This window comes from Nycticebus coucang, chromosome 11, assembly GCF_027406575.1.
Source record: "Nycticebus coucang isolate mNycCou1 chromosome 11, mNycCou1.pri, whole genome shotgun sequence".
NCBI lineage: Eukaryota > Metazoa > Chordata > Mammalia > Primates > Lorisidae > Nycticebus > Nycticebus coucang.
Genome location: NC_069790.1, coordinates 79,585,223 through 79,717,973, shown reverse-complemented (window position 1 = coordinate 79,717,973; position 132,751 = coordinate 79,585,223). Strand labels below are relative to the sequence as shown.

The 132,751-nt window shown below is 41.3% G+C and overlaps 2 protein-coding genes, 1 non-coding gene and 1 pseudogene across 3 annotated transcripts; 1 reads left to right on the top strand and 3 right to left on the bottom strand.

Annotated features, from left to right (window-relative positions):
- The first annotated feature begins 19,163 nt into the window (after positions 1-19,163).
- LAMB1 (laminin subunit beta 1) lies at positions 19,164-93,062 on the top strand. The gene is made up of 34 exons (XM_053554031.1): positions 19,164-19,311; positions 19,444-19,567; positions 20,551-20,726; positions 23,431-23,566; positions 28,105-28,178; positions 34,261-34,449; positions 34,535-34,598; positions 37,953-38,155; positions 41,576-41,696; positions 43,247-43,435; positions 43,715-43,894; positions 44,026-44,138; positions 46,357-46,436; positions 54,751-54,886; positions 56,121-56,279; positions 57,117-57,244; positions 57,445-57,568; positions 57,977-58,181; positions 58,816-58,959; positions 59,161-59,392; positions 62,054-62,217; positions 63,116-63,340; positions 64,316-64,530; positions 65,205-65,301; positions 75,507-75,876; positions 79,038-79,222; positions 80,457-80,698; positions 83,260-83,463; positions 84,188-84,332; positions 86,364-86,571; positions 86,719-86,860; positions 90,441-90,617; positions 92,417-92,576; positions 92,780-93,062. The coding sequence occupies exons 2-34, from the start codon at positions 19,531-19,533 to the stop codon at positions 92,914-92,916; spliced, it is 5,361 nt and encodes a 1,786-aa protein (XP_053410006.1). The 5' UTR covers positions 19,164-19,311; positions 19,444-19,530; the 3' UTR covers positions 92,917-93,062.
- Positions 93,063-95,839: 2,777 nt separating this feature from the next.
- On the bottom strand, positions 95,840-95,946 carry LOC128560494 (U6 spliceosomal RNA). Its single transcript, XR_008372992.1, has one exon. It is a non-coding gene; the product is annotated as a U6 spliceosomal RNA (small nuclear RNA).
- Positions 95,947-97,012: 1,066 nt separating this feature from the next.
- DLD (dihydrolipoamide dehydrogenase) lies at positions 97,013-131,557 on the bottom strand. The gene is made up of 14 exons (XM_053554030.1): positions 131,390-131,557; positions 129,471-129,549; positions 118,100-118,179; positions 117,583-117,651; positions 116,329-116,398; positions 114,877-114,977; positions 114,431-114,574; positions 113,233-113,334; positions 101,914-102,104; positions 100,269-100,439; positions 99,639-99,828; positions 98,886-99,023; positions 97,653-97,742; positions 97,013-97,558 (listed from the first exon to the last, which is right to left on the bottom strand). Exons 1-14 carry the CDS (start codon positions 131,426-131,428, stop codon positions 97,493-97,495), a joined length of 1,530 nt encoding a protein of 509 aa, XP_053410005.1. The 5' UTR covers positions 131,429-131,557; the 3' UTR covers positions 97,013-97,492.
- LOC128560436 (iron-sulfur cluster assembly 1 homolog, mitochondrial-like) lies at positions 106,497-107,703 on the bottom strand (annotated as a pseudogene).
- Positions 131,558-132,751: the final 1,194 nt, after the last annotated feature.

The window sequence follows — 132,751 nt, the reverse complement described above, 5'->3', positions numbered from 1 at the left end:
GCATACCTCTACCAATGAATGGTACAAAAAATGACCCACAGAGCCAAAAAATACAGCTGTGGCAAAGTCTAAGTTCTTTACTCCAACAATGACAGTGGAACATACTCCAGCTTCCCCATCAGGTACAAATGATAGACAATTTTACAGGTATAGGTTTTTTTGTTTGCTTCAGAAGTAATTCAATTGTTCTTCTTTATCATCTTCTTCTTTTTTTTTTCAATAGTCACAGACCATGCAAGTGGTAGGCCAGAGGATGTGGAAATGGTTAAAAAGAGAAAAGTGTTTTTCTGCCAATGGAAGAACTAACTGGCTGTTGGGCTCTGGAGAGGCGGAAAAATCCCAGCAGTTAGAAAAGCACACTTTTCTGAGAAATCAAGGGAAAAGGCAAGATAAACTCATCTCAGGAGATCCCTAGGCATTGTACTTTGATGCGCTCAGGGAGTATGTCATGTACTTTAGAAAGATTTCAAGTATATATGGTTGTGCTTTCTATACTCAATAAGCTTTTGTTATCTAAAAAAAAAAAAGCACATATGTGAAAAATCTCATTCCTGACTAACGTCAGATAAATCATTCTAAATTCTATTACTTGCTATATTGCTTGTCCAAGGGAAGAGTCAGTGAAATAGCATCTTATCCATCACCAACTAATTTGACAAGGTGTATCAAGATCTATCCTAAGAACCAGTAATCCCACCATTGAACCTATATGCTAAGGAAATTATCTTGAAGATAAGGGGGAAAAACCTTTGTGGTTAATTCATTGCAGTGCTCCTTACATTAAAAATGCAAAGAAAATAACAAAAAAGCCAATTGAATATTATGATTTCACCAGTCTGAGTTCTTGGGTGTACACACTGGAAGCCACCAATAGCTTATTAAGCAGGAAAGGAATTTATTAGGAAAGAATGTCTGATCCCACACAAAACTGAAGAAATGACTGGAGAAATTACAAGTAAGGACAACTATGCATCTGGGAATATTCCCAAGACCACAGCTCAGCACACTCACTCGGGTTAGGATGCCAGCGCTGGCCTCACGGGACACTCTCCCCATCTCAGGGACTTCCAGCTGTCTCTGCATCTGTGTCTCCCTTTTGTGGCTCTATATCCCTTTGAAGAGGGTCCAGTTGCCTAAGCCTCTTCCCCTGCCCTGGCTGCCATCAAGAAAGTAGAGAGAATGCCTGCCCCTTTGGGCTTTGGTATTATGAGGGGACTCGTGCCTCCACCTATCCTTGGAATCTTGGAGGCAAGATAGGAAAGATTTTTGATGCCAGGCATCAAAACACTACAAATTTCTATTAAAGTCCATCTCTGTGACTTCCAAATATCCTAAGACAGTCTTCATGCCATTTTCCCTTCTAAAACAAAAATAAATGCTTCAACCAAACAAAAAGTAGCACCCAGCAAAATGAAAGCACATCCAGCCTGTCTCCCAGGGAAACCAACCCAAAGTCTCCTCATTCACTGAACACAGCAAGCTCTGGGGCTGTGGCTTCCAGCGAGCTTCATTCCTTATAATCAAACTTCACTGCCAACAGACCCCATCCATAGAATAGTGGGGGAAGGAAGGGAGATAAAAAGGAAATTAAATATATTTGATAATTCAGAATATAAATACAGACAAAACAAGGCATATCGAGAAATAGACTGAAACTGCAGGCTTCATTTCTGTGACTGCTCAGGAGGCTGCCGCTGAGATTCATAATCTCCCTTTACTTGCTCATTCCACATTCCCTCTGGTTCAGTGAGCATCCCATTACCAGGTAGGGTGACCCAAACCCTGTCTCCCGAAGATTCTGAGCCTTTTCAGGTCTTGCAGACACTGGTGTAGGCCATGCTTACGTTTTTCTCCTGGATGTGGCAGTGCAAAGACTGTCCAAGTTCCAGGCACACCTCCCTGCTGCCACCAAGCACCAGCAGCTCCATTTCCCTTTAAGAGGCAAGATCAATCACCCCAGCCAAAATTATAAAACACCCTCCTTCTTCTTTTTGCCTTTTTTTTTTTTTTTTTTTTGAGACAGTCTCACTTTATCATCCTCAGTAGACTGCTATGTGCCACAGCTCACGGCAACCTCAAACTCTTGGGCTCAAGGGATCCTCGTGCCTCAGCCTCCCAGAGTGCTAGGATTAAAGGCATGAGCCACTGAGCCAGGCCTTTGCCTGTTTTTTTCCTTTAGCTTGAGGATCCTGAAATAACTGGGTAGTGGTGTGTATTCCAATACAGTGGAACAATCCTTGGATCATCTAGTAAAAACAAACTTCCTTAGAGACCATAGCCCAAAGTCATAGGTACAGAAAGTAAAGTTTTTGCCTGTGAATCCCTCGGCTATCATTGTGAGCAGAGTCACATGTATTTCCACTCTTAGTTTCAGATCCATGCATTCTGCCTACAGGGAGTTTCATCAGCTGTCATTGTAGAAGCCATGGCTCTGCCTCCTACCTAAGAGGGGTAAATGTGAGCAGCCAAAAAAACAAACAAAAAAGGAATTAAAATATGTAAAGCACCTGCACACACATAGGCAGTTGAAAATACGATTAGATGATACATTTTAGTTATTTATATAAATTGTTTACCTATATCAATCTACATACATTTCCTTCTATTATATTGCCCTAATAGTTATGTAATTTGAGTTGACTAGAAATCACCCACTACACTGGGAAATCTGATAAGGTGTGTGAGGGACCGACCTGGTGAAGCTGGGATGGGAGGTGAGCATCTCAGAGGAGGGCAGGAGTTAGACAGCCAAGCTTTGAACTCCAAAGGCCAGGTAAAAGCCTTTGGAACCTAGCTAGTCACCTCAGAACGTCAATGTAAGTAAAGAGCAGGACCCAAGTCACTAAGAGGTAGCTGGTGGAGTCCATTTATTGACAATTCTCTCTTTTGTTCCAGATTAGAAGCTAATTGCATCAGGGCAGCTCAGAGCCAATAGGTGAAAACAGTTAGGAAAAGTACCAAGGTGGCACATGGCATGAAGGAAATCCAAAGGCAGGTCCTGGCAAAAACGCAGGAGCTTTTGTGGGGACAGGCTGGAAACTGCTGTCCAATATCCACTTACCACTTCTTCCTTTGGGGAACAGAACTCCAAGTGGTAGATGTGCTGCCAAAGGGAGCACAGCCTCCACGTTTCGAGCAGGCACATGGCCGCCCACCTGGGAAGACTGCAGTCAGCCTCCCTTGCAGTTCTGTGTAACTACCTTCTGACCAACAAGATGTGAGTGTGAGTATTTGTGTGCAAGTTTCAGGGCACGATGTAAACAGGGTGTGTGTGTCCTCTGTGGTTGGCAGAATAATGCCCCCAAAAGACATCCACGTCCTGATCTACAGGACCTATGACTATGTCATGTTACACGGCAAAGGGAAATTAAGTGTACAGATGGAATTAAGGTAGTAATCAGCTGACCTTGAGATGGGGTGATTAAACTGGTTTGTCCAGGAGGACCCAGTATAATCATAAGACTCCTTAAAAATGGAAAGGGGCAGAGGCAGGAGAGTCAGAGAGACAGCGGGCTCAGAGGACCTGGCTTGATGTTGTTGGCTTTGAGGAGAAAGAAGAGGGCGGTGGGGCGGCACCTGTGGCTCAAAGGAGTAGGGCGCCAGCCCCATATGCTGGAGGTGGCGGGTTCAAGCCCAGCCCCAGCCAAAAAACTGCAAAAAAAAAAAGAAAGAAAGAAAAAGAAGAGGGCTGTGAGCTGAGGAAGGTAAGTGGCTCCTAGAAGCTGGAAAAAAGCGAAGAAAGGGATCCTCCCATAGGGCCTCCGGAAAGGGGCATAACAAGGCAACACTCTGATTTTACCCCAGTAAGATTGCATCAGACCCTTGACCTACAGAGTGGTGAGAAAACTTGTGTTATTTTAAGCTGCTAAGTTTGCAGTAATTTGTTATAGCAGCAATAGGAAACTAATATACTCTCTATTTTTGGCTGGGGTTTCCCCTTCATTTGGGCTAGAATAAGATGAGGCTGCTATAACCATGTAGATGAAGATAACACTGGTGAAATGAGGTAGAGGAAACTTAGGTCCCTGGCTGACTGGACCAGTCAGGGTCCCAACAGGAAATGGGACACAGCTGGGGCACTTTAGTGAGGTCGCTATTTACAAAGATATCAGCAGAGTGGAGGGAAGCCATGGGGGCAGTGTGGATCCCACAGGGTTGCTATGTTACGGTACACGGCAAAGGGCAATTAAGGGTACAGATGGAATTAAGGTAGTAATCAGTAATCACTGAAAAGTGAACAGAGACTGGCAGAGGCTCCACTCTGCAGGAGCTGCAATCTTTGGGCAAGGGAAGCAGCCAGCTGTGCCAGCCCTGGAGCAGATGTTGGGGCACAGATGCCCTGACATCACTCTCCTCCCCGCACAGTCTCTTACTTGCGCCTCCTGTTGGCTAAACAGCCAGACTGGGTTGATGCCCCCAGGTAGCTCAGCCTCCTGAGGCATAGAGGAGGGGGCAGGTAGATACGGAGAGCCCCATGCCTTTTGGAGTTGGCGCTGTGTGTACCTGACTCCCTTGGATACCTGCCAGCTTAAACTTGGATAGGAAAGAAAAATGTATCTCTCACTTTTGTCCCTGTGACTTTGTTCTCTCTTAAAGCAGCTGAACCAACACCCTCAAATCTTTAGGGTACTAGAGGACTCCAAACTCTTCAAACTGCTGCAAGTCTCCTAAGCTCTGCAGCACAGGGACAGTGGACCAAGAGTCAAGTGATAAACGCAAAGCCTGGCTTGTCCCCTGCATGACCTCAGGCAAGTCACAACCTGCCTAAACCTCACATCCTTATTTCCTTCAGCTGGAAAATGCTAATAAATATACCTGGTTCACCTCCCAGGGCTGCGAGCTAATTCCCATGGAAGGGCTTTGAGAAGAGTGAAGTATTACAGAAATCCTCCAAGCCACTATTGCCTTGTGAAAGTTATACCCGCATCCCCCTGAGCCATCCTTCCTGTGGTCCCACCTGCCTAAAACCCACTGCTTGCTCTCTCCACAAACCTAACCTTCCCCCCACTGCCCTGAAGGCTTCTCTCTCTAGCCTAACTTAAAGCCCTTTCACTGAAGTTCTCCCTTTTATCATCAGCAGCTGATGAACTTTCGCAACTTACCTAACCAGATAGTAAGTCCCATGAGGAAGCAAAGCATGCACTGGGGCGCTTTTAGGTGCTTTATAGCACTTGGCGCAATGTGGAGCACACCAAATACTTGTTCACTTACATATTAGTTCCATAAATTGACTCAAAATTGAGGCAAACCAGGCAGTCCCCAGACCATCACCACTAAGTTAAAACTTTTCAAGTGTAATACGAAACCAGTTTGCCACATGGTTCAACCCCTTTAAAAATGTAGTTGAGAACAATTCAAATTTTCATCTCAATGTTTAGACAGAAAATGTCCAATGGCGATGGGAAAAATAATCTCTCTTCCCATCTCTCCCACTCTCGACTAAACACTCTATTAAATATCCTCTCCTAGGCCAAGCAGGGGGGCCCACGCCTGTTACCCTAGCACTCTGGGAGGCTGAGATGATAGGATCACTTGAGGTCGGTTTTGAGACCAGCCTAAGCAACAGCAAATCCCCCTTCTTTACAAAAAATAAACACACGAGCAGCAAAATGAGCTGGGATAGTGGTGGATACCTTCTGTCTCAGTCGAGGCAAGAGGATCGCTTGAGCCCAAGAGTTTGAGGTTGTACTGAGCTATGATCATACCACTGAACGCTAGCCTGGACAACTGAACAAGACTTTCAGGGAAAGAAAAAAAAATTCTCCTCGTTCTTGAAACTCCTCTCCCTAAAAGAACTTCTCCAAACCAACCGCAGACATTTCATTCTCTGGCCTCTTCTCTTTCCTCTCAGCTCTTGTCTCCTTCCTTTGCACTTTGTAGCTCTTGCTTTCCCCTGCTATGTGTGTTTGAGTTGACAAGATTGTTGCTATTTTCCACATCACCTGACTATAAATTAGGGTGAGTCACTCCCTGATGAAAGGCAGGGCCTCAGACAGATGTTTCCCAAGCAGAGCTCACTGAGCCTGAAGAGAAGGTATCTTTTCCACTCAATTGACTTCATCCAGAAAAATTGACTCCATTAAGTAGCTAAGCCAAAACAATGAAAGGACATTTGAAAACATTTATAGGTAAATATAAAAGAAGGTGCCAAAAAAGAAGAAAGGAAAAAAACTGTATTCAAATTATATTTATAACCTGGATGGAGTTGAAACACATTCTTCTTAGTAAAGTATCATAAGAATGGAGAAGCAAGAATCCAATGTACTCATTGATACTAATATGAAGGCAGTAGATGACCTAATACACGCCCACATAAGGCGCGGCACCTGTAGCTCAAACAGCTGGGGCGCCAGCCACATACACCAGAGCTGGTGGGTTCAAGTCCAGCCCGGGCCTGCCAAACAACAATGACAACTACAACCAAAAAATAGCCGGGCACTGCGGCTGGCACCTGTAGTCCCAGCTACTTGGGAGGCTGAGGCAAGAGAATTGTTTAAGCCCAGGAGTTGGAGGTTGCTGTGAGCTCTGATGCCACAGTACTCTACCCAGGGCAACAGCTTGAGGGCCTGTCTCAAAAAAAAAGAGAAAAACTCAATTAATTCAAGTTGCGATGGGTGGAGGAACAAGTGAACAGGAAGAGGGAAGGTGGGAAGGGGATGTTGTCCACCCACTTAATGGGCACAATGTTAGGATATATGGCACTCGTCTTGGGGGTGGGATGCAATTATAAGAGGGACTCTACCTAACAAACTTAGTGACCTAATTCTTTGTACCCTCAAATTAACCTGAAACAATAAAAATTTCTTTAAAAAGTGTATTTATACCCCTGTATTTATACTTGTAGGATTTAACACAAAATTTATACAAGTGCAAATATGTGTAAGATTGTCAATAGTCTTTAACCATTAAACAAATTGTTTAATCAAACCCTCCTGTACACACCCCACCCAGACACACCTGCCCCTCTTTGTCCCTTGCCCTTCCCCCAAAACAATCTTATACAGAACACTTGTGCTTCTAACTAAAATTCTTTCCCAGCCCTGATTCTGGTGCTTTAGTGCAGTGAAGAATTTTAGAACTTTGATGACCAAAGGCCTCACGGGCTTTTTTCCATTGTAAGCTATAAGACTTCCGGGCGCTGAGCCACCATCTCACAATATACCAAAAGAAGGCCGGTCCCCTGTTCTGCTCATTCATGTTTCCCACCCTCAACCGTCTGGTTCTTCTCTCTCCTTAGAAGACAGCAATGGGTTTTCTTCCACCTGCAAAATAAAGCAGCCCATGCAGGAATTCTCTTAATGCCTGCTCACCCATCAGCACTGAGCTTTTCTTCCTGGGCAATAACTCAACCTACATAAAATCTTCAGCTATGTTCATTAATGCTAAGAGCGGCCACTCTAGAAGGCTTCTGCCTCCCCAACAACCCGCCTCTGATTGGGCCTGCCGACTGCACAAGCTGTCACGGACATGGAGCAAGCTTGTCACAATATATTAAACATATTTCATTAGAACGTGCACAGCCTTTGAGCAAGGATAGAAAGTCTTTTCACAACCTCATGAATTCTGTGACTTTATCAGTCACGTGTCCAGGATTCATAATAGTATCTGACAGGGTCCCCCACACATAGTTTCCCTTTGATGATGAACGCCAAATGCCTGGCAGGTAGCAAGTTCGCTGCATTTTATCTCACATTCACTAGGTGGCAACACATTAACTGGGCTATATCTCAAGGCTCTCTCCAACCTTCCCAACATGGCACCGAGAATGAAAATCTAATCTTCAATTCTGTTACTTGCTTAGAGTGAAGACTTTGCAATATTTAGCCTACAAAATGTTCATTTATAAAAAACTTAAAATATACCAGCTGGAATATATTATCTGTAATAGATAACCTGATGGGAAAAGATAAAATAACCATCAGGAAACTGTGTACTAGACACAGCTGGACAACTGTCAGCTCTCACATGATTTTCTCCTAGCTGTTACCTCTCATTCAGGAAAGAGATTTAAGAAACTGTCAACAGATCTGAGATATTCTCTAACTTCATGTCTTTATTTTCTGAAGACTACTAAGGTTAACATAGCCAGGGCCATACAGCTAGTTCACAGAAATGCCCAGGCAAGTGTGGTAAGAAATACAGAGGGTTCTAAAAAACATATACACATTTTAAGAAAGAAAAAAACTACATTATAATTGTAATACTCAAGTCATGTTTGACTTCTGCAATTATAAGAGATACAAGATAACAAATGTAAAGGATATATGCTGAGTATTATAATTAAGACAATTTTTCCTTTCTTAAAATGTGTATACATTTTTTTGGCACCATCTGTATACCCTGGGAAAATACTCCCTACTACATTCTTTCAAGACAACCTTTTAAACCAGTATTAGGCTCTATAAAGTAATCTGCCAAATACAGCAAGCCATTCTTTAAAAAATTCTTTACATAAAATTGTTTTAAATTTCTTTACATAAATGGCCTATGCTAAATGCTAAATATTTTGGACATGTGAAACATTTCACAGAAATTAATTCTGCTTGAAAGAAAACAAAGGGCAAAGTAGCTAACCAAATAGAAATACTTTCTATGAAATGTTATTGAACAAAAATGTATAATCTTTTGGGACTAGTATGCTTTTGAGAGTAGCCAACTAAGCAAAGATACAGTTGTGGCTATATACACATTCAATAAAATAAGAGTCATCAAAACTTTCCCTCCTGTTTTAAAAATAGGGCTACACATTACAAATAACAAAGTAAGTTCTATGTTACAAAGGCATTTATTCAACAAAATTCATTTTCCATGGATGAAAACAAAAAATAAACCTAACTAGTAAAAGAACTGCTTGGTTGGGAAGTACAGGTTAGGTGATATACAACTAATTCCTAGGACTTTGTAATAACCCAAATGGAAATCCCTATGATTACCTGTCTTAATGTGAATATCTAATTTAACTCAAAACTTTCTCTTGATTCTCAGTTTCTTGGCCCAATTAAAAAGATAACTTATAGTTAACTTTCTAGGAAGGGTTAGAAATGAAAGATAAATTAAGACTACAAATCTAACAGCAAAACTCGTGTTTGAGAATTCCCAAGATTCATACCATGGGAAGAAGCTCAAAGTTTGAAAAGCTGTATAAACATTCCCATATCTAAAGATTAACGCTTGGATCTCCGTGACATTCAGGTTTCATTTTGTGTGGGACATACTGCATGAAGACTTATCTAGGGAAGGCAAAATGTGAATGAAAAAGATCAAATATTCAGAATTAAGAGAAGGATTGCTTTTACTTGGAAACAGGATGTTTAATTTTTTTTGCCAATCACTGTAAAAAAAAAAAAGCCAATCTATTTGATATGATTTTAAATGATAATTTTTCCTTTTTAAAATCTCAGTTCTGAGGGCGGCACTTGTGGCTCAACAGAGTAGGGTGCTGGCCCCATACGTCAGAGGTGACGGGTTCAAACCCAGCCCCAGCCAAAAACTGCAAAAAATAAAAAATCTCAGTTCTATTTTTTAATTCTTCAGACTGCCATCATAGTCTACATAGCAAGTACATAAAAATGTGAATTATTTTGTCAACAAACTCAATTATCTTTCAACCCACTTGAGGAGGGGCAATTCTAATACACAATTTGAAAGATTTAAACATTTACATAAGCACAGTTCTCTGTAAGAAACAACATCTCCACTCTGAACACAGCTTGCCATATTTTGGTTGGAACATTAGCAGCAAAGAAAGTGGTTAACCAAAATTATCAAGGCCTACTATAACATTGCACTCAAACCCAGACAGACCACAATGCCTCCTACTCTGCTCAAACTCCACTTTCTATAAAGTGCCTGCATGTTTTACAGAATATCAGCAAGCTTCATTTATGTTTCTCAGTTTTAGTTGGTCAGAAGACACATTCATGGGAATGTGAACGTTGTCCAATATCTCTTTCAGAGTCTATTAAAGTAAACTTCACTTCTAAATATAAAAGGTCACTCTTGAAAATACATACACAGGAAACTCTTAATTTTGAAATGTTTTATTAGAACAAAGGCTATACATGTTCATTATAGAAAAAAGTCACGAAACGGTTTCATTCAATATTTTGGGTTATATAGATAATTCCTAGGTGGACTGATTAAACCCTTCTATCCCTCAAGAATTATATGCCCACAATGTATATACATTTTTATAATTGGAAAAATTTTAGAAATAGGCTCTACCTTTTTAGGCAACTATTTGGTATTGCATTACATGGGTCCAGCATAGATATTTTAACTGATCTATTGATGGTTGTTTAGATTATTTTCAGTTTTTCTATGATAAATATTATAAACATATTTATATGCATATTTGGTATGTTTTCCCAATGGAAGTCAAAGTTAAATATTTTTTAATACGTATTTCAGATTTCCCTCCAGAAAGGTACAATTTAACCTTACCAATAATCACTTACACTAGTGTCTTCATGAGCACCATTATAGACAAGGTGACCATGACGTGGGAACTTTCACTTAACATCATTTTATCCCCACCTTGATAATCTAGCATGCCTGTGATCATGTTGTCACTTCTTAGTTTTCCTGGTAGATAACACTCTCATTGTTAAAGTACAGGGTGGTCACTGAACAAGTTATATATTAATACTTCATGTATCTAAATCATATTAAACTGCTCACTGTTCTGTGATTCGCACTGAATAAAATGAAACATACTTTGTGCTTTTTAAAGTGTGAATGTGTACTGGCCATGACTCATTCTGGCTAGAGAATTGTCTAAGAATGGCTCATACCCAGAAAGCACAATGGGCCTGGTCCCAGGCATTTATTCCTTTGTTCCCAAATGCTGTCAGCAAGTAAGTATCTGCCAGGTGCCAGCTCTGTGCTCAGTCCTGGGGAAACTACGATGCTATCAAGGCACTTGAATGTAGCACATAACTCTATTCATACACTCACCATGGACTTGAGGAGCACTCCCCACACACACCTACAACATGCCGTGCACTGTGCTAGTGCTGGGGACACAGTGGTGCAAAGGGTGGAGGGGCCTGAGCTCATGGCACATCTAGCATATCTAGACCTCCAGTAGGCATAAGTCCAAGCATTGTGCCAGTGGGTTCAGAGCTGGGCTTTGAACATAAGTAAAAGCTGGCTCACAGAGAAGAAGAAGGCATTCCAGATAGAAGGCCATGTGGGAGCCAAAAGAATTGGCTTTGGGTTCTGCCATTGTGTGTCTGTTGAGGATGGGAGGGGAGGCTGATAGGCTGAGATTACAGAGACAAAGGAGAACCTCGGGAGGCCAGATTTCAAAGGACTTGAACCCTGGCTAAGGCATCTGAACTTTGTACTTGTTTCACAGATAAGGAAACTGAGGCGCACAAAGGCCATATGATTGACCATGGTTCCACTTTAACAGCTTGTCATGTCGTTTAGTAAATCCATTAGTGACTGTGAATAGTGAATTTTAATTCCATAGACCTTAGAATCTGTATTTCAAAGAAAGAACCTGGACTTAACCAATATTTACAGCCTACTTTCTTCAAAGTATGACAAATATTTATATTTCAAAATAAAATTTGGTTAGAATTTCTGTTTTTTAATTATACCAGTTTAATTGCAGAAAAATGCATTGTACTTGGATAAAAAAAAAAAAAAAAAAAAAAACCCAAAAACAGGTTGTCAAGATTCTCCTTTAACCCTTATCTCATAGAGTCCTCACCTCCCCCCCAAAGTACCTACTATTCCCACTTGCTATGCTTCTTTCTAGAACTTTATCATTTACATGTGTTTATGTGAATGTGTTTATAGAAATAGAAAATTATGTTCTTCCATCAAGTTTAACCCTTCTGTATGTTACAAATAGCATATACACTTAAGATAACACTGGTCTGCTTCTAAATGTAGACTGTCCACCATTAGTACATTGAAGTGCTTGGCACATAATAGGTACTCAAGAATTACTTGCTAAAGAATGAGAGCTATGTTGTTGATAAGGCTTAAGATGCTAATGAGATAGAAAGGTGGAGCTGCCAAAGTCAAAGGTCAACTAAATAAGGGTGACTTTTACCACCTGGATTAAAAAGTCCTTTGGATAGATGACTGGATAGTCAGCCCCTTACTTCATGATTTCCAAATAGGATCACTGAGAAATCAGTTAGTCCCAGAGTCTCACTAGTCTAATATCAGCATTTCATTAGCCATTCTGCACAGAACAGACACATCCTACAACATCGTTGCCTGGCAAACAGCCCAACATTTGAAACAGCACTAATCCTGGAGTGAGCCCTAGTGCTGACTTGTTTCTGATGTGATAAAAACGCAGCACTCAGCTCTGGGTGGGCTGGCCTTCATAAATCTGATTAGCAGCCTCGGTAGCAGCAAGAGCAGCAGCTATGATGAAATAAATGCTCTCTTTCCAGAAGAGCAGGCTTTTTCTTTTAAGGAAACTGCAGTTGTAGAGTTAATTCATCTAGAAGGCTAAGGTCAGTATGGTTGGGAGAGAGGAAGTAAGCAAGCCACTGCTACTTGAGAGAGGAGATGGGTTCTCCTAGAATTTCCATCACTTCCAAAACAGCCTCATGGCAAAGATCCATGTCTTCCCAGGGTAAGATGCTGGACTGGGAATTAGGACCCAGTCTTAGCTCAAGTCATGAATAACAGCGGTGGGGTGTTTAATTTGCTAATTAAATCCAGTTTCCTGGATCACTCTAGGTAATAATTAACAACCAGGAACTATGAAATAGTGCAATCTACTCTCTTGCTGCAAACCCATCATTTTGAGCCTCTGGCACAAAGATATTGCCTGAACCTTGTAAGTTTCAAAACACAGGTTAACAAGAAGCACTTCTTCATTCAATAAGCACTTCCTGAGCACCAGCTATGTGCCAGGATTATAACTCATTGGGAGGTATGGTGAGGATTTCGGGGGGGGTCGCCAGGAGCTGAACTTGACCTTTCAAATAAAGAATCTGGATTTTTTAAAATCAGAGTTAAAGAAGATCCTTTTTTACTCCTCCCACTTTTACAGTTTCAGCATCCTTACAAAGCTGGGTCAACTACACACCATCGCTAAATTAAAAACTTCAAAATAACCTTTAAAATACGATTTTAGGTGGATTGCTGTAAGACGAACTGGGTTTTAACTAAGAAAAATTTGTCTCAGATTTAATAGGTATCAACCACTGAGTGTCAGCTGCCTATTCAAGTTGACATCAGCATTTTTCAATAAACAAGGTGATTCACTCATGAATGAAGGTAAAAATGTAATATGCCAGAAAAATGAAGCTTATGTTTGTGACTAGTATTCAAGTCTTAAAGTGTTTAATTGACTATATTTAAGTTAATCCCTTTATGAATCTGATAAAAGAGCTTTCCTCAGCTCTCTAGCCCTTCTGCAGACATTAATCTCTCTCTAGCTCATTTTTAAAGAGCCAGGTTAGTAACCAGGTGCTAAAATCCATAAACAAAGAATAAATAGTGAACTGAAAAAACTTGCCCTAGTTAGGCCTTCCTGTTAAATATAGATTAGCATTTTTTAAAAAAGCTTTGGAATTTATAGGCATAGATGGGTAAAAACAATGTCACCCTATATCTCCCAATGAGTCTTGAAGCCACCTTCATGGGAGGTGAAATGGGATGCATATGCAGTCTTGCAGAAGTCCTGTAAAAGCTTGAATTAGGCTTTCTTGTGCCTATTTTCATGGTTATCTTAAAACATTCAAATATAGATTTGGATGCTATAATTTGTAACATTTTAAAAGACATTCATGAATAGGCCAATGACTATTTTTAAAAGTGTTTATAAAGACCTGACTGCTTTGGTCAATAGGAACTAGCTTATGTTGCAGTTTAAAGCCTCCCAAATATCAGGCTACAGACAACAAAGGTTTGTATCTCTCTCATTCTACATGTGGCTAAGGTAATGTGTGCTGACTTCAGGCACAGCCGATTAAGGTACTCCAGGGCAGTCTGCAAGGACCTACCATTCTTTTTCCCTTGGCTTTGCTTTTCTTGTGTGTTGGCTCCAGTCTCAAGCAGCTTCTACCAGCTCTAGGATGACATCACATAATTCCAAGTCCAGCGGGGAAAGAGTTTTTTCCCAGGTTAATTCCAATAGAAATCCCAAAGTCACCCTAACTGGAAAATTTGATTTGCACACCCATCTCCGAACCTGTCATTGGAGAGAGGGAAATGGAAATACAGAGAATAGCCTAGAGCTCATGGAGGGATTAACCTCAACCAAATTACATGGCTGAAATATGAGAAGACCAGTCCCTCTAAGTAAGACAATCCAAGCGATGTTACCAGATGAGGGGAGAACGGATGTTAAGTCGAGACCAAATAACAGTTTGTATTATATGGTCCGAGACTAGAAGTGCCTGCACTACCTGCCAGATTCAGGATCTGATGGTTTCCATACTATAGAAGGTAGCAATAATGACCTCTAAGAGTTCCCTTAACAGTTATAAAGAAAGGTTATTCAATTTCATTTGTTCATCCAAGTAGATATTGAGTATCTATAACAGAAACTCTGCTACCTGATGGAAACAGAAAGTCTAATTAAATACAGTCTCTGCCCTCAAATAGCTCCTGGGGGCAAGGACATTAATACAGAACTACAGTTTACTCTCCTACATATTAAAAAAGAGATACGTACAGAGCACTGTATGGCATTTATCCTGAATGTTACCGGTCATTGAATTTACCTTATCAATCTTGAATCTCACAGAATACACTTGAATCTAAAATCTAGCGAAAATCTAGCATTTTTCATAAGAATAATGTTATGTAAATGGTTTCAGGACCTAACGGTCAAAGTCTAGAATGTAATAACCTGTTGTTTCACTGTCAATCAGGATTTAAAATGAGTCACATATGTGGCGCTCTAAGACTGTGTGAAAGTGAAGGTGACCTTGACAACGGTTCTTTTTTTTTTCTTCAAACAAAAATAATAAATGCCTTAGGGAGATAAACTGTCACACATTCTTTGAGATGGAACAGCCAACAATTTGCAATCCCATTTGTCACTCAAAACCTTGTAGAACTCTCCAGGAAAGACCGCCCTATGCTGAAATAGGCAGTGCCAGGTAAGGACAAGAGAGGGCTGTGTCATCAGCCAGAGTGAGGCCATGGACAGGCTTACTAACAAAAGAGATTCATTCCTCCTAAACATATAACATTTTCAGAAATCAACGAAAATTGTATGAAATATAATAGACAAGAAGAATTCGTTCCTGAGTGCAATTTGGAAGTATTCCTAAAATAAACTCAAGTTAGTGGTGGTATTTCTTTTTCACCTTAACTTGAAAGAAATTCATCTTAAGGTAGAAAGTGGGCAATTAAGATTTAAGGAAGTTTTTAAAACATGGTGACTAGGTCTTTTACTCAAGGAACATTTACTGAGCACCTGTAATGTGCCCCATTTGTGCTAGACAATGTTAATGTGAAAATGAACGTTACACAATACTTCCCACACAGTCTGTTGGGAGATAAGGACATAAACAAATAGTTGTGGCATTATGTCATATACGCTGTAACAGGCTTTACAGCGTGCTGCAGGAAAGGCCCACAAAGAAAATCAAATGTTTAAGTGGCGTCTTCAAAGATGCATAGTTCACTAGATTGACAAGGTCAAGGAGGGCTCACATAGCAGAGAGAAAGTCATGAAGGTATAAAGTGTGTCATGTTTGGGGAAAGAGCAGAGGGAAGCCATTGAAGGTTTTTGAACAAAGGAATGACATGATCAAGGTTGCGCCTCTAAAAAAAAAAAAATTCCGGGCGGCGCCTATGGCTCAGTGAGTAGGGCGCCGGCCCCATATGCAGAGGGTGGCGGGTTCAAACCCAGCCCCGGCCAAACTGCAACAAAGAAATAGCTGGGCGTTGTGGTGGGCGCCTGTAGTCCCAGCTGCTCGGGAGGCTGAGGCAAGAGAATCGCGTAAGCCCAAGAGTTAGAGGTTGCTGTGAGCCGTGTGACACCACGGCTCTCTACCCGAGGGCAGTACAGTGAGACTCTGTCTCTACAAAAAAAAAAAAAAAATTCCTCCAGGAGGATTAGACTGAAGAGGAGAGAATCCAAGTAGGAACACCAGCCCAGGAGCTGTTGCAAGCATTCAGCCAGACATGAGGAGAGGCTAAATGCCAAGGCAAGGCAAGGAGGTTGGAGTAAGGAGACACGACAGCTAGTTGCTAGGAAAGTACAAATAGCAGGACCTGGTTGTAGGGAAGGTAAGGAGGTGAATGTCCATGATTCCCAGGCCGGGATGGCTTCATGGGTGTGTGACCGGTGCAGTTGCACAGCCACCCCACCCCCACCCAGGGAGCCCCAAGCTAGATTTGGGGCACACCGTGTCATTGTCTTTACATTAACAGAAGGGCTCTACATTTGTGTCCTGCTAATTATGTAGCCAGTCTTATTCCCAGGTTTCTGTCCAGCTAAGGGTTAGACCACTGTGCCAATAAATGATATGAGAAACAAAAAGATATTTTGTGTACTGCGGGGGTGGGTGGAAAGATGAGTTTCATTTTGCAACACATGAATTTCATAGGTCATTAAGGTAGGCTATTCAATGGCCTGTTAGAAAGCGACATAAATTCTGAGCAAAGTACAAGCCAGAGATATAGAGTGGTGTGGGGACACCAAGATCAAGTCATGGAGCTCCTGAACGTGGATGAGTGTGCAGAGGGGAAAGAAGACAATCTTTTAGCGCACTGATGTTTAAGGCATCGGAGAAGGGCAGGGGAAATAAATGGAAGAGGGGTAAAGTCCTGTAGGAAAATTTTGGCGTTGTGTCCTGGAAGCCAAGGAGAAAGGAGTGTCAAGCAGGGTGAGATCATCTGAAGCTTATGCTACAGAGATTCAAATAAGATTGTAGGAGGAAAATGTCTTTTGCATTTAGCCATTAGAAAGTCAATGGTGATTATCAAGAACTGGGAAGTTGGAAAACACAGTGCAAAGAGGTGAAGGAGAAAGCAGAGAATGTGAGTGCAAACTGTGCTTCCAGAACCTGAACTAGGAACTCAGGAGAGGAAAGGAAAGGAATAAAGTAGAGGGTGTGTAGCAGAAAGGCAAGACCTGTTTTTATTTAAGACAGGAGGAAATCAAGCAGGTTTGTATGTGAGGGCATTGATTGCAGTGGATGAGAGAAGTAAATACTTCTAGAAGAAAATACAAAAGATGAATGTGGGAGTGGAAGGAGACGGGCTCATAGATGGTGGGAGTGAGGGATGTACTGCCCCCCCCACACATGCACAGGCAAAAATTCTAAAACCTCTAATTCTCTCAGTAGTGTTGAATTTGCTACTAAGAGAGGCGAGCAGGAGAGCAGGCAGGCTTCTGAAGGTGAAGGACCCCTTGCAAGGGGAGAGGATGGGGACCAGACCGACAGGTAGCTAGGAGGGCTCAGCCGCTGTGAGCGCAGAAGCCAGTCTTGAGTCAGAGCAGACAGATGCTTGCCATGTATATGGATGAAAACTTGTAATATGAAACTTTGGCCCAGGGTATTAAAAGCTCAGTAAGGTGAAAAGAGATTGGGCTTTTACTATTTTTCTTTAATTAAGCTCTGAAAACTCTCCATTTCTTTCTTTTTTTGATACAGAACCTCAACCTGTCGCCCTGGGTAGAGTACTGTGACATCACAGCTCACAGCAACCTCCAACTCCTGGGCTCAAGTGATTCTTCTGCCTCCACCTCCCAAGTAGCTGGGACCACAGGTGCCCACCACAACGCCCGGCTATTTTTTGGTTGTAGTTGTCATTGTTTGGCAGGCCTGGGCTGGATTCGAACCCACCGGCTCAGGTGTACGTGGTTGGCACCTTAGCCGCTTGAGCCACAGGCGCTGAGCCTGAAAACTCTCCATTTCAATACTAGATCCTCAAAACAGCACAGGCTTTCCCAGCCCAGACAGCACGGAGGACCCTAAATATCAGGAGAGAAAAACTCTCCCCTGCGGCAGGGCCAGTGCTGATTTGGTGAATAATTAATACCTCAGCAAGACCGGAGGCTCCCACCTCCCTCAGTCTAGGGGACGTGTATAAACTGGTAAAGCAGCTTACTCTGTGGTCTAATGATTAAACTTCCCTGGGCCTTATTTCATTGCAGCTAAGTTAAAAACTGAACAGTTAGATTGGAAAACAAGACAGGTCTCCTGACGGAACTATGTTCTCTTTAGTCCCAGCACATTTGCCCAGAGCACGACGAAAGAAACCTCAGGCTGTGCCTCCATCCATTGCTAAGAGCAGCAGAACTGGGCTAATTCAGAGAGGCTGGTGGGATCTGGTCACCAACCTCTTTTCCCTTTCCAACCCCCAGATGGCGAGCTGCTATTTAACCGGCCAGGTCACAGACATGCTGTTAGAGACCCTTCATTAGAGGCCTTCTCCCCACCTCATTTGCATACCGGGAGAATTGCAGAGATTGAGCTTTGTGGAGAACTGCGCCTCCCGAGCGATCTCCAGCTTGGTGGCTGTGTCAGCGCTTCCACGGTGAGGTGGAAATGGGAATCACTAACAATGATGTCATTCGAGAAATTACCGAAATAAAGCTATCTTCTAGATTCAGGTAGGAAGTAGATTAAAAAAGAAGAAGAAGAAAGAAAAGAACAGAATTATGTGGGTAGTTCAATGCCATGACCACCCGGGTAGCAAGGGCCATAGGTAGGTCCTGAATAAAAGTGAGCAAAGAATGCGCACGAACGGCGGCTTCCCTCCTTGGTAGGAAGACTCTGCACACTTCGCGCCCACCCCAAGCTCCCTGATACTGGGGGCGCGGTTCACTTTCCGAAGAACCAACGCCACAGGTGGACCCTCTTTCTAAAGGGTTAATCCTCCTTCCCCAGCGCTCGATGCCGGAGTGTGTAGCCTTGAGCACCGTTCGGTGACTCACGTCTTACGAATGTAAATGCACGAGTCCGCGGTAGGTCCCGGCCAGCCCTCCACCCCCGCCCCCGCTCGGCGACCCGACTCCTACCGAGACCAGCCCCAGCGCATCCCGCCCCCCGCGCCGACGGCCCCTCGGCGCGCGGCTCTCGGGACGCGCAGCCAGTGGCGGACACGCGGCCCATGAGGGCACCTGCAAGAGCCACGACCCAGGTGACCGCAGACGCGGCCTTAAAACCAAAGAGGCGCCGGGGGCGGTGGGTCTGGCCCTCGCCCCCTTGCCTCCGAGCCGCAGCCGCCCGCCCCCTCGGCCCTGCGCTCCGTGTGCGCATGAGCAGAGGCGCCTCCCTCGGTTCCTCCCAAGGCTAAACTTTCTAATTCCCTTCTTTGGGCTCCGCGGCTGCCAGGAGCGCAGAGAGCGCTCGCTCGCCTCGCCGGGTGAGGGAACAAAGTGGCTGCTCGATTTTCCCCCCTTTCCAGCCCATCCCCCGCTTCCGTGGGAGCGGCAGGAAATGAAAGGGCCCCTCTCCTCTCTCTGAATATTTGCCTTTTTTCTTTCTACCTCTCCAGAAAGGAAGACGGGAAGAAAAGGCAGGCGGTTCGCCGGGCGTCTTTTCCCCTTCCTCTGCTGTGTCCCCTTGGCTGCGGGGACCAGCCATGGGGCTGCTCCAGGTGTTCGCTTTCAGTTTCTTAGGTAATTCCGGGGAAACGGCGCGGGGAGGGGGTCAGGCTGGAGCATGGGCGAAGAAAACCCCAAAGCCGCTGGGAGCTCCACCTTCCAGGGAACCTGGGGGATCCGGAGAGGGACTGGTTGCAAAGGACGCCCCTGGGATTAAACGCCACCACCCTTGCCTCGGCGGTGGCTGGAGACCGCGCACGCGGAGCGCCGCGGACCCGCATCCCCCGGGCTCTGCGCCCAGAGCTCTGGCTCCCGCGGCCGCCACTCGGGGCTTTGCGCCTCGGCTGGTTCACGCTGGGTTTCCCCACTGCGGAGGGCAGGCTGCCTGGGATGGAGGGCGCCCTAAGAACACATTTCTCCCGAAAGTGCCCGAGCCCGAGCGCAGGCTTCGTCCTGGCAACAGATTGGGAACATGTGGCTTTAATTAACCATCCCCATTTGTCTCCGGATGGCACCAGAAACAGCTGGAGCTGGCGCTTGCCTGGAATGGGGAAGCCACTCCGGAGCCGCAGGGACTGTCCCCTGGTCCCTTACTCGGCGAAGCGTGTTCTACAGTGAAGCGCCGGCGACCCTGGCGCGTACACGCACACGCTTTCCTCCCTGCGCACAGATTTCCACGCGCACGCTCGCACTCTGACACCGAGGCTGCGCGGGCTGCCGCGTGCACGCGGGTTCCCACGCACGTGAGTGTGCAGCGTTTGTGGGGCCAGCCTCCCTGCGCCTGGCCCCAAGCGTGTGGAAGGGGCCGGTCTGCACATCCACCTTTTGTGGATGCAACCCCGGGCAGATGACGGTGGCGCGAGCGATGGTGGGTTTCCGGGAGGGATGCTCTCAGCTGCTGTATGAACCTGACGACGAGTCTGAGACTCTCCGCGTCGTTCTGGTCCCTGTTCTCTCCATTGTGTCTTTTCTGTGTATTCTACTTTCTTCCGTCCCTGCCTCCGCTGTTTCTTTTGCTTGGGCCCCACCCCCACCCTGTCGCCTGCCCCTTCCCGCAGCCCTGTGCGGAGCCAGAGTGCGCGCTCAAGAACCGGAGTTCAGCTATGGCTGCGCTGAAGGCAGTTGCTACCCGGCCACCGGCGACCTTCTCATAGGCAGAGCACAGAGACTTTCGGTGACCTCGACGTGTGGGCTGCACAAACCCGAGCCCTATTGTATCGTCAGCCACCTACAGGTGAGATTGGAGGGCTGAGTTCAGGCTCTGCTAGCGCCGCCTCCAGTCCAGACTGAAAGGGAGGCCCGGGGGACTCTGCATCCTGCCTGCTGTCCCGATAGGAAGCGCAGCAGCCGGGGAGTCCCGGATTAGGTCGGTAGCTTGCCGCATGTCAGTTTGCACAGTTGCATCCGCCAAACATTTCCTGCCGTCACCTCTGCCCGCATGGCCAGTGTGGAAAGGCAGGGCTGCTGACAGACCTGGTCCCTGCCTTGACCTGGGGTCTCTAAAAGTCCTGATGTATAAAATTCCTTCCTCTTTGGAAATGTGTATTCAAGGTGGTTTAGGTGGTTTATCCTCTTCTCTGCACACTGAGCAGTGGTCTTGGGTTTTCCACATCTTTCCTTGGGTAAAGGATATTCTAGCATTGACAGACTCCCCACAAGGAAGGTGATTCCAGTGTCACAGAATGAACCCTTTTTCCTCTCCTCACTTGGTGCTGTTCCCAAATATCTCCATTAGGTAACATCAGGATCAGATGTTTTGTTTTCACAATGCCCTGGTTGCCATGGGTGCCCTGGTTGCCATGGGTGCCCTGATAGAGGAAGACTAAAATGAAATTTCAGGATATTACATGTTTCTAAAAGTGGACCCAGATTTTAGGTTTCAGAGGTCATATTTATACACAGCCGAAACTAATTATAAAAGAAGCTACAAAGCGTAAACTATCCAGAATCAAGATCCTCTTCCTTGATTTTTAAACAGCAGGCTGCTGTCTCTGGTCTTCAGTCTCACGTGCAGTGCAAGTTCCAAGCTAGTCGCCAGACATGAGGTCAGTCCCCCACCTGTGTAACTGCCCTTCCGAAGTACACTGTGTAGTGTGGTTTGCACAGCAGATGTCTCAGGATGAAGTCCCTTTTACAAAGCAGAAAGTCAGTTCTGGAGACCTAATAAATTAACCTGAAGGAATGTGGTAAAGTGGATTCCACTCATGTGCTTCCAGGTTTATACAGATGTCTAGACTGCTTCCTCCTGATTAGAGGGGAGACTATAATTAAACTTTTTTTTTTAAGTTCTGGCGATTGTTCTCCAATACTAGTTTCCTTGACTACAAGTTAATGAAAGCAGTTGATATTATCTTTTACAATATTAGCACTTAAATTTTGCCTAAAATATTGTGCTAACATTTACTTGAGAGGCCAGGACATCCTGTAAATGAATCACCAGATTCTGGAAATCAGCTTTGACCAAAATGAGAACAGGATTACTTGTCTTAAAAGCAACTGGAGCCAGAACCTCTGGTTGATATGATTAGGCATGAAATCGTGGAGTGCCTTTCACAGGTAACGGCCTAAACAAAGGGACTGGACATGCTCTTTTCTCACATTCAGTGGGTATAAAAATTGAGGCAGGAATCTTATTCTCTCCAGGTTCCAGCGCATCCTTAACTTTTGATCTCAGTATTTAGTTAGTGCACCTTGCTAGTCTCCAAATCATTTGGTAAAGAAGGTCGTAACTAACTGTATACAAATGTAAAAGGATAGTCAGTTGATTTTGTCCTTAGTAGCAGCCCTGATCAAATGCTATTTGTAAGATAGATACAGGGTGGCTGTTGCACACGAACTTTATGGCCACCCTCTATATGGGTTTCTATATATTTAAGTCTTAGCATCATTTTCAGACTTAAGAAAACTGTACTTTTCAAAAAATTTTGGTACAGAGCAGAGCTCCGTGTGGAAAAGGGAAGTGTTAAAGTGTGTGGTTTATGATTTGACATGATGGAGTGCACAGAATGTAGAGACCTCTCCAAACTGCCTGGCGGCTGTGGCTCCCATTTTAGAAGAAAGAAAATGTAAGAAATTAAAAGCTACTCTAAAACCTACCGGGGGTAGTAATCATGTGCCCATCTAGGTCTTTACATGCCGCATTTTGACTGAATCCAAATATTGCAGAACAAATTCTTTCATTAAAAGAGGAGCAGCAGAGAAGGGTGAAGCTTTTCTTGCCTCCTTTGGTGCTTAACAAAGAACAATCTAGAAATCAGAAGACTGCAGGTTCCCCACCCCAACTCTGTCTTCATTCTTGTTCATGTGCATACTGGGGTTCTTTGAATTGGCCGCAGGTTATAGTGGTCCCAACATGGCAGGACAGCCTGGTAACCCATTCCCCAGAAATACCCGTGAGCCTACATGCCACCACCGATTCACTGCTTGGGCAGAGTAGAAACCAAGAAATCTTGTTCTGTAGTTCCCAAAGCTTCTCTAAATGCTGCTGCCTAATACTTGGTTTCTGCCTTATTTAGGTTTTAGAAACACAAGCCAAAAGAATTGTATTTTTTTCCTTTCATTTTCAGTTTGCTTGATGTCAGCAAAAATTCTCTAATTCCTTGTCTGCATTTTAAACTTTAGAGTAAGCGTCTCTAGTTATTTATTGAGATGAAGGTTTAAGCCTAGAAGTTCGATTTGATTACATCAATAGGTTGCAGAAGCAATGCCTTCTTTTACTTTTGACCTTGCATTTGTAAGAAAGGAGGAAATTATTTTCAGGCGTATTTTACACTCAATAAATTAAAAGTGAAAGGTAAGTCAAAAGTAATTTTCACACATTCATTTTTCCTGAAGCTAGTAAGTTTGATTTTTATATTGTGGGCTTGATGGGTTTTAAATTTAAACAAAAATTTTTGTGAAATTGCTTTCTAGACTCATGAAACTAACTTTGTTTTCAGGAGGACAAAAAATGCTTCAGATGTAATTCCCAAGATCCTTATCATGAGACCCTCAATCCTGACAGCCATCTCATTGAAAATGTGGTTACTACATTTGCTCCAAACCGCCTTAAGATTTGGTGGCAATCTGAAAATGGTATGTGGTTGGTATGGGAATCAGTTCCAGGAGTGTGATTGGGGACCTGGGTAGGGTTTACAGGCCCCTGGGTGTTTGTAATTACCATCGACTTCTCTGTTCTGTAATTATGGCCTCTGACAGATTTACTGCCTGGAGCACTAACTTCTCCTAGTAAAATTTGATCCTGAAGCATGCACTTCCTATAAGAAAGCAGCCTTTCATGCTATAGACTAAAGGAGCATTTCATCGTCCTCATCCAGAGGGGGTGTTTGGGGAGAATATGTGTGCTGGGGACAGTCTGGGAAGACCCAATACTAGCTTAGGCCCTTATTCTTCCACAAAGCATAACATCTTTCATTTCAATCAACCCTAAAGGAAAGGGCAGAATCCTAGCCCCTACCACCTTCTATCTACAGAAATCTCATAATAGCAATAATAGTACTGAATAAGCACCATGATGTAATTTTTCTTTTTTTTTTTTTTTTTGTAAAGACCGAGTTTCACTTTATGGCCCTCGGTAGAGTGCCGTGGCCTCACACAGCTCACAGCAACCTCCAACTCCTGGGCTTAAGTGATTCTCTTGCTTCAGCCTCCCGAGTAGCTGGGACTACAGGCACCCGCCACAACGCCCGGCTATTTTTTGGTTGCAGTTTGGCCGGGGCCGGGTTTGAACCCGCCACCCTCGGTATATGGGGCCGGTGCCCTACCGACTGAGCCACAGGCGCCACCCCATGATGTAATTTTTCAAAGACTCTGTCAACGTGGATATGACCCCAAGTTAGTTCCCCTAATGATTGTGTGAATCCATCTTCTTTTTTTCCTGTGCCATTGGGTTTTGATGTAATATATTCATCAAATATAATATTACTGTTATCGTGAAAACTAAGCCAGATGAATTTCATATTTGTTTCAAACCTGAATCCTGAAATTTTGGGGAATAAAGGTAGTTAAAACTACCTTTGGGGTTTTTTTTTTTTTTTTAATTTTTATTTATTTCTTTATTTTTTTGTAGAGACAGAGTCTCACTTTATGGCCCTCAGTAGAGTGCCATGGCCTCACACAGCTCACAGCAACCTCCAACTCCTGGGCTTAGGCAATTCTTTTGCCCCAGCCTCCGGAGTAGCTGGGACTACAGGCGCCCGCCACAACGCCCGGCTAAAAACTACCTTTGTTTTTTTTTTTTTTTGGCCGGGGCTGGGTTTGAACCCGCCACCTCAGGCATATGGGACCGGCGCCCTACCCCTTGAGCCACAGGTGCTGCCCCAAAACTATCTTTGTTTTTAAAACAAGTATATGAGAAAGAGCCCTCAAAGAAATGAATCTCAGTCTGGCCATAAAGAGCGTGAACATTACTTGGTCTTTTTTTTTTTCTGTGCTCTACACCTTGGGAGCCTCTGGATGTTTGCAGTCATTTATCATTTTGTAAAGAGAAACTCCTTTAATAGACTTCCTTGTCAGGTGGGCCTAGTGGCTCATGCCTGTAATCCTAGCACCCTGGAAGGCTAAGGCAGGTGGATAGCTTGAGCTCAAGAGTTTGAGACCAGCCTGGGTAAGAGTGAGACTGGTCGCTACTAAAAATAGAAAAACTAGCTGGCCATCAAGTCAGGTGCCTATAGTCCCAACCACCCAGTATTCTGAGGCAAGAAGATTGCTTGAGCCCAAGAGACTGAAGTTGCTGTGAGCTATGAAGACACAGTGGCACCCTACCCAGGTTGACAGAATGAGATTCTGTCAAAAAAAAAAAAAACAAAAAACCGTGAATAGACTTCCTTGTCATTGATGCTTAAATTGCAAATGTTTTCTAGAAGACCCTTGGTTTCTAGAGAGCATTGGTTTGTTCATTGGTTGGCCTTGGGAATCCATTAGTTATAAACTTGATTGAGATAGGTCTTGAGAAAGCGTGTATCACTTAACAGCCATATTCATCCTTGTAGGGGAATATATTGGTTTATAGTTCAGAGCAGTCTCTGTAAATCTGTACTGCATCTGAGAAGGCTTCTGAAACAGCATAGAGTTTATTATAAGCAGGGACTTGGAGCATTTCCTGATTACCCATGTTCTTCCAGTGAGACGGAGCGACAGAAGGATGCCTCAGCGTTAGGATCAAGACTTGTCCTGTTTTGGTTGACAGAGAGTGAAACAGTTTTCCATGTGCCATAGTTTTTTTTTTTTTTTTTTTTTGAGACATTGAGACTGAGTCTTACTCTGTTATCCCAGGCTAGAGTGCCTGCTTGCTGTAGAGTCAGCCTAGCATACAGCAACCCCAAACTCCTGGGTTCAAGCATTCTGCCTCAGCCTCCCAAGTAACTGGGTCTACAAGTGCCTGCCACAGTGCCCAGCTAATTTTTTCTACTTCTAGTAGAGATAGGATCTTACTCTTGCTCAGGCTAGTCTCAAACTCCTGAGCTCAGGCAATCCTCAAACTTTGGCCTCTCAAAGCACTAGGATTACAAGCATGAGCCACCATGCCTGGCCTATGTGCGATAGTTCTAAAGGAAGGTTGTTCTTAGTTAAGTCAAGAGTTAATCAGTTTCTACAGCTTTGAATCTGTGGAACAAAAAGAGTCCAGAAAGAGATTTTTCACATAGAGGGGCTTGAGTTCTCTGTCACAAGGGATTAGATAAGATTAGACTGATGGAACTTAGTCTTTAGAAAGTCAGACAGATTGTTACTATAACCCTATCATCTCTGTCTAATAGTTCATAATTAAAGACTTTCCTTATGAATGTGATTTTATCTATTTTCTGTGTGTTTTGCACGAGTTGTGTTTATATGTGGTGGTGCTAAATGATGAGCGTTCAGGCAGAGGAACAGGCTTGGAATGTGCAGCTGCTTTTAACTTCCCCTTCAGGATAATCTATTCCTGCGTCTGACAGAAATCAAATATACTATACAAGAATGACCTTGTTCCTTTTCTCCATGATTTTTCTTCCTATATTAAAAAAAAAAAACAACAACAACAAAGCGGTAGTGCTTTATCAGGGTATAAATCTAAACGGAACGTGCCTTTGGTGTGTACATTGCTGCATATTCTGTTGCAGGAATGACACGAGTCTCGCTTTGTGCTTCACTTTATTTCATTATCTCTTAAATTTGAACAAATACTATAGATTTTTAAAAGCCTGGAAGAGGAGAGATGTATAGTTGCTTAGCTAACATTTCAACTCAAAAATAAATGTCCACAGTCATTTTGTACTATGGTTCTTTTTCATAAGTTAGATAAGGTTTGGTTAGTATGATTATAATGTTTTTCTTTAACATTCCAACCAACTCATATCCGTTCCAGTGACCACTTTCCCTCCCACCCCCCCAATTGACTGGGCAGTTTTCCAGCAGGAGAGTTTATTTCAAAAGGTCCTCCTGATTTCCTGAAAATACACCCGTCTGTGACATGATTCATTCTGACACATTCCTGTCTTTCTGCATTTAAGACTTCTTTTGCTGTAGAAGATGGACCCCAGAAGCTCTCTCAAACACGGGGAATGTGGAAAAGTGTTCTTTACCAAACAGGCAGGCTGGAGCACTCTAGGGATTGGGAAGGAGGTGCTTTCCATCTCTGGAATTCCAGTGGCCTTTTTAGTGTGTAAAGTGGGACCCACTGACCCACAGGGCATGGTGCAAAGGCTCATTTGTTTGTTCAGGCTTTCCCCTGAAAGGGAAGATGTTAGTATTTGTTCTGGGCCAGTTTGTTTATTTGACTGATTCTTTGTCTCTTTGGCATTATTTTTCAATTGTGGAAATGCATCCAGAAGTTTCCCCATCAGGGATAGGATTTTCTAAGTTGGGGTATAACTAACATGTGGTAGGCTCTTATTTATTTTCTTTGCTGCTGCATAGAGAAAAAGGAAGATTTGTGTTTCTACTGGAGGAGGGTTGTGTCCCTGAGTATCAGACTGCAAGCTGACCCCCTCCTGTGCACAGGAAGTGCCTCTCCCCCTTCCCCTTGGGGAGTTGCTGGGCTTAGAGAGTTGGAAAGATGTTTCACTTCTTCCTTAGGCAAAAGATGTCTTTCTTGACAGCACTTGAGGCATTCTGCCAGATGTCTTGTTCCAATGAGCAGATGCAGCATGTTGAACTTCAGAATGGTTTGTGGAGAACTGAGGACTCATTCTGATTTGTGGTTTGCCACCTAAATAAGTACAAAGGATTATTGTTTTACCCTCAGCGTAAGGCAGAATGCAAAGATGATTTCTGAGGAACAGAAAGATAGTCTTTTTTTAAAAGACGGAGTCTCACTTTGTCACCCTCGGTAGAGTGCTGTGGCATCACAGCTCACAGCAACCTCCAGCTCTTGGGCTTAGGCTATTCTCTTGCCTCAGCCTCCCGAGTAGCTGGGACTACAGGCACACGCCACAACGCCCGGCTATTTTTTGGTTGCAGTTTGGCCGGGGCTAGGTTCAAACCCGCTACCCTTGGTATATGGGGCTGGCACCCTACTCACTGAGCCACAAGTGCCTCCCCGTAATGATAATTTTTTTAAAAAATGGTCTTAACTATTCACAGATGTTCCTGTTTGTCTTACTGTTTACTTTTTTATTTCTAAAAAAAATCTATAGGTGTGGAAAATGTTACTATCCAACTGGATTTGGAAGCGGAATTCCACTTTACTCATCTCATAATGACTTTCAAGGTAAGAAATCCCTAATTTTCTCACGAATGACGTGGGAGAGCACGGGGGGTTTGGCCATTTCTAAGCACATGTCTGTTGTGAGTTGGCCTAAATGGGAACTTAAATATCGTTGCCATAAATTGGGATAATTTAAACATGGGCATGAATTACTACATTTAACAAATAATCTTCACAGCAATAGGTAGAGAAGAGCCTCTGTTCTAAGGTAATTCAACTGTAAACTTTTAATTGGGTATCTTTTTATTTCCCAAAGAGTGAGACAGTGTTGACTCTCTCCCAAACCACAATAAAACATCTGGCAAGTAAATCCCTGATCCCTTGGGTTTATGTTTTAATGCTGAGTTGGTAACTGAAAAGGAAGCGTATTATCTTTGGTTTTCAGAGTTCTGCAGTATTTGTGGGAATAGTTTCACAGTTTCTTGAGTAATGTGTATGCCTTCTGAAATGTGGGTTTTCTCCTTTTTTTCTTTTAGAGATGTAAAATGACTCCAGGGCTAGGGAATGTCTCTGTACAAAGTCCCTTTGTTTCTTCTTAAGCAGCTGCCGGGAAATAACAGACTTCCCATGGCTTAAAGTACATGTTGGCGCACATAAAACCCATAATTTACTTATTTTCTCAGATTAAAATCACTTTTGAATAGTTTTCAGTGGGGTTGGGGGCCTTATCTGTACCCTCTCAGTTTAGGAAAAGGTGCCGGGGATAGATTTACCATGTGGACAGGCAGCCATCAAAGTCTCACTTGTGTCGGCCACCAAAGCCTGGGAGGCCATGGGGCAAGGGTGGGTGTGGGGTCAGGATGTGACCAGGAGGGACACTGGGCCATGTGGTTCCCAGGCCTGAGCTATTTGTCCTAGGCCCATGGGCAGGGAAGTGTACAATGGGACTGCAACACCTGATATTGAGCGGGCTGGGAGGGCTTTCTCTATGTAGTAACTTGGCAGTCATTCTTTGTCACCAGCCCTGTCCCTCCACTGGGTACGTGTTGAACCTGGTGGTTTAATTTGATACTCATCCACACATGAGAATGTTTCCTTTATGTCATGTGACACCTAAAAATATGCAAAATCATCTGATTAATGTTCATGGTCCTATATTTTGCTTTGGAGAGGGCATCTGATCACATACATGCATAGTTAGAAGCTTGTTTATATCTAGAATTCTTTGGAGCACATAGTCTGTGGTTGAACACTCGTTCACGTGAATGCAGTGGGCAAAGATCAGCTTCCTCATGGGAGTAAGAGCAGAAGGTCAAACAGAAGAGGCGGTGACTGTGCTGAGACCTAAAGAATGGTGCAAGTTATCAGACTAGTTTCTGGAGGAAACTCGTCCTTTAGGTTCTGGCTCCTATGAGCAAAGCAACATCTCTGGGCTTGGGTAGACTTGGATGTGAATCCTTGTAGCCCTTTTTTGGGAGTCATGGCCAGAGCTTTGGCTTTCCCATGTAAAAGGAAGTCAAACAGGAGGAGGAATAATCCTGCATCAAAGGACTGTGTGATGTGCCCCTCAGTTCTGGGCATAGGAATGATCTGCCCTGGTGTATAGTGGGAACTAATTTTACAGATGTCGATTCTTGGTGTGTAGTACTTGCTCTACAGATATTTACTGAATAAATGAGCAAGTGGACAATAGAATTCAACCATCTTCTGTTTTCAAGAAACTGCCCTACACCCTATGAGATATTTTAAAGATAGCATAGTGACTGCTTTCTGGGAGCTTCCAGTCTTCTCGGGGAGAAAGATATCCTGGTAAATACCCTTGTACTACATGACAGAAGGTGCTAACTGCCACAGGAGAAGTTCAGGCTCTATGTGCCAGCATGAAGGAGGGAGAGATTAAGTTCAGCTGAGGACAAAGGAGAAGGCTTCACAAGGAAAGGACTGGAACTGTGTCCAGGAAAAGGTGCCAGGGATAGAAAACCTGTCCTTTGACCTAGGCCAGGAAGGTTGAGCAGTATGTCAGATGTCAGTGGGAGGAGAGGGAAGAAAAGTCATCTGGGGTGGAGCAAACTGAGACAAGCTCTGGTGGCGAACAGACTTGGTTCAACAAGTAGTATGTGGATGTGCCTCCAGTTGGGAGTAGTGAGGAGAGGGAAGGGAAGTAAAAGCAGATTAGACTCAAAGAACCTGATTCCTTGCTGAGAAGTGGGAACTCTATAAGAGATTGGGAGCTATTGACATGAATATGAGCCCTGTCTTTCAGGAATTAGCCCAGGAGGAAAGGCAAAGGAAGGGATGGGGAGGCAAGAGGAGAGGGCAGATTGGGAGGCTCTCACTGAGGTCAGCACCCCTGGGGGGTGATGTCAGTGAGAACACTGGCTGTGAGTCCTGTAAGTCCTTTCCTTACTTGGAAAGCTTTTTCAAGTTGCATGTATCCCTTTGCTCCATGCTCTCTCTCATACCCTCTGCTGCTCCTGCCTTTGAGAATCATTGCCAAGGGCAGTCACTTGCATCCTTTAGAATCAAAGGTTGAACATGAAGTGGTGGAAAGGCTAGAAGTGGAACAATAGAAGGAAAAGGCTGAATCAAAAATTACTTACAGTTCAAATTAAGTAACTGGGAAGATGGTGAGACCACAAACAGTAGTGAAGTCAGGGGAGGACTGAGGTTGGAGACGATGACGAGCCCTTGTTTCTTCCTTGCTGGGTTGGCCAGGAGATGGCCAGGTGAGTGGAGGTAGACTACCAAAAACTCACCTCACGTACACACAGGTTATTTTATTATATAGCCAGATGATCTCCTAGCTCTTCTGTTCAGTAGACATCCAGAGGCAACTCTGCGGCAATGTGGAGAACATTGATGATTAAGCAAAGAACATGGAAAAGCTTCCGTTCTTTAGGTAAAATGTACTGTTCTGGTTTCCAGCAGCTTCATAACTCTACAGGAAATTGGATGACTTGTTAGGGCCTTTTGGGACTTAGAAGATTCCAGAGGGGTGGGAGAAAGAAACACAGCCAGGACTGGCTTTCACGCTTTTTCTCTCTGTTCTGTTCTGATGTGGACATGGGCTAGACTTGATCCTCTCAGCCCTTCCGCCGGCCAGGACTGGTCTCATGGGGAGCTTGCCCTGCTTCTTGGCACACATGGTTCAGTTCGTCACTGAATTTTTTTCTCTATTAATTTACAATTCTCAGTCTAATGTTCTCTTGAGTTTAATAAAGTATAATTTTCATGTATTCCAGGATAGGTGAAAAATAAGGAACTGAGCAGCTAGTGATGAGTAAGTCAGAGAATCTGTCAAAGTATAACCTTCTATTTTCTTACCCTTGACTTTTTTTTATCAGAAGAAAAAAGCCAGCAGGATTATTCGGGGAAGACAAAATGGAGGTCTTGGCATGTTTCTAGTTTTCACCATTAGCTCTCACCCAAGTTTCTGTCAAGCATTGGTTTTAATTCAGAAGTGAGTGCCTCTATTTAGATTCTGTTTTCTAGGTCAGCTTAACTTTCCTTTCATCTTCCTCCATTGTTATCTTACCTCCACTTCCCAAAATGCTCTCACTGTGCTTGCCAGTGTGGAAACCTTCGCCTGCCTGCCTGTTTGCAGTGCTCATTTGGCAGCAGCTCTCCTTTCCACTTGACCCTGTTCCCCACACCCTCCTAAATCCCCATCCTCCCTTGGCTTGGGCGTTCTTTTCTCTGACACCCATTTTTCAGTCTTCTGCTATGCTGTTAGCCAGTGAGGGAGGAAGATAGGTTTGGTCTTATTCAGCATGGATTTCAATCTAAGTTCTGCCTAGGACTAGCATGTCAATTATATCTGAGCCTTATTTTCCTCATCTAGAAGACAAATGTGTTGCAAGGGTGTATTAGTTTCCTAGGGCTATGATAGCAAAGTGTCACAGACTGGGTGGCTTAAACTGTGAGCACCATTTTCTCACAGTTCCAGAGCCTGAGATCCAGGTGCTGGTGGGATTGGTTCTGTTGAAGCCTCTCTCCTTGGCTGGTGGACAGCTGTCTCCTCTCTGTGTCTTCCCAGGCTCTTCCTTCTACACGGATGTATGTCCTGATCTCTTATTCTAATAAGGACTGTAGTCATGTTGAATTAAAGCCCACTCTCAAGGCCTTGTTTTTCCAGAATTACCTCTTTAAGACCCAGTCTCCACATACAGTCACATTCTAAAGTATGGAGTTAGGTCTTTAACATGTGAATTTTGAGTATTAATGGCTCCACTCTGTTTTCCTTCTGTGTCTAAATACATCTTCCTGAAGAACAGAGTTTGGTTTTCTTCATCTGGCCCTTTTTTTTTTTCTTTTGAGACATCACAAACCTGGAGATTTCAGATACTGTGTTTCTGCGTTGCCTCCCACGTTCATGTTTCAAGCTTCATTCTTGCAGCGAGGCTGGACCTCTATTCCTGATTATCATCGGTGTCTCCATGTGGACACCACACATGTGACTAGCTCACAACTAAATGCCTTCACTCCTCCATGTCTTTGTCCTGGGCCACACCCACCCAGCTGCCCAACTGCAGGCATCTGTGTTTCTTTCTTGTACCTCACTTTCCACTGGATCTGATCACCAAGAGGAATTCAGTGTATTCTACCATCACTAAATTTTCAGAAGGGTCAATTCCATCCATTTCTCTCCATCCATGTTGTAATTGTTTGAGTTAAAATCTTCATTTTTTTTCTTTTCTTTCACTTGGTTTCCCTGTATCTTGTATTGTATATGTGCAGTAACTCTGCTCCAGAGTTATTTCTCTAACCTGCAATCTGATCACTTCATTCTGACCACTTAAATTTTCTGAAGTTCCTTTTTCATTGCAAAAAGGTAAACACCTTCCTACTGTGTGCCAATTAACCCCTTCTGCCATGGGCAGACACCTGAAACCCCTCTGCCTGGAAAACACCTTGTTAGACATCGAAGATCCAACTTGAAGTCATCTCTGTGAAATACCTCCTACCTCGTTTTTTCTTGGTTGTAAGATATTGTAAGATAACATAAAATCTACCATTTTAACCATTTTTAAGCATACAATTCAGTGGTGTTAGGTGTATTCACAATGTTGGACAACCATTATCACTATTTCTAGAACTTTTCACCACCCCAAACAAATTCTATAGCCCTTAAGCAGTAACTCCCCATTTCTCCCGGTCACCTCTACTGTACTTTCTGTCTCTAACTACTTAGCTATTTTAGACAGTTCATATAAGTGGAATCATACAATGCCTATCTTTTGGTGGGGGGAGCTGTGGCAGAAGGATCACTTGAGCCCTCGAGTTTAAGGCTGTAGTGAGCTGTGATCATTCCATTGCACTCCAGGCTGGGCAACAGAGAAGACCCCATCTCTAAAAATAAAACAATTTGTCCTTTTGTGTGACTTATTTCACTGAGCATAATCAGGCTTCATCCATGTTGTAGCATGTATCCGTGTTTCTTCCTTTTTACCGTTGAGTAATATTGTACAATCACAGTTTGTTTATCTATTCATAGTTAATGGACACTGGGGTTGTTTCCTTCTTTTGGCTATTGCAAGCAGGGCTTCTGTGCATATTCATGTACAAGGGTCTGTTCGAGGTCCCATATTAAGTTATTTTGGGTATAACCTAGCCGTGGAGTTGCTGGATTCTCATTTCCTTCGTAATTAATTCCTTCCTCTTGTTTTCCCAAAGTACACTGCTGCACTTCACTGGCCTGTACTTCACTTATATGTCTATACAGATGGCTTATAGGCTGCAGGCTGGTACTGACTAGGTTGTCATTATACAGAGTACATCAATTGAATACTAAATGGACAAATGAAAGAACAAGCACTCAGGCTCGTCAGTCCTTTGTGGGCTGGAGACCGAATACAACCAAGTGTGTTTGCTATTAAGGCCTGTTTGTAATCAGCTTCTAAAGAGAAACAGTTTACTAATCTGGTAGGGTGGGGAAAAGTGAAAAATGTAGAGACTAGATACTTCCCTTGCAAGAAGAGGCTCCATGGAATAGTCCGACATACTTGAAATAGCACCATTCTGAAATTCCAACCACGTGCAGTCAGGGTTTGTGGCCCACAGTTGAGTGACATTTTCACCTGAGGTTTTAAAAAATGCAGATTGCCAATTAGAAACATCAAATGAGACCTTTGTCGTCTGCCTTTAGACATTCCGTCCAGCTGCGATGCTGATAGAACGCTCGTCCGACTTTGGGAAGACCTGGGGCGTGTACAGATACTTTGCCTATGACTGTGAGAGCTCGTTTCCCGGCGTTTCAACTGGCCCCATGAAAAAAGTTGATGATATAATTTGTGATTCTCGATATTCTGACATTGAACCCTCAACTGAAGGAGAGGTTTGTTCACTGTTTCATTTTCTGCTTGCAGATCTGCTTTTTAATTATTGCAAAAATACCAATTACTTTTATATCCATTTTTTAGGTGATATTTCGTGCTTTAGATCCTGCTTTCAAAATAGAAGATCCTTATAGCCCGAGGATACAGAGTAAGTTTATTTTCAAGTAAAAGCTTTGATGGGAAACAGCAGTCACAGGGTAAGTTTTACCCAGAGTGGTTTAGCACTCCTACTCAAGTTTAAACATTCAAGGCTAAAGTCAGCATTGTCATTTTCCTCTTCTCTCTGTGGTATCTTACCAGAGGGTACACATTTTGATAAGAGTAAAAGATTTATGTAGTAAGTACTCAAATAATTATGTTAATCATAGTGTCTTATTTATTTTCTTGCTGAGTATGTTAGGGTATAGATTAAGCTATTGGAACAAAGTGTTCCAAAAAATACAGTTGCTTGACTGAGATACACATTTTCCATTATGAAATCAACAAGAGGGATTTTCAGAGAAAAAAATGTAGCTCAGTTGCCACAACTAGGCTTACCAAGTAAAATACAGGGTGATACCCAGTTAAATTTGAATTTTAGGTAAATAATGAATTCCCATACAATTTGGGACATACTTATACTGAAAAATAGTTGCCTGCAGATCACATTTAACTGAATGCCCTTTATATGTATGTGCTAAATCTGGCAACCTTGGGGTTAAGGCCACTCATATTCCTACATTCATCCACATTAGCCCACCACCACCATATTCTCATCCCCACCTGTGGGGGAGGAGGAAGTAGTGGGCACTAGAATTCCATCTAAAGATGAGATGTGGAAGCTGTACTCTTCACTTCCACTCACTCCATTGGCCAAAATTAGTCACACGGCTATACTGCAAAAGACACTGGGAAACATTCTCTAGCTGGTAGCCACGTGCTCTGTAGAACTCTGGGCTAAGGCTCTCACTGTCCAAAGAAGAAAGAGAATACTGAAGGAAATCAGAAGTCTTGCTTGGTAAGTATACTCAAGAAGGTGAGGGTTGTATGTCCTTCAATAGATGAGTGAAGTGAGGCCCAGAGTCACTACATAAAGTGATATGTAGCTGTTAAGTCAGATCTGGAATCCATATGTTATGATGTTCAGCTCAGAGCTCTTTACCATGGTCAACAACTATTCTCATCATTAGACAATTACATATTGCTCTTCCTGGGAGGTAGAATGTACAGTAATTTAAAAAATGGGCTCTAGAGTCAGATCAAGCTTACTTAAAACTTTTTTTAGCCTCTATTTTCATTTGTAAACACAGATAGTAATATTGACCTTAGAGTTGTTATGGAGGTTGTTGTGGATGTATGTAAACGACTGACCAAAATGCCTGACACAGAGAAAGTGTTCAGTAAACTGAAGATGTTGCTGCTGCTGTTGCCACGGGCCATGGTTTGGGTCCTGGTATAGAACTGGTCCCGAGTGTCGGAGTGAGACTAACTCCTCTGCTACTAAGGTGCAGTCGGTGGAGTAGAAGCAGGCCTGATTTTCAGTGATCTTCCCCAGCTGCGTAGGGCCCTATTTTTAACCAAGGCCCGTCGGAACTTCCAAGCGTGAAGCAGGGAAGAACAGAATGGAAGAAGTCCAGGGAAGATGGCCAGAAAAGTGCTGCTTCCCCACTTAAATTAATTTTACATGTCGCCCAGGCTGTCTCTGCTCCATAACTTACTCATTCTGTTGTAAAACAAATATTTAATGGCATGTCCAGCTCTGTGTCAATTTCTGAGTGAGCTATGAGGCCTTCCCTCCGTGTCTCAAAATCCAGTTGTGAAAATTGTGTGCCTGGGCTCCAAGACAAACACCTGCTGAGTCCCTAAATGGACTCACCATCTGCTCCCCTGTTAGTGAAATTTGTGGGACTTGGGGAATGTGTTGCCCTTCTAATTTTAATTCTCTTTTGTTGTTATGTGGCTTCTGTGTTATAGAAGCACCCCATGTTAGCTGATCATGCTTTTGATTTGCTTTGTAATCAAAGAAGCACTATATCTTTATTTGTCCTTATGTTGAAACTCTGAGACTCACTTCAAAAGTGATTTGCCTCTTAGGACAAGGCAAAGATGAAGCTCAGCTGCTGTTAAATACGGCAAGAGAGAGTGGGCACAGCCTATTTGCTCTACTTAGGGCTTCTACAAAGATCAGTTCAAGGGTTTCTAAATACTCCAGCTGCTCTTCAGGTTTGTTGTTTGGCCTCTCGTCAATAGGCGCTTGTGCTCATTCTGTGCGGGAGGATTTGTGCAGGAGGTGATGTTGGCATGCGTGACTGCCATTTAGCTAAGTAGTACCACAGTTCCTCTGTTGAGTTTTTGATTTTACAAAGAACCTAAATTTAACGCACGGACTTTCCCTTTCCACCCACAGCCATTTCTGTTGCTTCATTGTAAGCTCTGCATATATCATGAATATTTCAAATTGTATTTGGGCTTTGAAAGTATCAGATGGCACTGGGCCACTGTGCTGTTGTCTTGTGCTGTAAATTATGAGGATGCATCAGCATAAATGAAAATAAAGCATAAAGAACAGTTTTAGGCTACCGAGCTTGACAGCCCAGATGGATTAGTCAATCTCTTGGGATCCAGTTCAGCAGAACAACTTAATAACTAATGAAAACACTGGTGGAGAAGGTTGAATTGCTCTTGGTTTATCCAGTTACTGAAGAATGTCATTGATAGCCCAGCTTCTAGAATAAGTGTCAAGTCCACAGACCAAAGAAGAAGAAGGAAAGAAAGTGATTTATAAGTAACTTGTATTTAGGAAAAAATAATTTGCCCCAGAACCCTAGTACTAAGGCCCTTTAGCCTCATGTCACTGTGTCCTATTGATAAGTGTGGAAATGTTTGATAAAACAAGGACAAAAATGTAGGTAGACCAAAATATTGCTTAAAAACTTGAGATAGTCTTTCCTTGGGTTCTAGGTATTCTATAGTGTTAAATCTATTTTGGTCACGTGGGAGGCATTAAGTGGTGGGAAATTTCAGATAGTATTTTCCCTTCCAGAAATAGACACAAATATGTTCCTATCTTAACAATGAGAATTTAAGTGCCTTAGTAAATCTTTTCCCACCTGAATGGAATTGTCTGATTTTGAGACCAACACTAAGTGCTGTGGAAACCAGATGGTATTACAGTACATTATATTACTGTGTGCCAGTGGGTTCTGGCAATCAAGCAACCGCATTCTCACAATTTCTTCATTTTTACAGTGCTTTCTGAAATGCTGGACTGTGAACAGATCCATCACAGAATAAGACGTTTGTATTAAACTGAGGAGAATGTAGTAACCCTTCTTCCAGGCACTGTCGTATTATGTTAGGCTTTCCTAGTAGAGTCATCTAGATCATACAGCGTGGGGGAGGGACTTTACTTAGCTATTTTTATTTGTCATGCCTTTCTTTAAAGAGAAATGATGTAAAAAGAGAAAAATAAATTCTTGCTTGTGTTTGATCAGACTTTTCAACTTTTTGGTGACCTTCCTAGATCTATTAAAAATCACCAACTTGAGGATCAAGTTTGTAAAACTGCATACTTTGGGAGACAACCTTTTGGATTCCAGAATGGAAATCAGAGAAAAGTACTATTATGCAGTTTACGATATGGTGGTTCGAGGAAACTGTTTCTGCTATGGCCATGCCAGCGAATGTGCCCCCGTGGGTGGAGTCAATGAAGAAGTGGAAGGAATGGTAAGCCAGCCCTTGATGTGGCTTTCGCCTTTTATACGGTTGATTCTACTTAAAGCTGGTCTTCCTTTAAGCCCTTCCCGTTTTCTGGGAGGTAGTAGTTTTCCAGATTGAACATTCGTCCTTTGCACTGTGTTGGTGGTTGATTGCTGATTTTTTCTTTGAAGAGTTTGTTGGACTATGAGAATGTACAGATTGCTCATTCCACAGACAGTGGATTAAATTTTGGAATTTGTGACTGTGGCCTATTGCTAAAGTAGATATTTTAGTCAGCAAGGATTGAAAAGTTGTCTAGGTAACAATTCAGTCTGCCTTTACATTAGGGAAGATTAAAAACCATAAACATTTCCTTTTTATGCTAATGGTCAAAATTATCTCAGCCCAGAGAAATTGAAAAAAACCCAGACCCATGGGATGCTTTGTTTTTTGTTTTTTTTTTTTTAATTTAATTTTATTTTTTTTTTATTGTTGGGGATTCATTGAGGGTACAATAAGCCAGGTTACACTGATTGCAATTGTTAGGTAAAGTCCCTCTTGCAATCATGTCTTGCCCCCATAAAGTGTGACACACACCAAGGACCCACCCCCCTCCCTCCGTCCCTCTTTCTGCTCCCCCCCCATAACCTTAATTGTCATTAATTGTCCTCATATCAAAATTGAGTACATAGGATTCATGCTTCTCCATTCTTGTGACACTTTACTAAGAATAATGCCTTCCACTTCCATCCAGGTTAATACAAAGGATGTAAAGTCTCCATTTTTTTTAATGGCTGAATAGTATTCCATGGTATACATATACCACAGCTTGTTAATCCATTCCTGGGTTGGTGGGCATTTAGGCTGTTTCCACATTTTGGCGATTGTAAATTGAGCTGCAATAAACAGTCTAGTACAAGTGTCCTTCTGATAAAAGGATTTTTTTCCTTCTGGGTAGATGCCCAGTAATGGGATTGCAGGATCAAATGGGAGGTCTAGCTTGAGTGCTTTGAGGTTTATCCATACTTCCCCCATAGGATGTTTTTAGGGCTCAAAATGGAGTTTGTTTCTATCTTTTCCTTCTAATTTCATTCTTTTTCCACTTTTATGCCATGTTTACAGATTATATATGTTTTGAAATCTGGGATTTGGGTGATTTGCCAGATAGGAAAGGTTAGAATAGTCTACCAATTTCTAGCAGACCTCTTATAGACCCAGAGGCTTTTAAAGCCACATAGGACTTGCAGAGATCTCCTAAAACAACTATTATCGATAGAGGAAACTGAGGATTAAGTAATTTGCTAATAAGCCCTAAGTGATTGATCAGCTGGTGGGAATTCAAATCTCTGGGTTCCTTCCCCTAAGCCTTGGGCCTTCCTTCTTGATGAAGGGTGCACACCTCACTTACTTTCTGTTGCCTTTCCAAGGATTGTTAGTCCTTGTCAAAGAAAGTATAGGTCTGAGTGTCTTCAGCTTTTCTAAAACTTCAGCCTTCCCTTCACTCCAGTTAAAACTTACACTGCATAATAGACAAAGTTGAATTTTTAGCAGAGCCCGTAGAGAGGTGAGTGTCTCTTTAATCTTACTGGTAAATCTTTCAGGGAATGCTAGGTAGATTGTATTTTGTTCAGCGTGTTACATATCTGCTATGTAGCTAAAGTCTTATCATTGTCATGGGTCTCACAGTACGTACAGTTTGTTCCCATACGAGCTTGTGGTGGTGTGTGTTTGGAACCGGGTATCAGTTTATTTAAAATCACCTGGTTCTGAGAGGATGTCAGTCTTTGCTGACCGTACTTCTGTGACGATGCGTCCAGGATGGACCTGTCTGTCCCGTTCCTGGAATTCCATTCTGTAGAAACTAGTGATAAGCCCATGTACATACATGTTTGGACTGAAAAACTATAATTATTCAGCACTTATATGCCCAGAGGTCTTTTGTGTGCCTAAGAGTGACAAGGCAAAATAGTGCAGTCATGGGCCCTTCATCAAAGAAATTAATTTGTATCTTTTTCTGAGATTTCTTTTAATTTCCTTGCTTAATAGGAAAAAAATGTGGTAAATGGTTACCTTTTAAAATTTTATTTTCATTGAAAAAATGTATAAGTGCTATGCCTGAAGTAAAAAACAAAATAAGATAAACAAACAAAAATCTTTTTTTTTTTTTTTTTTCATAGAGACAGAGTCTCACTTTATGGCCCTCGGTAGAGTGCTGTGGCCTCACACAGCTCACAGCAACCTCCAACTCCTGGGCTTAAGCGATTCTCTTGCCTCAGCCTCCTGAGTAGCTGGGACTACAGGCGCCCGCCACAATGCCTGGCTATTTTTTGGTTGCAGTTTGGCCGGGGCCGGGTTTGAACCCACCACCCTCGGTATATGGGGCCGGCGCCTTACCAACTGAGCCATAGGCACCGCCCCAAACAAAAATCTTTTAAAAGAAATGGTTTTCTGGGCTAGTGGTAAAGTTAAAGTACATGCATCTATGTAGTGTTTCTGCATTATAACTTCTGTACTTTTCTATTACAGTAGACTTTTTTTTAAAACTCTTAAGTAACTTTTTTTTTTTATCTTAAGTAACTAATTTTGTTCTCCCGGGTTCTTTTCTTTTGAGACAGAGTCTCTGTTGCCCAAGCTAGAGTGCGTTGGTGCCCCTGTAGCTCACTGCATCCTACAACTTCTGGGCTCAAACAGTCACTTCTACCACCTCAGCCCTCAGCCTCCCAAGTAGTTAGGACTACAGATGTGGGCCACCACACCCAGCTGTGTTTTTTTTTGTTTGTTTGTTTGTTTTTTGAGACACAGTCACTCTTGGTAGAGTGCCATGGCATCATAGCTCATAGCAACCTCCAACTCTTGGGCTCACGTGAATCTCTTGCCTCAGCTTCCCAAGCAGCTGAGACTACAGGTACCCACCACAATACCCAGCTATTTGTACAGATGGGCTTTTGCTCAGGCTGGTCTCAAACTCCTGAGTTCAAATGATCCACCTGCCTTGGCCTCCCAGAGTATTAGAATTATAGGTGTGAGCCACTGTTCCCAGCCTACACACCCAGCTAATTAAAAAAAAAAATTTTTTTTTTTTAATCTTGCTATGTGGTCTTGAACTCCTGGTTTGAAGTTATCCTCTCTCCTTGGTCTCTCAAAGTGCTGGGATTACAGACGTGAGCCACCATGCCCAGCTCTGGGTTCTTCTCATAGCCACTCAATGAAATATTTATTGCACATCCATTATATAATAGAAAGTATTCTAGAGGTGGGATGTACAGCAGTCAACAGGATAGAATGCCCTGGAGGGAAAGAGAGGATAACAGCAAACAAAGAACTCCTCTCTGTAGTGAGTTAGAAATTAGTATGAAAAAGGGTTTTATATTTTCAATTGGCTGTGGAGAGAAACTGGCCGTGAGTGTGTCTCTTACTTTGCTCTTTCCTGCTTTTCTGACTTTCAAGGTACATGGGCATTGCATGTGCAGGCATAATACCAAGGGCTTAAACTGTGAACTGTGCATGGATTTCTACCATGATTTACCTTGGAGACCTGCTGAAGGTCGAAATAGCAACGCCTGTAAAAGTAAGTCTCTTTCAAAGGGATGTCTGGAATCACTTAGGACTCCAGTATCCATTTTCTGATTAGAGGTACTGTAATAATATATTATTTTCCAGAGGAAAGAAAAGTTATTAATATTACCTCTTGCCCAACTTCACCCTGGTCTCATAGGAGACCAATGTTATCCATTCAATTAAATGAATAAATTAATATCTCCTGAGCAGCACCTGTGTGTCTGGCACTGACCTGTGTAGTTTGGCAGTGATAGGAGAAGCCTAAGATGTTGTCCCTGACCTTGTACTTGTTTTTAAGACATGTGGTGTAGTAGTTCCTTAAGGTCTGAGATATAGGAGGAGAGTTTTCGGCCTTGTTTCTATGCCAGCTCAGCTGCAAGCTCTGGCATACCTCCATCCATCTGTCCCGGGGGTGATCTTCGGGCAGAGATGTGGTATAAAACACCACCGCCTCTCCCTGTCCACACACTGGCTGCATGCTCATCCTCCCCTTCACAAATGTGCCTGCTTCTGCCCCCACTGAGAAGGATTGTTAGAGGGTCAGAAACCAGTGAGAGCTGGAGAGGGTTAGGCTTTGTTAGTAAGTAGAACACTTACTTGTTAAGTAAGTAAATACTTAACAGTTGCTTAGTCGCTTAGGTGGAAAAAAGAGGGAGGGAGAGAATTCAGATAAAGAGAAGAACGGGAAGTGCAAGGCTACAAGGACGTTCCTGAGCCCACCACAGTCTCTGGCAGGGGAGTCTTTCTGAGGTTTAATTCAGCCAGTGTGTTGAGAGCAGTGTCCCCTGGGCGCAGAGGACCTGTCAGTTCAGTCTCTCTCTGCAGGGTGCTCTGTTGCCATGGAGAGACAGACAAGGTGGGAAGGCTAGAGTGTGGAGCCTGGAGGGCCAGGCTGAGTCAGCTGCGTGGTGAGAAGACAAGAGCAGCTGGTGTGGATTGCCAAGCCTGAGAGTGAGATGAGCAAAGCTGGGTTGCACCAAGATGGCTCTGCAGAATGGGCAGGTGGAGGGAAGTTCTGCCCCCAAGGAGCCCAGCTAGATAGCTACAAAACAGACCTGAATTCTTACTGCAGACCTGTCCTGGTGTGGTGTTGGGAATGGAGAGGAGGGGTCAGTCCATCATGCCATGTTCCTCGGAGCCCAAATAGGCTTTCCTAGGAACTTATCTCCCAGAGGTCCTTCAGCTCAGTGTCCTTCCATCCGTCCCACGACTGGGACCTGAAAGCATCCTTGATGGAACAGCAGTCTTCCCTCCATGTTAAAACTTCCAAGACAACTTCCCCCTGGGGTTTTCCATTTTTGATAGCCCATTCTCTTTCAAAGAGGGCAGATAACTGTATCCATTTCATAAAGATCACATCCTTGTTTCCAGCCTGCTTTGGGGCTTCAGTCGGTATCCTCCGTGGATGTGTACTTTTTCAGCAGGAATGCCTTCTTGTTGACTGCCATTTTGCCTGAACTTAGTCCCTGATTTCCTAAATGAGCTTCCTTCCTACCACTCCCATCCTCCGTTGGTCCGTAGATTTACAAGGCTTTTCTTGACACTGGTCTTGTCTTGCAGAGTGTAACTGCAATGAACACTCCAGCTCATGCCACTTCGACATGGCCGTCTACCTGGCCACTGGGAACGTCAGCGGAGGCGTGTGTGATGACTGTCAGCACAACACCATGGGGCGCAGCTGTGAGCTGTGCAAACCGTTTTACTACCAGCACCCGGAGAGGGACATCCGAGATCCTAATGTCTGTGAACGTATGTTGGGAAATGTCACCCTGTGGGACCTGCTCGAAGTTGCCTTTCATGTTGAGTAGTTTGTAGCTCTCCCTGAGAGCTCAGAGTATGAGGAGCAGACCCAGCACTGGGGTTTTAATTGCCGCCTGAGTCTCTGCTTGGAGAGGAATCTGCTTGGTCGTCAAACCTTCTTTAGTCTATGTTTGTGAGATTCAGAGGGATGAAGGGAACGTAAGTTTTTATGCAGAGATACATTGGTTTTCCTGCTGCTTTTAACCCGCTACTTTTCTTTTTTCTTAGAATGCACATGTGACCCAGCTGGTTCTCAGAATGAAGGAATTTGTGACAGTTACACTGATTTTTCTGCTGGTCTCATTGCTGGGCAGTGTCGGTGTAAGTTATACGTGGAAGGAGAACATTGTGACGTGTGCAAAGAAGGCTTCTATGGCTTAAGTGCTGAAGACCCATTTGGTTGTAAATGTAAGTCTGTTGGCTAAAAAGCTTGGGAGTTCTGCTGTGTGCATAACTCTTATCTTCCTTTGTGATTCTAAAGCCGCACCACTGCTTTGGACTTACTTGGTTTTTGTTTCTTTATTTTGTCTTTAATAAAGCCTGTGCTTGCAATCCTCTGGGAACAATTCCTGGTGGAAATCCTTGTGATTCTGAGACAGGACATTGCTACTGCAAGCGCCTGGTGATGGGACAGCATTGTGACCAGTGTCTGGTAGGTAAATCTTTATTACGTGGATGGATAGTTTGAGTGTGACCTTTTATTTTTTTTTTTTCTTTTTTAGAGGTCTTGCTCTGTCACCCAGGTTGGAGTACAGAGGAGTGATCACAGCTCACTGTAGTCGAGAACACCTGGGCTCAAATGATCCTCCTGCCTGAACCTCCCATGTAGCTGGAACTAGAAGGATGTGCCCCCACACCTGGCTAATTTTAAAATTTTTGTAGAGATGGGGTCTTGATAAGTTGTCCAGGCTGGCCTCAAAACACTCTCCTTAGGTGGCTCCCTCCCAAACTGCTGGGATTACGGCCAGCGTGAGCCACAGCACCTAGCCTGAGGGTGACGTTTTCTAATAGAGAAATTTTTTTACTTTTGTAGATTCTGGCATCACCTTTACGTATAAGTGATAAAAGACCCAAGTAGACAATTCACAAAATAGCAATTACTAATGAATAATTCCACAAAATGTTAACCATCATTGTTAAAACTGTATAGTAAGAGACCAGCCTGAGCAAGAGTGAGACCCCGTCTTTATTAAAAATGGAAAAACTGAAGCAAGAGGATCTCTTGAGCCCAAGAGCATGAGGTTGCTGTGAGCTATGATGCCACAGCAGTCTACTCAGGGCGCCAGATTGAGACTACCCCTCCCCCCCAAAAGGCCAAACCCAAAAAACTATAAAATGAAACCACATCGAAGTACACTTTTATAGACAAAATTAACAAAAACTTTAAAAAATGGGAATGCTTACTATTAGGATATGATGAGGTGCTGGTGGAAATGCAGATTGGTTTATACTTTGTGAAAAGCACCTTGGAGATATGTATCAGTAGCCTGTAGGAATAGGCGTGCCCTTTGACCTAGTAATCCCACTTCTGGGAATCTATCCTAATGAAGTAATCAGATAACTAGACAAAGATGCGTTCACCACAAGACTCATTGCATCTGTTATAATCATAGCAAAAGACTTGGAAGCGACAGTGGGAAAACACTTCAGTAAATTTGGGGCTTCCAGACCATGTGCCATTTAGTTGCTGTTGAAAATGACAATAACATGAGGAAATGCTCATGCTATTATTTGAAGAAAATAGGATATGAATAGCATCTTGATTACATAGGAAAAAAAGTCACCGAGAAAAACAACACGTAGAGGGAAATACACCAAACACTTCACTATAATGATGTTGAGTAGAATAATTATGGAAGTAGTTAAAAAAAAATTCTGTATCTTTTATAGCATTCCTGTGTTGCTTTTATATTAATCATTTAGAGGGCTTTGCTGGCCCCAAATCATGTTTATAGCCATTACATCTATATGTTTGTATATACAGGGTAGACCTAAAGTTTGTGTGCAATTTTAAATAGTAAACTAATTTAAATAGTAAACTAATTTAAATCGCACACGAACTTTATGTCTACCCTGTATAATCCTGATTCAGGGGTCCTCAAACTGCGGCCCGTGGGCCACATGAGGGGTGTGATTGTATTTGTTCCTGTTTTGTTTTTTACTTCAAAATAAGATATGTGCAGTGTGCATAGGAATTTGCTCATAGTTTTTTTTTTAAACTATAGTCCAGCCCTCCAACGGTCTGAGGGACAGTGAACTGGCCCCCTGTTTGAAAAGTTTGAGAACCCCTGTTTGACTTCTGGAAGCCTGATTTAAGTTGGAGACCCTGTTTTTATCTATTCACTTATAAAGTGCAAAGAGCTCTTTTTCCCTATGTAGATACTGCCTCATCTCTGTCACACCCAAGACTGGGTGTTGTCCTTTCCTTTCTGTGGTGAGAATAGTCCTCACTGAAAGCCGTGTCTCCAAAATCCACGCTGGGACTTATGACAGACTGAGCTGAAGGAAAACGCGAAGACCTGCCAAATATTTGCCACAACTCTTCTGCTGTCACAGTAATGCTAATGAAGAAATTGTGTATTTTTACTGCTCACTCGTATTAATTGTTTGATGAAGGTTATTGGTCGGGCAGAGACGTCAGTCTGTGGTCTGGTGTTATCAGGAGCCCAAGTGTAAGCCTCTGACTCCATTGAGCGACGGCTTAGCTTTCTTTATTTCAGGAATTCTCCGGCCTTTTGTCAGCTTTCTGCTTTCACAGTGAAAGTGAGCGTTTGGTGGAACAACCAAAACGTGCCTTAACTTGTTCCTTGCTGCGTCTATTGTGTAATTACAGGAACCCTCCTTGAGGTGTTTAATCTTTTGTTCTGCAGCCAGAGTACTGGGGCTTAAGCAACGATTTGGATGGATGTCGACCTTGTGACTGTGACCTTGGGGGAGCACTAAACAATAGGTGAGTGGAGCTTCACTTAGATTCTTGGACTAAGTCACCAAGGAAAGTCATGACTTCTGAGAAAAGGATGACATTCATTTGTCTCTTACGATATGTAATATGCAAACACTGAAAGTTTGTAGATAACCTCTGTAGGTACCTCCAACCTCTGTAGATACCTCACTAGGTTCCTAGTGATGGACCTGCCAACTCAAAGTACATGAATAATTTTAAGTTTAATAGAGAATGTCAGAATGTTCCAGACAGATTGAGCCAGTTTATTTTCCTACCAGTTACCTGAGTACCTTTCCCGCCACAGCACTGATTTTTCACCAGTCAAAAAAGATGCAAAAGGGACTCACGTTTTGATTTGTGTAGAAAATCTTTCTTCTTTTTTATTTATTTGTTTTTTTGCAACTTTCAAGTCCGTTAATGAAAATGACAGATTCATTTAGTTACTTAAATGTGCTTACATAGAAGAAATATGAAGCTCTACCAGAAATGATCATACACATTTGTGGGAGTTCAATTAACTGTCTTTGCGTCAAAGGAAATTTTGGTCTGTTCCTGGATCAGACTCAGAACATCTGGTAAGGATAGTGTAAGTGACTGCTGAGAGAACAGACAGATGTTTCCCTGTGGGCCCAAATCTTCCCAGAGAGAACACGCTGAATTCATCGAGCAAGCTTCATGTACTCAAAAATTGACTCTTACGAGATTATTTCCCAACACCGTAATAGTCTGCTGGGAAGGAACCAGAGTTTCAGCAGCAAGAGCAGGCTCTGTCCTCTTTTGTTTGGGTTTGTTCTGTTCCAGTTCGTGCAATGGATTCATTCCAGCACGCAGCCTCTGAAACTCCAACGTGAGTTTCTGTTCTTAGAAAACCTCCAGAGAGAGGGAAGCTAGGACGGTTCCATAAAGGCAGGGAAAAACACGAACCGTAGTCTGCTTAAGTCACTTTTCTGATTTTCCTTTGTGACTCCCAGCACACATGTTGAATCCTTTAGTAATTGATTCCTCAGTTCAAAACTGTCATCACTCCTAAGGTCCTTGATGAGATGAAAGTTGGCATGCGTAATTCTCCGAATTATGTCCTAAACTCAGGAATGTCCTATGTGGTTTCTGCTCTACTCTCCCTTCCTCTTTTCCACACACTTCCTGCCTGTCTCCACCCTCACACAGCCCCTGGCCTGTGCTCAAATCTCTTCTCCAAAAATTTGTAACAACCAGAGCATGTTCAATGGAAGAGGGTGTGAAGCCAAATTTTCTAGTAAAGATTTTAAAGTAGGTAATCATCTGATCTTTCTAGCATGATTGATGAGATGCCCTGTCTTTGGGAATCATTGGAGGGGTGAAAAAGAAACTGCAAAGATGCCTTCTGGTCCTGTGACGCTACAATGTTTCCTGGTGATCCCCCTGCCCCCTTTTTTTCGAGACAAAGTCTTACTCTGTCACCCTGGGTAGAATGCCCTGGCATCAAACTCTTGGGCTCAAGCAATTCTCTTGCATCAGCCTCCTGAGTAGCTGGGACAACAGGTGCCCACCACTACACCCAGCTATTGTATTTTATTTTTGGTAGAGATGGGGGTCTCGCTCTTGTTCAAGCTGTTCTCAAACTACTGAGCTGAGGCAATCCACCTGCCTTGGCCTCCCAGAATGCTAGGATTACAGATGCAAGTCAACCATGCCAGGCCAAAAACCAAGGATTAGATGTTAAAAACTAAATATGCACTCCTTGGGAGAAGAAATGTCTAAATGTGGTCCCAGACTCTTATGGCCAGGGACAGAACTGAGTATAAAAATCACTGGAAGTGGAAAAAGCATTAAGATGTTTTATATGATGAGCTGAAAGGATTTTTGGTAGTACAACAAAAGTTTAGTAGTGTCTACTATGTTGATGGCTAATCTGAACTTTCGAATATTTAAGGAAGTGAGACCTAATTAATTTAAATAATGTAACTCAAGCCAGGTTAATAAAATTTTGCCCACTTTAATGTACATTCCCTACTTTAATGAGTAAGATTTAGTAGCAGTAAGAATCAGTGGCAGCTGTTGCAAGGTAAATGCTACTTGTGTATGTTTAAAAACATTGAAAAATATAATTATCTTTATGGCATCCTTCAAAATTAATTCAACAGTTAAATTGAGGGCTTTCCTACCTGGTATGAAGCCCATTGCTTTTTTGAACTTAACATACCGAAACCCCCAGCCCTCCCATGGCGTTTTAATAACATATTACCTCTGCATCTTTTTTAGCCTTATTTTATTCTGCCTTGTATCACACTTATTATATTTACAAAGGTCTCTTTGGACAGGGATTATGTCTTATGTGAGTTTGCAACTCCCTTGCTACCCTACGCAGTAGTGGACCTTATAGGTGCCTAGTAAATGAGGGACTGAAATTTATTGTACTTTAAGACCAGAGCAGAGGTTCATAGACATTTTGTTCAGTGTTTTGAATGATTATGATGTATCTAACCCTTCATTAATTATAATCATGCTGTAGAACAACATTCTGGTCAGCAATGGACTACATAAGGTGCTAGTCCCGTCAGATGACAACACTATATGTGTATATATGTGTGTGTGTGTGTGTGTGTATATATATTTTTTTTTTCCCAGTTTTTTTTTGAGGGGGGGCCATGGCTGGGTTTGAACCCGCCACCTCCAGCATATGGGGCCGGCGCCCTACTCCTTTGAGCCACAGGCACCGTCCCAGACAACACTATATTTTTATTGCACCTTTTCTACATTGGATATTGCTAAGTACACAAATACCATTGTTACCGTTGCCCACATATAACATGCTGTACGGGCTGTAGTCTAAGAGGAACAGGTAGACCATCTAGGTTTATATCTGTTCACTCTAGGATGTTCACGGGGGACAAAATCACCTAGTGACACCTTTCTCAGAACGTATCCCTTGTTAAGTGACACATGACTGTACTATGATAAAGGACATCATGGGATTATAGAACATAGTTCCCACCTGTTAGAAAGTATCCTAGTTGGAGATACTGAGGAGCTACCCTAGAAAAATGAATGGTGCTGACTAAACACAGAAAGAAGTCGGTTTTTATGAATGAGCCCTTTTATCCTTCAACGTATCTCTGCCTAATTCCTTGGTAATAAAGTTTAAACTCTAAAGTATTTTCCTTGCTCATCACTATTTTTAGTTTTTAACTTTTTTTTTTTTTTGGTTATTGGCCAGGGCTGGGTTTGAACCCACCACCTCTGGCATATGGGACCGGCGCCCTACTCCTTGAGCCACAGGCACCACCTTAATCCCATGACAAACAATGCTCATCACTGTCTACATGACATAGAACTTTTCTTCCAACAGAATTTTTAAATGTTAGTTTCTATATTTATGATAAATACATCAATATATTTAAAGAATAATCCATCATATTATTTAAAGAAATAGTCTTGGCCTTCACCCACTAAGAAAATGTAGGATCTATATTAGTTTTCTATTGCTGCCATAATAAAGTACAATTCAGTGGCTTAAAACAAGATACATTTATTATGTTACAGTTCTGTGTGGCAGACATATCCTCTCTGGACTAAAATCAAGACATTGGAGGGGCTATATTGCTTTCTGAAGGCTCCAGGGGAGAACCTGCATCAGGCTCATTTGGGTGCAGGCAGAATTCAGGTCCTGTGGTTGTAGGCTGAGGTTCCTGTTTTCTGGCTGGCTGTCAGCCGAGGGCCGTTCACAGCCCCTGGATGGTGCCTACATCTTGTTTTGGGGCTCCCTCCTTCTCTCTTCAAAGCCAGAGGATCAGTAAGTGAGAGCCTACTCACATCTCAGCTCTTTGACCTACTTTAAGAACTCATGATTAGACTGGGGGCCCCCAGATAATCTAGGATAAGCTCTCTTTCTTTAGGTCCTTACTCTAATCACATCTGCAAAGTCCCTTTTGCCTTGTGAGGTAACAGACCCTCAGATTGCATGGCTGAGGACGTCAACATCTTAGGGGGCTGTGATTCTACCTACCACAGAGTCTTATTTATTTTATGTCATTATTCTACCTTACTGGTTCAGTGAATTGAGTCTCCTATATAGTTTATGGGGAAATCTGTAAACTTGGGAACATATAAATTTGTAAAGCATGTACTATTTCTTTTTTTTTTGGTTTGTTTTTTTTGAGACAGTGTCTCACTATGTCGCCCTGGTAGAGTGTTGTGATATCACAGCAACCTCAAAGTCTTGGGCTTAAGCAATTCTCTTGCCTCAGCCTTCCCAGTAGCTGGGACTACAGGTGCCCACCACAATGCCCATCTATTTTTAGAGACGAGGTCTTACTCTGTCTCAGGGTGGTCTCGAACCCATGAGATCAGGCAATCCACTCACTTCAGCCTCCCAGAGTGCTAGGATTACAGGCATCAGCTACCACGCCTGGGCCTGAGCATGTACTATTTCTGTCAGATGTGATTTTTACTAGAACACAGGAAAGAATAATGATGTGTAATAAATCTTGGGTCTCACTCTGGAGAAGATAGAATCTGAGCTTGAGTTCTGAAAGCTGAGTGATCGTTTGAAAGGTGTAATTGGTGGGCAGGGGAGGCCCTTCTAGCTGGGAGGAAAAGGTCGGTCATGGCACAAAGACAGGGATGGCTGTGGCATGGTCAAGATCTGGTCTGACCTTGGCCACCTCTGCTCACATTTCTCCATTGTCCTCTTTGTTCCCACCATTCCTGTCCTCTCCAAGCCTCACGGCTGCCTCTATCAGCAACCCTCCCTCCAGCTCCTCCGGCAGATGAGTCGTGTCCTCCTCTGCCCAGAGTTCCAGTGGTTCTTGCTGCATTTTGATTTGTTGTCTTTGTTAATTGCCTTATTGTTTATGTCCCCAATTAGATTGTTTTTTAGGACAAAGACTATTTTTTTCCCATTTCTCTTTCTCTCTATCCTTTAGCCAGAAATAATACCAAGGAAGTAAGAATTTATTAAAAAGAAAGTTGGCAATGGATGAAAACGTGGGGGTACCTGACAGGAAGCATGCTGCCAGGGCCAATATTTGCTCCGTAAATATTTGTTGAAGAGGACGAGGAGTGTGGCTCCTAGGAAAGCAATAGCAGGCACCAGAAAGAGAAGCAATTGTTTTCAGAGGATGAGACATAAAGGCTGCAGACAGCCAGGCAGAGGCACGACGACTTGTTAGTTGTGGGTTTTTGTGAAAGGACAGAAGCTGTGCTGTAGGAGGTCGGTTGGGCACTGGTCTACAGGATGGATTGGGCTGGGAAGGGAGGAGAGTTGGAGGGGTCTGTTTGGGAGGTTGCTAGGGTAAGCTTGATGACTTCCTGGGCTGAGGTGATGGCAGTGACAATAAGAGAAAGCCACTAAGTTGAGAAACATTTTGAAATAAGACTTGAATGTTGGACTGTAGGAAAGAGAAGGTCATATCTCACCTAAACCATGAGAAGAATTTTATATCTGCTGACAGAGTTGGGGATAAGAAGTCAGTGTGAGAGGTGATGAGTAGTTTGGGACAAAGTGGATTGGAGGCCACTGCTGGACATCCGCATGGCCATGTCCTGTTGGTAGCCAGGAATATGAACGAGGGCACAGCTGAAGAGGGGGCTGTGGGCCATCTGTACAGCAGGGCCACAAGAATGGGCTCCCTGAAGGAGTCAGGGTTGAACAGGGGCTGTGCCTGTCAGGTCTGGGGACACACAGACTTGTGATCGGCAGGGCAGGTGTTGGGGAATGTGCACGTGACCAGGCTCTCGGGGAGTTCTTTGTTGAGAATCGTGCTGCAGGTCGAAGGCAAGTTGGGAGTCTGCCCTCATCTGCACCCTCCTCACCTTCATCTGCTTGTTCTCTCCTGGTCGCACCTGGGGGATCCAGTTGTTTTCTTCTTCCATGGTTCATGTTTCGGACATTTGTTTCCTCAGTAAACATCTGGGGGATGAAGGATTTTCTTTTGTCCATATGATGTAATGTCTCATGCCTGAATTTCTGAAAATGGCTTTTGTTGGTGAACTGTGCCAAAAGAGGGCTAGGTCCTAATTGGAACAAGCCTTACTCTCCTGGGAATTGGCTACAGGATGTTAGGAATTCCTATTCCTGTAGGGTAACGACATGATGTACAGGAAGAGGACTCAGCTGGACCGTGACGGGGCTGTTTGGGACACCGTCCGTACACCTCTGAGTGTTAAGTCTTCCTGTGGCCTGTAACTTGTTTTAGGCACTTGGTTTAAAAGAAACTTTAGGATGACGGGGAAAAAACACTCTGGGAATGAGTTTAAAGTAGCAATTCTAAACCTCAGCTTGTCTTTTAATGAAGCAAGATAGATGCATGTAATTCTGGTTTTACTTGATATTCAAAGTCATGATACTAAAGAAAAAGAGAGACATAGGCTGAGAACAAAAGGAAGACATTGCAGTTTATCCAGAGGCCTTTTTTACCTCATAGAGTGATGATTGATTTTTAAAAATAGTTTATTTCCACATTAAAGCTTTTCTTTTCCTTCTGGTTTTTATTCAAAACACATACCCTGCATGCATTCATCTGTTGAGCCAGTGTTCACAGAATGTGCCCGGTGTGCAGAGCAGCAGTCTCAGCGAGGGGCCACGGAGGTGCCCCAGGCACGGTCCCGGCCCTTAGGGAGTGTGTAGTCTAGTGGGGTTTTGCTGTGTCAGCAATTGTACTACGAGGGAGAAGGACTGACTATCTTAAGAACAATACAAATAAGGTACAACCAAGGCCTCAGGAAGCGCCACGTGAGAACCATAGAGGAAAGGATGTGACTTCACGAGAGGAAGGGACATTGAGCTGGGCTTTGAAAACTCAGTAGACTGTGAAGACCCAGAGTCTGCACTTTAACAAGCATCTTCTCCATGACAAGCTTTGTTGTGGATGCTGGGAATACAGGAGACATCCTTTCTTCCTCAGGGAGGTGGTGGCATGAAGGGAGAGGGAGCTTATTTTATGCACTTGGGGTCGTGGCCAGGAAATGCCACAGCAGGGGTCATTTGTGAGCTGAATAGTGGAAGAAGAAGCAGTGCATGTCCAGGGCAGGTAAGGGAGAAGGGCGCCGCAGGCTGCAGGAACGGCACGTGCAAAGGGACGGCATGAAGCAGGCCTGCGTGGGGAACCTGCAGCCTTCTGATATCAAGATTCTTTTTTACACACCAAAGGAGGCAGGAAAAGCTCCATCTCTCTCTCTCTCTGCTGCACTCCTTTTAGTAAAAGGATTTGTTATGCAAAATTTTGATTCCGTCAAAAGGTTGCACTTATGGACCTAGAAAGCCACATTTTGCTCCATGCCTGATGGAGAGAAAAGGCTGCAAAGGTGGAGAAGGGGTAGGTGCACCTCCTGAGCCCATTGTGCCAGGAAGTGAAATGGTCATTGTATTTTAGAAAGGTCACCTGGGCAACTTGGGGCGGGGAGGGTCACAGTTTGGATTGGGAATTTGCAAGACCAACAACAAGGATACCATTGGGAAGAGACTGCTGCTGCTTTTACTGTGAGAAGTAAGGAGTAGCGTAGCCAATGGAAAAGGAGAAGAAATACAGAGAACCGTAGAGGTGAAATCACACAGTTTGGTTCCTGATGGAGTGTGAAGGAAGAATCTAGACAATAACTTCTGTGTTTCTGACTTGGTTGACCCAGTGCGGGGCGGCGCCTCCACCCCATTAGAGAACACAGGAGAGATGGAGGGGTTCCATTTGGGGTCCTTTGGTTCAGGATGCCTCTGGGACAGCCAAGTTGGAGATGTCCTTCAGGGAATTGGATATTTGGGCCTCTGGCCTAGGAAAGAGTTGCAGTTGGAAATACAACAAAGATACAAGATGCAAAGCTAGAAAGTTTGGGATGTCTGCAGAAATCCTCAACATGGTATGGTGGGGTATAAGCGAGGAGAGGACAGGGAAGGTAAAACTGGAAAGGTCAGGTCCCAGAAAGGTCAGGTCCCTTGTTATACTTTGGAGTTTGGGGTTAAAGTTGACCCTTGGACAACATAGCCTTGAACTACGTGGGCCCAAAAAATATATGCAGATTTTTTTCAACCAAACATAGATCGAAAACATAGCCTTTATAGGATTTGAAACCTGGTTGTATGGAGAGTCGACCTTTCCATATGTGGGTTCTATAGGGCCAACTGCAGGACTTGGGTATGCTTGGGTTTGGCTCTACCTAGGGGTCCTGTCACCAGTCCCCCTGATATACCAAGGGGCGACTGTAATTCATAGGCACTAATGTTTCCCTGTTTATTTTCTGAAAGGAATAAGAAAATGCTCTGTGGACATTTTCCCCCCTCTACTGTTAATGGTAGATGTCACGCTGGTGTGTAGGGGACTGCCACTCACCTGACTCCTCTTCTTTGCAGCTGCTCGGCTGAGTCAGGCCAGTGCTGGTGTCGGCCGCACATGATCGGACGCCAGTGCAATGAAGTGGAGTCCGGTTACTACTTTACCACCTTGGATCACTACCTCTATGAAGCAGAAGAAGCGAATTTGGGGCCTGTAAGTAGGGGGCAGTGCTTGGCAGGTTGGTAGAGCAGCATTTTGGGGGGGGAGGGCTATGATGGCATATGCATGCGCATGCTTTACAAAGAGGCCATTTAAGAAGCATTCTGGGGCGGCGCCTGTGGCTCAGTGAGCAGGGCACCGGCCCCATATACCGAGGGTGGCGGGTTCAAACCCAGCCCCGGCCAAACTGCAACAACAACAACAAAAAATAGCCGGGTGTTGTGGCGGGCGCCTGTGGTCCCAGCTACTCGGGGGGCTGAGGCAGGAGAATCGCCTAAGCCCAGAAGTTGGAGGTTGCTGTGAGCTGTGTGATGCCACGGCACTCTACCGAGGGCCATAAAGTGAGACTCTGTCTCTACAAAAAAAAAAAAAAGAAGAAGCATTCTGATGGCTTTTGTCAGTGAGCACTAACTAAGAATCAGGATCACAAATTCTTGAGAATAGTCATATTTAAAGCAAGGTACCTATAATTCATGAATAGACTTTGGAGCATTCACTAATAAAGCTTTCAGTTGATTTAAGAAATCTGTCTTTGTTTCTTTGGTTGTCAAGTTGTTAGAAAAAAAAGAAAAGAAATTCCTCTATTTGTGCTCCAAAGTTTGTCGATGTAACGTGACAAGGATATTGTTTCACTTATCATCCCACAGTTTGGTGACCCAAAATGTATGTCCAGCACATCAGATGGGGTGGCTGAAACAGCTGGAGGCTGGTGAGGGAGGCACTCCTCGCCACGCGGCCTCTCCAGGCGGTTCTCTTGAGCTTCCACACAGCATGGTGGGGTCAGGATAGTGAGGCTTTCATGGCTTCTGGCTTCCATGAAGGAGGAAATGAAGCTGCCAGGTCTCTTAAAGCCTGGGCGTAGAAGTCCCAGAATGTCATTTCCTCACATTTTTTTGGTCACAGGGCCAGCCCACATTCACAGAGAGGATAACATAGGTTGCCCTTCTTAATGGGTAAAGCTGCACACAGATAAATACAGGGAATAGAGGAATTGATGGCTGCTCTTTAGAGATGACAACCACAGATATGTTATCGTAATTTAGAATGAAACTTAGAATGACACTAATTTCCTATTTATCAAAAACTTTTCATAATCTTTTGGGGAAAAATGTGACTGAAAAATAGATATCATGCAGCCACAGTTTTGAATCTCTGGGTGACTTTGAACTGACTCTGAAGTGTAATTGAATTCCTTTAAACCGAGTGTGACTGCTGCCCTTTCCCCCAGGGGGTCAGCGTAGTGGAGCGGCAGTATATCCAGGACCGGATTCCCTCCTGGACCGGAGCCGGCTTCGTCCGCGTGCCCGAAGGGTCCTATCTGGAGTTTTTCATTGACAACATACCATATTCCATGGAGTATGATATCCTGATTCGCTACGAGCCACAGGTAAAAAACAAACAAAAAGGAGGGACGGGAGGGGAGTACCTCACACGGGTCCTGGGTATTTTGGGGTTTTGTGAAATTCGAAGGTTGCATCAGAACCGACCAGCCTCTGACTTTCTCAGGTCCTCTATGGAAATGAAAATGTAACTTCTTCTTCTTGAATCCAGTTTCTCAAATATTTAGTGACCTCTTGTTAGACACTTGGCCTTGCTGGGGACTGCATGGTTATGAGAATGTGTCAGGTCTCCCCCTCACACACAGTCTGGCTGCCCAGTGACACACACAAGGCCCTCACTGTAAGGAAAGGCCAAAGGGGACGGCGTCACAGCAGAGAGCGCAGGGGTGCCCACAGGTGGACATGCTCACACCGGCTGGGCTGAGCCAGCGGCTACCGGTGTTGCATAGGGAGTCAGATCTGGGCCTTAAAGCATGGATGGAATTGTGCTAGACTGATGCAAAAGGAAGTAAGGACTAGTGCGAGCCGTGGAGAGGAGAGAGCTTTTCTGAAAATCGTTTCCACGGAGCTGGATAAGATACATGGTGGGAGGTGCTGTTAGCAGGAATTCTAGCAGCAGTAACTGAATTTGGACAGGAAGGGATTGGGGGATTTTGAGCAGAGGATTGTTATTTTCTGAGCTGCTTTAGAGTGGACTGAGAGGGACATTGGGAAGAGGCAGAGAGAACAGTTGGGAGTTGTTTCTTGTCTAGGGGACCAGAGGGAAGGGAAAAGCAGCCATGTGTTTGCTATTTCAACGTGGCAGAGGACTGATTCAGAGAAATCTTTATAAACAAGCCGTGGTGGGCTAATGCAGATGGAGCTTTGATTGCTTCTTACTGTAGCTACCTGACCACTGGGAAAAAGCTGTCATCACAGTGAAGCGACCTGGAAAGATTCCAACCAGCAGCCGATGTGGCAACACTGTTCCCGATGATGACAACCAGGTGGTGTCATTATCACCAGGCTCGAGGTCAGTTTGCCAGTGGCAGCTTCACAGAACTGATGCATGCTAATATTTTACTGTGTCTTGTGAGTTGTGGAGTTACCATTTCAGGCATTGACTATTGGTTTTTCTCCTTTGGCATTATCAGTGTAGAACTTTGTTTTTAATTTTAATTCTTTGGGTGCTGAAAGGTTACTTTTATTGTCATCTTTCTTATCTCGGGTCAGATACGTCGTCCTTCCCCGCCCGGTGTGCTTTGAGAAGGGCGTGAACTACACGGTGAGGCTGGAGCTGCCCCAGTACACCTCCTCCGACAACGCCGTGGAGAGCCCCTACACGCTGATCGATTCCGTAAGTGAGAGGTCACTTCCGGCGCGGGCATAGAACCCTGGACAGACCGTGTCCAAACACTCAGGGCATTTTATAGCCGGGTAACACTGAACGGTTCGACAGAATCATTCTGTCTTGCATCCAAGGTTACTTTGCTTATCCTGTGTGCAAAGGATGTATTCGGACTGCTTCCTTCTGAAAATATAAAGTGCCTTAAAAATTAGCACTTCAAACACCATCAAGCTAAGGTAAACTATATCTAAGGTGTTCTTGGCCGGAGTATTTAAGAATGGGAAGGTTTTTCACTTTCTTTAATGAATCTAACTCTTTCTAAAAGTCAAAGAAGCATCTTGGGCTTCTGTGTGTTTACCCACTGGACCTGGCAGCTCAGGGTACCACCCTAAGGCCGTCCGGCTGGTTTCTTCACAGCTGGTCCTCATGCCCTACTGCAAATCACTGGACATCTTCACCGTGGGAGGCTCAGGAGATGGGGTGGTCACCAACAGTGCCTGGGAAACCTTTCAGAGGTACCGATGTTTGGAGAACAGCAGAAGCGTTGTGAAAACACCGATGACAGATGTTTGCAGAAACATCATCTTCAGCATTTCTGCCCTGTTACACCAGACGGGCCTGGGTAGGTATTGCCTAGCAGCCGCTGCTCCTGGCTCTCAGCGCACCCAACAGCTGTCCATGAGGTGCGTCAGAATGCATGCCTCACAGTTCTGTGTTAGGCAGCACAAAGAAAATAGCGAAAATAGCATCTTAACTACGGTGTGTCTTTATTTTTTTTAAGTCATATTTTAGAGATAAAGCACCATTGAAGCTGAAACCTATAATCAAGAAATATACAAGTAACAGGTGACGAGGGAAAATATCTGTGAGGATGTAGTGTTTCCACAGGCAGGGGTGGGGTGTGGGGATGGAAGCAGAAGGAAGCATCAAGTAACTTAAATGTATGTGTTTCTCTTTGAAAGGTCAGACCAGCCCCCGAAGGTCACTGGGCTTTGGTCTAATGTCCCATAATATCTGAGCTTTGAACGCAAGGGTATAAACCCTTAATGACCTCCTGCCTGGAAAACCTTCTTTGATCTGCTGGCTCTGCCTCCTCTCTCTTCCCTTCCACGCATCATAGGAATGACGCTGTTTGAAAGCAGAATTAGGGATGAGCCAACGTAGTAAAGGACGCAAAGGATGGCGACAGGCCAGTTCAGAGATGGGTGTGAGGTGCTGCTCTGTGTCATAGCTTCTGGTCTCTCTTTCTCCTGCAGCTTGCGAATGTGACCCTCAGGGTTCATTAAGTTCCGTGTGTGACCCTAACGGAGGCCAGTGTCAGTGCCGGCCAAATGTGGTTGGAAGGACCTGCAACAGATGTGCACCTGGAACCTTCGGCTTCGGCCCCAGTGGGTGCAAAGGTAAGTCCTCAGAAGCAATGTCATGCGTTCCTTCAGTTTAACTGAGCCATCTGGGCAGGGGTCCATCCTTGCAAAGATGATGCTTCGTGGCCAGGAGTGGATCTCATGAGCCAATGAGCATTCTGAGGTGGGGACAGGGTGCATTTAAAAGGGCATGTTTGCACCAGAGGAATTTCTCAATGCAGTTCTTGGTTCCTTTAGCTTGTGAGTGCCATCTGCAAGGATCTCTCAATGCCTTCTGCGATCCTGTCACTGGCCAGTGCCACTGTTTCCAGGGAGTGTATGCTCGGCAGTGTGACCAGTGCTTACCCGGGCACTGGGGCTTCCCGAGTTGCCAGCCCTGCCAGTGCAATGGCCATGCTGATGACTGCGACTCAGTGACAGGGGAGTGCTTGAGCTGCCAGGACTACACCACAGGTCATAACTGTGAAAGGTATGTGGACGCTGCCCCGTGAGAGTAAGGAGAACAAGGTGGCCTTGGGCTGAGACAAACCACGAGAATTCATTTCTACCAGGCTCCATGGGGCTCATTCATTTCTGGTGACCTCAGTATTTTCTAGAACTCATTTATTTATCTAGTACGTATTTAGTTCACAGCTGCTATGTGCCAGGCACTGTTCTGGTGCTGAGGATACTGCAGAGAATAAAACTGATGTGAATCCGCCCTCTTAAAGAAGGATCCTAGTTCCTAGAATTTATCATAGATTACGCTTATAGAAGTTATGCTTCTGTCTCAGCATCTTCTGGCGTAGGGCGAGAGTTGTGTAATGCTAATGCTGAATTTGGGTTGAAATAGAAACCAAATCCAAGTGGGATCATTTTAAATAGCTTTTAACAGCTTTGTTTTGAAAGCTACATTTTATACAACTACAATTCCCAGGAGACTATATAAAATGTACATAAGGAAATCTGTTCTCTAGCTAGCAAGTGTCCATTGAATAATTATGTATGCAAAGCACTCCATTTGATACACAGTAATAGGACATAGAACGTGCCTCCCGGAACATTAATAGTCCAGCTCAGCAGATTAAAAAATAGTCCATATGAGAAAAATCACATGCTGACTTATACTGTTCATTGCTAATTAAGAAATGCAGACATACTGTTATAATCTACTTTTAGAGTGTACAGGGGTAGGGGTAAGAGTCTCCACCTTTCCATGTCAGTAGATTTTCTCCATCTTAATATCCATTCACCCTCTGTAGGATTTTTGTTTTAGAAAGCCTTTCGTGGAACGTTTCAGCAAGTGCTTCCAGTCTGTGCTTAAGTCAATGTCAGATAAAAGAGAAATCGTTACTGAAAATGGAGTACGTGATTACCTTATGGCGTGAAGCAAGCAAATGACACATGGCTCTTTATTGGATGCTAAAGTGGCATTCAAAAATTTGAAGATCCCAGTGATTACTCCTTTGTATAAAAGTTGTTCCAACCATAAAGCTGTGTTGTAAAAAGACAACAAGGAAAGAGTTATACAAAGCAAGAGGAGGAAATTAATATATTGGTGTCATCTTTTGTTTTCTGCCGTGTTTTCCATTATTGTTCTTTCAAAGGGAGATGGAGGGTCGGTAAGAGAAGGACAGATGAGAAAATGAGGTTGGGGAGAGGAATGGGTCGACAACAAATGCGGTTACCCACAGTGCTGATTTGAAATCAGACGTGCTGCTCAGAGAATTTGAAAGAACACCCTGTGAGAATGGCTCAATTCATATTAGCCACTGGCTTTGGGTCTTATTTGTAAAGGGTTTTGAGGGAGAATGAGAATGGGTGTGGGAAAAGGAAAGATTTTTAACCCCAGGCTTGGATGGCAACACTTTCTTAAAGTATTAAAATTCTGCTATCCAGTTTGAGCCAATTTCTCATCATTGTTTTCTTCCAAGATGATCAGAGTTTCAGTCCCATGAATTTAAAAAGAAACTCTATGTTCAGACTATTCCTGAGGGAAGGCGAGAAATGAACACTCAAATTTCTATCAGGACATATTTACATTTGTTTCATCTGGAAAAGTCTCGTAGAAACTTTCTCAGAAACCGTTGTACAAAATTGTTTCATTGGTGTAGGCTTCCTCACACATCAGGGAAAATGTTCTTGCTGAGTCTAATTTAATAGTTAATTTCCTATGAAACTTTCCTCCTATACTTCTTCATCCTTCTACCATTTAATAAAAAGATTACCTCTGCCTCCAAAAGACAGGAAAAACTGAATTGGAAGTCTTTAGACCTGAGTTCTTGGCCCAATTTGGCTTCTAACTTACTTTATAATCTTACTTTATAAGTTAGAGCATCCAGCTGCAGGTGGAATAACGTGGTTGGATGAGGTTGGATTAGATCATCTCCAAAGTCCTTCAAGATCTTATGTTGTAAGGAATAAAAAAGTACCCTGGTAATTACCACTCATGTTGAGAAGCAGCATGATATAGTAAAAGAATTTATTGTGCAAAGTCAGGCTTTTTACTTAACAAGTTATGGGAGTTTTACAAATCCTCTAACCTACACAGATTTGTTATCTTTAAAGGGGAGGGACTGACAGGTTGGATTTGGGAGTTAATAAGCAACATCCCTCATCCCTGTCCAAGTGTGGAGCCACCTGAGAGACTGACATAATGGTCCCACAGCTGGAGAGCAGCCCTGTCAGCTTCATGCTGGTAACCCGGAATCACAGGGCACGCTTGAGACCTGTGGCCACCATGGGCTTGCGCACATGCCACCCTTCCCCGGCAGGAGGGAGGAGCCAGGCAGCTGACAGAATAATGGAGTTCACCTGGGGAGCTGTGGCTCTTCTGGGTAGCACCAAGTAAGGGGCCAGGCAAGGCCATGGATATCACCCTAATGCAGTGGTCCTGTGAGTATGATCCCCAGGTCAGCAGGGGACCTCACAAATCAGAAATGCAGGAAGAGGAGCCCAGCAATCTGTTTGCACAAGCCCTCTAGGTGATTCTGATTGGAACTAACATTTGAGAACCATTTTTTCAGTGGAATGTCCTCCACATGGAATCAGGAGGAACAGGGAAGAACGTTCCCAGACAGAACGTAGTTTCTAAGACTTTTCTTCGAACAGGTTTCTGATAACTGCCCCTTCTTTCCTGCCAATGATGCAGGTGCTTGGCTGGTTACTATGGCGACCCCATCATCGGGTCGGGAGATCACTGCCGCCCTTGCCCTTGCCCAGATGGTCCTGATAGCGGACGCCAGTTTGCCAGGAGCTGTTATCAAGATCCTGTTACTTCACAGCTTGCGTGCGTGTGTGATTCTGGATACATTGGTGAGTCACATGCAGAGTCTGGGAGGCAAAGAAGGAAAAGATGTGTCTCTGTTGTTAATGAGAAAAAAAGATGAAGGGGAAGCCAGTTAAATTCACATTTACAGTGCTTAATTCAAAGTTAAATGAATATGAAATAGAAAAGATGCTCTTTTCCTGTTTGGCTTGTGGGGTAGTCAATTTTGGGATGTCTGATAATAAATTAGAAGGCAAAGCAGGATATGAATGAAGCTCATTTAAATCCGTAAACAAAACCTTATAAAATACTTTCCTGTTACTAAAGAGAAAAAGATTTAATTTATATTTTACTTCCTCTAACTCTTAGCAGAAGTGTCTCAAAGTAGTGAAATGGCCCAATGGTAGGCAGAAGAAAGAAGGGTATTACCCGAGGAGCTATCAGATAGCAGAATATATTCTTCCCTGTGTGTGATACTCAGATTATCTGTCAAGGCCCAGTGAAATTAGCTAGTTGTGAAAATGAACTCCATTTCATCCTTGAAGCCACTGTTACAAGCACTAGTCGTGCGAATGCACTGTTCACTACCTGACTTTTGCGTGTAATTTCAGGATGTCTTAGGGAGATCAGTCAGCACTAAGGATGCATTTTTCAAGTTGCTCGCAAAGGAGCGATAATGTTTCAGTGTATGTGCTCCTTGGGTTAATGTTGTAACGTTGAGCCGCACTTTACCCTGTTTGCTTGTGGCTCCGAGGTGGCGTGGCCATGTTAGACCCACAGAGTGCTTCTTCCCTCACCGCTCAGAGCCGTTCTTTCCCCTTCAGAGGCTTCGTCCCAGGCTCTGTGAAGCACGGGGGAGACCTCCAGGTGGGAATGTGGGCGGGCTGGGGAGCTTGCCAGTCGCTGAGCTAAGCATCTTGTGTTGGGTTTTGTCTCAAACAATAGGCTCCAGATGTGACGACTGTGCATCAGGGTTCTTTGGCAATCCCTCAGTTGTGGGGGGCTCGTGTCAGCCTTGCCAGTGCCACCACAACATTGACACGACAGACCCAGAAGCCTGTGACAAGGACACTGGGAGGTGCCTCAAGTGCCTGTACCACACGGAAGGGGAGCATTGCCAGCTCTGCCGATTCGGGTACTACGGCGACGCCCTCCAGCAGGACTGCCGAAGTAAGATGGGCCTTCACCCCGCCCCCCTTCCCATGTGACCGTGATTTCCACCCTTGCTGAAGAGCTTAGTCTTCACGTATTACACTTGTTCAGAGAGGTAAAATTGCACTTGCAACAAAAGAAATATGAGACTAAATTTTTTTCTCCCTTTACATCCTCATTTTCTGGCAGAACTAAAGTCTCAAGATGTGGCTCAGTGCCCGAGAGAAATAACCGAAAGGAAAGGCTATGTAGTTGTCACCATGACAAATGCCATCCCGTGGAGTATACCGATAACATGTTCTGCCCGTGAGCTTGCTGGTCGGATAGGGTCTAGATATCCCAAATACCTCCTCGGGTCTACATGCTTCCTGATGGCATTGCTGGAGTAGAGCCTTCCAGATTAAGGAAAAGGAAGAAGGAACATCTCTAAGATCTCTATTTTAGCCCTCTTTACTTCTCTCTTATCAGCAGATCAGCCAGCATTTTCTCCTTCTGCTGGAAGCCCCCAGGCCTCTGGCTCTGATTATACAAACATGTGAGGAATGTGGGAACCAGGGGACTGGATTGCTGAAAGCCTTCTGAGCTTAAAGGGCTCCTACCTGTGATCCCCGACATGTTCATTACTGAGTTTGAAATTGTTAGAGATCTCAATTCCCACTGGCATATTTTTTATCAGTTTCAGTGAAATCTTGAATTTGAAATGATTCACCAGCATCTTGTTAAATCTGTATATTCTGAAGATACTTTTCAGCAAAATGTGTCACGAGGCATATCTCCCTGGGAAATGTCAGAACTGTGTAGGACGTCCTAAGAGGTTCTAAATAACAGTCATTTAGATTTGTGTTTTAATCGCCTCCATTTCTTTACCTTTTTGCACTACAATGTCAAGGTTTGGAGAGGGAAAACCTTGGCCATTTTGGACATAGCTAACTTCTGTGTGGCTGTACATTTGTGAATGTGACGGCAAGTAAATGCAATCGTGTTCTTTTTCAGAGTGTGTCTGCAATTACCTGGGCACTGTGCAGGAGCACTGCAACGGCTCTGACTGCCAGTGTGACAAAGCCACGGGCCAATGCTTGTGTCTTCCTAACGTGATCGGGCAGAACTGTGACCGCTGTGCACCCAATACCTGGCAGCTGGCCAGTGGCACTGGATGTGACCCATGCAGCTGCAACACTGATCATTCCTTTGGGCCTTCTTGTAATGAGGTGAGAGGCTATTGCCCAGGTGATGTCTTTATGAGCCCAGGTGACAGCTAGCTTATTTGGCAGCCCTGCCCCAATTAAAGCAAGGCACCAAGACACACAGCTTGGCAGACAGCATGGGCTGGAAATCAGCCCTCACTTGTCACCCTTGGCTGGGACTCCTTAGCGGTGAAGTCTCCCTCTGACACAGCCACAGCATTGGGTGCAGGACCCCAGCTGTGGAGGCAGACTCGTGAGAGTGGACAAGGTTGAGCCCTTTCTCTTCAGTACGTGGCTGCTGAATCAGACGGTTTTCTTAGTGACTCAGCTTGAAAGGAACCAAAAGCCATACCCAGCATTGTAGAAAGTGCCATTGGTTCCTGGCACATACTAAGAATGACACACTCCCTAAGTCAAATGTGATCTGGGCTTGTAACTGATCTGTGAGCATAGAAGTGAGGAAATGTGAATAAAGTATAATGTGCTGTCCAGACCCTGCTGCAGGAGAATAAGTAGGAGATGCTGATGTGGCGCTCTCAGTGCCTGAGAGCAAAGTGGGAGGCCCTTTTCCCAGTCAGTAAGTGAATGCTTCTTAACCAGACAGTTCAGTCCCTCCTCTAACTGGCAGCTGGAGAGAAAAATGACAACTGGCTTCTGCCCTGAAGCCCGCTTGACTGGGGTCTGTGTTCTGGCCGCAGTTCACAGGGCAGTGCCAGTGCATGCCTGGGTTTGGAGGCCGCACCTGCAGCGAGTGCCAGGAGCTCTTCTGGGGAGACCCCGACGTGGAGTGCCGAGGTGAGGCTTGGGCGTTATTGTGTTGGCATTTGGTCAGTGGAGGGGACAGGGGTCTGCAGGGCCGTTCTGGAAACTCTAACCACAGTACAAGTTAATTTGTCTATTAAAAACAACTCTACGTTTAACTACAAAAGAAATTAATGCTGATTGTTAGAAAAAAAAAAACATAACAAATCTAGCTCTGCACACAAGTGTGAGCAGTAAGTGTACGTGTGCTCACTCTTGCAGGCCGGTAGCAGCTGTTTATTTCTGCACGCGTGAGCACACACACCACAGATACATGGAGGGCTGCTTTATTTTTTATTTCTGCACGCCTGAGCATACACACCACAGATACATACAGAGCTGCTTTATGTTTTAATGCTTCTGACCAGAAGGGGACTGTGTGAACTGTGTATTTGTGCAAAGTGACTTTTTGTTCCGTCTGAACAGTATTTTGCAGCCAGCTTCCTGATAGCACGTGCACAGCAGAGGTAAATGATTATTCTAGACAGATTGTTTGATTCAGTGCATCAACCACACTCTGCTGACACTTAAACCCTTGGCTATGTGCAGTAAGCCAGTGTCCTCACCATGAGAATCGGAGGGTGACGTGGTGCATGTTGTGTTGTGAGCCTTCACACGCAACGAAAGGTATATGTGGGCAAAACCCAGCTTCTTACTTAGGCTTATGATAATTTTTTTTAAAAAAAGGACTGTGAGGGAAATGACATTTTCTTAAGAACAGCAATTTGTTAAAATCCTGTTAATCATACAGAGTGCTTTACTTCTGTGCTCTTACATTTTATTTTTTTTTGAACTGGCAGATTTTTTCAGATCTTAAAGTAAAAGCATTTACAGAAAAGATTTACAAGGCTGTCTTGTCTGTTTTCCTATTCTTTTTTCCCACTTGATTTTTCTACCCTGTGTTTTTAATTTGTAACTATGGATAGATATTTTCTGTAATATCTTATAAGCTTTCTTGTATATTTTCTTGTTACACATTAGAAATGTTAGGTCCTTCTTGGACTATAAATTTTAAAAATGACCTTTTCCTCTTTTGGATTCAACTATAGCAAGAAGTAATGCAGATATTAAAGTTAGCACCTCATTCAGCATCTCCTGAAAAGGTTAGAAACCTGAAACTGTATTTTCCTTCAGGATGCAAACTCAGCTGTTCCTTAATAGCAGAAAAACTTCAATGGACAAAACCAGAACAAATTGCATATGATTTGTTATTTTAAATTGAAGCTTAGCCCGACAGTCTATAGGGACATCTTAGATGAAGGTCTGCTAGTGGGAGGATGATGTTTGCTAGAAACAGGAGCCTTTTCATTCATCATTCTGTCGTCCGGATCTTGGTTCTTCATGAGATCTGACATTCTCACTCACGTTAGAAGGTACTGACATCCAGTGGGCCAGTTTCTCCTAAGATGCCCCCTGAAAGGAAAGCCCTGCTTTAAATCCAGCCTTTCCAGGACTCTAAGCACTGTTGGGTTAAATTCCTCAATCTCATAATGCCCTTAGGGCTTGATCTTTCTCCAGATAAAGGCTCTATCATTGCTGTCCTCCTCTGATTCTATCAGCATGTGTCATTGGCAGAATAGCTGTGTCTGCCAAAGCCTTCTGACCTTTTGCTCCTTCTTAGCTTTGTTAGCAGGAAAAGCCTACTACCCAGAGTCAGAGTCAGTCAGAGAACTGTTCATGGAGTGCCCAGAACTTTACCCCTCGCCCTTTTATCTTTTCTTTAAACTTTCACCTCTAAATCTGCCAGAGGAATTGTGGCCATGCCAACTCGTTTAGGTCAAAAGTTAGATCCTGTTTTGGAAATGTTGCAAAGAGTGCTAGAGGCATAGTATTGGTGTTCGCCAACATTTTTGTTCATTTTATCCAGAAGAAAGGTCAGCTCATTCCGTAAGAAACAGATACTCAGGAAAAACAAACAAGTGATACAAAGTAAAAGCAAAGGATTCTGCAAAGAGACGTGCTTTTCCTGAGGGGACACAAAACCCGCCATGTATGCTCCTTTCACTCTTCCCTTTGGTACGACCTTTTTCTCTTTAAGAGAATCACAGGATTTCAGTTAATGGAGGAGCTACAGAGACCATCTGGCTTTATAATTTACCATCATGCTGGCAATCCCAGTGGCTCCAGGGAAGCAGGGCAAATAAGGAGAGCCTGTAGCCAAGAGCTGCCTGGGCGCACTTCAGGCCTTTGTCCTCTGCCCGCCCCCACCCAGCGTGTCTCGCTTCACCTTGGTGTGGTTCTTCCCGTGCTCTTTCTGTGCATTTACGGGTGTTCATGATCCATACCAATCCCTTTCTGTATTTTTAAACACACACATACAGAATTTGCTTTTTTGAACTTAATCTATGTCAGATCTTTCCATATTTGTGACCCTAATATTATAACCTGAATCTTCAAATCCATTCAGCCCACCCTCCAGAAAAAGTTGGTTTTAAGCCTTTTGGAGATATCGTGAGCTTTTCCAAGGATGTAGACTCAAGGGAAAATACCCTCAGAGTTGTTAGGGAAATTCCCTCTTATAATTGTGTCCCGCCCCAAAGAGGTGTGTCACATACCCCGATACCCCGTTCCTTCTCCACCCCCAGTCCCCCCATGTACTAGGTCATCAGTGTCCTCATATCAGAATTGAGTACATTGGATTCTTGCTTCTCCATTCTGGTGATACTTTACTAAGAAGAATGCATTCCACCTCCATTCTAGGTTTTTTTTTTTTTTTTTAATGGGAATAAAATGTCCCTTTCCCAAAGTTAAGATCTAAAGCAAAGGTATCTGACCTTGTTGCTAACTTTGGCAACTCTAAGTTATAAAATATTGGCTCATCTTTTAGGGTGTGAAGTTCAGCACTATCTCTCCTTTGTGCTTGTAATAGCTGATTGGGGTAGAGACATTTGGAAATTTTAGGGGAGGAAAGCATTTGGAAGTGGTGGGGCAGTTGCTGTAGGCACTTGGTGTGCAAGAGCCCAGGATGACAAACGCCCCCTCTGAAAGCAGGCTCTCAGAGAATGTGCTGGGCTTCTTGCACCCCGTAGGGGAAACTGGTTACCACAAAGCACCTGGAGGGAATGAGAATGATTGTGGTCCCTCAGAATGTGGGATTGCCATCACCAGCCACGGGCCACAGGGTGGCAACAGGAGATGAGAATATGAAGGGGAAAGAGGAGATGTCATCCAAAATTAGATGCAACTATGGGAAAAGAACATAAATTCTCTTCTCTGGTTATGTGATTAATTGCCAAATACGTTTTCAGTGGAAATAGCTTGTGAGAAGGGCTCAAGTCTTATGCCATCTAGCTAACAATATGCTTACAGAAATACTTAGGTCATAGCTAAGTATGCTCCTTATGGAAAAAAAATGTAGTTATGTGAAAGACAAATGATTTGAGCCTCCAACTTACAGATTGTTGAATGTTCCTATTGTCCAGGCGGGTTGGGGCTGTTGGCCCATCATGCCAAGTCTGAACAAGCCCCTCACTGTGCTGGGATGGAGAGAGAGTCTCATCCACCCACCACCGACCCTGCTGGAGAAAACAGCCTGGAGCGCTGCATTGTGCCCTCAGGAGTCAAAAGGTCACACGAGGAATCTTTCTGTTGATTCATAGATAGCAAAAGGAGGGCAAATTTCCATTTGGGGCCTCTGGCTCTTAGAAAAGGCTAGTGTCTGTAAACCCAGGCAAACTGGAAATGTGGGGCACAGGTGCGAAGCTGTGGGTAGTGGCCATTTCCCCGTCACGTTTGTACAGTGCTGTGGCATCACAGCTCACAGCAACCTCAAACTCTTGGGCTTAAGCGATTCTCTTGCTTCAGCCTCCCAAGTAGCTGGGACTACAGGCGCCCGCCACCACGCCCGGCTGTTTTTCTGTTGCAGTTGTCATTGTTGTTTTAGCTGGTCCAGGCCAGGTTTCTACCCACTGAGGTGCTGCCCTCATGTGCCTTTAATAGAAAAACCCAGTACATTCCTTTGCCCCCACACTAATCTTTAGAATACCTGTGTTCTTTTCTCAGGATGGCATTTCCACAATCACCCACCTTCCTCTTTATTTCCTTTATGACTCAGGAAATTAGACTGATTCTTTGGAGAACCATAAACACTGTTGTTAGTAGAGAGACGTCTTGTTTTGCATAATCCCAGTAACAACGTCTGTGTCCCCAGAAGTGATAGGTTAGACCGGATGTGGACAAACCACAGACAGGGGCCCAAGTCCAGCCCATGTTGGTAAATAAAGTTTTCCATCCACTTGTTCATGGATTATCCATGGCTGCTTTCATGCTACAAAGCCAGAGTCAAGTACCATGACACAGACAGATGGCCTGCAAAGCCTAAAGATTTACTACTTGAACGTTTACATAAAAAGCTTGTGAACCCCAGGCTGGACAGGCAGCTCATTTCTGCAGGTGAAATTGTATCCTAACTCCAACTTTCATTCCACAACTGAAGTTCTGTTATTGAAGCCAGGAAAGGAAATGGTTAGGAGAGAATGTCAGAAAAAAGGAAATCACACGTAAGAGAGAAAAATGACTTAAATTTTCCTTGCTTTTGGTAAAATAGGAATGCCTAGGTAAAGTATCAGTCAACCTTTTGGCACCGTGGCAAGTCCTGTAGTCCTGTGTTTAAGGCAAGGTCTGTGGCCACAGAGGACCCTGTTACCTGATGATACTTAGGATGCACCACTTTCTGTGTCTCAAGGCAAAGTGAAGTTTCCAAGGGAGAGGTGGAAGTCAACCCAACAGTGAGTGCACAGTGGAGATGAATGTGGCAAAGAATGGCTGCTGCCTGGGAAACAGGGTACTTGAAGTGACAAGACAACAGAAAAAGGGAAACAATCCATGCAGACCTTCTCAGTTATCAGGAGGAGGGGCGAGATGAGCAGGATCTGCCGGGAAGCTTTCGTGGAAAGGGCTCACTCTAGTGGCTGATCACAAAGACGCTACTGGGTGCTGCACACTGCCCGGCATGTCCTGTACATATTCTTAATTTCATCCTTGGAGCAAACAGCCTGTGGGGGTAAATGTCTCCGTTTCACACTTGACAAATGTCAGACTCAGAGAGGCTAAGTGACTTGTCCAACGATAAACCTTGAGTGAGGAAGTTGGGTTCTCAATCCAGGCCTGTGATGCCCAGGCTCCCTGCCCTTCCACAGGGTCTGGGTCCTCATTGACAGCCTCCCTTTAGCGAAGACATTACTGTCTGTTTTAAAGGACAGTAAGGACAGCAAGGCTGTGGGAGGTACCCTCGAGAAAGAGTGTGAGCTGGAGAGTCAGGGCGGAGGCTTGGCTTCACCGGATTGTGAAAAGCCTCACCTGGCAGGCCCCTGCGGTGGACTGTGCTCCCAGGCAGAGGGCTAGAGGAGGAGACGGCAGGAGGCAGAGCAAGCAGGAAAACTGGCCTGTCGGTCAGTAGGCACACAGACTGATCCCCATCGCGGCATTGACCTCTGTAGCTTTACAATTGGTGCAGTATCCTTATTTATCTACCTCTTAGGAATCATGTTTTAAATGATAAGAAAACTTAGCAAAAAATAGAGGAAACTTAACTGGCCATAAAACAGAGAATACATTTTTAAAGATGAAAAGAGAATTCTTATGGCTCATTAAAATGATCATATCATTTTTAAAATGCTGTTCTTCCTCTCCATGACTGGAGTTCATCACAAAGATCTGGCAAGAACTTTTGCTATTTATACACTCTCCTTTCTCTGCCATATAATCTCATTTCTTAAAGCAACGCTGTGTTCCAGGTCGCTTAGACTCTGATCCCTTTCTCATTAAGAGAGAGGATAAGCCTCCCTGGACCCGGTCAGCTGCAGCCTGCAGAGTGGGTTTGTAGTTGTTGTTTTTTTGTTTGTTTGTTTGTTTTCCTGCAGTTTTGGCCGGGGCTGGGTTTGAACCCACCACCTCCGGCATATGGGGCCAGCGCCCTACTCCATTGAGCCACAGGCACTGCCTGGTTTGTAGATTTTTAGGTGCTGGTGTGTGGAGGGAATCCCCTGCATGCTGTTCATGTCCAGGGAGTTTCAAATTGTTGAGTATAAACTGACCTTTCTGCTTCAGCTGAAGCCGAAGCCACACGAGTGTTGAAGTTTCCCTGAAAATGTCTTTGGGGATCTCTTGATAAGTCATAAAGGTGGGCCTTCTAGTGCTTGCCTCCCAGGTGACCCTCAGGGAAGCAATTCTGGAAACTTGATAGACAGGGAAAGAAGAACAGGTCCACAGGAACTTTAGCAGTTCCCAGTTTCAATTTGAAATCAAAACCTGACACATTTTTAGAGTCATTTGGTGCCTTTCCAGAGAGAACTCAGGACTGGCTATTTCAGTGATAAAACTGCAATCCAGCCATCTGTGAAATTTGAGATTTACTTTTTAGTTGGGGGAAAGGAATGTTGGTCAGTCCAGCTGAACTGGCTGTGGTCCTCTGGAGAGAGCCGAGGTTCTGCCAGCCCTCTGGAATACTTGTCCAGACTCACCTCCCTGGGCCCGCTAAGGAGGGAAGCCTTAGCTGCCTTCGAAGTGCTACAGTGTGGGCTGGTGTTTTCTCCTCAAAGATGCCAGGACAGAATGTGGGCAAGACATGCCTTAAGAATGAAATAAAAATTATCAGAGAAATGAAAACTTTGATGAATGCAAGTCTTGCCCCACACGTGAATCCAGTAAAAACCTATTATTTCGGACTGAAGTGTACCTTTATGTCATCAAGGGGAAAGAAACAATTTTCTAAGCAAACTAAAAGCACGTGCAGCATCTGCCTCAGTTGTGTCCAGCCTAAGGGAGACACAGGGCAGGTAGGCCCCGAAAGGTGGTTTATTGTGCTACCTTCCAAGAGCCGAGAGCCTGCAGGGCAGGAGCAGGCAAAATAGTTTTATTACAAATGGCATCATTTCTTCTTCTGTTACGTAGGTCCTTAGGTTTGTGCATCTGCCTATGCTGGTGAACTTCCAAAGTCATGATTCTGCTCTGAAATTTGACAGGCAGGCGCCACCCTTTGAAGGCGCGCGCTCTCTCTCTCTCTCTCTCCCCTCTCGTTCTCTCATTTTCTCTAGTTCTCTCTCTTTCTCTCTCTCTCAAGGAAGACAGAAATAGCTGGGAAGATAACACAGTCAATATGCTTCAGGATGGGGTCTGGGGACCCTCAATGTCAGCATCTCCCAGGAACTTGTTAGAAATGCACATCCTCGGGCCCCACTCAGACCTACCGAGTCAGAACCTGTGGGTGGGAGCCTGGGGCCCCAGCAATCTGAGTTTCGCGAGCCCTTCAGGCGACTGTGGGGCACACCCAAGTTTGAGAGTGTAGGGCCCAGGGAAGTTTCGGCTTCCTGGAAGATGACTGAATTTTACCAAGTGATACAGAAATCTAGTCCTGAAGTCTGGACTTAAATTTTTCAGGTACAGTATTATCGAAGTTCTTCCTGTTCTCTTGAGCTCAGAAATTGATGAAAGTAGGTTTTCCCAAGCCTTTCTCACCATTTCCCAGGGGTGTTACCAGGTACTCCACTAAGAAAAGATCCTCTGGGGAAATGAGTTTGGGATACAAGTGGAAAAAACAATGTGAAACCAGGTTTTTCTTGCAGAACTCCTGAGTCTTTAGTTTACTAATATTTGTTTGTTTGGTTTTTTTGTTTGTTTCTTTTTTTTATTTTATCTAATATTTGTTTTTAATCTTCATGAGGGGGTTATAGAATTTCTCAAATTAACCTTAATCATGGGTCCCATGTTTTGAAAAACAAGTCCAGGGATCATAATTACAGTTACCCACAGTTTGCCTAAGCTGCTTCCTGATTCAGTATGAGAACATTCAAAAAGCAAGAAAAATGAAATATACCTAAAATGCCTAGGAAGAAATAATGTTTTAGAAAATAAAACACCTGGCCAGGTGCAGTGGCTCACAGCTGTAATCCTAGCACTCTGTGAGGTTGAGACAGGTGGATTACTAAAAATACAAAAAATAGAAAAATTAGCCAGGCATGGTGGCCCAGCCACTAGGGAAGCTGAGGAAAGAGGATGCTTGAGTCCAAGCATTTGAGGTTGCTGTGAACTGTGACACCATGGCACTCTGGCCTTAGGCCACAGAGCAAGACTCTGTCTCAAAAAATAAACCAAAAAACACCCAATTTTAGTTTTGAAATCCTAAAGTTTAGTTTTAAAAACCCAGATACCAAGAAAGTACTGTTTTAAAATCCTAAAGATTGAGGAATGAAATAAAATAAACTTCAGATTTTTCAATCATCATGACATTTTGACAAAAACATAGAAATGAACATAAGATGCCTTTATTTTTCCTTTTATCCAATGGAGCTGTGATCAACACTCCAGGCAGGAGAGCACCAGACACCTGTAGGGGCAATAGAAGCTGTTTATGAAATGTTTACTATAGACCAGATATTCTTCTAAGCAATTTGTAATTATTATTTTATCCTGAAAGCAATCTTATAAGGTAGGTATAGTCATCACCACTTTTTTTTTTGGTTTTTGGCCGGGGCTGGGTTTGAACCCGCCACCTCCGGCATATGGGACCAGCGCCCTACTCCTTGAGCCACAGGCGCCACCCGTCATCACCACTTTTTACAGAGGTTCAAGCCTTGTCTTGGCTTCCTAATTGCCCGGGATTACGTAGCTGGCATGTGGAGAAGGCAGGACTTACAACCACAGTCCGCAGCGTGTGCTCTTAACTAACCACGGTGCTGTCCTCAGACCTCACTGGGGAACGTGGAATGTAGTTTGCCAACAAAGACAATCAGAAGATAAACTGGCAATTCAAGATGTCCTGCTGGAAAGTTTCAGAGGCAAATCACAGCTGTTATCCCAAGAAGATTTTACAAAGTTATCTGAGAGGTTATGAATCTGTTGTGCTTTGCCACAGTTGACATTGCATTTCAGGAGGATTATTTTCTTTTATAAAGGTGTGTGAATGTCCCTCACATGCTATGCACTGAAATGAGGTGAGGGCCTCATTTGGCACACTAGAGAACTCCAATTACAAGTTAACCCTGTGCCCCATGCTGGCACAAGAAAAATGATTCAAGACATACCCCTGCCCAGAGTACACAGTCTAGTTAGGGAAGTAAGCTAGTGTATATTTGTTCTCTTTTAATTTATTTATTCCCACCTTTTCCCAGAATACATGTAAGGCCAGGGATAAGATGTGTGTACAGGCCTTTTGTTACTCAAACACTGTACAAATACTGTGAATGTCAGATGTTGTTATAAAGGTAATTTGGTCACCTGAGATTTGGGGCTCTAAGCCAGTGTCAACAGCACAGGCACTGTGATAAGTTATCTCAGCCACTGCTGTTAGCCGTTACCCCGTACCATGTGTGACTTTACCCTGTGCCATTTGGCTCTGGATTAAGATGTCAACCCTGTGGGGCCCGTGAGAGGCTGAGACTGAGTGGCTCCCAAGATGCCTTCCGACATGTTATGAGCCTATGATCGTAGTGCTAGGAGTGGTTACCACAATGGCAGATACTCACAGATTAGGTTATACTTGGTTGAAAGCCTTTCAACCAGATACTTAGAATTCCTGTGACCTCTTTGGGATTTAGTTTTCTTTTGATCAAGTTTATTATCTCACTAAGTAGTCACCGTTCTGTTTTGTGATGAGATGGGGTCAGTTATGTTAGGAGCTGCTCGTTTGTGGGGTATCTTACACCGGATGGCTTATGTCATCAGGATGTAACCTGAATTGCCTGTGCTGACATGGTCTGTAGGGAAGTCAGAGTAAGGGGGAGGCAGAGGCAGGATCAAGGTTAAGAGCACAGATTATGGGGGTGCAAAGTGCTGAGTCAGCATCCTGGCTCAGCCTTTCCTTGCTATGAGACTCAGGACACATTATACAATCTCTTTATGCCTCAGTTCCCACATCTGTGAAATAGTGAGTGTTATAGCACCTGTCCCATAGGGTTATCGTAAGGACTAAATGAGGTGATGCGTGTAAAAAACATGTCTACAATGCTTGGCACAGTAAATATTCAGTGAGTATTGACTGAGAAATTTTAAGTTATTATGTTATTACTAAGAAGGGGTCAGCAAGAGCTGAAGTCGTCCATATGCTGGAAGAGGCGGCTGCAGTCTCTACGGAGCCACTGCTACTCTGTCATGGATGGTTGACACCTTCCAGGTTTAACAGCATATGAGGATGCTAAATGCCAAAGCTTGTCCCTGAGGTTCATGATCAAGCAGATCAGCCAGCATTTCTGTTTCCCTCCTAGCCTGTGACTGTGACCCCAGGGGCATCGAGACACCACAGTGTGACCAGTCCACGGGCCAGTGTGTCTGCGTGGAGGGTGTTGAGGGTCCCCGCTGTGACAAGTGTACTCGAGGGTACTCCGGGGTCTTCCCCAACTGCACACCCTGCCACCAGTGTTTTGCTCTCTGGGACGTGATCATTGCTGAGTTGACCAACAGGACCCACAGATTCCTGGAGAAAGCCAAAGCCTTAAAGATCAGTGGTGTGATCGGGCCTTACCGGGAGACTATGGACTCAGTGGAGAAGAAGGTCACAGAGATAAAAGACATCCTGGCACAGAGCCCGGCAGCAGAGCCACTGAAAAACATTGGGAATCTCTTTGAGGAAGCAGAGTAAGTAGTTAATGAGGCGGAGTAACAACTCAATAATATCTTTTTCAACTTTGTGAATAAATAGGAAAGATTTCTTGGCATGGTGCTAACCTCAGAAGGTTTGGTTAGTCCTGTGAGTGAAGTGAAAACAGATTCTGGGCCATTTATTTTCTGGCAGTCTTGACTGAGCATTTGGGTGAGTGACTGTTAGCACATCAGTGGGGACCCGAATTCTAAATGTGTGAGTGTTACCAGTTCTTGACCTTTTGACTAAGGTCAAGTGTAAAGGGAGGATCACAGTCAGTACTCATCTTTGCAAATGATGCTCTAAGGCATGAGAATGGGAGAAATGCTGGATTTGGAAGACAAAGATTCATAATTGAGTCTCAGGTCTGCTCCATGTGAGGCTGATCTGTGAAATGATAATGTGATTGCAAAAAAGATACTTATGCATGCATGCTCAAGGTGCCAAAAAATGTATTTTAAGTGATGTTATCTATGTATTACTCTTGTAAGTTGAATTGAATTATGGTAACAATGTGTAGTATGACATTCCCAGCACCTCTTAATAATCACAAAAGTCAATTGAGACTTGTATTCATCTTTTGTTACCAGTATATATTGAGTAATACAATTTTAATACCATTTTACCCTTTCTTAAAATGTGTATACACTTTTGGGGGCACTTTCTGTGTATGTGTATATATTACTATTGTAGTATTGCTACTCCTGGATAAATTCCATTACCACAAGTGAGATTCCTTATTTTCAGTTATTTCCACTGCGGGGCCATTGGTCCACCAGACTGGTGCTTCATTCATCCAGTTACATCCACTTCTCTATAGTGAAAAATCTTCACCCCGGCCCTTCATTGGATAATCATCTGTCCAATTGGAGAGTGTTTATTTTGTCATCGGAAGCCAACAGGATTGAGCTGATCGGTACTGAACTTCTCAGGGATCATTTTTCTACCCTCATCTCTCTTGCCCCCAAACATCCCTGCTACCTCTGACACAAAAGACCCCCCAGGATCAGCACCTGTAGCTCAGTGAGTAGGGCGCTGGCCACATACACTGAACTGGCAGGTTTGAGCCCAGCCCGGACCTGCTAAACAACAATGACGGCTGCAACCAAAAGATAGCCGGGCATTATGGCGGGTGCCTGTAGCCCTAGCTCCTCGAGAGGCTGAGGCAAGAGAATCGCTTAAGCCCAAGAGTTTTGAGATTGCTGTGAGCTGTGACACTACGGCACACTACCGAGGGTGACATAGTGAGACTCCGTCTCAAAAAAAAATTAAAAAAAAGACACCCCACAAATAGCACAGTAAGACCTAAGAGCTGAAAAACAAAACAGGAAAGGTCATGAAGCATTTGTTTTCCCAGATGTTTTTTTCTCTTTTAAGGTAAGCATGAAACAAAGATTATTGAGAAAGAGAAAAATAGGTTTACAGAGTAAGAAGGTATAGGCTTTATAAGAGCCAGCTGTGTTCACCACAGACAATAGTGGGCCCCTTGTTGCAACAAGGAAAAAAGCAAAGAGCCCCACAAGGTGGTCTTTGATTACAGACTTAACACTGAGGCCTGCGTGAGTGGACTGCTTCACAGCTTACTCCTATACACTGAGAATTTACATTATGAAATTATAGTAACATGTTTTGCATATGATGGGAACTTTAATCAGCATCTTTAAGAAGCCAGAAAGACTTTCCCCCTCATATACTTGAGAAGCAGGAAAAGAACAGCTGACATTAGCTCAAATGATTTATAGAAGGGTTTTCTAGAACTTCTAGACTTAAAGTAACTGGGCCCTTGATTTCAAGCCTCAGATTTTGTGCCCAAGCCCATGTGGTTGACCAGGGTGCCAGGAATTGTCAGTGCAGGTAATGAAGCACTTTTTTTTTTTTTTAAACCATAGACAATGTGGGAGAAAGGAAGCATTTTACCTCATTACAAAGACTCTCCCTCCTAGGGTGCAGCAGTCACAGTGCTGGTAGCCATGGCATGAGTGCAAGCTCCTTATAAAATGATTCTTGGCCATGTAGCCTGCACCTCTGTAGAAGGAAACACTCCAGCGTCCTTTGAGAGCCTGCCAGGGAGAAATTACTTCCCCAGAGCAGCTCTGTTTCTGCCTTGACTATTCATTTAACTAGATACATTGTAATAAACTCAGGAAAACTAGTTTCACTAATCCTTTTTAACACACTGTCTAAGGATGCATGTTTTAGGAACTAAAGTGGCTGTTATTTTAAAAAAAAAAGTTAGATCTGATTGTTTTAAAAATTATAACATTGTATAAGACCTGAGAAGAATGGGAAGATGTCTGTGAATCAACTGATTAATAAATGCAAAGCACTGAGAAAAAGAAACTAAGTGTCGTATCCTCAGGAAAAAAGTCATTGGGTTTATAAAATGTAATTTTATCAACCAAATCAAATGATTCCTTTGAGTACTTTTTCTTTGACTCGATTATGGTTTAGAGATTTGAAGATACAAAATCCAGTTGAGTTTAGATTTCAAATGATATATTATAAAAGCAAAATGTTTATCATATTTCATCCTCAGTAAATACTACCTCCTTTCTTATAAAAACTAAAAGGGCTGTTTGTTGGTAGAAGGGAGCTCCTTTGATGGGATCTTGCTTAAGAGGTGAGCATGTGAAAAGCTGATCTGGGTGGCTCCTGTTGTCTTCCTAGTGGGGCTATAGGGCTTCCTCTCTGCATGTTCCATCTCGAAGGAGATCCCTGAGGCTCCGAGAATTTCTGGAAGGTGGCTGGGAGACATAATTCTATGCTGGGATCATTTATGTCTTTTGAGTTTTCACAATTGCAAGGGCTTGAAGCTGCTTGGCGTATAGCTGGAACTGCACGTTCTAACCTATGTTCATATTACAGCAGAGATTTGGAATCCCTCAAATTGCCTGCCCATGTGCCACAACGCTGCTAAGTCATCCTTTTGTCTTTTATTTAAAATCTTTGAAAAAAGAAAAATTGTTAGATGATTATATAATCTTTTATGAAAAGGAAAATAAATTTAGCACTTAGAAAGAGATGAATTGTTACAAATGACTGGATTTGTTTGAAATTAGAGTATTAATAGATAGAGTATGAATAGAAAATATAAAAATGAATATTTAAAATTCCCCTTGGTGTATTTTACATGGGTAAGCTTGCCTTCTCTTTACAGGAAACTAACCAAAGACGTTACAGAAAGGATGGCTGAAGTAGAAGAGAAATTATCTGACACAGCTTCCCAAAGCAATAGCACAGTCAAAGAACTAGATTCTCTACAGACAGAAGCAGAAAGCCTGGATGAGACCGTGAAAGAACTTGCTGAACAACTGGAATTTATCAAAAACTCAGATATTCGGGGTGAGCATTTTTTGTGTAAATACTCAGTCCTGGACAATGGACTTCACCGTCTGTCCAACCTTTTAATATATAGCACTCTCAGAAGAAAATTAAGTGCTTTCTAAATAATTTAAAAACTTCTGAGCCTCTGGTACACATAAGGATTAAAGTCCCCCATTTTACAAATGTAGGACTTCAGGCACAAGGAGATGCAACATGGGTCACAGAGTGAGCAGCAGTTGTTGTATTAGAACGGTATCTATTTTCTTATTTTTCCCATTAGTGGTTTAATTAACTCTCTTGGCCTTTTCTTGGAAAGAAATAGTGAAGGCATTAAGTTGATACTCTGGCAAGTTCTTTTCCATTCAAGAATGTTGCTGGGTCTGGAATCAACCTTTGCAAATCCTCCCATATTAACATCATAGGCTATACAGGACCCTCTGCAAAAAAGAAAGAAATGTGTTAGATCGCGCTGTCCGTCGTGCTTCCCGCCCCACTATGTCCCTAAAGCCGAAACATGTCATGCTGTTTTTATGTAAATAATACAGCCGGCCCCTCATTATCCAGGAGGGATGGGTTCTAGGACCCACTGCAGATACCAAATCCAAGAATGCTCAAGTCCCTTACTTAAAAAATAGTATAATGCTTGCATCTAACCTGTGCCCATCCTGTGTATACTTTTAAATCATCTCTAGGTTACTTTTAATATCCAATACAATGTAAATAGCATCCTGTACTGTTTAGGGAATAAAGACAAGAAAAAGTCTGCGTATCTTCAGTACAGACACAACTGTCCTTTAAAAAAAATATTTTCCATCCACATCCGGTTGAATCCATGGATGTGGAGCCCACAAAGAAAATAAAACTTAGTACTTAGGGCTGACTGTACTAGTCACTGAGCAGATCTGCATACATGACTGAGAAAAGGGGAAAAATCATCTGGGCATATTATAATCTACAGGCTGCCTGATGTCAGCTATCTAAAAAGAACTGGATGCTTACTTGTGCACAGAAACCACATCTGCATGATTTGACTTAATTTTTCATTTTTCACACAGGTGTTTGGCTTTCTCCAGAGTTAGACTTGGTGCTAATGGGACAAAACATTCATTGGTCATAAGAAGAAAACTATGCTTCTTCACAAATACTTTCTTACAGTAAATTTAGGGCCAGAAGACACCAAATATGGGCATTGCTTGGTGAGGAAATCTAGTACAATGAGATTAACTGTGGGCAATTTCATTTCCTGCTGCAGGCGCATTGGATAGCATTACCAAGTATTTCCAGATGTCTCTGGAGGCAGAGGAGAGGGTTAATGCCTCCACCACAGGGCCCAACAGCACTGTGGAGCAGTCGGCTTTCACTAGAGACAGAGTAGAGGACCTGATGTTGGAGCGTGAGTCCCAGTTCAGGGAGAAACAAGAGGAGCAGGCCCGCCTTCTCGATGAATTGGCAGGCAAATTGCAAAGCCTAGACCTTTCAGCTGCTGCAGAAATGGTAAGGTTTAGGGGTTTGGCCTCACTTTCTGAGAAAAAGGCACCCTACTTTGTCTTTAATACTATTAGTTTGCGAATGAATCAACAGGAGTGAAACTCCCAGGTTCAGGGGTCTGGGCCATGGCACGGGGTGTCCATGACCAGGCCAGATTATTAATAAAAAAACAAAAGCACGTGGGTTTCATCCCTCCCCTCTTCCAGTTGTTTCTCTGTGGAACGCTCTAAAGAATCATGACTACTTTCCCATTCAGTTCTGTCAACTCAGTGACATCTTATTGAAACTTGATTCTTTTTATACAACTGTGGACACTTTTTTTTTAACTTGGTTCTGATTTAGAGTGCAAAAGAGGAATTCAGAATCATTCTAGGAGGGGCTGCCTGAAAAAATAAAAGAGAGTAAAACGATTTTTTTTCCATGCGTATTAGCTAAAATGTTCCTTTCTTTTAGTAACTTTACTTGGTAAAGATTAACCCTGAACCAGCCTAGAAAGTAGATTCATTTCCAAGAAGCTTTTAAAAAGTAACTGGAGAGCCAAATAGAATGAGTTGTGAGTTTAATGAAAACAGGCAGAAGGCCAAAAAAAGCCAAACTGAGCCTGTTTCTTCCCCCGCTTCCTTAACTGGTTTTCACGGAAGGACACCTATCTGAGAGAATTTGGAGGGTATTTTTTTATAGACTAAGGCTTTTGTATTGTCTTAGCCTCGAAACAGAGAACAGTAAACCATGGGAGGTGTGTAGGAGACTGTAGAGTTCAGACTTCATTACAGCCTCGTCAGTAGACTCCCCTGCCCCTCACCCTCACTTTCTGAAATGGACAAAAACACACTGTATTATATTGTCACTAACTTAATTGATGCCCACAAGGTTTTATTTTCATCATCTTATGAAACTCTATAGCCTCTGGTGGGAATGGGGAGTAAGTAGATCTCCTGTCACCACTTATTAAGTGAAGAAAGAAAAATGAAGGCCCAGAGCAATGTGTAAATTACACCTACCAGTAGACAGAGTTGTTATATACAAACAAGAAATGCCGGTTCCCTCAGTCTTTCCTTCAGTATTGATTCCTTCCTTACAAATTTTAATAAAATCAGTCATCACAGATAAAATCATGAACTACACAGAGAAGCAGCTAATTCTGCTGTGCAGCAGGAGGCGCTGGGCAGCGGGCGGCAGGGAGGCAGGGGCTCCTCCAGTGTCACAGACCCAGAGCTTCCCCGCCAGTGGTACCCACCAAGGAGCAGCCAGCTGCTCCAACTCGCTTGCTGTGCTTTGGTCTTTGTTAATTATCCTACAGGAACTCTCTCCATAGGTTCTGTTCTACCATTTCTTTGTGCAGAGATAGATTTTTGTCCTTTGTGTTTTTTTCCAGTACTTTAGAGTCCTTTATCTTTGCCCTCCTCTGTTTGTTGAAACACAACAGAACTTCTGGTGTGCTGTCAGATTGTTTTGAGAGAGCATCCCTGAGGTTTTGTTTCTTCTCTGGATTAGGCCTCATGTGCTTCTATAACATGCAGAATAAACTTTACATCTACTGTAACCCAGCTACATTAGAAAATATTGTTACATTTGAGATGTAATGGGATTATAATTATCTTCAAATTATTAGGCTAAAGAGTTGATTGCAAAACTACCTTTTTTTTTAACTTCTTAAAAAACAATACTTTCCTTGTCTGGGAATATTCTGTTAACTGCTTCTCACTGCAGCAAATCTTTGGCTTCTTTTCAGTATGAACATCTTCCATTTAAAAAAGGCTCTAAATGCTTTTCTCCCTGTTCAGCCTTCTCTAGCATATAGCACACTCGTAATCTCTCCGTTTGCATTTGTTCTGCCATGAATGACCAAGCAGTAATTTTGCGAAGTTCTGGTCAGTAAGAAAGGAGAAACATATGCAAGTCTGATGCTGGTGAGGGTTGGGGGCAGTAACTGGGGAAAGCTACATCCACCTTTGCTCCTTTGTTTCACACTGTTTTCTCTTTAACACACAGAATGTTTTTCTCACTTCCCCAGCTCAAATCACACTAGCCAACAAATCCTTCCCCACCTACGACGACTGCGTTCTCCTGCTGTCTCCTTTCCTACTTTGCTCCATACTTACTGCTTCTGAACTAGTCTTGGCTAATTTATGTGGAAAGATCCTGTCTTCCTAAGCAGATAGGAAGTTAGTTAACTAGAGCAATTTACCAGAGCAAGTGGCATGGTGCTGGGCCTAAAGAAAGTTCTCAATGCTTAAATTTTTTAGTTAGGAAAAAAATACTGTCCCCCTCACATTGGCAGAATTTACCTTGATATAGTAGATAAGGTTTGTACCCTGGACAGAGCCCATATTGTATTTTAATTCATTTAGACAGAAGGTATTGGTGAGGTTGTTTTGGAAATTGGCAAGTTAACTTGTTCCTAAACTCTTCGCTCCTCTCTTAGTTCTGTCTCCTGAACGCTATTTTCAAGCACCCTTTCTGTGGACCACCTGCACTTCTCTGGGGCCACCCAGGCCCTGCGCAGCTGCTTCGCTGCAGCAAACTCACTCTCTGAGTGCTTGTGCCTGATGCTTGGCTTCTTGCAGACTTGTGGAACACCTCCAGGGGCCTCTTGTTCTGAGACTGAATGTGGTGGCCCAAACTGCAGAACTGATGAAGGACAGAAGAAGTGTGGGGGGCCCGGCTGTAGTGGTCTGGTCACTGTTGCACACAGTGCCTGGCAGAAGGCCATGGACTTTGACCGAGATGTCCTGAGTGCCCTGGCTGAAGTGGAACAGCTCTCCAAGACGGTAATTCAGTGGATGGCTTCAGTTGCTGTTACTTTTTTTGTTTGCTTTTGGTTGTACACTGGAGGATCTGAAACGGAGAAGTCAATTCTAAATGCTGACTAAAATGGAAAAGGCATTTCACAATCAAATATGCACAATCAGCTATGAAAGTTCACATTTTGAAGAGGTCAGACAAGAGATGGGGAGATTTTCTTCATAGATAAAATAATTTGCTTTCTTTTCTAGTAACAGGAAAATAACATGTTTTAGAGCAAAGAGTTCAAATCTCAGACTGATGATAATTTGAGATAACCAAATTACTTATCATGATTCTAGACTTATAAATACATCCAGCCATACTACAAATATTCTATATTAAGTAATTGATCATTTATTCTTCTAAAGTGGCACATACTTAACTGAAGTATTCTTGTGGGTACCTCAGAAAAAGAGTAGGGAATATTTCATAGGCCAGAAAATGTTTTGAAGGAGTTAAAAACTTCAGAAATTTTTAATTGCTAGCCCTATGTAGAGAATACCACCTTACAGGAATCTGTATACTGAATACTTTGAGTATCTTTGGAAATACAATATAGTACACTGTTGAATGAGAGAAAGTTGTTTCCTAAAAATACACTTCCAAATGCATAGTTTTTCAACATCATATTTTGGGCCATTTCTAATATTATGGTTTGCTTTAGAAAGAGTGAAGTTGTTCCACAAGTAAAGTAATCTTATTGTTTAGGTCTCTGAAGCAAAACTGAGGGCAGATGAGGCGAAACAGAATGCTCAAGAAGTTCTGTTGAAAACAAATGCTACCAAAGAAAAAGTGGACAAGAGCAATGAGGACCTGAGAAATCTCATCAAACAAATCAGAAACTTTCTGACCCGTAAGAAGTGTTTTCATTTTACTTTTATTAGACATTGTTCCTGCAAGATTCTCTGTGGTTTAGATAAAATCAATTTCTGATAGGGTATTAAAGTGACATTTACAAATAAGAAAAATATCCACGTTAAGAAATGTTTCTATTTCTTAAGAAGCTTATGTATGTGTATTAAATAACTTCCAATGTTAAGCAAACACAGACAAACGTAATGGGGAGACCCAGGCAGCCAAAGGCGCAGTGGTTCACACCTATAATCCCAGCACTCTGGGAGGACAAAGCAAGAGGATCACTGGAGGTCAGGAGGTAGAGAGCAGCCTCAGTAAAGTGAGACCCTGTCTCTACTAAAAATCAAAAATTAGCTGGGCCTGGTGGGTACACGCCTGTAGTCCCACTACTCAGGAGGCTGAGGCAGGAGTATTGCTTGAGCCCAGGAGTTTGAGGTTGCTATGAGATAAGCTGAGGCCATGGCACTCTAGCTCACGTAACAAAAACATACTCTTTCTCAAAAAAAAAAAAAAAAGGTCATTTACAGAGAGAATTCAATTGTAATTTGTTCAAGATTACATGATGTCATGTCATTAGAATCTCAAAGGAGAGTTATTTTGACATTGCCCCCAAAGATTCACAATTCTATTATTTAAAGGATATTATGCGTATAGTTAAACAATTCTGTACCTCTAGTGTTCAGTAGAGAAAAAGAAAATCTCCAGAATTTGAGGTCCAGATGACAAGTGTTCCTGGACTTCCTCAGGTGTTATCAGTTAAGGATGGTTTTGGCTACTTCATCTCACATAATGTGAAGTCTAGTAGTTGGATAGCTTCATGGGTCTGGGACTCAGGCACTTTTCATCTTTCTACCCTGCCCATCTTAAGCTTATCAGCTTTGTTCTCAAGATAGTTCCACATAGTTTCAAGGTGGCTGCCAAATTCCAGACTACACATAAAGACAAAATAATATCTAATGGTAGAAGAGACCGCCTGTTCCTCTGCAGTATCTTTTTAGAAGAGAGGAAACCTCTCCCAGGACCCTTTTAGCAGTCATCCTCATAAATCTCATTAGTCAGAAATATGACTGGAAAATGGAATGTGATTATAGTAATTGGCAGACTGATCAGGATTTAATGTTGAATTGCTCTTTTTACCTGACCTTTGAAGATGTAAGTTCCTGGAAAAAAAAAAAAATCAGTATTCTGTTAAAAAGGAAACAGGTGGAATGGCTAAAAAGGAGTGGACAATATTTACTAAGGATAACTTAGGGAATATCCAGTAGAAGTCATCATGCAAGCATGTATTTTTATAATAAATCCTCTGGAACCCATTTTTATGTTCTTCGACAGTTTAAAATGAATGAGAATCTAACATATTTGAAACTTAACCTCTTGTCTTTTTTTTTTTTTTTTTTTTTTTAACCAACTTCCATTCTGGACACTTGAAACTTCTTGGCTTCATTGATAATTTCCTGATTCTAGATAATTGATAAGGAACAGCAGCTCTTGGTATCTGCATTTACAATAGTTTCCTGGCTGTTCTTCCAACCACAAATAAAAGATTTTATTGCTGTCAGGTCCCAGCTTTAAACCCTGGTCACTGTGGTTTTCCACAATCTGAACCATTTAGTGTGCTAGATTTTCACATTAACATGTTCTGCCCTTACTGTCCCTCCGTCCAGAAATGTTATTTCTTCTTTCAAATCCTATTACACTGTAATACCTGATCAGTTCCCCATCTTCTGTGAAGTCTTCCCATTATTCCAGTCTCAAACAAATGCTAGTCATACTTTGCTGTCTGCATTTGTTCTTTTTGTGTGCGTAAGTCTGGTCTCCCAACCTTAAGTGGATTACAAATAAACTTTTTTTTTTTTTTTGCAGCTTTTGGCCTGGGCCAGGTTTGACAAATAAACTCTTAAAACAGAAAGTCTGTATCTCTTGGTGTAACCCCACCAGTGCTTGTCATATAGTAGATGAGCAGTAAGTGATTGAGTGACCCATCTATGATTTTTTCACGTCTTTACGGGGACATCTTTGCTTTCCACAGAGGATAGTGCTGATTTGGACAGCATTGAAGCAGTCGCTAATGAAGTATTGAAAATGGAAATGCCTAGCACCCCACAGCAGTTGCAGAACTTGACGGAAGAGATACGTGAACGAGTTGAAAGCCTTTCTCAAGTAGAGGTTATTCTACAGCAAAGTGCTGGTGACATTGCAAGAGCTGAGTTGTTGTTAGAAGAAGCTAAGAGAGCCAGGTATCTAAAGACGCGACATCTAAGGGGCTCTTTTATGTATGTATCTTATTTATGGAGTCTGGATCTTTGCAGGAAGAAAAGAAGTGTTCTTTTCTGAGGCATTTTTTTCATGTCCATAGACAACTATTATCTCATTCTTTCACTCAGCAAAAGTGCAACAGATGTTAAAGTCACTGCTGATATGGTAAAGGAAGCTCTGGAAGAAGCAGAAAAGGCTCAGATTGCAGCAGAGAAGGCAATTCAGCAAGCAGATGAAGACATCCAAGGAACCCAGAACCTGCTAACTTCAGTAAGATATTGTAACTGTTATCAATACTATATGTAGGAGAAAACATCGGCATAGACTTACCTAGAAAAGAAAGTGCAATTGATAGTTACATATAAACAGAAATCTTACAAGTCAGCATTAACTTACATAAATCTAAACGACTTGCTTAGCACAGATGCTAGAAGTGAATGGAGATATGTTTGCAAGGGGAAAAATAAGGATGCTGAAGACACTAGCCCAGTAAGTCCCCTCTCATTGTCTCACCCATAAGAAGCCTAAAAAAGATAAACTGTTCTTTCAGGAAATAGAATATACTCCGTTCATTAGTATCAAGTATAATACTGTTTTCAAAATTAGGTTTTAGAAAACTGTCTTTATGTTACAAAGCAGCCCAAAAGCAACATGTATGTGAAGACCAATGTCTGAAGATTTGGGTGATTAGTCACAAAAATTTTACTATATACTAAATTAAAACCCACTGGAGAGCAGTGAGCCCAATTCTAGAGGACGCTAATAGTCTATAGCTAATCTGTTTTATTCAGAATGCATGTAAAAAATGTTTTTTGTAGGGTGATGCCTGTGGCTCAGTAAGCAGGGCACCAGCCCCATATGCTGAGGGTGGCGGGTTTGAACCTGGCCCCGGCCAAATTGCAACAAAGAAATAACCAGGTGTTGTGGCGGGCGCCTGTAGTCCCAGCTACTTGGGAGGCTGAGGCAAGAGAATTGCCTAAGCCCAAGAGCTGGAGGTTGCTGTGAGCTGTGACACCATGGCAGTCTACCTAGGGTGACAAAATGAGACTCTGTCTCTAAAAAAAAAAAAAAAAAAGGTTTTTTTTGTAAGCAAAACACTTAGACTAATAAATATTAAAGGTACTCATTAAGAAAAGAATTTTTCTTGGGGATTTAGTGCTTAATTCTAAAAATCCTCTTAATCTCCTAAAAGAATTAATGCAAACATAATTATTTTTCTTTTGTTTCTCAAAAACCAGTTCTTCATGTAATTGTTTTCCTTCCAATTTTAGGAAAATTTGTTTTTAAAAACAAAATGAAGAAAATTGACTCACCCAGTCCCTACACATGATCTCAGATATACTTTGAAATTAGATGCTCACTGTACCTAACCCTTTTGGCCTTCTCAGAACCACCCTCCTAATGTTTAAAACCTAGGAGATGGGCTGGGCACCTTTGACTCATGCCTGTAATCCTAGCACTCTGGGAGGATGAGGCAGGAGGATCACTTGAGGTCAGGAGTTTAAGACCAGCCTGAGCAAAAGCAAGACCCCATCTCTACTAAAAATGGAAAAATTAGCCGGTGTGGCAGTAAGCACCTATAGTCCCAGCAACTTAGAAGGACTGCTTGAGCCTAGGAGCTTGATGTTGCTGTGAGCTAGGCTGAAGCCGTGGCATTCTAGCCAGGGTAACAGAGCAAAACTGCCTCAAAAACAAACAAAAACCTGGGAGATGGTTTTTCAACATGCCTTTGCTACCAAGTTAGTTGATACAAACTTGTCTTCCCCTATTCCACTGCTCTCAGTGAAATGAAGCCCGACAGTTCTGAAATCATTTTCCTTCCTTAAATTTTGAGCATCTATAAGGGACTTTCTTCAGGCAACTTGTTCAAGTTTAGAAAAATTAGGTTTTTCCTTCCAGACTATAACTCTTCAAATATTTTGATTTTTTTGACCTTTTCAAATTTCTCAATATGCTGTTAAGACTTCAGTGACCTTTGTTTCAGTGACTTTTAAAAGTTACTGTTTTGAAAGCCAGGCGTGGCGATGTATTAAGGAGACTAAGATTAGGAGAATCACTTGAGTCTGAGAGTTGGAGGCTGTAGTGAGTTATGATCTTGCCTGTGAACAGCCACTACAGTCCAACCTGGGCAAGACAGCATGACGCTGTCTCTAAAAAAAAAAAGTTTTGAAAAGCAAATTGTAAAATATTAAGTTATAGGTGAGTTATTTAGCTTGATGATGCCAGTTAATGTTTACTGGAGACCCTGGAGGGTAGGAGGTGTTTTAGTAACAAAAAAAAGAACCTCTAGATCAGCGGTTTTCAACCTGTGGGTCACAACCCCTTTGGGGGGTCAAACAACCCTCTCACAGGGTTGCCTAATATCAGATATTTATAATTCATAACAGAAGCAAAATTACAGTTATGAAGTAGCAATGAAAATAATTTTATGGTTAGGGATCACCACAACATGAGGAACTGTATTAAAGGGGTTGTGGCATTAGGAAGGTTGAGAACCACTGCTCTAAACTATGCTTTTTGAAAACTCTTCAAAAACAATTCACTCATTTTAAAGTAACATCCTCAAAGAATTATAATTACTATAAGAACTTTATTCTAAGTTAATTAGTGGGTAAGCATTAGTTTGTTATATTTACAAAATTTAGCATATGTCTGTACTGATCCATTAATTTCATTATAACTATTGTTATTCACAGTTGATTCTATGCAATAGACTCATCCTTGAAGATCATTTTAAAGAAAAATTGCTGGCTTGGTGCCTGTGACTCAAGCGGCTAAGGCACCAGCCACATACACCAGAGCTGGCGGGTTCAAAATCCAGCCCTGGCCCATCAAACAACAATGACGGTTGCAACCAAAAAATAGCCGGGCATTGTGGCAGGTGCCTGTAGTCCCAGCTACTTGGGAGGCAGAGGCAGGAGAATCACTTGAGCCCAAGGAGTTGGAGGTTGCTGTGAACTGTGATGCCACAGCTCTCTACCCAAGAGGGGACAGCTTGAGGCTCTGTCTCAAAAAAAAAAAAAATGAAAGAAAAATTGCTCAGTGAAATTGGTTCTTTTGTCATGGGTCTGTTTCATTTGGCTAGCTTTTATTTTTTTTCAGTTTTTGGCCAGAGCCAGGCTTGTACCCACCACCTCCAGTATATGGGGCCGGCACCCTACTCCTTGAGCCACAGGCATTGCCCTGTAGCTTTTAAAAGTCAATGTTTATTGATTCTACTTTGAAAAGAGATCAAATGGAGATACTAACCAGTTGCATAAATTAGATATTTTTTCCCTAAATAAGTTTGAATATTTATAGCTTCGGGCTATAACTTTCTCAATGCTACCTTCACAATTCCGTAGAAACTTTTCTGAGTTTCAAAGAACATTCCTAGTCTCCCTGTCAAGTAATTAGCTAAAATCTTCACTACTAGAGTTTAACCATTAGAACTGCTAGGAAAAACTAGTGAAGTAACTGTAATTTCCCACTCACGTTACTTCGGAAACTTACATGGGAATCCCTCTTCCACAGCTGCTGATTTGTGAATGTTCTTCAGCCAAGGTTTGCAAGTGTCCTTGAAATGCTTTCTCAACACATCAAGCTACCTGATGGTGGTTTTTACTCTCAGGAGAGGAGAATTTTTTTTAATGATCTCATTAGATCATTAGATCATCAGAAGTAAAAATATGAGATGTAGCAAAGACTAAAGTTGGTCACTTTGTACAAGTTTTCTTGAAGTATTTTCATTTTAGTAATTCTAGAGCAAAATGGCAGAGCACACTTTAAGATATTCCTCCCAATCTGTCCTCATTGTAATTTCTACCATTTCTTAAATTAGTGGCTCACTGGATGATTAACATACTTTTAGATTGAGTCTGAAACAGCAGCATCTGAGGAAACGTTGTTCAATGCCTCCCAGCGCATCAGTGAGCTAGAGAGGAATGTGGAAGAACTTAAGCGGAAGGCTGCCCAGAACTCTGGGGAGGCAGAATATATTGAAAAAGTGGTATATACTGCCAAACAAAGCGCAGAAGATGTTAAACAGGTAAGTAAATCTTTGTAACTTTTAAGAGCTATGTTGATAAAGGAACAACCAGTCTCTTCCTTGCTGTCCTTAGATTTAATCAGGTAAGGACCTAATAGGGACATTAATCAGAAACATCCCAAATAACCTCTCTCGAAACAGTCTGTAGAGAGATGCAGGTAGTGGATATGAAAGTGTCCAGTATGACCTATGCCCTCAAATCTAAACTCAGATGACTTTAGAAGAATGGAGTTAATTTAACTTAGGGATGGAAGTCTTAACAGGCATACTAAACTTTATTTTTGTACTATATTTCAATTAGGAAGATCTTCATGGCATATAGGAATTACATAGCCATGTAAGAATACTTTAAAGGCAGAGTGGAAAAACCTTAGTTCATTACAGAGAACAGGCAGTGGGAAACTCAGTCTTCTTTCAGACTCATTTTGAATTAACTACCTCTTGCTGCTCAATAGAAGGCACTATATTTTGCAGAGAACATCTCACACAAACCTAATATTTAGCCAGAAGTAGTAATTTCAACATGTCTTCAGCTTCTAAGTTTGCGGGGCTTTAGAAGAGAAGGACTTCTAAAAGTTTTCTTGGTAACAGCTGGGGAAGGGGGATGGTAACTGTTGGATGACTTAATTTCTGTTTATAACTCTTTTACTATTCAAAGATTTTCCTGGAAATTATTACAGCTCTTAGGCATTCCATAGAGTGGCTCTCCTACATCTGTGAGTTGGAGAACAAAACAATGAGCAAAGTTCACTGTCAGGATATCGGGTAGCGGTCCTTTCTGTTATAGTTTGTGTCACCCTGCAGTTCTGAGGGCATCCATCTGTCAAGTTGTCTGCTATAGGGCATTCTGCATAATGGTATTTGTTACAAATAAGACCAAAAATCCCTTTGAAAATTCTGTATTTGCTATTGCTTTAAATTTCTAAAAAGAATCATTTGCAACCATCTTTCCAAACCCACACCTCATTTCTCTTTTCCTCACCCACTTTTTGTGTATGCTATAATCTCACCCTTCTTTCCTAAATCTTGTTAGACCTGCCTTTTCCCTCTGATTTCCCACTGAAGTTGAGTCTTCACAAATCTAAAATTAGTTAAGATCCCAATGGTCCTCCATTTCTTCAACATGGGCTTTCTCTCATGTCAGTCTGCTTTGGAAAAAATCTACTCCAGGCGGTGCCCGTAGCTTAGTGGGCAGGGTGCCGGCCACATACACTGAGGCGGGTGGGTTGGAGCCCGGCCTGGGCCTGCTAAACAATGACAACTGCAACCAAAAAAAAAAAAAAAAAAAAAAAAATAGCCAGGCATTGTGGTGGGCACATGTAGTCCCAGCTACTTGGGAGGCTGAGGCAGGAGAATCAGTTAAGCCCGAGAGTTCTAGGTTGCTGTGAGCTGTGACGCCACCGTACTCTACTGAGGGCGATGTAATAAGACTATCACAAAAAAAAAAAAAAAGAATCCATTTCTCTTTGTAACTCTGCATACAATTACGCTGTAATTTTTCTATAGAAAAGTGCTACTCAAAAGAGAATGAGGGCTTAGGCCTAGACTTGCCGCCACTCCAAAATTTTGAAATGTTCTTTAAAATCATGTCAATTTTGCATTCGATTCCACTGTTGATTTCAAGATCACTTACTTATTAACTTGATGAAGCTTAGATACCCGTGGCCCTTAATCCAGAACGTGTGCCATGCAAGTTAACGTCTATGTGGTCTGAGCTTGCCATGAATGTTACTTCTCTCTTATACATAATCACTGACACTAATACTATCACCTCTTTCTCTCTGAATGTGGAACTGCAGACTCTAGATGGTGAAGTTGATGAAAAGTACAAGAAAGTAGAAAATTTAATTGCCAAAAAAACTGAAGAGTCAGCTGACGCAAGAAGGAAAGCTGAAATGCTACAAAATGAAGCAAAAACACTTCTGGCTCAAGCAAACAGCAAGCTCCAACTGCTGAAAGGTGGGCTGGGTCTTTTCACTTAGGCTCATGTTTTTGGGTTTTTTTTACAAAGTAATTTTAAAGTAAAGGCATACATAAAGTTTGAATCTATTCACTTTGTCTTAAGTGTTTAAACCAAGCATTACAGGTAAAGATTAGATTAGGTTTTGAAATCATCATAGTATAAATTGCTCAGACTTACTTTTTCTTTTTATCTTCCACAGATTTAGAAAGAAAATATGAGGACAATCAGAAGTATTTAGAAGATAAAGCTCAAGAATTAGTGAGATTAGAAGGAGAAGTCCGCTCACTCCTAAAGGATATAAGCCAGAAAGTTGCTGTTTATAGCACTTGCTTATAGGGCTATAACATGGCTGAGGTGATCAAACTAAAATAGCTACATTCTTAAAATTGATTTAGTGATCTTCAAAACTCATTACCTATTTAATGTTTTTAATCACCAAATTTTTGTATCAAGTTAAATAAAATACAGTGCTTTTGTATAAATATATATCTAGTATAATTCTTACATTGTTACTTTTACTGATTTGGTGTTCATTAATCTTTCAGTATAAAAATGAATTTATAAACAGGTTTACTGCCTCCATGAAGACCCTAATTTCTGTTATGTATATAACCAATTACTCTATATATAAACAATTATTCATCTGTTTGACAAGTTAACATCTTCTAAAAATCCACAATCCTCCCCGCCCTACCACCCAGTGGGATTCCCGGGTTGAGGTAAAAGAAGTTATAGCCTATGCTACCTTCACTGTATCAATGGTTGCTTAGTTGCTCCAATTTCTAAAATTCCTTTAAGTATCCCTTGTTCTAGGAACAAGAACAAAAAGCAACACTTCGAAAATCAGGAGACTGAATTATGGCTCGTAAGCATTACCACATAGAATAAAGCCAGAATTGCTGATGGGAAGATTTCAATTAAATCAGGCCAGAGTTTATGGACCCTGCTCCCTCCAATTAAGCAATACTACTAAAAAACACAGAGTGATGGTATAATTTCTTAGCTTTGCTAAAGATTCTCTGCTATAATCTGTAGGTGAGGCCAAAACAACAATGTTAACAATCACTTAAACCCTCGTGTGGCATGCTGATTTTGTGAGGACTTTTTTTGCATTTGTGTATTTAATGTGTGCTCCAAGATAACTTACTTTTCCACTGTGTGGCAGACAAAAAAAAAAGTTGGACACCCCTGCTTAGTCCATAGGATAAAAAAAAAATTACTGGAATGTAATTGCCAAGCTCATGTCAACTTTATAGCTGAACTGTTAGCTGGATAAAAGCCCAGCCCCTAAGTGTTTTTCTCACACATTCCTCTTAGAACAAAAGTATTCCATGGACTGCTTAACAACCACCCACACATCCAACACAGCTGCATTTGAAGCTGGGCCAGGACAAGAAGTTATGTAAACAGCCGTAATTTAAACAATCAGGCAACTTACCTCCAGTCTGGGGTAATTGTCACTTATATTTAGGTTAAGAATCCAAATAACTGGAACAATTATACAAATTTAATATGTATTTAAAATAGTAGAAACCCTTTCTGTTGCCCCCTCATCTTCAACTAAAGATCCCATTTTGAAAATTACTAACACACTGCCACACTAGAAAAAAATTCTTTTTCCTTGGGGCCACAGTGCTTTATTACAAAAACAGAATAAAAACTTCAAAAACAATCCTTTTTAATTTAATGAAAATTTTATTTATTGTTTGTACGTGAGTTTAATCTGTAGCTCAGTGCTGGAATCAATTTTTACTCTGCACACCACATGCCTTGTATGTCACTGACAACGTACTTACTGGTTTCTGACAGTCAAGTCTTGTCACTTCTTCAGTAGTTAGCTGTATCTGGAGTGGACCTCGGGTGGTGAGGATGCGATCTCTGAATCATATCACCTAAGTGTGTATGTACGTACAACAATGTGTCACTGCATACTATCCTACAATTTCATTCAAAGAGCCCCCAGGCAATCATTCAAGGGGGGATGCACAACTGGAAGTTACGGTAAACAGAAAACATAGTCCAGCACATGCAGTGGCACACTGGGCAGGCCAACTGGAGCGGGGTGACAGGACGTGGGGGAGACCTGCTGATTGACAACAAAAACAATGAGCAGAGGTTTCACAGCACACAGGTATGCTGTGCATCTTCCTGCTTATCCACCAGTTAGTTTGTTCTATATGCTTCACAAGAAACTGGGCTTAAAACTAGCATGAGTTAAATACAACTCACATGGCAGTTAATGTGCTAATCAGCTTAATGAAATGGACAATTAACACCCCCCCTTTATAAGCCAAGAAAATAGAGACCTTAGTAGATAATTATAAATGAACATTTAAAACTTGCTTTTTATTCTTGGCGGCGCCCATAGCTCAGTGGGTAGGGCGCTGGCCACATGCACCAGGGCTGGTGGGTTTGAACCCAGCCTGGGCCTGCTAAAACAAAACAATAGCCAGGCGCTGTGGCAGGTGCCTACAGTCCCAACTACTTGGGTGGCTGAGGCAGGAGAATTGCTTGAGCCCAAGAGTTTGAGGTTGCTGTGAGCTACAATGCCACGGCACTCTACCAAGGGCAATACAGACACTGTCAAAAAAAAAGGTGGGATCTCAGTGCATGACACACCTCTTGGGGTTAAGACACGATTGTAAGAGGGACTTTACCTAACAAATGCAATCAGTGTAGCGTGGTTTCTTGTACCCTCAATGAATCCAATAAAAAAAAATTAAAAATTTTAAAAAAAATTTGCTTTAGGGCAGTGCCTGTGGCTCAAAGGGGTAGGGTGCCGGCCCCATATGCCAGAGGTGGTGGGTTCAAGCCCAGCCCTGGCCAAAAACTGCAGGAAAAAAAAAAATTGCTTTACTCATAGGACTTTACTACCCACCCAGATATTACATGCATTCTCATACTGAATGGAAACACTTAAAAGTTGAATTTAACTATTATTTTGTCTCTACATCTAGGATTTCATATTAAATTATACTTCATTATACCCTAATTGGAACCTTTCTGCTAAAAGTAGGGGACATGACTGAGTTTAAATAAACTAGCACTTCACATGATATTGGGATTTCAGATTTTAAAAAGCTGCAAAGCACTTCCAATAATGGCAAAGGAGAACCTATCAGGAACACATTTTAAGAGAAAGTATAAAGGCACTGGACAGCAAAAATAAGCAAGCAGAAAGTACAAGGGAGCTGACCCTAAAAAGAATAGCGCTGGCTGAATGTCTCAATTTTTTTTTGATTAGCATTTTTATTTTATTTAAAATATGGAACGCTTCGCGAATTTGCATGCCATCCTTGTGCAGGGGCCATGCTAATCTTCTCTGTATCGTTCCAATTTTAGTATATGTGCTGCCGAAGCAAGCAATGAATGTCTCATTTTTAATAGGTTTTTACTTGAGAGGATAAAAGCCAAGTTTTATTGGAATCAGAAGACAGAGTTTGGGGCAACCACAACAGCTGGAATGTGAAAGGAAAATCCCCCCCAAAAGGGAAGGGGGGCCCCCAAATTCTGCAGAAACTGCCCTGTTTCTGGTTGACCCTTGAACTACATTCTATGGGAAAGAGTTCAGGCAGCACAGATAAAGCTGTAACAACTGAGAAGAGATTTCAACTGCTGCCTCCTTACAAAGAAGAGTTTGGGATTGTTGTTCAGCCAACTTAACTGCCTGCTAAAACAATTCAGTTTTCTTCAGAACTGTGTAACAGAACCTAGAGTCTTTACTATGTGTCACTCATAATGACTATGACACAATCTGAATCTATGTCATCTATACCAAATTTGGGAACTACTTAATGAATCTGAAATGATTCTTAAATTGAATTATAAAATGTAAAAGCCTATTTAGCACTTAGCAAGTTTGTTACTTAACTATCTCAAGAAATGACCATTTAAAATGTTTATCAACAAACACAATTTTATAGCACTGGGACATGGTCATTTACCCAGCCAAAGAAATCCACACAGGAAAAGACAGACCATTAAAGACTCCCTTACGTGTATTTCTCCAAAAGTATATGCTAAACACTTAGTAGGTATCTCGAAAACAGAAGGAAAATGACCTTTTAAATGCCTTAATATTGTCATATAATGTGATAAAAAGATACATTCAAATACAAAAGCAATAAGATAAGAATGCACAGTAGAGGTAGTCATTAAAAAAAAAAAAAAAACCTATGACCAATCATTCAACATTTACTCAAATAACCAGTAAATAAATAAGACATTTATTTCAGTATCTTTCATTCCCTACTGTAATGGAATTACAGTATCCACTTAATATTTGAGTTTTGTGGATAGATTCTTCTAATTTGGGTTATTGCATAACTAATCCTTCAGACCTACAGACCTCAACAGAACCTTAAAAATCTCAAACACAAACTTGACCCCTCAATTACAAAAATTTATGAGTTAAACAAGAGACCATTTTTATTTACATCAGTTAGGTTTATACATATTTGAATTGTATTCAAATGACTTGTTTCCAATATGAAAACCAAATTAAAAATACCTTGATCACCTTGCTTCAAACATAACTGTTCACATCCCATACTCCAGCTCCATCCATATAAAAGTAAATTCAACTTTTCTGCATCAGAGATAAAAGCTAATAACAAATTTCAGTGATGTTGAACCTTTCATAAGTAGCGTGAAAATATGGGTTGATGAATATTTTGCAGAGTGCCACTATGAGTAGCTTTCTGTCCTGCATATTAATGTACTGAAAAAAAATTAAATTTATGTGAAATACAGATATGAGATTATCCATTCTGTCCAAACCTATTAAATACCTTCCAAAAGATTTATAGTTCAGTCCTAGGAATTCCTGGAGTTGTAAGCATATCCTGTTCAGAAATGCAACTTCTACAATAGCTCCCAGGAAATTTCAGAAAAAATATATACAATCTTTTATTTAAAAGTTGATAGGTTTGCCAAATGATGCAGCCAGGTTTGCTTCTCTAAAGGCTTCTGATAAGGTCTGAAAATGAAGAAATTTAGAATTAAAAACCAGTTATTTGTGGGTCAGAAGAAAATTTAAACAGCCATTAATTCTGTATGCCATTAATAATCACCGGATGTGCGTGACAGACTCTAGCTATATCTTCACAGGAAGCTCCATATTCCAAAGCAAGAGCAGCTTCATTTACCATTTCTCCAGCACCCTTTAAAATAACAAACCAAGAAATAATTTTGCTTCCAGGTAGCAACAATTAAAAAAGCAGATTTTTAGATCTTAAAATTGCCTTAAATATTTGTTGTTACAGCAGTTGAGGAAAAATCAGGAAAAACTTAACAGAAAAAGTGATATAGACGAGTTTGGACTTTGGAGCCAAATGGCTTAGATTCTTATCTACCAATTACTAGCACACTGGATGTGTGCTTCATTCACATTTTTCACCTCAAAAACAAAGCAGCACCTATCTCACAAAGCTGTTATAAAAACCTGGTTAATATAAGTACTTAGGAAAAATGACATAGTAAGCACTCAAATATTCTATTCTCATTACTGTCACATCAGATATAAGAGGTATGTAGAGGGAGGAATATGTGCATACTTTACGCTTAGAGGTAGGAAAGGAGTCCCTTAAGATAGTGTTTTTCAGCCTTTTTTACTGCCTGGCACCCTTGAACCCATATACTGCAGCACACTCAAATTACACTGATCAAAAAAAAAAAAAAGTAGACAGAAAAATATACTTACTGTGCTTTGAACTTCTTTTGAAAATAATTTAATGATCTTTAAAAATTTTTTAAAAGATCCTCTCACAGCACACCAGTGTGCCGCAGCAAACCAGCTGAAAATCACTGCCTTACACAATAAATGAGACCTGCACAATAAGGAAGCAGCCATTCAAAGATATAGAGGCAGAGCATTCTAAGCAGAGAGTACTACAAGCACAAGAGCCTTAAAATGCAAACAAGTCTGCCCTCTTATGACAATGAAAGAAGGCTTTTGCAGCATGGAATTAATAAGCAAAGGGGAAGAGCAAAAAGAGATGAGGTCAGAAAGGTAGACAGGAACGGATTCGCGAAGCTACAAACGCTACTGGAGGATGTGAAGAAAGGCCATGGCCTAGTGTGTGTTTTACAGAGATGATTCTGGCTCAGTAAAGAAAGTAAATGATATGGTGGGCAAGTCCGTGAGCGTGCTGCTTGTACGCTAGAAATGATGCACAGAGAGGCCACAGTCAAAATTTTGCTGGTAATTATAACCTCAGAATGAAAATAGCAGGAGGTTTAAAATTAATAAATAGCAATGTTTTCTATAACTCTTCATGGGATTTCCCTGGTTTTATAATACTCACTGGTCCAAGAATATGTGCTCCTAGTACTCTGTCTGTTGACTTCTGCCCAAGAATCTTCACCATGCCATCTGTGTCAGCGTTTGTCTTAGCTCTGCTGTTAGCAGCAAATGGGAATTTCCCAACTTTGTACTCAATGCCCTATGAGAAAGAAAGATAAAGAGAATCTACATAAATGCTGGAAAAGTTCATTCTCATTGGTGAAATCATCTACCATTTGTTCAGAAAATAAATCCCAAGATGGTAATTATTCACACAATCAAAGATATTTTGGGTACAAATGCAAGCAAATATACATGTCTGTCCAACTAGTTATAAAGGCTGTCCCAAATGTCATGTATAATTTAAAATAGCTGTAACTTTAAATTGCACACAAACTTTTGGACACCCTGCAAAGCCAAATATAAAAGATCTGGAATTACTAGTGTTTGAATACAGACAACTTCTTCTATTATCATTAGTAAATCTAAGAAGTGAATGACCTCTTTATGATGCTAAAAATATACATATTTACAATGTACATAAACTAAACTATAACGTTTTACAGTTGTTACAATATATATTAATATAATTATATATTAACATATACATATGTGATATATACACAATATGCATTACATACATATTATACATATATATGTTATATATGCAATATATAATGAGGTAATATATAATGATAAAATGCTTTTTCTCAATAACCAGTGCCATTAGCTCAATTCACACATAAGAATAAAACCACCCACACGGGAGGATTACCTCTTCTTTCAACTGCTCTTCTGATTTGCCAACCCAAGCAACTTCAGGGTGTGTGTAAATCACTGATGGTACACAATTGTAGTCAATGTGCACAGCACCACCAGCCATTCCTTCAATACAGATAATGCCTTCATCCTCTGCTTTGTGAGCCAGCATTGGACCAGCAACTACATCACCAATGGCATAGATACTACCACAGAGATCAAAAGAAACAAGTGAATTTCTAAAATTGAAAATATTTACCCTCAGTTATATCATGGTAACACAAGTATAAATGTGTGGTTAATAAGTCACCCAAAAACATTTAAAGTGCAGCTCTTCAAAAATCTATGAATTCCGCTTCTAATCTTTGAGTAATAAAAAAATTCAATTAATTATTTTTCATTTACATCTTGTAAGTTTACTATTCTTTCCCAAATCTAATACATTTTATATGTAAAAGTCATCTTTTCAAAATATGGTTTTTTGTTTTTTGGGGGTTTTTTTGCAGTTTAGGCTCGGGCCAGGCTTGAACCTGCCACCCCCCGTATATGGGGCCGGCGCCCTACTCCTTGAGCCACAGGCGCTGCCCCAAAACAAGTTTTAAATAAAATTTAAAACTATTAAAAATGCAGATAATCATCCACTTACTTTGGAATTTTAGTTTGGAATCTGGTATTGACTGGAATTCTACCTCTGGGATCTAGTTCAATTCCAAGCTCTTCTAGTCCCAAATTCTGAGTAAAGGGTCGTCGGCCAATGCAAACCAAGAGTACGTCACAAGTGATAACTTCAGCTTTACCACCAGAAGCAGCTTCAATACTAGACAATGAAGAATGTATGACTGTTAGCACACATCCATATAAACAGTTGACAGACTCAGAAATTTAAGATGAGAGATTTCTCAAGTGTTGATGACATTTCTAACAATGTATGCTTATTATCTGATTATAAATATAAACATAAGTGTCAGGCAATTAAGAAAATATAACATCCTCTAGAGCAGTGTTTTTCAACTTCTTTTATCTCACAGCACACTTAAACCTATAGTTAAACTTCTACGGCACACTTAAATTATGTTGATCACAAAGAAAAAAAAAGAGAGAGAGGGCTGAGGGCAGTGGCTCACACCTGTATCCTAGCACTCTGGGAGGCTGAGGCAGGTGGATCAATTGAGCTCAGGAGTTTGAGACCAGCCCGAGCAAGAGCAAGACTCTGTCTCTACTAAAAATAGAAAAACTGAGCAAGAAGATCGCTCAAGCCCAGAAGTTTAAGGTTGTTGTGAGCTATGATGCCATAGCACTCTACCCATAGCAACAGAGTGAGACTCTCAGTAAAAGAGTAAACAAAAGAATTTACTTACTGTGCTTTGAACTTCTTTCAAAAATAATTAGTGATCTTTAAAAATTTTCATGGCACACCTAAGATCCTCTCATGACATACCAGTTGAAAATCACTGCTCTAGAGGGCTATCATTAAAATCTATAAAAACAGACAGTATAAACACAGTGGTTAAGAATACATGTCTTGCCCGGGCAAGACATTTCATGCCTGTAATCCTACCACTCTAGGAGACTGAGGTGAGAGGATCACTTGAGATCAGGAGTTCAAGACCAACCTGACCAAAGCGAGACCTCGTCTCTACTAAAAACAGAAAAATTAGCCAGGTGTGGTGGCATGTGTCTGTAGTCTCAGCGGCTCAGGAGGCTGAGGCAGGAGGATTACTTGAGCCCAAGAGTACAAGGTTGCTGTGAGCTAGGCTGAGACCATGGAACTCTAGCCCTGGCGACAGAGCAAGACTCTTGTCTCAAAAAAAAAAAAAAAAAAACCAACAAAGAACACTGGTCTTAGAGTCATAAAAATCCAAGTTCAAGTACTGACACTGCCACTCATTACTTGTATGATCTTAGGCAAGTTATTTCATTAAATGATATAAGTATTTAGTAAGTAGAGGGCCAGACACATAGTATGTAATCTAATTATTGATTCTTCATATATCTGTCTAAAAATATTGAATTAATTTTATTGAATGTTCAGAGTTTAAAATTTTCTTAATGTATCCTATGAAAAGGTACATTACAATAATGAGAACACTGGATTAATCATTTTAGCATCAACTTAATCATAAATTTCAATGCACTAATGCAATGTACCGTCTTGGTAAGCAATATTGAGATATATTAAGCAATAAAATGGTCTTAAGTTATAAAAACCCTATATGTGCTAATCTGATTTCGAAATGGGTGTTAAAGAAACAAGGATAATATCATATCAAAAACAAATGCAGCATACTTACGAAACATCAATTTTTCCATCTGACTTCTTGGTAGCACCAGTAACCTTTGTATTCAACTTAAATTTAAACCCCTGTTTTTGAAGGATGCGTTGAAAGTTTTTAGATATTTCCATGTCAATTCCAACTCCGCCTACATGACCCAAAAATTCAACTGCTGTCACGTCTGCACCAAGTCTTTGCCAAACTGAACCCTGAAAATAATCATCAAAAAACTGCTGTCACATCTGCACCAAGTCTTTGCCAAACTGAACCCTGAAAATAATAATCAAAAATTGAATAATCATAAAAATAAAACTTTCTATAATAAATGTTTATTAAGTCGTCTAAAATAATTTATTATATAAGCCATTTTCTGTAAATGTTTCACTTAGAAGCTGTGAGGTTTAAAATTAACCCTGTGGTAAATATGTACAACTTCATCTATTTATTAACTTATTCAGCATTTATTGAGCACCTACTACATGCCAGGCAACATTTTAGCTGCTAGGCATACATTTACTGAACAAAACAAAAATCCCTGCCATTAGGGATCTTATATTCTAAAAAGAGAGAACAAGTAAAAACGTATGTCAGAGGACAGTAAAATGAATACTACTAAAGGGAGAGGGATTTATAATTTTAAGTAGAATGGTTGAAGAAAGCCTCCCTGACAGTGGCAAAACATTGGAAGGAGTAAGGGAATTAACTATACATTAGTTTGGGGAAGACTGCTCCAGACAGAGGGGAACAGCAAGTGTAAAGGCCCTTAAGGAAAAGAACATTGGCTCTCATTGCTACTAATCACTGATGTTTGCAGAATAAACTGACTTCATATTTTATTTTCCTCCATAAAAATGTTTACTTTTTCATACAAATTATAATTTAAACTGAATGCTAGTCTAACAACATTTTAACAATCAGCATAACTTCTAAACAATTACATATGAAACTACACATAAGATTAATAATTTTATAGCACTAAGTAAATTACAAATAACTATTAACATATCCCTTGCCAAGAATTTAAAATAATCTGGTGATTCAAATAAACTACACAAGTTTATAATCCCAATAGGTGTGTGCATTCATTTTAAAAATTTCACAAATTTCTGGTATGTGGACTCTGTTAACTAGAAGCAATACAGTGATACCAAAACTCTAACTCATTATATATACACATATATACAGACATATACATAGACACACACACACACAAAAATTAACTCAGAATGGACCATGGACCTAAATGTAAAACCCAAGAGTATAAAATTTTTATAAGAAAACCTAGGAGAATCCTTGTGACCTTGAGTTAAGCAAAGACTTCTCAGGTACAACACCAAAAGCACAATCTATAAAAATAATGATGAACTGGACTTCATCAAAACTAAAGATTCTTAGAAAGGTAATGTTAAAAAAAAAAGAAAGAAAGAAAGAAAAGTAATGTTAAGAACATGAAAATAGAAACCACAGACTGGGAAAAAAAATCTATATAGCATTTATCTGATAAAGGATTTATATTCAAAATATATCAATATAATATAAAGAACTCTCCAAATGTTGAGAAAACAAACTTAATTAAAAAAATATATATATATATATGAAGACGTTTCAGCAAAGAAGATACAGAGATAACAAGTAAGTACAAGAAAAATGTAAATTAAAACCACAATGAACTAAATTCAACAACATAGTAAAAAGATCATTCACTATGATCAAGTGGGATTCATCCCAGGGATGCAAGGATGGTTCAACACACACAAATCAATAAATGTAACGTGATATATAATATCACATTAATAGAACCAAGGGGGAAAAAAAAAAATCACACGATAATTTCAATAGATGCTGGGAAAGAATTTGATAAAATCAACAATTTATGATAAAAACTCTGAATAAATGGGGTTTAGAAGGAATATATCTTGAAATAATAAAGGTCATATGTCTGATAACAAACTCACAGCCAACATCATACCAAACAGGAAATAACTGAGAGTCTTTCTTCTAAATTCTAGAATAAGACAAGGATGCCCAATGTCAGCACTTTCATTCAACATAACCCTGGAAGTCCCAGAGCAATTAGTAAGAGAAAGAAATTAAGGCAACAAAATTGGAAAGGAAGAAGTCAAATTAGCCTTGTATACAGAAGACATTATCTTTTAGAAAAACCTAAAAACTGCACTAAAAAACTACTAGAATTGATAAACAAATTCAGTAAGTTGCAAGATGCAAAACCAACATACAAAAAATAAGTAGCACAAATATATATACATATATACACATACATATATACTCTAACAGCAAACACAATCTGAAAAAGCAATCAAGAAATCAATCCCATTTTCAGTAGCTACAAATATAAAATACCTAGAAATCAATATGACCAAAGATGCGAAAGATCTATACAAAAAAATCTATAAACACTGACAAAAGAGGCTCAGCGCCTATAGCTCAAGCAGCTAGGGCACCAGCCACATACACCGGAGCTGGCAGGTTCGAATCCAGCCCAGGCCTGCCAACCAACAATGACAACTGCAACCAAAAAATAGCTGGGCGTTGTGATGGGCACCTATAGTCCCAGCTACTTGGGAGGCTGAGGCAAGAGAATCACTTACGCCCAAGAGTTGGAGGTTGCTGTGAGCTGTGATGCCACAGCACTCTACCCAGGGCGACAGCTAAGAGACTCTGTCTCAAAAAAAAACAAACAAACAAACAAAAAAAGCAACTGATGAAAGAAACTGAAAAGGACACAAGATATTCTGTTAATCAATCAGAAGAATTAATAGTTAACATGACAATATTACCCAAAGCAATTTACAGACTCAATGCAATACCTTTTAAAATACCAATGATATTCCTCACAGAAACAGAAAAAAAATTCTAAAATTTATATGGAACTACAAAAGACCCTAATACCTGAACAGCCAAAGCAATCCTGAGCAAAAAGAACAAAGCTGGAGGCATAACAGTACCTGACTTCAAAATACACTACGAAGTTATAGTAACTAAATCAGCATGACATTGGCACAAAAACAGACAGTTTACCAATAAAACAAAATAGAAAACTCAGATATAGGATGTCCATGAAATCATGTGCAATTTAAAATAGACACACAAACTATGGACACCCTGTATAAACCCATGTATTTTCAGCCAACTTATTTTCAACAAAGACTCCAAGAATATACAAGGAGGAAGAGGCAGTCTCTTCAATAAATGATGCTGAGAAAACTGGATGGCCATAAGTGGACAAATGAAACTAGACCTCTATCTCTCACCATATACAAAAATCAAATCAAAATGGATTAAAGCCTTAAATATCAGCCATGAAACTACTACAGGAAAACATTGGAGAAATGCTCCAAGACATTGTTCTGGGCAAAGATATTCTGCGTAAGACCTCAAAAGCACAGACAACAAAATCCAAAATAAACACATGGGATAACATTAAGCTAAAAAGCTTCGGCACAGCAAAGGAAATAATCAGCAAAGTGAAGAGACAACCAGAATGGAAGAAAATATCTGCAAACTATCCATCTGACAAAAGGTTAATAACCAGAATATACGAAGAGCTCAAACAACAGCAAACACAAAAACAAATAGTCCAATTTAAATGAGTAAAAAGCCTGAAGACATTTCTCAAAGAACATGCAAATGGCCAAGAGGCATATGAAAAAATGTTGAACATTATAACTAATCATCAGAGAAATGCAAATCAAAACCACAAGGAGATATCATTTCACCCCAGTAAGAATGGCTTTTATCCAAAAGACAGGCAATAATGAATGCTGGTGGGGATGTGGAGAAAGGAGAATCCTAGTACACTGTTGGTGGGAATGTAAATTAGTACAGTCACTATGGAAAACAGCATGAAATTCCTCAAAACACTAAAAATAGAACTACCATAATGCCCAGCAATCCCACAGCTTGGTATATGTCAAAAAAAAAGGGAAATCGATGTATCAAAGAGGTATCTGCACTCCCCTGTTTACTGCAGCGGTATTCACAGCAGTCAAAATATAGAAGGAACCTAAGTGCCCACCAATGGATAAACAGATAAAGAAAATGTGGCATACATATACACACTGGAATGTTATTCAGCCATAAAAAATAAATCCTACCATTTGCAGCTACACAGATAGAAATGGAGATCATTATGTTAAGTGAAATAAGCAAAAAACACAAATAACTGCAGGCTCTCAATCATATATAGGAGCTAAACAGTGCATCTCACAAAGACAGAGTAGACTGTTGGTACAAGATGCTAAGAAGGGTGGGAGGGTGGAATGAAGAGATGTAAATTAATGTGTACAAATACACAGTTAGACAGGAGAAATAAGGCCTGGGATTGACGGATCTACAGGGTGACTACAGTTAACAATGATTATACATCCCAAAATAGAGAAGGAAACTATCTGAATGCTCCCAGCACAAAGAAAGAGTAACTGTTTCAGGTGATGGATATCCCATTATCCCAATTTTATTGTATGAGTGTATAAAATATAATATGTATCTCGAAAATATGTATGTTATGTATCAATAAAAAATTAAAATAGGGGGAAAAAATCACAATAAGAAACTACTACACACCCATTAGAATAGCTCAATTTTTTTTTTTCATTTTCAAAATGCATCACTTTATTTTCCTTACAAGGGAGCCACACATTAAGCAGGTGACAGTCACATGATTTCTTCAGTAAGCCCCAACGTATCCATGAGTGTTGCTGGAGCTCATAGCCAAAGGAGTCCTGAGGTTTCAGATATTAAAGCTTTCCCCATAGCCACAAGTTCCTTTGATGTTTGGGTTATTAAACACAAACTCACTGGATAATTTGTCTTCCACATAGTCCATTTCTGTTCCTAGAAGTGTTAGCTGTGCTTTCTTTTCAATGAATACTCTCACTCCATCTTAAACAATTTCTTCATCAGAATCTCCTTTTTTTTTGTATATTCTAGAGTGTAAGAAAGGCCATTACACCCTCTGGTTCGGATACCGACTTTCACACCTACGTGTTCAGGCTTGTCTTTAAGAAGTTGTTTTATCTTGTTCACTGCTGAAGGTGTCAGGGTGAGGGCGGCCCGGGTGGGCTGCAGCTTCTGCTTGCTCACAGCCTGGACAGTGGCACGGACTAAGGAAGCTGACATCTTCGCCACCCTGGCGCCCTGGTGCCTCACGCCGGAGCTCGGCGACCTCAACCTCTCTCCATGGACATGGCTGGTGCATTCAGAATAGCTCAAATTTTTATAAAAACCAACAATACCAAGTACCAGTGAGAAAGTGGAACAAATGACCCTTATAATGCTGGTGGGATTGTAAAAATGGTGCATCCACTGCTGAAAACAGTGTTTCTCAAAAAATGAAACACAGAATTACCATATGACCCAACAATTATACTCTTAGATATATACCTAAGAGAAATGGAAACAGATGTCCACACAAAAACTTGCACACAAACATTCATAGCAGTGGTATTCCTAATAGTCCCAAAGTAGAAACAATCCAAATGCCCATCACATGATGAATGAACAAAAAAAATGTGCCGTATTCACAGAATGAGATGTTATTTGGCCATATAAAGAAATGAAGTATAGATACATGCTACAACTCAAATGAACCTTAAGAACAATATTCCAAGTGAGAAGCCACACACAAAATGCTATTGTATGATTCCATTTATATGAAATGTCCAAAATAGGCAAATTCATAGACACAGAATTAGTGGTTTCCAAGGGCTGGGGGAAGGAAGAAATGGACAATGACTGCAGTGGGCACTGGGTTTCAGACAGTGGTGGCTGCTGCACAACTTTGTGAATACACTAAAAACCACTGAGTCTTAAGCTCTAAATAAGTGAATGCATATGTAAGTTATATCTCAATTTAAAAACAAACAAAAAAAAGAACCACTCTTCTGAACCTGAACTGGAATAGCAAGGAAATAATAGGTGTGTGGAAATAAGAGAAAGCATCACCTTGTTTATAATTCAGAGTAGGAAAATGATGAAAATACAGAAGTGCCCTACTCTTTAGGAAAAATGATGTCAAAATCTTTAGAGATAGAAAAACAATATCTATTTAGAGCTTATTAGATGCCAGGCACTGTGATAACTGCTCAAATGTATTACCTTGTTAAATCTGGGCAATGATCATGTTAGTTATTCTTACCCTCTTTGTTTTTTTGGTTTTTTTTTAAATCTTATTTCAGATTAATGAGGGTACAAATGATTTGCATCTGTTAGGTAAAGTCCCTGCTGTATTATTCCCTTTATTAATGACACATCAACTCATCCAGAGAGACTCACTACTTTAACAAAGACATAAAACCAGTAAGAGTCAGAGCTGAAATCCAAATTTAAGTGCGTTCATTCCAAAATCCAAATGTGTTCAATGATGCAGTGCCTCTACTGAGATGGAAATGTCATACCTGATCAGGAAAACAGGTATGGCTGAAAACATATATGAAACAGGTTTGGTTTTCTTTGTTCAGGTGCAGGGGAGGTAGGATGGAGACAAAAAGGCAAAATTATATATTTACTAACTAGAGTGCCTATGAAACACACAAATAGAGATGCTGGTGGACATTTTTGTGATAAAATGGTAAGGAAAAAGAATTAGGTTACAGATACCTTTGAGTTCTCAAGTAATTGAGGAGGCAGTGTCTGTTCTAGACAAAAAGGATCTAGGATAGAACCCTGAGACAGGATTGAGAGTAACACTAACAATCAAAGGGAAAGCCAAGATGATACAGAATTCAGCCCAAAGGGCAAATGTAAAACCAGCAGGACAGGGAAATCAAGAGAAACTAGGGAAAGAGTTTCAAAGACAAGAAAATCAGCAAGGCTAACTGCTGCCAAACAAAGCAATGAAGAAAACAGTCCACTGGATTGAGCAATACATCCATTTATGTCCTTCTTGGAGCAATTTATTGGCATAAGAAACCATGGACTGAGGAGTGAATGGAATCTGATGAAATAAAGCATGGACAACTCTTTTAAGAAGCTGAGGACAAGTAAGAGGAAAATTACTAACTGAAGAAGCATGTGGGATCAAAAGGCGGCTTATTTATAATACACAAGCCTGTGTGTGTAAGTGCAAATCCATATGAGCATTTGTGTATGATACACAGGTGGATAAACAGGCACATTTAATTGTAAATAATAAAACAGATGTAGGAAAGCGTTTAAGGACTGAAAAATACAAGAAAGAATAAAAACCACAAAACAAGTCTTCAAGAAGGCAGAAGATGAAGTGCTACCAAGCAGAATTAAAGGGACTACTAGCCTTAGGGAAAACAGCATTTCCATAGTAACAAGAGGAAGGATAGAAAGGATAGGTATAACAAAGGCTAAAAGCAACAATCCCCAAACTTTTTGGCACCAGGGACCAGTTTCATCAAAGACAATTTTCCCACAAAAAAGGGACTGGATTACATTTTCATAGGGAGCATACGACCTAGATCCCTCATGTGTGCAGTTTACAAACAGTAGGGTTCGTGCTCCTATGAGAATCTAATGTCATCCCTGATCTGACAGGAGGAGGAGCTCAGACAGTGCCGTGAGTGATGGAGAGCAGCTATAAATACAGATGAAGCTTCGCTGGTTCACACGCAGCTCACCTCTTGCTGTGAGGACTGGTTCCTAACAGGTTACAGACCCATATCTGTCCGCAGCCCATGGGGTTGGGAACCTCAGAGTAAAAGTATTTTCAAATCTGGGGTACTGAGCTGTGAGAGTTGTCATCTGATGGTTTCTCTTTTACTTGATATTTAGGAGTAATCTACAGGAAGAGGAAGACAATGTATTGGCAGAGGTTTGAGAAGAGTGGGAAATCAGCCACTGCAGAGACTAAGACAGTATGTACCACGTAAGGAAATAATGGAAACGACAGGTTCCTACTGAGGTTTCTAACCAACACAGACAACTATCTGCAGGGTGTTTTGCCATCAATAGTCTGGAAATAGCATTAAATAAGGCAGACTGTCACGCTCAACCAGGACTAGAGTTGTGCTAAGCAGGTATGACAAAACCGCAAAACAAGTGACTCGAGGACACCTCTAAGAAGGTGGTTAAAATGAAAGGGAATCTAAGCTGATCAGGAAAGCAGTCGAAACAGAAAAAGGCAAACAGCAATGAAGTAGAGAGATCTATGGACTAGAAAACCTAGTAAAGTTACAGAGCACAAAAGGAACTAAGCAAGAAAGGAAAGGAGGTTGTGGTTAGAGAACAAAATGTCCGAATTGATGATTTCACAAGTAGAACAATTTTTGGTGATAGTAAGGTAAAATGGTTCTGAGAAAGGGTACCTAAAACGAAGGGAAAATGTCACTGGAAATATGTGGAAGAGGGAGCAAGACAAATGGACAAGAGGGAAAGCAAGACAGGCAAAGGGTGTAAAACAGCATGGTGACTCAGAAGAGCAAACAGGCTGACATTTCTAAAACCCAACAGGCATCAAGATGAGGATGGGAAAAGAAGGGAAGAGCCAGATCATGTCACGGTAAAGAGTATGGTCTTTATCTGGAGGGCAACTTGATCTGAATGAGAGCTGCATTCAAATATCTGAATGGCTGTCAGATTAAAAGTCAGTTGGACCAATTCTATGCAACAAGAAAAGACGGAAGATAAAGAGAAGCAGACCATAAAATAAGCACTATTGACAACCATGAGACTCTTGGAAATGATCAAGAAATATAGGAACATCTCAGGATATAAAATTAATGTCCACAAATCAGTAGTTTTCATATAGGCCAAGAAGAGTCAAGTTGAAAATCAAATCAAAGACACAATAACCTTCCCAGTAGCTTAAAAAAAAATACTTTGGAATATACATAACAAAGGATGTGAAGGATCTCTTACAGAGAAAACTATGACACCTCAAAAGAAATAGCAGAAGATGTTAACAAATGGAGGACCATACCACACTCATGGCTGGGTCAGAAAAGCAGTCAAGAATCAATATTGTTAAAATGTCCATATTACTCAAAGCGATCTATATATTTAACGCAATCCCCATTAAAACACCAACGTCATACTTTGAAGAACTTGAAAAAAATAATTTTCCACTTTGTATGCAACCAGAAAATCCCCTGACTAGCCCACACAATTCTATGAAATAGAAACAAATCTGCGGCATCACATTACAGATTCAGGTTATACTACAAGTCTATAGTGATCAAAACAGCATGGTACTGGCATAAAAATAGAGACATAGATCTATGAAACAGAATAGACAACCTACAGATGAAACCAGCCTCATATTGTCATCTGATCTTCGATTAACTAAACTAAGGCACAACCTGGGGGAAAGAATCCTTAATGCATAGTGCTGTGAGAACTAGTTAGCCACTTGTAAAAGACTGAAACTGGACCCATACCCTTTACCACTTACAAAAACTAACTCACAATGCATAAAAGATTTAAATCTAAGACACGAAATAATAAAACTCTAGAAGAAAGTGTAGGGAGAACTCTTAACAGTATCAGCCTGGGGAAAGATTTTATGAAGAAGACACCATTGGCAACTGGGCAAACAACAAAAATAAATACATGGGACCTAATCAAGTTAAAAAGCTTTTCACAGCTAAGGGCACAATCAATAAAGCAAACAGGCAAACCTTAGAATGAGAGAAAACATTTCCATGTTACAAATCTGACAAAAGGCTAATAACCAGAATCTAAAAGAAAAGAGCAAATAACCCCATTAATCACTGGGCAAGCAACATGAACAGAGAAAGGTCCCTTCTTGGAACCTTCTCCCAAGAAGACAAATGGCTAAAAAATGCTGATGAAAAAATGCTCATCAGGCAGGTTCCGCCTGTGGCTCAAAGGAGTAGGGCACTAGTCCCATATGCCAGAGGTGGCAGATTCAAACACAGCCCCGGCCAAAAACTGAAAAAAAAAGAAAAAATGTTCATCATCTCTAATCATCAAAGAAATGCAAATCAAAACCACCTGGAGGTACGACCCAACTCCAATGAGAATAGCCCACATTACAAAGTCCCAAAGCTGCAGAGAAAAACAGAGAAGGGAATACTTATTCACTGTCGGTGGGATTGCAACCTAATACAGCCTTCTTGGAAAGAAGTATGGAGAATCCTCAAAGAGATAAAAGAATACCTTCCATTTAATCCTGCAATCCCATTACAAGGTATCTACCCAGAAGAAAAAAAAAAAAATATTTTCTCATAAGGACATTTGCACTAGAATGTTTATAGCAGCTCAATTCATAATTACAAAGATGTGTAAAAAACCCAAGTGCCCATCAATACATGAATGGAGTAATAAACTGCGGTATATATACACCAGAGAACACTAATTAACCATGAAAAAAGATGCAGACTTTTACATTTTTTGTATTTACCTGGATGGAACTGAAGAATATCCTCTTAGTAAAGTAACTCAAGAATGGAAAAGCAAACATCCCATGTACTCGGTACTAATCTGAAAACAGGAGATCAACAACTACAGACCCACGTGAGAGAAAAACACAATTAAATTCAAGAAGAAGGGGAAGGGGGAAGATGTTTGGTAAGCTCACACCTAAGGGGTACAATGCAGGGCATACGGCGCACCTCCTGTATAAGAACTTTGCCTTACAAATGCAAATAATTATAACTGTATGTACTGTCACATTAATCCAGAATTTAAAAAAGGAAAGAAAGGACAAAAAATCCACATGAAATGTGCTCAGCATCTTAATCATCATGGAAATACAAATTAAAACCACATGAAGCTACTTCATAATCACTAGAATAGCTAAATTATAAAATAAAAAAAATCTGGTATTACCAAATATTAGTAAGAATGCAAAGTAACTGGTGCCCTATACAATGCTTGTGGTATTTAATGTGATACAACCATTCAGAAAAACTGTTCAGAAGTTTAAAAAAAATAAAGTTAAATATACATTCTCTATTACTCAGTATTTATACTTATGAGCATTTTCCTAAGAGAAATAAAAACCTACCTGTGACTGTAAAAAAGAATTGTACAAGAATTGCCCAGGACTGAGGAGGGAATTGGGCAAGTTCACATCCAACAGTTACATTGCATGGGTTACAGCACACTTCTTGAATAAAGGACACAACTATAACTCGGACTTTAACCTTACAAAAACAAACTATGTACCCTCATATTAATCTGAAATTTAAAATAAAATAAAGAACATTATAATAACTAATATTTAGCTAGAGAGGTTGTCTTGGGAAAATTAAAAGTAAACTCTTTATTATTAGAAAGCGTTTAAGCAAAACTCAATGCAGACAGCCTATGATATGCAAAGAATCAAAGAGGGGACCTTTAAGTCCCTTTCAACTCCACAGAGGTAACAGGGAAGACATCACTTACCAATTCTACACCTATTACGCCTGCACCAATAACAACCATCTTCTCTGGAACTTTTTTTAAACATAAAGCTCCTGTAGATGACACTACTGTGTCTTCATCAATCTATAATAAAAAAACCAAAAGATACAATCAAAATCATTTGGAAAAAGCTAGTATAGCCAAACCTCAATACCTATGGTTTCCAAATTTGTGGACTCAACCAAACATGGATTAAAAGTATTCAAGAAATAGCTCAGCACCTGTAGCTCAAGCAGCTAAGGTGCCAGCCATATACACTGGAGCTGGCAGGTTCAAATCCAGCTTGGGCCCAGCCAAACAACAACGAGAACTAGAACCAAAAAATAGCCGGGTGTTGTGGCGGATGCCTGTAGTCCCAGCTACGTGGGAGGCTGAGGCAAGAGGATCACTTAAGCCCAAGAGTTTGAGGTTCCTGTGAGCTGTGACACCCTGGCACTCGACCCAGGATGACAGCTTGAAACTCTGTCTCAAAAAAAAAAAAAAAAAAAAAAAAAAAATATTCAGGGAAAAAAATGGATGGTTGTATCTGTACTAAATATGTATAATTTTTCTTATCATTATTTCCTAATTTCTATTACAGAGATGATTTAAAGTATACAGGAGGAAGTGTGTAGGTCATGTGCAAATACTATGTCATTTTATGTAAGAGACTTGAGCATCTGTGAATTTTAGTATCTGAGGGGTGTTCTAGAATCAACCCTCCACAGACACAGATGGACAACTGTATTTATAAAATATGATCTCACACAGCAAAAATCACTAAAAAAAAACTAAGTAATTTGTTTTGATGTTATCTATAATTTTTAGCCATATATCCAATTACACCCATTAAAAATGCTAACTTTAAATATTATCAAAATCCCATTAAAAATGCTAACTTTAAATTTTATCATTCAGTATTCAGGAAAAAATGTCAATTTAACTTCATGCTGAATTCAAATATGTATCTTTATAAAATAAACTATTCTATTTCTGGTCAAAATTACTGCAGAAAAAAGACAGGTAACATCCCAAAGTTGAATACGTGTCAAAATATAGTATCTCACTCAACAACAACAAAATATATGTATAGTATCTCAGTCAGAAATCTCTCAAAGTTCATAAATAGCATAAAGTAATTTATAAAATGTATTTTTGAAGGAAGGTTGTAACACAGCTGTAAATTATGGAGCATAAATACCGTGATTCCAGGAAAAGGAGTAACTTCTGAACCCGTAGCAATGAGAATGTTCTTTGTGTCAATAACCTGAGTGCTGCCGTCAGTTTTCGTAGCAGTGACCTGATTTTTACCAGTTATCTTTCCATATCCATTAACATGAACAACCTTTATAAAATGTTTATAAATTTACAAGGTTAAAAAAAATTTTGATAAACAAACATAATAGGAAAAAGATACTCTGAAAATAATTTAAAACAACATGCTTCCTTAGTAATGTTACACATGGAGCAGCAAAAAATTTGTTATAAAATATTAGGTCAGTCAGAGAAGTCTATTCAAGTTAGCAAACTGTTTTATATTAAATAAATAGCCCCCCACTCCATAATCAAGTTCAAATATCATCACTCAACATCACATAATGCAATGTTTAGTGTATATATAAAATAAAGCAAAAATCTAACACTAACCTTATTCTGTTTAAATAAGTGGGCAATTCCACCTGTTAAAGCTTTTACTGCAGTACTCTTCTGTTCCATCATCTTATCTAAATTCAAGCGAACTTCAGACACTGCAATTTATTAAATAAATCTTTAGTCTTTAGCTAAATTCTTGAAACAATGTTCAGTATTTTTCATTAACCAAGGTCTGGAAAGTTTCAACCTAAAGCTTACAAAACTGTATTTAAAAGACAGTAATAAAATTTTAAAATTTAATAACTGATAATAATGACACCTGACAAATGGCCAACAACATCAAATCACCACAACGGAACTGATCAAACATAAAATGTCCCCCTTGGGTAAAAATGCAATTCAAAATAAAATATCCTGTTGTAACAATGTATTCTTCAAACATCTTATGATGGTTATAGTCTAGAAGATATTTGAGTAGAAATGGCAAAGTAAAATGTCCTCTGAAATTTTAAATAAAGGAAAATGCTAAATTTCATGAAACAAGAACTAATTGCAAAATGTACATTTGAAAATTTCAAATTCAGGAGCTTAATATAAGTTTTATTTAATCAGCTGCATTGACTCAGAAGAAAACTCCAAAGCAATAATACAAAATAAAAATGCTCAACTCAATGGAACTTTAGAGGTAAGAAGAGTATCTTAGAAATCAACTCACAACAATAATAAATATCTTAGTGATAAGGAAACAGAGACTCTGAAGAATTTATTATTTTCCCAAGGTCACAGAGACAGATAGAAACCCTTGCCTACAAGGCAGGTCTCTTGATTACCTTATCTCCTCTTTTCTTTCATCATTCCACTTTCATCTGTTTGACGTGCTATTTGCTTTAGTGTATATACATGGCCTCTATAATCTGGATTGCCTACATACTGCCCCTTTCAGAAACCTACTGCTATAAAGAAATAAATGAAGGAAAAGTAACACCCCAAAGTATGCACGGATCATTCCTAGATCAGGCTAACCCCCCGGAAGTATCTGTCAACGATAAGTGGAGAAAAAAGATGAAAACAATCTAAAATAGCATGGCAGGAGACAAATCAAATTCAAATGTTATGAAATGTCCTCTTCCTTTTCCACTATACCTCCCTCACTCTTTCTCTCCTCTGCTCTGCCCACTATCAACAACTCAGATATGCCTTCCTTCATTCCTTTTTCTTTATCCGTAGCACTCAGGAATCCAACCTCCCCAGGGATCTTCAGGTTTCACAGAAACAAAACCTCACTTTCCATATACACAAAAATGCAGACTTCGAGCAAAAGTTGGCAAAGGAACACAATATATTATGGTAGAAATCTGGGTTTAAATACATCTCTACGTTTTTAAAATTATCTTATTCTTCCCTTACTAAATATCTATTACACACGTTAGACACATGTAAGTCTTTAGCCCAAAGAATCAATTCAAGCAGTCTGGTACTAAAGCTAAGTATGAAAAGTACACTTACTTTCAATTCCTCTAGATGCAAAATCTTTTCCATGGGCCATATGGTAATAATGAGAGTTATTTAATAAAGCCTAAATGAAATAAAAAGATGAAATTATCAAATATTCATAAACAGACTGCAAACAAAAAAAAATTATCTCTGAAAACACATTCTCTTTCAAATGGTCTTATACTAGTCTAATCTCATCTCAATCCACCCTTCTAGTTAGTAGCTGACAACAAAAAAAATCCACACCATACAAAAATGCTAAATATCTAAAATGATGTATATGTTAGCTTGATTTATTGTATCCATAAACATTATATTCATAAATCATAACATACCCTTGTACTACATAAATATACACAACTATAATTTTGTCAATTTACAATAAAATTTTTAAAAATAAATTTAAAAAATGGCATTCTGGCTCAACGCCCATAGCTCAGTGGTTACGTCACCAGCCACAAACACCAGGGCTGGCAAGTTCAAACCTGGCCCCGGCCTGATAAACAACAATGACAACAACAACAACAAAATAGCTGGGTATTGTGGCAGGAGCCTATAACCTCAGCTACCTGGAAGGCTGAGGCAAAAGAATCGCTTAAGCCCAAGAATTTGAGGTTGCTGTGAGCTTGATGCCACGGCACTCTACCAAGGGTGACATAGTGAGACTCTGTCCCAAAAACATTAAAAAAAAAAAAAAAAGGCATTCTTACATGGTATAGTACATAGGACTACCTCAATTAAGTTTCTGTTTTGTAATAAATCAAAGACATAAAAAACATTTGACAAGAATGAAAAATAAAAACATCTTTACTTTGTTTAAAAGCAAAGAAACAATTACACACTTCAGGGTGGCAGGTGAAAAAGGCAGTCATGTTTACATCATATATAAAGGACTTAAAAGACAAATTTAGAAAAAATGAAACACAAGTCTATTTGAACGGAAAGGCAAGGCATTCTGAAACAAAGAAGCTATTTCAAGAATGTGTAGCAAACTGGTGACAATACTATTTTATAAAAGTTTTATGAAAGAAAAATATAGGGTGGTGCTTGTGGCTCAAAGGAGTAGGGCGCCAGCCCCATATGCCACAGGTGGAGGGTTCAAAGCCAGCCCCAGTCAAAAACTGCAAAAAAAAAGAAAGAAAAATATAATTTTATCATCATCATCAGGTTATTTTTTAATAACTGTACTAGTCTAATCTCATCTCAATCCATCCTTCTAGTTAGTAGCTAACAAAAAAAAATCTACAATGTACAAAACATGCTCACCTTAGATGGAATACAACCAACATTCAAGCACGTTCCACCAAGTGTTTCATTTTTCTCAACACAGACTGTCTACAATCCAAGAAAACATTATTTAAATACACATAACCTACAATGTTTCAAATGTACGTCTTAATTTTTCCAACAAAACAAGCTACTCAAGCTGTGTCTAAACTACTGAGTCTGTCATTTGAATAATACTAAACTCTTTCAGGCCAACCCAAAAGAATATTCTAAAAGATATTTTGTTTGCTTAACATTACTAAATATATGCTTTTAGTTCTAATCACTGTACCTTCCAAAGTGTGATTAGAAGCCCAAATAAAAACTTTTGGGAGAAGGAGAAAAATAATGCACTTCATTTTCCATTCCACGAGAAGACTATAACCAAATCAACCCAATCTCATTATCTTAGGTTTGCCAATATTTACCATGTTTTCACCTGCAAAGTATTTTGTCAACATGATCAACCCTTCCCAAATAAAAATGAATTGACACCTACCTGAAGTTAAAACCTTACCTTGAAGCCTAACTGGGCAGCTTTAATAGCAGCAACATACCCTCCAGGACCAGAACCTATAACTGTTACATCAGCATCAACTACAATAAAAGCAAATTGATATAAAATAGTAAATTACTTAAAATTTGCCAAAAACAGTTCTTTTGAAAAGCAAACAATATTTAAACTTCCAAGATAGCAGAAATAACCAGCATTTCTACACAGTAATTTTTCATGCCTGGGTACTTGATTGATGTTCTTTGATATTACTGAAAATGGCACAAACTTTAAAATTTCATTTTCTATTATTTCCTATTCACCATGACATATGTAAATACAACTGAGTTCTGCATTAACCTTACCAACTTTGCTAAATTCTACAGTTTTATTTATGATAACCGACAAATTTGTATGAAGGAAAGAGCCAGGGCTTTGGAATCTGACATACCAGACTTCAAATCTCAGCATTGCCATTTGTCTGTTTATATTCTTTTCTCATTTTTATATGAGCACATTATATAATCATAATTTTTATATTACTGGTATAATTTTCCAAAAACCCTGACTGTAACTATTTTAGATTTTATATACATATAGAATATGTAATTTTTGAGTATATATTTTTTAATAACTGACATGTGACAATACTATATACTATGTAGTAAATCCATGCTACAAAAAAGAGAAAGAAATTTGGTTTGGAAAAGAATGACAAGTAGTAAACAAGCGATAAAAGGTAACAGCCAAAAACCTTGAGTTTTATTTCTCAATTACCTATGTAATCTTGGGTGTTTTTTTTAAATATACAAAAATATCAAAAAGAGTTTGCCTCTCACTGAAGATACTAGATGTAACCCTCCACCACAATGCCACTAATATGCTAAGAAGCACAAAAATAAAGAGAAAAAAGCAGAGTCTTTGTCTAAAGATTTGTCAGCTGAGAATTTAAAAGAGTACAAGCCAATGACAAACTTTCAAAAAAAAGCCAGTATTGAAATGCATACAAAAATAAAACAGACTGATAAACATACATGTTATGATCAAGTATAGAAAAAGATTAATGGAAGAATTTGTGGGTGGTCACTGTAAAACTTACTACTTTTCTAAATATTTGCAATTTTTCATAATAAAATGTTCAGAAAAACAAATCACCTTAACTCTACCTGCATCAAATGATGCATGCAAATGAACCTTTACAAAACATGACTCTGACTCACCCTCTGCTTCTCAAGAAGCATTTCACAGGTTGGGTCGCATATATAAAGTTAAAAATCAGGATGCAGACAGAAAGTTGAATGAAAGACACTTAAAGTAGCTGCAGCAGCCGAGCCAGCATCCAGCGGCGGAGCCAGCACTTACAGCACGTTGCTTTACTTTTTGCTGCACCAACACAGTCATTATGCCAAAGAGAAAGGAGGCGGAGCAAGATGGCAGCCGAGTAACAGCTTCCTTGCATCTGGGCACCGTGAGTCTGGGGATATAGGACTCCAGGCATCTCTGGCTGGTGGGATCTGCCTATCATCACTCCTGAGAGGATACAGGGAGTCAGCGAGAGACTTCTGGACCCCAAGAGGAGGACTAAAACAGTGGAAAACCGGCAAGTGGTCGCGTGTGTTCAATCCGTCTAAACCTGCTGGCAACTTCCACAGGCACGAGAACTTAAAGAGCAAGAGGAAGTGAAAGGAAAATTAGGGCAAGGAAACAGATAAAAGAAATCACCCATGAGAAAGAACCAGCAGAAAACTCCAGGCAACATGAAGAACCAGTCCAGAACAACCCCGCCAAGGGACCATGAGGTAGCTACTGCAGAGGATTCCACCTATACAGAAATGTTAGGAATCACAGAAAGGGAATTCAGAATACACATGTTGAAAACAATGACAGAAATGATGGAAACAATGAAGGAAACTGCTAATAAAGTGGAAAATAACCAAAAGGAAATCCAAAAACAGAATCAAATCAGAGATGAACGATATGAAGAATATAAAAAGGATATAGCAGAGCTGAAGGAAATGAAACAGTCAATCAGGGAACTTAAAGATGCAATGGAAAATATCAGCAACAGGTTAGACCATGCAGAAGAAAGAATTTCAGAGGTAGAAGACAAAGTTCTTGAGATAACTCAGACAGTAAAAGAGGCAGAAAAGAAGAGAGAGAAAGCAGAACGTTCACTGTCAGAATTATGGGACTTTATGAAGTGTTCCAACATACGAGTTATAGGAATTCCAGAAGGGGAAGAAGAATACCCCAGAGGAATGGAAGCCATACTAGAGAATATTATAAAAGAAAATTTCACAAATATCACCAAAGATTCTGACACACTGCTTTCAGAGGGCTATCGGACCCCAGGTCGCCTCAACTCTAACTGAGCTTCTCCAAGACACATTGTGATGAACCTGTCCAAAGTTAAGACAAAAGAAAAGATTCTGCAAGCTGCCAGGAGTAAGCGCCAGTTGACCTACAGTGGCAAATCCATCACAGTGACCGCAGACTTCTCTAATGAAACTTTTCAAGCAAGAAGACAATGGTCATCTACCTTTAATCTACTTAAACAGAACAATTTCCAACCCAGAATTCTGTACCCTGCTAAGCTAAGCTTCAAAATTGACGGAGAAATCAAATCATTTACGGATATACAAACACTGAGGAAATTCGCCTCAACAAGACCAGCTTTACAGGAAATATTTCAACCTGTTCTGCACACTGACCACCACAATGGATCAGCAGCAAAGTAAGAACTCAGAAATTAAAGGACAGAACTAAACCTCCACACTGATGCAAAAGATAAAACTAAGCAATGGACTCTCACCAAATAAGACGAATAGAATACTACCACACTTATCAATTATCTCAATAAATGTTAATGGCTTGAATTCCCCACTGAAGAGACATAGATTGGCTGACTGGATTAAAAAACACAAGCCATCCATTTGCTGTCTGCAAGAAACACACCTGGCTTCAAAAGACAAATTAAAGCTCCGAGTCAAGGGTTGGAAGACAATTTTTCAGGCAAATGGAATTCAGAAGAAAAGAGGAGTTGCAATCTTATTTTCAGATACATGTGGATTTAAAGCAACTAAAGTCAAAAAAGACAAAGATGGTCACTTTATATTGGTCAAGGGAAAACTACAACAAGAAGACATTTCAATTCTAAATATCTATGCACCCAATTTAAATGCTCCCAGATTCTTGAAACAGACCTTACTCAGTCTGAGCAATATGATATCTGATAATACCATAACAGGGGACCTTAACACTCCTCTTACAGAGCTGGACAGATCCTCTAAACAGAAATTAAACAAGGAAATAAGAGACTTAAATGAGACCCTAGAACAACTGTGCTTGATAGACGCATATAGAACACTCCATCCCAAAGATAAAGAATATACATTCTTCTCATCACCCCATGGAACATTCTCCAAAATTGATCATATCCTGGGACACAAAACAAATATCAACAGAATCAAAAGAATTGAAATTTTACCTTGTATCTTCTCAGACCATAAGGCACTAAAGGTGGAACTCAACTCTAACAAAAATGCTCGACCCCACCCAAAGGCATGGAAACTAAACAATCTTCTGTTGAATAACAGATGGGTGAAGGAAGAAATAAAACAGGAAATCATTAACTTCCTTGAGCATAACAACAATGAAGACACAAGCTACCAAAACCTGTGGGATACTGCAAAAGCAGTTTTGAGAGGAAAATTCATCGCTTTAGATGCCTACATTCGAAAAACAGAAAGAGAGCACATCAACAATCTCACAAGAGATCTTATGGAATTGGAAAAAGAACAATCTAAGCCTAAACTCAGTAGAAAAAAAGAAATATCCAAAATCAAATCAGAGATCGATGAAACTGAAAACAAAAGAATCATTCAGAAAATTAATGAAACAAGGAGTTGGTTTTTTGAAAAAATAAATAAAATAGATAAACCATTGGCCAGACTAACGAGGAATAGAAAAGTAAAATCTCCAGTAACCTCAAACAGAAATGATAAAGGGGAAATAACAACTGATCCCACAGAGATACAAGAGATCATCTCTGAATACTACCAGAAACTCTATGCCCAGAAATTTGACAATGTGAAAGAAATGGATCAATATTTGGAATCACAACCTCTCCCTAGACTCAGCCAGGAAGAAATAAGAGCTCCTGAACAGACCAATTTCAAGCACTGAGATCAAAGAAACAATAAAAAATCTTCCAACCAAAAAATGCCCTGGTCCAGATGGCTTCACACCAGAATTCTATCAAACCTTCAAGGAAGAGCTTATTCCTGTACTGCAGAAATTATTCCAAAAAACTGAGGAAGAAGGAATCTTCCCCAACACATTCTATGAAGCAAACATCACCCTGATACCAAAACCAGGAAAAGACCCAAACAAAAAGGAGAATTTCAGACCAATCTCACTCATGAATATAGACGCAAAAATTCTCAACAAAATCCTAGCCAACAGATTACAGCTTATCATCAAAAAAGCCATTCATCATGATCAAGTAGGCTTCATCCCAGGGATGCAAGGCTGGTTTAACATACGCAAGTCTATAAACGTTATCCACCATATTAACAGAGGCAAAAATAAAGATCACATGATCCTCTCAATAGATGCAGAAAAAGCATTTGATAAAATCCAGCATCCTTTTCTAATTAGAACACTGAAGAGTATAGGCATAGGTGGCACATTTCTAAAACTGATTGAAGCTGTCTATGACAAACCCACAGCCAATATTTTACTGAATGGAGTAAAACTCAAAGCTTTTCCTCTTAGAACTGGAACCAGACAAGGTTGTCCTCTGTCACCTTTACTATTCAACGTAGTGCTGGAAGTTCTAGCCAATACAATTAGGCAAGACAAGGAAATAAAGGGAATCCAAATGGGAGCAGAGGAGGTCAAACTCTTCCTCTTTGCTGACGACATGATCTTATACTTAGAGAACCCCAAAGACTCAACCACAAGACTCCTAGAAGTCATCAAAAAATACAGTAATGTGGGGGCGGCACCTGTGGTTCAGTCGGTAGGGCGCCGGCCCCATATACCGAGGGTGGCGGGTTCAAGCCCGGCCCTGGCCAAACTGCAACCAAAAAATAGCCGGGCGTTGTGGCGGGCGCCTGTAGTCCCAGCTACTCGGGAGGCTGAGGCAAGAGAATCGCTTAAGCGCAGGAGTTGGAGGTTGCTGTGAGCTGCGTGAGGCCACGGCACTCTACCGAGGGCCATAAAGTGAGACTCTGTCTCTACAAAAAAAAAAAAATACAGTAATGTTTCAGGATATAAAATCAATGTCCACAAGTCAGTAGCCTTTGTGTACACCAATAACAGTCAAGATGAGAAGCTAATTAAGGACACAACTCCCTTCACCATAGTCTCAAAGAAAATGAAATACCTAGGAATATACCTAACGAAGGAGGTGAAGGACCTCTATAAAGAAAACTATGAAATCCTCAGAAAGGAAATAGCAGAGGATATTAACAAATGCAAGAACATACCATGCTCATGGATGGGAAGAATCAACATTGTTAAAATGTCTATACTTCCCAAAGCAATCTACCTATTCAATGCCATTCCTATCAAAATACCAACATCGTACTTTCAAGATTTGGAAAAAATGATTCTGCGTTTTGTATGGAACCGGAAAAAACCCCATATAGCTAAGGCAGTTCTCTGTAACAAAAATAAAGCTGGGGGCATCAGCATACCAGATTTTAGTCTGTACTACAAAGCCATAGTGCTCAAGACAGCATGGTACTGGCACAAAAACAGAGACATAGACACTTGGAATCGAATTGAACACCAAGAAATGAAACTAACATCTTACAACCACCTAATCTTTGATAAACCAAACAAGAACTTACCTTGGGGGAAAGACTCCCTATTCAATAAATGGTGTTGGGAGAACTGGATGTCTACATGTAAAAGACTGAAACTGGACCCACACCTTTCCCCACTCACAAAAATTGATTCAAGATGGATAAAGGACTTAAATTTAAGGCATGAAACAATAAAAATCCTCCAAGAAAGTATAGGAAAAACACTGGAAGATATTGGCCTGGGGAAAGACTTCATGAAGAAGACTGCCATGGCAATTGCAACAACAACAAAAATAAACAAATGGGACTTCATTAAACTGAAAAGCTTCTGTACAGCTAAGGAGACAATAACCAAAGCAAAGAGACAACCTACACAATGGGAAAGGATATTTGCATATTTTCAATCAGGCCAAAGCTTGATAACTAGGATCTATAGAGAACTCAAATTAATCCACATGAAAAAAGCCAACAATCCCTTATATCAATGGGCAAGAGACATGAATAGAACTTTCTCTAAAGACGACAGACGAATGGCTAACAAACACATGAAAAAATGTTCATCATCTCTATATATTAGAGAAATGCAAATCAAAACAACCCTGAGATATCATCTAACCCCAGTGAGAATGGCCCACATCACAAAATCTCAAAACTGCAGATGCTAGCGTGGATGTGGAGAGAAGGGAACGCTTTTATACTGCTGGTGGGACTGCAAACTAGTACAACCGTTCTGGAAGGAAGTATGGAGAAACCTCAAAGCACTCAAGCTAGACCTCCCATTTGATCCTGCAATCCCATTACTGGGCATCTACCCAGAAGGAAAGAAATCCTTTTATCATAAGGACACTTGTACTAGACTGTTTATTGCAGCTCAATTTACAATCGCCAAAATGTGGAAACAGCCTAAATGCCCACCGACCCAGGAATGGATTAACAAGCTGTGGTATATGTATACCATGGAATACTATTCAGCCATTAAAAAAAAATGGAGACTTTACATCCTTCGTATTAACCTGGATGGACGTGGAAGACATTATTCTTAGTAAAGCATCACAAGAATGGAGAAGCATGAATCCTATGTACTCAATTTTGATATGAGGACAATTAATGACAATTATGGTTATGGGGGGGAACAGAAAGAGGGAAGGAGGGAGGTGGGTGGGGCCTTGGTGTGTGTCACACTTTATGGGGGCAAGACATGATTGCAAGAGGGACTTTACCTAACAATTGCAATCAGTGTAACCTGGCTTATTGTACCCTCAATGAATCCCCAACAATAAAAAAAAAAAAAAAGAAAGACACTTAATATTCAATTTAAGGAGTACTCGGTAATTTTTACAAAATTAGCATCAGCCTTTAAAAGTGAAAAAGATATCCTAAGCTGCCTGCCGCGATCTGTGAAAATGGTTCGCTATACACTTGACCCAGAAAACCCCACAAGTCATGCAAGTCAGGAAGTTCAAATCTTTGTGTTCACTTTAAGAACATACATAAAACTGTCCAGGTCATCTAGGGTAGGCATATACGAAAAGCCACCAAGTAGCTGAAGGATGTCATTTCAAAGAAACGGTGTGTACCATTCTGACGTTATAATGGTGGAGTTGGTAGATGTGCCCAGGCCAAACAGTAGGGCTGGACACAGGTTCAGTGGTCAAAAGAAAGTGCTGAATTTTTGCTGCCCACGCTTAAAAATGCAGAGAGTAATGCTGAACTTCAGGGTTTAGATGTAGATTCTCTGGTCATTGAGCACATCCAGGTGAACAAAGCACCCAAGATGCCTCGATGAACTCTATAGAGTTCGTGGACCGCATTAACCCATACCTGAGCTCCCCTTGCCACATTGCAATGATCTTTACGGAGAAGGAACAAATTGTTCCCAAACCAGAACATGAGGTAGCACAGAAGAAAAAGATATCCCAGAAGAAATTGAAAAACAAAAACTTATAGCATGTAAATAGATGCAACACAAAACAAATGCAAATAACAGTGGGGAAAAAAGTGAAAAAGAAAACCAGGAAAGGATATAAAAGTGATAAACTGAGAGAAGGATGACTAAGTCATCAAAAACGACCAATGACAACCAGATAGCAATCTGCATTTCAAGTGGCAGTGAAACATCAGCATAAGCTATCAGGTTTATGTTTCTAACCCACTGGGGTACAATGAGAGGTTATCAACTTAAACACAGCAATTAATGTTATTAAACCTAACTGAATAAAAAAAGCAGGAAAAAGTGCTTTGCAGTATCACGTGCTACTTATATCATTCAAAGGCTACCACTGAAATAGATGGTGAGTTACAAATCAATTGTAATCATCAAAAATTACAAGATGTAATTTAAATGTATCTTAAGAAGTCAGTTTGCAATGATACCTACCATTTCAGTAATTTACTATGTGCCAGTCAGTGAGCTAAACGCTTCATGAATGTTGTCTTATTGAAGCCTCATTACATCTCTGTGACAGTTATCACTACCATTTAACAGAGGAAGCAAAAACTGAAAACAACTAAATAATATGCACACTAGTAAATGATTTATCCATATTCAAACCAGGCAGGTCCTTCAGATTCTGAAACTTATACTTCTAAACTATCATGTTCTATTCCAAAACACTCAGATGATCCCGTAATCTCCAGGGCAATCAAAAACTACAACTAAAATGACAAAAAGCTGCTTTACTATAGGAATGAAATCAAATATTTATGAATGCCTTACCTATATGGCATCAGTACCTTCAATAACTTTACAATACAGAGGGCACATGTCCAAATGAAAGTAAAACAAGATTATTTTTGAAAAGAAACAAGGAATAGGAAAAGAGACATCCTAAGCAGTAATCAGTAACTACCAAATTCACTAATTTTTTTTTTTTTTGTAGAGACACAGTCTCACTTCATTGCCCTCGGTAGAGTGCTGTGGCGTCACACAGCTCACAGCAACCTCCAACTCCTGGGCTTAGGCGATTCTCCTGCCTCAGCCTCCCGAGTAGCTGGGGCTACAGGCGCCAGCCACAACGCCCGGCTATTTTTTTGTTGCAGTTTGGCCGGGGCCGGGTTTGAACCCGCCACCCTCGGTATATGGGGCCGGCGCCTTACCAACTGAGCCACAGGCGCCGCCCCAAATTCACTAATGGTAAGTATAAGAGCTATTTGGCAAAGTTTATTTGTTGACATTTTGTTTGAGCGTAAGTGAGGGTGATTTGAAGTCAGTAACCTCCCACTGTCACATCCTATACTTGTCATCCCCCAATACTGCTTAGCCTCTGAAATCTTGAACTCTTTTTTATTTTATTTATTTACTTTTTTGCAGTTTTGGCCAGGGCCAGGCTTGAACCCGCCACCCTCTGTATATTGGGGCTGGCGCCCTACTCCTTGAGCCACAGGTGCCACCCATGAAATCTTGAACTCTTAATACTCCAAATTTCTGATCACAACCTTACCATGTCCTAGTCCATACAGGAGAAAAGATAAGATAAGGAAGGATTTAAAGTAAACAAACGTAGGTTAAATTTGAACTCTACCCTTCCTAAATTCTTGGGCAAAGTATTTAATCTTCCCGGACACTTTATATAACATAGGGTAATAGCAAGGATGATACCTATACAGCCTATGGTTAAAAGGATTAGAGAAAATGTATGTCAAGACCCTAGGAAGGTGCCAGGTGCATACTAGGCACTCAGTAAACATTACTCCCCTTCTCAGATCTACCTCCCAACTTTAGTCCTGTAGCCTCCAGTCTCATTCCTATCCTCCATTACACTCACACCCAGCTAAAACCCAATTCAAATCTTACTCTCTTGCTCTTCCCTGGTTTTCCTGTCTCTTGTTAGATAAAGTCCATGTTCCTAAGTACAGCATACAAATCCTTCAGTAATTATTTTTCAAGCTTCAACTCCTACCACATTTTGCTTATCCACCAATACCATGCAGTTTAGGCTTCAATAACAGTGAACTACTGTTAGCTTACAGGCGCAGAATGATTTTCGTCTACCTACATATGGTCTGTTCCATCTAACCAGAAATAAATACTAAAACAGCATGTGTTTCACATTAACACACTACTCTAAGTTCTTGGGATACATACAGTAGTAGAACCTCTGTAAGATGACCACCCAAGGGACCGTAACAAACTAGTCAACATACAGAGGCAGTCAACATCAGGAATAAGGCCTATTCTACTGACACGTGATCCAAATACGGTCTCTGAAAATCAGGTCAACTTAAGGAGATGGTCAATGTAGGGAGGTGGTCAACTATAGAGGTTTTACTGTATACAAATGACACAGCCCTGGTTCTTACAGTTGAATCAAGAAAAAAAAAGAATTACAGTAAAAGGTCCAATCTGTAACCTGAGTACCCTCACCCTTTTCAGATAACCTAATTACTTAGGGAAAGAATTCTGTGATCATTCCCAAACTGCATATAGATTTCATAACTCCTATGTTTAGCTTTCTTGATCTTTCAAAGCTAGAATTACTCACTATTGATCACTGGTGACTAGAATCCTTTCCCTACTCTTCCTCTAAGAATAAAATACACAAAATATTAATGGTTTGTGTTAATAGCTAAGGATATAGGATTAAATTATTTCACAGAATGGAGGGAGACTGTTGGTTACTATGATGAAGCTTTAAGACACCTGATTTTATTTATAATCCATATGGATGAGTCCGATAAATGTCAAAATAGCTATTTTCAAATAATCAATATCCTTGGTACTAGGAAATCTAAATATTTTAAAGTAACCCCATTAACTTCCTATTTTAAATACTTTAAAAAATGCATATTCTTTACAGAAACTTCAAGTATATTATAAAGAAGAAAATCCATGATCTGTAGCTTCCTTTTAGGGTAGGTACATCCTGCTGCTCTTTAAAATGTGCTTTTGATAAACTCGTCAAGATTTTCATTCATGATGTCAAAAAATTCATTGTAAGCAGGGTAAACAAACCAATACAAACTTATACCCAGTGGACAAAAATTAACTTTTAAAAAATGTAAACATATGAAATTGCTGCCCCTGCTCAAAACCCTTCAATGGTTTCCCAGCACACTTGGAGTAAAATCCAAGTGGCCTGGCTTACAAGGTACTTCAAAATCTGTCCCACTTACTTCTCTGATTTTACATTCTACGGGTCTCTGCTCCAACCAAACCAGCCTTAAACTTCACAAGCTAACTTCTACCTCAGACTCTTCACCGTTATTTCCCTTGGCCTAAAATAATTAATTTTCTTGCTCCTTCACTTCACTAGGGCTCCTCCTCAGATACCATCTCCTCAAAAGGGCTTTCCAGACACCCTATCTAAAATTGTCTCTCTTCCTCCTCGTTACCTGCTCTAATTTTCCATTACTTCTCGAAATATTTATTGTTGGTCTTATTTTACCAGACTACAAGTTTCACAAGAGCAGGGCTTTGCCTTGTTCACTGCCTGCAACACATTAGACGGTCAATAACACTTAAATGATTAAATACATGAACAAATGAATTCTAATATTATCATAAATTATTCTAATTTCATTTTATATTTGAAGCTGAAAGCTGTCAGCTAATGTGCTGAAAAACTGTTTTACCAAGTACTTACTTGACTGATCTGCATAAGTTCTCAGAGGCACTGCAGAAAGTCCCTGTAGGCTATGAGATATTCGATTGAAATGGCCCCTCTAAAAAGAGAAAGAAAATGCTCCTATTATGTAAGATGAATTCAAAACAGAGAACTACTGGAGGTGATGAAAACATAATAATAAAGAGCAAATTTAGGAAGCACTGATTATTAATGTTATCTTCCATTGCCATTTTTCTTCTTTTTGATAATAACAGTCATTTAAATTTTTCTTTTTTTTTTTTGTAGAGACAGAGTCTCACTGTACCGCCCTCAGGTAGAGTGCCGTGGCGTCACACGGCTCACAGCAACCTCTTAACCCTTGGGCTTACGCGATTCTCTTGCCTCAGCCTCCCGAGCAGCTGGGACTACAGGCGCCCGCCACAACGCCCGGCTATTTTTTGGTTGCAGTTTGGCCGGGGCTGGGTTTGAACCCGCCACCCTCGGCATATGGGGCTGGCGCCCTACTCACTGAGCCACAGGCGCCGCCCAGTCATTTAAATTTTTCAATGTTTCAGTCTCAGCTTGCTACACCCATCTTTTTATCATGGAAATTCGACAAACCATCTCATATTTAACCTAATTTAAAAATTTATTCAGTGGTATTAAGTTTCTAAATTTGTAGAAAGCATGGGTAATTTTTAGAGCCAGGGATCATTTTAATGCCATAATTAAAGTTCTGTAAGTTCTAATTTAAGTACATGAATAATCTACAGTATGATAATCTTTTTTCTTGTAATTATTGTGTTCCAACTCTAATCTACTACTATGTATATATAGTATATATTTATGTAGAAAGATGCTCCTAAGTCATCAACTAGAGACAGAAAATAAGACAAGATAGCTTAGGAAAATGCACTAAATGAGGGTACAAATATTCAGGAGCTACAACAATTTTACAAATTTCACCATAATCTCTGTATCTACACAATGATGGTTACCATTTCCTAAGAACCGTGAGGCACAAGGAAACAAAGCAAGTTATCTCCTACTCCTATCAAGACAGGGGAACAGGAGGCAGTGACAAAACCTACAGTGATGTAGTAATGTTCTCTATTTCAAAGCAACTCTTGCGCCTGAGAGCAGGACAACAGACCAAAGAGAAGCAGATTGTCAGTCCTTTAGTCCCACCTCTTCCTCTCCCTAAAAGCATGGACTTCTAGCATGTAACACTACCTTTTGGGAACAGTCTTCTCATCTTTGAAACAAAGGGGGTTGATGGCTATATTATCTTTAATGCCTCCACTAATATCATATAAAGCCACAGTTCCACATATATATCTAGTAGGTGGACAGAAAGGGAAAGTTGTCTTTACGACAACCGCTGCGATTAAAAATGTAAGTTGCAGGAGGACCTCAGAGTTACGGACACTAAGTTATGGCTTCAAACACTGACTAAGCCGTCAGGGAATTCCCAGAGGTGTCCATTGGGGTTGCCATTCGAGAAGTGTCCCCAAGGTTACCTGCCCACTGTAGAAAATTAGGCCGTTGAGGGATCGGGATCAGGATTAAGAGAAGGGAAAAGGTATGAAGAACCAGACCATATGGGACAAAGTTGAGTGGCTTACATTTCCTCCACCAAGGTGGAGGCCTGTGCGACCAGGACGCCCTTCGGGCCTGAAGGTGCGGTGTGCGTGGCTGCCGGGCGTCACACACCTGGCGAGCACTCTGCACAGCCTGGGCCCACACTCACCGTTCGGCGGCTAATGCCGGAGAACTAGCCGTTACTTCCCAGGCGAGGTCCGGGCTGAGCCGGCGCAGAGGAGGAGTTATCGGTAGCCCAAGACAGGCCGCCGGCCTCTCCCACTTCACCCAGAGTTAGGCCACGTCCCGAACCCCCTGAGCGGGCCCCTCAGTGCCTCTGGCTCAGCACGACCCCACCCACTCACACTCGGTCTCACCTTGGCCAAGGAGCAGTACACACGACTCCAACTCTGCATTTTCCCCCTTAAATTTTCTTTCCGCCAACGCTTTCACCTCCGCTAAGCGTCTCCGCCACTTCGCCAAGGTCTCCCCGCCCTGCGCATGCACAAGCGCAGTTTACGTCATCTCCTGGGAGCAGCGCGATTGGTCCGGGCGGTCCCACCGGAAAAGCGTTCTTGACAGGCTGGGCGTCGTATGCTGTCGTAAGGGGCGTAGTGCTTTATGGTAGTGGGTTGAGGGCGGGTCGGGGGCGCGTTTTAGCGGGTACTGTCAAAATGTCCGGCGCAGAGATGTAATCTTATACTCGAAAAACGAAATAAACAGATAAAGTCTTTGAACTTTACTGCTTCATAATCTCTCCCCTCACATTAAATGCCCTGTAAGGAATGGGATATCCTCCTCTAAGCAAGTAAGATAACTGGCAATATGTAGAAAACACATTATTTTCCATTTCCTTAAATAGGAAACATAACTCTCTGGTAGAACAAATTAGAATGGGTGGTATGGTGGATGAGATTTTAGGTTTTCAGAAGAGATAATAAGTTTTAAAAGCATTGAAAAACATTGTCTTCAAGATTGAGCGCGAAAAGTCTAAGGTCTGATTCTTGCCATGCGATAACTATGTAGTGTGACAAAGTTTAATTGTACATTTCTAAAACAATCACTGCCCGGGCACTGTGCTGGGCTCTCTGAATTTGAACACTATTTAGAAATTACACCATATCTATGTTCGATTTTAGATATAAATGATTAGTCTGTCACAGCTCTGCCCTGTGACAGGATCTCCGACTCTTTTGATCTTGTGACTCTGCCATCAGAGGCCGCCTTACATCTGTTGCTTCAAGTTTTGGGTGCTAGTTTCTGCCATTATATCACAAAGCCATAGTTAACTGCACGGGGATTTGGGAAACCTATTCTGGTCTGCCCTGTGTCTAAGTAAAATTGTATTAAGCAATAAGAGATGAAGAGATACTGAGGGATGGCGAGCATCCTCTGCTACACAGGCGGCGAGAATTGCATCCTTTTTACTTTTATGCCAGACTTTGACATCTGATCTAGGAGTCATCTCTGCAAATGCACCAAATCTCATGGTCTTTCCAGAAATGTTCAGGGGTTTTGTCTGCTACTCTCTTACCCAGAATTACAGAATTGCATGCTTATAAAAACAACAACAACAACAACAAAACGTCCATCCTTTCTGACTAATTCACAAAGCCCAGGAGCTCAACCTAGTGTGAAAAGTCAGGCAGGATACAGGTTACTTTCTACACTCATTATATCTCCCCACTCTCCTTTTCACCTCTTCTACCAACTATACCTGTTCTTTCTTCAGCTAGAAA

Bases quoted from the DNA above. Each gene is read 5' to 3' on its own strand.
- LAMB1 (XM_053554031.1), top strand. From the start codon at position 19,531: ATGGGGCTGCTCCAGGTGTTCGCTTTCAGTTTCTTAG. The intron at 57,569-57,976 runs GTAAGTGAGAGG...GTTTCTTCACAG, and splicing joins CCTACACGCTGATCGATTCC to CTGGTCCTCATGCCCTACTG. The intron at 62,218-63,115 runs GTGAGTCACATG...CTCAAACAATAG, and splicing joins GTGTGATTCTGGATACATTG to GCTCCAGATGTGACGACTGT.
- DLD (XM_053554030.1), bottom strand. From the start codon at position 131,428: ATGCAGAGTTGGAGTCGTGTGTACTGCTCCTTGGCCAAG. The intron at 114,575-114,876 runs GTTAGTGTTAGA...CATTTTATAAAG, and splicing joins ACTTATTTAAACAGAATAAG to GTTGTTCATGTTAATGGATA. The intron at 99,024-99,638 runs GTAATCCTCCCG...TCTTTCTCATAG, and splicing joins AAGAGCAGTTGAAAGAAGAG to GGCATTGAGTACAAAGTTGG.